Genomic DNA, 114,874 nt, shown 5'->3' on the forward strand with positions numbered 1-114,874 from the left:
AAGTGCAGGACTCGGCATTTGGACTTATTAAACTTCATCTTGTTAGACTCTGACCATCCATCCACCTGGTCCAGATCTCTCTGCAGAACCATCCTACCTTCCAACAGATCGACACACGCTCCCAGCTTAGTGTCATACGCAAATTTACTAATCAAAGATTCAATACCCTCATCCATGTCATCAATAAAAATATTGAACAGAACTGGCCCCATCACAGACCCGAGGGACACCACTGGCAACTGGCCACCAGCTGGATGCAGCATCGTTCACCACCACTCTCTGGACCCGGCCATCCAGCCAGTTCCTAACCCAGCAAAGAGTGCTCCTGTCCAAGACACGAGCTGCCAGCTTATCTAGGAGTATGCTGTGGGAGACAGTGTCAAAGGCCTTGCTGAAGTCCTAATAGACAACATCCACAGCCTTCCCTGCATCCACCAGGCTGGTCACCTGGTCATAAAAGGTGATCAGGTTGGTCAAACATGACCTACCTCTCCTAAACCCATGCTGGCTGGGCCTGAGACCCTGGCCATCCTGCAAATTCTGCGTGATGAGACTCAGTATAAACTGTTCCATTATCTTGCCAGGTACTGAGGTCTGGCTGACTGGTCTATAACTACCAGGATCCTCCCTCCCACCCTTTTTGTGAATGGGTGTCACATTGGCCAGTTTCCAGTCATCTGGCACCTCACCAGTGAGCCAGGACTGATGGTAAATGATGCAGAGTGGCTTTGCAAGCTCATCTGCCAGCTCCCTCATCACCCTGGGATGGATCCCATCTGGGCCCATAGATTTATGGGTATCCAAGCATCTCAGCAGTTCTCTGACTGCCTCCTCTTGGATAATGGGGGGACTATTCTGTTCACTAGCACCATCAACCAACCCAAGAGGACAGTTATCTTGAAGGCAAGTTGTCTTCCCACTGAAAACTGTGGCAAAAAATGCATTAAGCACTTCTGCCTTCTCCTCATCTGCAGTTACTTAAGTTCCCTCCCGTATCCAATAAAGAACAAAGGTTGGCCTTACCTTTCCTTTTACCATTAATATATTTGTAGAAACATTTTTTATTATCCTTTACAGAAATAGCCATTTTAAGTACAAACTGAGCTTTGGCCTCCCTAATTTTTTTCCTACATGCTCTAGCAGGCCTCTTAAATACTTCCTGAGAGACCTGACCCTCCTTCCAAAAATGATACATCCTCTTTTTATTCCTAAGTTCCTCCAAAACCTCCTTGCCCATCCAGGCTGGATGTTTACCTCGTTGACTGATCTTTCGGCACACAGGGACAGTCTGTTCCTGTGCCCTCAACATCTCTGTTTTGAAGCACGCCTGGCTTTCCTGAACTCTGTCTTGGTTTGAGAGACAGGTATCTGCTAGGGAGGGGTGTCTCTAGGAATGGGGAATTCCAATCCCCTCCTGTAGTGGTGTGAAAGTTGTTTTATTAAGTTATTTTGTAAGATTTTTGAGTTATTTTTGTAATGGTTTAGTCCACTGTACCCCCTTGTGTTTTGTAATAGTTTTCCCCCTTATAAGTTGGTTGTTTAACCAGACGTTTTCTGTCAGTCATTCCTTCCCTGCACCTGTCCCTGTCAATTCCCCCCCTCTCCTCATGGTTGCCCTGTCTGTCACTTCGAGACCCTTCCCTGAATTCTGGAAAGATCCAGGAGAGGTGTCGAGTGGTAGGCTGGTGCCCAGGGAATCCCCTCCTACCCTTCTGTGATTTGTTAATGGTTCAAAGGTTGACACCCCTGTTACCACCCCTGTGTTCCCTAGTTGGCTGACCCATTGTCAGCCCTCCCCCGTTTATAAGTAGCTGTCAAGCTTTGATCTCTGCTCTCTCTGGGCAGCAGTGGTCTGAGGCAGAGCTCTTTGCCGGGCTCCCCTTAATAAACTACCTTCTACCCTGCCTAAAGAGAGACGACTCTTTTTCCGTCGCCACAGTTGCAACTCCATCAGGTCCACTCGCTGGTGTGGGGAACCAAGAACCTACAGGGAGGAGGTTACTCGCCCTGCCTGTAACCCCGACCGATCCTCGTAGTAGCAGTGCAGAACTGAGCTAGCCTGCACGCCTGGAGGCGTGTGAGGACACTGCTATACCCTCCCTCCTAGGTATTATAATTTAGAAAATTAAAGGGGCTTTTCAGGCAGAGGTATGGGGAAAGGAATAACAGTTCTTTACTACTATGTATAACAAGGCAAACAAACAACAACAACTACAGCATTAATAATAAACAGAACCAGGAACCTCAAGGGGCTTTGCTTCACAAAGCCCATGGCAGTCTGATCTCTTGGGACCCCGAGAGCACCAAGCTGCAACTGTGGAAACTCCCGGGCTGGTGGCTGGAAAGGCACGATGTCCCCGGCAGGCAGGGGGGTGTGGCTCTACAGCGTAGCACAAAGAGCAGTGCTGAAGAAGCCGTGACTCCCGGGCAGGGCTAGCCCAGCTCCTGCAGGACAGGCAAAGGAGCTCCGAATTCCTGGGCACAGGAGCAGATGATGGTAATCTCCCAGGACCGGACTTTCTGTTGACCGTGGACTTCTCCCGCAGCAAACCACAGCCTAGAACGTCCTTTCCGATGCCCAGAGGAAAACCAAAAAACACCCAGCTCCCCCAGCCCTGTCCTTTTCCCTCCCCCAAAACTCATGTGATCTTCCTCCTCCCAATGGCCAAGTCTTTCGTGTTAGTCAAGCACCATCTAAGCGCCAGTACTTTGTCTCTTAGCAACTTATGGGGAAAAAATCTTTAATACAAAAAGGAACAAACCTAACCCCCAACAAACTCCTTTGTTTTTATGGGCTGCTTCCCAAGGAACTCTCTGAAAAAGCCTCCTAAATAAGCCAAACTCTGCCCTCCGGAAATCCAACCTAAGAGTTATTGGTGTTCCTCCTGATTTCACTAAATATAGAGAACTCTATAATTTCATGATCTCTGTGCCCCAAGTGATCTCCAACCACCACATCTCCCACCATCCCATCTCTATTTGCAAACAACAGATCTAACATAGTCCTTCCCCTGGTGAGCTCACTCACCAGCAGCAACAAAAAGTTGTCCTCTTTGCACTCTAAAAATTTCCTGGACTGCCTCTTTTCTGCTGTATCAAGTTCCCAGCAAATGTCTGGCAGGTTGAAGTCACCTACAAGAACAAGGGCTGATGATCCTGAAACATTCTCTAGCTGTTTATAGAATAAGTTGTTCACCTCTTCTTCCTGGTTGGGTGGACAATAACAGACTGACTTATTAAAGAAATATGGGTATTGATCTAGTATCGATACCCAACTGTGACGGACAAAAACTCTCTAACAGTTTAAAGTGTATGTTTATTACGGCTAGGCAGCACATGGGATAGTTCTCTAATACGCACTGCAAAATTCACAGGTAATTACAAAGCCTTTTATTTACAAAAGTATTGAATACCCAAAATACAAATACATATTCATACCCTTGTCACCTCCCATTCCTCGCTTCGTATGCTAATTGGCAAAAAGGCTATTAAGCATGCGTAATTTGTTTCTTAAAATGTGTCGGGGGTCTCTTCTGGGGAGGGGTCACCCAAAATGAGGAAGTAAGATGAGTCTTCCTCATCCTGACCTTTCTACCTTTTCACTGTATTCATGACAAATGAATCCTTGGTAGAACTTATAGTTTCCTGTGTTCAATGGGTTCTTTAAGCAGGAAGTCTGCAGTTATCTTATATCTTATTTACCACATTTTGTTTTTTGTTACAAGCACAGCTACATAAACATAAAGCTGATGTAATAAATACGATAGGCCAAATTCAGTAAATCAAAATTTAAAATTTTATTGTGAGACAAAATAACAGTCTCCGATAGCCACAATTAAAAGGGACAGCGTCGAACCCCGGGGTTTCGGCGCCGGGTGAACACGGTAACACACTCTGTCAGTATGTCACCCCCTCAGTTCACATTTTGGTCTGGGGCTGCCGATTTTTATACACTGGTTCGCTGAGAGAAAATCGGGACCCTAAGACTCCCTCTTCCGAGGCAGCTTCATTAGATATTCATGTTCGGGTTCTGGTGGGGTTGAATGGATTTGCGCTGGAGAACAATGTCGTGATTGCTGTGTCCGGGGACGGTGTAGAGATGTTAATGTCGGGCGGGGACGGATAAGATATTGATCTGATGTAATCATTCGGTCCTCCGGGTTCTCCATCTCCCTTTTCCGTCCTTTTGTGTTCTCCTCTAATGATTCCCGGCAGAAGTTTTCTCGTGTCCCTTTTCGTGTAATTCTTGGCATAGTTTTCTCATGTCCCTCCCCATGCAATCTCTAGCAAAAGAATTCCTTTTGCCCCCCTCCGTGCTGTTTCAGTCCCAGTTAACCCGTTGTATACTCGATTAGAAATAAAACTTACATTTACAGAGAATGAATTACATATTATAACATTTAACACGAATTAACTTTAGGACATATAGCACACTGACAAGCAATTAGTTACTAAATCCGGGATAGCTTATCTAGGATCTAGCCTCTGTTAACTGCAAGCAAAGCTTATCTACCTACTTCAGCTAATTCAGCAGCTATTATCTTAACTTTCCTAAAATCCCTAATTCTTCAAATTTAATGTCTCATTACCCACTTCTTCTTTGAAATGAGTAAATTTATTTACTCAGTATACAGTCTTCCTCATCTATCCAAACTGTACAGCTAGTGTCTCTCAAGACCAAGCTATACACCTTTGACAGTGATGTTAAAGCTGCCACTCATCATAGCATCCTCCAATTCCAAACAAGTATTACAACAGATACCCCCTTATCGCACACCCCTCTGTTTTGAGTCTAAACTCCAGACATTTACTCAAGCATTTATCACAGCATTCAGGACTAACCCTGATGAGTTTCATGGGTGGATGATAAGCCTCATGGAACCCATCCTGTACGAATGCATACTTACATCCCCAAACATCTCTTCCCTCCCACAAGCTTGCATTTGTGACTTTTAGTATCTTGTTTAAAGCCTAACGAGAGTAAGGATCATAAGCTCTTCCTTGGCACCGGTATATCCCGGTCACATACCTACATGGTATTGCATTAACTCTTGCTATGGCTAAGGTAATTACTACAATAGTTACAACTTTCCACATAATGTCCATAATAACTCTTAGTCCATTTATTCATTGTTCCGAGTGAGCTTCAGCTTCAGTTCGCTATCACCTGGTGTGACCTTCTAAATTCCCTCTGCGGCTTTCTTCACTCGGGAGTGATGGATCCAGGCCTTCTGTTCTTTAATCTTGATTGCAGTGAAGGTAGTGAGGAGCACCTGGAATGGTCCTTCCCACTGTGGTTCTAAGTTGTTTCTGCAAAAGACTTAACATACACCTAACCCCCAGGTTGTACATCATATACTGGCCCATCTAGTTCTATGTTTTGAGTTCCAGCCACATATTTCTCAATTTCTCTAAGTTGTTTATTTAGGGCCACCATATATCCATGTAGGGTTTCTTCCCCTACTTGAATGGATGCTGTTCCCCCTTGAACTGCATATGGCCTTGTGGTGGTTTCAGGCAGATTTTGGGAGAAACCCTCCCACGGGGCCCCCCTCCCCTCCTCCAACCGGTTCGGGAAAAAAGATTTCCTCAGAGAGAAGTGGAAAAAACCTGTTTATTAAACAGGCAAAGCACTCCCAGCACAATACCTGATGACAAGAGCTTCGTGCCGCTTATGGAGGGATAACAAACTTTAAGAAAGTCTCCTCTTGAAGATAGTCACTGTGCTCCACCGCTCCGTCTTCGCTGACGTTGGGAGAAAAGGAGATGTGCAGGGCTGGTCTTGGTGGGGTGGGTCCCCTGTGGAGGCCCCCGGTGCTTCCCCAGGTCCTTAGTCCGGAGAGGTTGGAACAGTTCCGAGGAGACGGCAAAAAAAGCAAAAAGGAAGGAAAAAAGGACAGAAAAAGAAAAAGAAAAAAAAAGGCAAAAAGCTTCAGCTATTCTACAGCGTCTAACTACGCTAGCACTAAACTAACTAACTGCCGGGGAAAAAACAACAGAGCTTCTTTTGTCTTGCCGTGTTCCAACTCCCCCGCTTCAAGGTCACTCTGATGAGCAGAGTTTTCCTGGGGAAAAACAAACCGCGCTTGCCCTCCCCCCCCTGCACCCAACAGACGATTGGGGATACACAGTCACCCCAGGACAGGCCTTCCATACAATATTTCAAAAGGGCTTAGTTTCTCTTTTGCCCTTGGTTTCGTCCGAATTCGCAATAAGGCCAATGGGAGAGCCTGGGGCCTGGGCAAATTTGCTTCTTGCCCCAATCTCACAATTTGTTGTTTAATCAAATGGTTCATCTTTTCCACCTGGCCGCTAGATTGAGGGTGATATGGGGTGTGCAATTCCCAGTCTATTCCCAGGTGTTGACTTATTTGCTGCACAATTTTTGAAATAAAGTATGGTCCCCTATCTGAGGATATGGTGGCTGGAACTCCAAATCGTGGTATTATTTCTTGCAACAGCACTTTGGTCACCTCTCGGGCCTTAGCTGTCCTGGCAGGAAAGGCTTCTGGCCATGCTGAAAAGGTATCAGTTAATACCAATAGGTAACAATACCCTCCCTTCTTGGGTAGTTCTGTAAAATCAATTTGCCATTGTTGCCCAGGTCCACAACCTTTCTCAATTTGTCTCACTTTAGGCTTTGGGATATTTTTAGGGTTAGTTTGGAGGCAAAGACTACACTGACGAGTTACTTGTATCACTGTGCCCTGCAATTTCCTGGCCATGATTCTTTCTTTCAAATGGTTATACAGGGCATCTATTCCCCAGTGTGTTTTCTCATGTTCCCTCTGTACTAATGACCACAACAAATAGGAGGGTACTACAAGTTTCTCTTCTTCTGTTTCAGCCCATCCCTCCTGGTTATAACTTGCCTTTTCTACCCTGATAAGTTTCTTATCTCTCTTATTGTCCACTGGCTTACCTTCAATAGAAATTTTTCCATCTGGAATCAATGCTGCCTCAACAGCCTTATCAGGTACTGAAAATATACTTCCCTCTAGCCACCCCCCGGCTCTCGCTAGCTCAGTTATTCAGGGGTTTTAGGGAAATATATTTCAGAGAGACAGAATAGAGATTTCAAAAGAGTGGCTCTCACCCCCAGCTTCCGTCCAAGCTTTATTCTCGATGTGATGTTCCAGGAGGCCGAGGAGAGAGAGAGCGAACCAGGAAGAAACAGGGATATATCTAGTTTTGGGCCAAGGAAAGATATTGGCCCTGAGCCAATAGGGTCAGGAGTAGGTATGATAGGGAAAAAGGGTTGAACTACATAGCACAGGTTTCAGGGGGACTCTGAGGGGAAAAACCATTCCTCAGAGGAACACAACATCTCCCCCTTTTTTGTTTAAGATCATTAGAAGAAGAACATTAGGTTACACGGAATGTGGGTTTTCCCACCAATTACAATTGGTGGGGGAGCCAACCTGCTTTAGGTTTGCCAACTCTATGTGGTTGACTTCTGAGGTAGAAGGTATGAGACTATTGATAGCCTTGAAAATCAAACAGCGTAGTATCCCGAACGCTATTGTTACAAGGAAAAGAATAACAAGAAATAACAAAATTGTTTTAACTATAGAAGTCCACCACCCTGTAAGTCCCCAGCCTTTGCACAGTTCTTTGATCCAGTCCTCAGATTCTTGCTTCACTTGTCCGATCAAGCTGTTCATGCTTCGAATGGCAGCATGGATGTTTGGAGCCTTCGAGGTCAGGTTTAGGCAACACAGTCCTTCAAATTCCTGGCATTCATGTCCATGAAGTAACAAGAGATAATCTATAGCAGCACGGTTCTGGAGAGTGGCCTGTCTGGTAATTTCCTCATCTTCTAGGAGAGAGCTGATGGCGGTGGACGTTAAATTTGCCTGTTTGACTACCCAGCACTCTAGATGGCCCAATTCACCTAGAGCTTTAGCTGCTGCGACCCACGGAAGGAACAGGGACACAGCGACTCTTTTTGACTTGGCCCAATGAAAAATTTCTGAATTACAATTTGGATCCAATTGGTCAGCACTTCTCTTTTGAATTTTGTTTGCCGATTTGTTTTTATGAGTCCATTCACCAATTAAAGTTTGGTTGGGTGTCAATACGGACAACCGCCCTATGGTACATGGCCCTCCTAAAAGCCGAGACGGAATTCCTGCCCATGCCCGATCCCCACAAACCAAGAACAATCCCTTGGGGAGGCTTCTGGGTCTTGAGTGAGATGGGTTTTCTGCCTCAATATGGCTTATCTGATGACACCATCTTTTTGCAGAAAACTCCTCACGATACTGTTTTATATTGTGGTACTCATTAATGTTAGGAGGTTTTGGGTAGATAGAAAAATGTATGCAGAATGATGCAAGGGAGGAACCCAATAACTCTAATTCTTGGGGTTCTTGAGATACCTTGGGCAAACTTGGCAACCACTCCTCTAAGGGGTTCACGGTCATCCCAGATTTCTGCTGATGACCCTTGTATGGTCGGAAGGTGTTAGGCTCTGGAATTTCCTTGGACCTATGTGTGTCTAATCCTGCTGTAAATTCTCCAGCCTGTAATGGAATTCCTACCAGACAGGTGGACATAGGATTCTCTGTTGATGCAGTGGACAAACATATGTTTTCCTGCGGAAGTGTCTGTGCCAGGGTCACCCAGACATTTTGACATGGCTGAGGGATGATCCATGCAGTTGCCAGACTGTTCAGCAACAACAAGATGACAACTTGTATGGGGTTCATCACAGGGTTGAGTGTGAGGTAGGCTTTCTCTAAAAAGAAAAACAAACATTTTTAAAACATGTTAAAAGTTTCTGTTTCTGCTGGAAGGAGTCCACATCTAGGAAGATTCTTTTTCTTCCATCCGGCGGCGTCTTCTTTTGGATGCAACGGCTACTTGCCTCTTATCCCCTTCTGCTGGAGCTGGATTTTTAGGGACAAAAGGTTTCACCCACTTCTGGGGAATCCACCGCGGGCCTGAGGGAGTGGCCACGCACGCATAGCCACGACCCCAGGTCACGAGCTCATAGGGACCTTTGGTTTCCCAAGTTTCTGGATCCCTAATCATGACTGGTGGACGCTGAGACAATTTGAACTGATTTCCACTGTTAAAATGGCGTACCACTGGTGGACTCATGTTTTCAAAGGAACAGTTCAGAAAATTGATGGTAAACATGGCTTTGCAGAGTTTCTCATGTGGAGACATCCACACAGTTGTACTACTCTGTCTAGCCAGGACCTGTTTGAGTGTCTGATGTGCTCTCTCAACCACAGCTTGACCTGTGGGGGAGTGAGGGATGCCAGTCTTATGTTCCACTCCCCACTGCTGGAGAAACTCCAGGAACCCCTTGGATGTGTACACTGGGCCGTTATCAGTTTTGATTTCTTTTGGAATCCCCAACACTGAAAAAGCTTGCACTAGGTGTTTCTTGGCATGTTCAGTCTTTTCCCCTGCATGGGCAGAGGCATACACTGCACCTGAATGTGTGTCAATGCTTACATGAACATATTTGAGGTGTCCAAAACTAGGAATGTGTGTGATGTCTGTCTGCCATACCTCACAACTGCCAAGGCCCCGGGGGTTAACTCCCATACCCATCGATGGCATCGCTTGGACCTGGCAGTTGGGACAGGTGGCCACAATGGCTCGAGCCTGGCTCCGTGTTAGCTGGAACTGACGGATCAGGCCTGGCACATTCTGATGGTATTGTTGGTGACTCAGCTTTGCCTGTTGGAAGATATCAGGGAGACGTGCTTTTTCAACAGGTGCAGCAAGGGAATCTGCCTGACGATTCCCCTCTGCAATTTCACCTGGCAAATCCGTGTGTGATCTTACATGCATCACATAGAACGGATGTTCTCGATGAGAAATTAAATAAATTAGCTTTGAAAGCAATCTGAAGAGATGCTCATTGTCAATTTCTTTGAGCACAGCCTGCTCCGCTCTGGACACTACCCCCGCCACGTAAGCAGAGTCTGTTACCAAATTAATTGGTTCCGAGAACTTCTCAAAGGCTCTTACCACTGCAGCTAGTTCAGCCACTTGGGGGGATCCCTCCACAAACTCCACATCAGCTTCCCAACGCTGAGTCTGAGGATTTCTCCAAGTCATCACCGACTTGTGGGAAGCCCCGGATGCGTCCGGGAACACTGTGAGAGCCTTGAGTGGTCTCCGACTCCTCTTCTCACGAGGAATGAGGTGGAATTCCTCATTGAGCAACTTGTGAGACGGGGCATGGACTGATATTTGTCCCCTGTAGCTGTCCAGAGACAATTGGAGACTGGCATTGCTCTGGAGCAAATGCTCAAACATCTCTTTGGTCCATCTCTTGGGAGAGTTCCTTCCCTCCTTAGAAAGTTTGACCGGAAGGTGAATACATGTAAAGTCACAACCAGCCAGCTCACACAATCTCACCCTTGCCTTCCGAATCAGTTGAGCTATCAATTCTTGTGGCTCAGTGATGGTCTTGGATCTTTGGTGAGAGAGGAAGACCCACTCTATGATCAAGAGTGAATCTCTCTGCCCTTCGATCCATTGAAAAATCAAACCATGCAAATGTGGCAGTTTTCCTAGAACAATGAATTGGAAAGGTATGTTTGGCTCACATCGATGAGCCTGCCTCTCTGATAAGGCCTTCTGTACTTTTTCGATTGCTGTCTTTGCCTCTGGGGTCAGTACCCTGGGAGAAACCAGCTCCCTCTCCCCCTTCAATAAATTGAAGAGAGGGTCTAAATCTTCATTTGTGAGGCCTAGCCAAGGTCTTACCCAATTCAAAGACCCACACAAGGAGTGGAGATCTGCTAAGGTTTTGGGATTACACTCAATTTCCAATTTCTGTGGAACAATGGTCTTTGCAGCTATTTGTAGACCCAGGTACTTCCAAGGTGGCATCCTTTGAACTTTATCTTCCTGCAATTGAAATCCAGCAGAGGTTAAAACCTTAACCACTAGGTCAAGCGTGTGTTGGAGTATAGAGTCATTGGGGGCACACACGAGGAGATCATCCATGTAGTGAAGGATGATGGCATCCTTTCTCTTGGCACGTACTGGTGACAGTAGTGAGGCTACGTACTGTTGGCATATGAAAGGACTAGATTTCAGACCTTGGGGAAGTACTTTCCAGTGATATCTCTTCATTGGGGCTTCTCGATTAATGGTAGGAACCGAGAATGCAAACCGTGGGGCATCTTCTGGGTGTAGAGGAATTTGGAAGAAACAATCTTTGATATCTAAAACAGCCAATTGCCAATCTCGAGGGAGCATTGTTGGAGAGGGCATCCCTGGTTGGAGTGGTCCCATGTCCTCTATAATTTTGTTTATTTCTCGGAGGTCATGAAGCAACCTCCACCTGTCCTTTCCCGGTTTCTTTATTACAAAGACTGGGAAATTCCAGGGGCTTGTTGTTTCTTCTAGGTGACCTTGAGCCACCTGCTCCTCCACAAGCTCCTCAAGCGCCTTGAGCTTCTCTTTACTCAATGGCCACTGTGCTACCCATCTTGGCTTATTGTCCAACCACTTTAGTTTGTGGGTAGGGCGCTCCACAGTTGCTATTTCTAAAAATCCTGGGGTGTCTTAGGAATGACCAGTTGGACTCCCCACTGTGACATGGTGTCTCTCCCCCATAAGGGAGCCTTATAATCAGCAACGAATGGACGGACATTTGCCAATTTCCCATCAGGTCCCTCAATTTGCACTATGTTTTTTGAGATTTTTGCCATTGTGATTCCTCCTATGCCCTGAAGTTTGCCTGCCACAGGTTGCAACTCCCAATGTGATGGCCACATGCTCTCAGGTATAACGGTAATGTCTGCGCCGGAGTCGAGCACCCCCTCCACATGGAGGCGGTCTGACCCACGGGCTAAGTTACATGCCAGAGAAGGTTTGTTCTCCCCCACCACCTCTGCCCAGTAGACTTCCGGTGATTTTCCATCCGCTAGGACCTCAGCCGGAACAGGAATGGCCTGGGCAAGGACTTGCCCCTCTGTCAGGTAGAATGGTGGGTGCATGCAGCGTGCCAACAGTGTGAGGCCTGCTATCTTTCCCTTAATGGTCATGGGAGCTACCTCCACCTCCAAGGGTGTGTGTGCTGTGTCCCCAATAACAAAATACTCACTGTTCGGTTCCATGTGGTTAACCTTCATGTCCTGTGAAATGTTTTGCAGGTCCACTGTAATTACTGTCCAATCAGTAGATCTGAAATGAAAACCTTTGGTAGTCACGAGCCTATATCGGCCTCGAGGCTGCCATACCTTGTTAGTTGAACATTTGACATTTTTATTTTTCTGTACCCCCACACCCTGCGACCTGCCCTCCCCCTTTTTTGTTAAGAGAGAGACATTTGTCACGGTATGGCCTTGTAAATTTCTTTCTTGGCGCGTCAAGGAGATAAAATCTGGGCCGCGCTGTGAATTCAGTTTTTTTGATTTTTTGACTTGCGTTTCTGGTTTTCTGGGCAGGCCTTGGCGAAGTGTCCTGGCCTTTTGCAGCGGTGGCAGATGATGTGCTGCAGCTGGTCTGATGACATCGGTTGCCTCCTTGCTCCTGGTGCTGCAGCTGCCACAGGCTTTGGGTGTGTCAGTCCCGGATTCCTTTCAGGTGCACTCAAAAGTTCTGCTCTCGTGGTACAGGCTTCTATCATCTGTGCGAGACTAGGCGATGGGTCAAGGGGAAGGCTAAGAATGATTCTACGACAGGTCTCATTAGCATTCCTCTGAGCCATCTCCTTAATCAATTCTGCCTGTACCACTGGGTCTTGCACTTGTCTTTCCACTTGACTTCTCAGACGGTCCACAAACTGCAAGAAATTCTCAGAAGGAAACTGTTTAACGTTAACATAACTGGTCTTTATCTCAGGTGATGGAATCTGATAAAAAGTCTTTTCTGCAGCATTACAGATCTTATCTAAAACTGACTTGGATAACAACCGAATTTGCTCATTTGCACTAGATAAATCACCTTCACCACACAAATGATCATGTGTGATGTCATTGTGATCGCTGTCCTGAGCATCAGGAGTTTGCTGAATTTCCTGCAATACTGTTTTCAAAGCTTTTTTCCATAATCCTTCCCATAGGTCATACTCTGAGGGAGTTAATAGGCATCTGAATAAATCTTTAATGTCACTGGGTACCATCTCATTTGAATTGAAGGTAGCTTTCATCATGCCCTTAAATATTTCACTGGATCTCCCAAATTGTTTCTGCATTTTACACAGCTCTTTTTTATCTTGGTACAAAAAAGGCAAATACTCTCTACGCACGTGTCTTTTACCTACATATACTACAGGGGCCACAGATGGAATGCCCTGCTGATCGTTATTCTGAGTTGCTAAAAATCCTGCTGCTTCTCTATTGCCCAGGCAGCTCGAGGGTGTTGTCCCACCCCCTCCCTGGGATCCAGCAACAGGCAGTTCCTCCCTCCTCCCCTGGGGCCCCAGGCTAGGCTGCCCCTTAGCCCTTGTAACAGGGGGGCCACCCCCCCCGACTCCGCTGCTGCGGGCTGCATTATCTATCTCCCCATCCGCGCTGGGAGTAGTGATTGCAAGGGACCCTCCCCTCTCCCCCTTCGCGCGGCCGCTGGGAGGGAGGGGGAGGCACTGGGGAGAAGGGTGGGGTGGGGGATTGGGTGTGAGATATGGGGTCGGGGCGGGAAGTGGGGGGAAGAAGGGATAGTGGGAAGGAGGAATGCAATGCCGTCTGCCATGAGGGCTGACCGCATGGTGCGAACCCCCGAGGGTCTCATCCACGTGGCTAGAGCTCCGAGAGGAAAAAATTGCATCTTGCTGAGGGAAAACAGGTGGGAGAGGAGGGTATAAGGACGATGGGTGGGTTTGAGGAGCATAATCTAGTATGGAATCAGGGAATCCCTGCTTCTCGGAAACAGGGTATTGCTGAGAGGTTTTGCATGGCTGTCTGCTGTTTTCTGCTTCTAACAGTTTCTTGCGTACTTGTAAGAATATTGGAATAAATGAAGAAATTTTGTTTTCCCCATTTTCAACTTTTAAAGTTATTAATTTTCCCACATCATCCCAAAATGAAACAGAATTTATATCTTGTAGAGTACTGTCTGGAATCTCAGCTGACAGCCAGGAAATAAATTTGATTAAGAGCTTGTGAAAAGTGCATATTATATGGCTCTACGCAAGATATTTACTATATGTGTTATGTTGTGCTAATTGTTAATGTGGTATTAATATTTTGATAGTATGGTAAATGTAGTTTTGTAGTTAAAATGTAGTTTTTATGTACCAACCACAGGAAAATATAAATCTTTCAAAGAATTTACTACTTTCTTATCAGAAGAGACCAGCTCCTCCTGCTTTTCTCAGCCTAGTGGACGCCATAGAGATTAAAGGAAAAAAGTGATATTAACCAGAGACAATTCTTAGTTAGAATGGAATTTATGCATTATGTATAAATTGTATGAATATTCAACAGGCTATTGCTTTTAAGAGATAATTTTTTGTTAACAGGGGTCCTTCTTCAGAGCTTGTAGCTCGGGAGAGGCACCCAGACGTCTGTAACTTTGTTTTTATTGTCTTGTATTGTCCTAACTCTAAAACTGTTCCATTTTTTTACTCTAATTCTATTTTTATAACCATCTTATTTACTATTAAACTTTTAAAATTTTAAAACAAGTGATCGGCGTTTATCACAAGCTTATTTGGAAATTTTAGATCTGTTGTAATGTTTTTAAGTTGTTTAAAAGCACTCTTTTGATTTCTCGATAAACGTATGCCCATGTTTCTGATGTTTTAAAAGCAAACTGTTCGAAAAATCTTAACCCCTGACGTGAAAAACCAAAGACGCCGCTGCGTCCCACTCGCTCCCGAGGTATCAGGGGCAAGGCGGGCTGGTCGCGGCTCGGGGCGGCCGTCTCTGGCCGCTTTTCCCGACTGCGGGGACACGGGCAGGGGGGTGTCCCGGTGCCGGCTTCTGTCCCGGGACCCTCCCGTAGCTAGCCCACCCCAAAAACGCGCGGTTCTCCCCAGTACACAGAACTCAGCCGTTCCGCAGAGAAAAAATTTCAAACCGCGTTACGCAACACACTCCGGCGCAGGGTCCTAAAGCCCTCTCACTATTAAGCTATAGGGATCTTCTAGCGAACCCCGCAGCACGTGTTGCAACGTCAGGGTTTTCTGTCTAAGGTCGATTCACTTTTGTAGTAAAAGCGAACTCCCGACCTTGTCCTGCCACCCCGAGCTGCTCGAAAACAGCCGATAGGGGCCAGGTAGTTGTGCCTCCCAAAGAGATTATTAACCCCTTAAATAGGGAGTCCCTCTTCATGCGTGGGCTTATTAATATTTCATAACAAACCGACGTTGGGGGCCAACTGAAAATATACTTCCCTCTAGCCACCCCCCGGCTCTCGCTAGCTCAGTTATTCAGGGGTTTTAGGGAAATATATTTCAGAGAAACAGAATAGAGATTTCAAAAGAGTGGCTCTCACCCCCAGCTTCCGTCCAAGCTTTATTCTCGATGTGATGTTCCAGGAGGCCGAGGAGAGAGAGCCAACCAGGAAGAAACAGGGGTATATCTAGTTTTGGGCCAAGGAAAGATATTGGCCCTGAGCCAATAGGGTCAGGAGTAGGTATGATAGGGAAAAAGGGTTGAACTACATAGCACAGGTTTCAGGGGGACTCTGAGGGGAAAAACCATTCCTCAGAGGAACACAACAAGGTACCTCACCTTTTGCTGCTTCTTTTGCCTCTCTGTCTGCCAGCATATTCTTTTCTTCTAATTCAGAGCTCACTTTTTGGTGTGCCTTTATGTGCATTATGGCTACTTTCTCAGGTAGCTGTATGGCATCTAATAACCTCAGTATCTCTTGTGCATGTTTAATATTCTTCTCTTGTGAATTCAGCAGTTTTCTTTCCTTCCAGATAGCTCTGTGAGCACAAACTACCCCAAATGCATACCTTGAGTCCATGTAGATGTTAATGGTCCAGACTATTACCTCTTTGCTTGTGGTAACTGCATACCCAGCATGTCTTCTTCCACTGATGACATAGCTGCTTCCATCAGTAAACCAGGTCTCAGCATCCTCAAGCAGGGTGTCCTTCAGATCCTGGCAGCTGGAGTAGGTAGCTTCTATGGTCTCCAGGCAATCATGGATCACTGGTTCTCCTATACTCCTGCTGAGGATGGAAGCTGGGTTCACAATGTTAGTTACCACAATTTCAATATCATCTTGTTCAGAAACTTCTGTGGGGAGAGCCAATGTCCCCCTTTTGCCTCAAGGACTGCAGACATCATGTGAGATACTAGCACAGTCATCTTCTGGCCTAGGGTGAATTTGCGTGCCTCTTCGATGTTCACTGCTGCAACTGCTCTGAGGCACCGTGGCCATCCTTTAGCTGCCGTGTCCAGTTGTTTGGAAAGATAGGCCACTGCCCTCCGGTACGGGCCTAAGTTCTGTGCTAATATTCCCAAGGCAATCCCCTGCTTCTCATGAGAAAACAGGAAAAATGGTTTACTCATGTCTGGAAGTCCCAGGGCTGGAGCTGACATAAGGGCTTTCTTTAGTTGGTCGAAGGCTCGGGTTGCTTCTTTTGTCCACTGAAGATCTCTGCTCCCTTCCGTGGTCAAGGCATACAGAGGTTTAACAAGCAACCCATAGTTATAAATCCACAGTCTGCACCACCCTGTCATGCCTAAAAAGGTTCTTAGTTCTTTCACTGTCTGAGGTTTTGGGGTCTGGCATATTGCTTCCTTGCGATCCTGTCCCAAAGTCCTTTGTCCAGCACTCACTTCGTAACCCAGGTAAAAAACTGTTTGCCTCACCATTTGGGCTTTCTTCTGGGATACTCGATACCCTTGCAGGCCTAGAAAGTTTAGGAGGCTTACCGTCCAGTCCACGCATGTCTCCTGGGTCTGAGTGGCTATTAAGAGATCATCCACATACTGGAGTAACTGTCCTTCTCCTGGTGGAGGTTCCCAGGACTCTAAATCCTTGGCAAGCTGTTCCCCAAATATAGTGGGGGAGTTCTTGTACCCCTGTGGTAACACACACCATGTGAGCTGAGTTTTTCTTCCAGTTTTAGGGCTTTCCCACTCGAATGCAAAAATTTTCTGGCTGGCTTCATGGAGAAGGAGGCAAAAGAAAGCATCCTTTAGATCTAGAACAGCAAACCAAGTTAGTTCAGGTGTGTTAAGCGGGTTAACAAGGTGTAGGGATTGGCAACCACTGGATACAAGTCTTCAGTTACCTTGTTAACAGCCCTTAAATCTTGTACTAATCTGTATGACCCATCAGGTTTCTTTACTGGCAGAATAGGAGTATTGAAATCAGATTGACACTCTCTCAGTAGTCCTAGCTGCAGAAAGTTCTCAATAATTGGGCTAACCCCTTCTATATCTTCTTTCTTTAGGGGGTATTGTTTAACCCTTACTGGCTGTCCTCCTTCTTTAAGCCTGATTTGCACTGGTAGTGCATTCTTTGCTCTTCCTGGTATATTGGAGGCCCACACTCCTGGAAATACTTGATCCATTATTTCCTTAAAATTTTCCTTTTCACTTGCCACTTCAATTTCTTTGGTTATTAGCATTAAGCTTAACAGTTCTACATATTGTTGATCCTTTACCTCCAAACTAATTTCCCCATTTTTGAATATTATTCTTGCCTCCAGCTGCTCTAGCAAATCTCTGCCCAAAAGTGCAGATGGAGCATCAGGCATGTATAAAAATCGATGGATGCCCCACTGTTTTCCCAATTTTTACTTCAATGGTTTGCAAAAATAAGCTCTTTCAGATTGGCCAGTTGCCCCCTTTACCATAACGTAGTCATTGGTTACAGGTATTAGTGCCTTATTCAACACTGAAAATGTTGCCCCTGTGTCTATCAAAAATTTCACTTCTTTTTCTTTGTTCCCCAGTTTGACTATAACCAGAGGGTCCCCTAGGGTAGGGCCCTCTGGTCCCCCTCAGTCCTCCTTTACATGAGCAACTACTTTTTCCTTTTTCTGATCACCTTTTCTATGTTCATCACCCTTTCTTAATTCTGGGCACTGGTTTTTCTAGTGACCAAATTTCTTACAAAATGCACATTGATCTTTTCCTAGTCGGGGTGTGTGGTGGTTCTTTAGAAAGACCCAGATGACCGTCGATGGCAAAAGGCACAGAGTCTGCTCTTTCTGGGGGGAAATCAAGGCTTTATTTAGGTTCCAGCCCCTTGGCGAGTCCAGAGCCAGTAGCTAGCTCCTTCCTCGTCCCCATTCCCAGGCGAAAGAGACCGCCCCGCCCTCTCACAGGGCTTTTACCCAGGGGGGAAGGGCCTAGAGGCAGGGACAAGCCACTACCCAATCAGGGACAAGGTGGGAGTGGAACAGTGTTGGGTTACATTTCAGTGTGGGAGGATGGGCACTGCTGAGCAGGGACAAACCACGTGACACAGTTTCCAAGGGGATACAATAGAAAAACATTACAGAACCCAATATAAAATGAAACACAATATAAACCAAATTAACACACTGTAACATCTCCCTCTTTCTTATTAAATTAAGAAGAAGAAAGGCTCAGTCCGTGGGAGATGTTCAGAGTTTGGACCTTGAGTACCTTTAAAGTTGGAGAAGAAAAAAATGACATCTAGTGCAGATAAACTGTTCAGAAAAATACTGTTAAGGGACAATGATAATTAGAAGGAGAGGGTTCGGCACTTTCTCCTCCTCCAGGCAGCACTGGCCACTTGTGGGGCCTCTGCAGGTGGCTTTGCACTTTTAGGGATGAAAGGTTTCACCCACTTGGCTGGCACCCACTTGAGACCTGAGGGAGTGGACATGCAGGCCTAGCCATGACCCCAGGTGATCAGATCATGAGGACCCTCTGTTTCCCTGGTTGCTGGATCCTTTACCATTACCGGTGGCTTTGCTTTCAGCTGCAGTTGGCACTTCACTGAAATGGCACACAATTGGTGGGTTAAGATTTTCAAATGTGCAATTTAAAAAGTTCAGAGTGAACAAGGCTTTGGATAACTGGATTTGGGGTGTTTCTAAATTTAGAGACTGATGTTGTTGGCTGAGGACCCTTTTGAGATTTTGGTGGGTCCTTTCCACGATGGCCTGACCTGTCGGGGAGTAGGGGATGCTTGTTTTGTGCTCTACTCCCCATTGCTGCAGGAAGCTTCTGAACTCTTTGGATGTGTACATGGGTCTATTATCAGTTTTTATTGATTTGGGGATGCCCAGGAAGGAGTAAGCCTGTATTAGGTGTTTCATGGCATCACTAGACTTCTCCCCTGTGTGGGCAGAGGCATAGACAGCTCCAGAAAAGGTGTCTACAGAAACATGGACATAACTTTGCCTACCAAAGGACATGATGTGTGTCACGTCCATCTGCCATACCTCACAGCTGTTCAATCCCCTGGGGTTTGCTCCTGCACTCAGGGCTGGGAGTGCGTGTTGCTGGCACGAGGGACACATTGACACAATTGCCCGAGCCTGTTCCCGAGTTAGGTGGAACTGGCGGACTAGGCCTGGTGCATTCTGGTGAAAAAGCTGATGGCTGATTTTGGTTTGTGCAAAGATGTTTGGGAGTGGGGCCATTTCCACAGGCGCAGCAAGAGCATCAGCTCTTTTGTTGCCCTCGGCTATGAATCCTGGTAAACCGGTGTGTGATCTGATGTGCATCACATAAAATTGTTGCTCTAGGTGGGAGACCAGATTTACTAGTTTTGAGAGCAAGTTGAAAAGTGCAGCGTTGGAGACCTCACTCAGTACAGCTTGTTCAGCTCTGGATACTACACCTGCTACATAGGCCGAATCTGTGATCAAATTGAATGGTTCAGGAAACTTTTCAAAAGCTCTGACAACTGCAGCCAACTCAGCTACCTGAGGCGATCCTTCCACCTCGACAATATCTTCCTCCCACTGCTGAGTTTGAGGATCTTTCCAAGTTATTACTGACTTTTGAGAGGCTCCGGATGCATCTGTAAAAACGGTTAGAGCTTTTAAGGGCTTCCTGCTCTGAACATTTTTTAATGACAATTTGAACTGAATTTGTTCTCTAAATAATTTGTGAGCAGGCCGATGAATTGAAATTTGACCTGTGTAGCTATCCAGAGCAAACTGCAAAGCTTCATTTTCATGAAGCAAGTGCTCCAACATTGCTTTTGTGATTTGGCCTGAGTTTATCTCAATTGGGATGTGAATATAATCAAAATCACATCCTGCCAACTCCCTGATCCGGGTCCTGGCTTTCCGGATCAACTCTGCTACCAATTCCTGTGGCCTGGTCATTCTTTTGGACTGGTGGTGACTGAGGAAAACCCACTCTATGATTAAGGGGGGATCCCTACAGTCTTTGTCCTTTTTTGATTTTTCTACTCTTTCCCACTGAAAGATCATCCCGTGTAAGTGTGGCAGTTTGCCTAAAATGATGAATTTAAATGGCAAGTCTGATTTGCACCTGTTGGCCTGTCTGGTGGCCATACAGTCCTGTTCCTTTTCTAGGGCTGCTCTTGCCTCTTGGGTGAGGGTCCTAGGAGAACTTAGCTCCTCTCCCCCTTTTAACAGATTGAAGAGGGGATCTAGGTCCTTGGTGGTCAGACCCAGCCATGGTCTTACCCAATTTAAGGACCCACACAACTGCTGGACATCTGCTAAGGTCCTGATGTTATTTTTGACAACCAATTTTTGTGGCACAATGGTCCGCTTACCAATCTTCAGACCCAGGTACTTCCAAGGTGGCATCCTTTGAATCTTTTCCTCCTGAAGCTTGAACCCTGCAGCAACCAAAGAATCGATTGTCAGGTCAAGCATGTGGGACAGTAAGTCATCATTGGGGGCACACACGAGCACATCATCCATGTAGTGCAGGATGATGGCTTCTCCTGCAGCTGCGTGCACTGGGGACAGCAGGGAAGAGAGGTACCTGTGACAAATAGATGGCGGGTTTTTCATCCCTTGGGAAAGAAATTTCCAGTGGTATCTTTTCCTCGGGGCTTCTCGGTTGAGGGTAGGGACCGAGAAGGTGAAATGTGGTGCATCGTCAGGGTGCAGAGGAATCTGGAAAAAACAATCTTTGATATCAATAATTGCCAAATTCCAATTCTGAGGGAGCATCGCTGTGGATGGCATCCCTGGCTGGAGAGAACCCATGGCCTCAATGACATTATTAATTTGACGGAGATCATGGAGGAGCCGCCACTTGCCTTTGTTTGCCTTTTTTATAACAAAGAGTGGGGAATTCCATGGAGATGTGGTTTCCACAATGTGGCCTTTAGCTAGCTGTTCATCCACTAGCTCCTGAAGCACCTTCAATTTCTCTTTACTGAGCGGCCACTGCTCTACCCAGACTGGTGAATCAGTTTCCCAATTGAGTTTCTGGGTAGGGTGCTCTTCAGTGGCCTCAGCCTGAAAAATTGCGGGTGCATCTGGAATGTGACCCCCCACTGGGCCATCAGGTCTCTCCCCCACAAGGGCTCTGAATAATCCAAAACAAACGGATGCAGTGTAGCCAATTGTCCGTTTAGCCCCTTAATTTGCACAACACTTTTTGACTGTTTTGCCCATTTCATCCCCCCTACACCTTCTACATGCCCAGCCACATTTTGCAGTTCCCAATGTGAGGGCCACATCCTTTCCGGTACAATCGTTACATCCGCCACGCCTGTGTCCAAAACCCCTTTGAGCTTTATGACTTCCCCACCATGACGGACCTCACACCCTATTATGAGTTTGACCCTCCCAATAACTCATGTGGGGCAAACCTCAGGGTGTTTGTTCCTTGTGATGACTTTTTCAGGGAACGGGTCAGGTGCTGGAATTGCCTGAGCTATTATCTGCCCCTTAGGCAGAAACAAAGGTGGGCAGACACAGCGCAGCCAGAGAACCAGTTGTTTAGGGTTTGATGAGGCAAGACCTGGAAGGATCTCGATCTCTCTCGGTGTGTGCTTGGTGTCCCAAGGATGACATACTTACTGCCAACATGTTGCCAGAAGCCTGGCACTTGTAGATCCAATGAACCTAAATGCCAGTCTGTGTCACTTAGGTGCAAGGATTCTGTCAGTTGCAACCTAAAAGGCTTTTGGAGACATTCTGTGGTTAGACAGGGTCTGGTCACGTCATGATCTGAAAGGGTCATATCTGGTGACTTCTGCTGAAAGGCAGAACTGGTTATAGCAGGATTAGTTAATTTAACATTTGCATTTTCTAGTTTTTTCTCCCCCCTCCTCGGACTTGCCCCATTTATGTTGGCACACTGGGCAAGCCGGCGCTCACTTTTTAGTTTTTTGAAAAATCCCCTTTGGACCCTTGAGACCCCCTGCCCCCATTGTCCCCAAAGTCCAGAAATTGCTTCTTTAAAGGGCATTGAGATGCCCAATGTCCAGCCTGATCACATAGGAGACACGTTGTTCTTCTCTTGAGCGGTGGCCATGGCACAGGCACAGGGGGCATGGCGTCTGCTGCGGCAGCTCTTTGCGGTGGTCTGAATGCATCTCTGGAACTGTGGTTTAGGTGAGCTGTCATGAAGTGAACCCTCCTGGCACACACCTGGAGCATGTCATCTAAGGTTGGAGCCGGTTCCATGGGCAGGCTGAGGATGGCTGCCTTGCACCGTTCTTTTGCATTGGTCAGCGCCATCTCCTCCAGGACCTGTTCTTGGGCTCCTTCATTCTTAACCTGTAACTCGATAGCTCAGGTTAATCTACAAAATGCTACAAAAGGTTCTGATGGAAGCTGCTTTATTTTACTGTAAGGTTGGAAGGACCCATCAGGCTGGATTGAAAAGAATGCTTTGGAAGCAGCATCTTTAATGCATTCTAAAACAGCTAAAGGAATTTCCTCAGCCTGCTTGAGGGCTGAGACCCATTCACCATCACCACATAGATGTTCTAATCAAATTGGCAAATTATTATTATCAACAGCCGTTTCAGGATTTTGCCAAAGCTCCAGAAGTAAATCTCTTAATCTTTTTTCCATGTAGAGTCCCAAAGCCTAAACTGTGGGGACGAAAGGAGGGAAGAAAAAAGCTGCCAGAGGTCAAAGGGAACAATAGGATTCCCTGTTAATTTTGCTTTTAAAAGGCTGCGAAAGTATACACTTTCACGTCCAAAATTGGCCTGAGCTTTACATAAATCCTGAATCGCTTGTTGGGGGAAGGGGTCCCAATTAGTGTGGACAGAAGCCCCCTTTTTGACCGTCGGTATGTGACAGGGGTGGCAGAAAAGCCGGGATCACTTCCTGCTTCCGGGTTCCCGCCCCCCCTCCCCTCTGGGGCATGGGAACTGGGACTGTGGGCTAGGAAAGCATGGGAACCAGGGGCAGGGAGGGGCTGGAGGCTTGAGTCACATGGGGCGGAGTTAGAGGGCAGAGGTTTGAGGGTAGGGGGCGGAGTCAGAGGAGAGGGCAGTGCCAGGGGCAGCACCGAAGGGAAGGAGGGGTCTGGGGAGAGGAAGGGATTGTGAAAGGGATTGTGGGAAGGAGGGACAGACAAAGAGAGAGGCTCCTCATGGCTCGAGAGCAAATGGCTTTGGCCATTTTGGGTAACAAAGGAGTCCCCTCCATCTTGTGACCCCCCCTTCCAAACTAAGACTAGTTTGGGAATCACTAAGATGGCGGTTTTGAGCACTCAAACTGTCCGCAAAGGTAAACCGAACCCAGGGTTTACAAACTGGGGAAGAAGGGAGGTTTGGGGAAAGTTTAGGGGTTTCTCAAGGAATATCCGATTTTGGGGAAGGGATTTTGGGGTTGGAGAGGGAGAAACTGAGGAAACTGGGGAAAATCCACAAAGAACTAGCTTTTTTTTTCCTTTCATTTTGTTTTTGCAATGCAAATGAAATTTGCAAGCTCCAAAGAGCAAAATTTGCTTTTTCTTTATCATTAGGGGAGCTTGATTGAGACAATTTTTTTGCAACAGCTTCCCAAAATTCCAGGTAGCTTATTTGCTCTAATGATACATGTGGAAACTGAGAAAACAACCACTGAATTAATTTTTTCAGTTGTTTCTTTGAACAATGGGTCCCCCCATCATCCAAGGCACTTAAAATTTGGTAATAGACTCTTTTTTGAGACCCAGACAGCCTAGCACCCATTTTTGGCTCAGATTTTAAGTTTCTGTGTCCCTTTTAACTGTGACTGGGAAACTGAAAGTGAAAAAACCTCGCTGGAAAGAAAAAAAAAAAAAGCCGAAGGGGAAACAGTTACCTTTTCCACCCCCCCCCCCACGCAGCCAAAACTGAATGTGCTATTAAAGCACCCTGAAGGTTTACTCTGAAAGAAAAAACCTTCCCCCAAAGGAAAAAACCCTTTTCCCTGAGGAACAATGCCTCTGAATAAGATTTTTCCTTAGATAATACTCACCAAAAATCCAGCGTTCAGACAAATCTTTCCCTTCTTTCCCAATCACTCCTTTTGCCTGAGATTGACCCTTTTGATGCAAAAAAGAGCTTCCAGGGAAAGCAAGTACATAACTCTCTCACTCTGGCCTGGGAAATCATAAGGAGGAACCCAAAACAATACTTGTAGATATCCTCCTCCTGACACCTGGTGTTTTTCCAACTTGTTTACTGGTAAAGATGTTTACTAAGAGGCTTTGGTCTGAAACAACCAATAATATCCATTGTACCAAAACACTGGATAAAAGACCTTGTATTTCAATAAACCTTTGCTATAATGCCCTCCGAAGAAATTGGAGTTCTACATATCATTATTTGAGCCATCCCTAATCATAATGATGCATGGTGACCCTGATGTTCCTTGCAGTCGAGAGCTGAAGAACAGAAATCTCCCCCCACCTCCCCCTGAGAGGTAAGGAGCATTCCCAGCGCCTTCCTGGAGGAGGCTGCTCCCTTTGACCACAGGGAAGAGGACCCAGCCAAATAGAGTGGGTCTGGGATAGTGCCCCGACGAAGCTAGAGTTCGGATACCAGGACGAACCACTGCGTAATTGCAACTCTGCATACGCGGGCTGTCAGGGCACAGATTTTTCCAAAAATGGGAAACTGAAGTTCCACTGAGGAACTGGCCCTCTAGATAGGACAGACTGTGCCTTCTGTGAAGACTTTCCTTCACCGACCGACTGGCAGCTGGGATTTCTCTGCATTGCGAGCGGCCGCGGAAGATTCTCTGCTGCCGACAGCTCCCTTCGCCTCCCCCGGCTCCCTCTGCTTCCATCTGTGGGATCAGGGCAAGCATCTGCACCGCTGCCCTCCCTGCCGGCGGGGATGGTGCTCATGGTGCGTCCAGCCGGGCTCGTCACTGCCCGCAGCGTCTGCCATTGCTGCCCCCTCACCTTGGCATTTCCAGCCCTGACCTCTGAAGACACGGGACCCTGGGCACCTCCAGTGTGCTTCAGTTTTCCCTCGGAGAGCAGGCAGGCAGCTCGGGTTGCCTTGCCTTGGCTCCTCCTCCTTTCTCTGCATCGCAAATGGCCGCGGAACAATTTCTGCTTCATCAGCCACTACGGATGGTGTGTACCCTGAGTTTATCGGATGCCAACCCGCCTCAGATCCAGCTTGACAGTTTTGCAGACCCCGGGTGTTACGTAATAACCCTTTCTTTTTCTGCGTGGCCCACCACCTGGCCTTTGGCTGTGGGACTGGGTATCACAGGATCGAGAGGCCGAATACCGGTCTTTGTATGCCCACAGTCTGTCCTGGTCACAAACGCAGGAGGACAAACAGCGGTGGTGCGGCCCTGGGTGGCAGCAGTTCCATTCAGCCTTTGGGGGAAGAATTTGTTGACACCCTGGCACACAGGCTGCAGACCGCAAGGAGGCTGCTGGCCCGGGGAGGTGGTGACAGAGAACAGGGTTTCAACTTGTGACTGTCTTGTAGTTTTCCTATATTTGTCCTAATGTTAGTTATGTGATTTTAGGGCTTTTTTTACCATGCCTTTTCTTTGTTTGCTCCCTTCGCGGGTGTTTGGGGGCAGTGGAAGATGGAGATGCAGCCCAAAGAGGGCTGTGCTGAGCCTTCTCTGAGGCGGCAATGGCAGTGGCCGGAGTCTTTCTCTGGCCCCGCGGCACCACGAAGGCTGCAGCAGTGGCAGGCAGCCAGGCTCTCTTCCTCTCTGTTAGGAAAATTAATCCACAAACACCAGAGGTTTATGTCCAAAAAGGAGACAGAGGAGTCCTTTTACTTTATTCGAATAAAGGGAGAGGCCATGGGGCATTTCCCCTGGGGTCTCTCGGTTTCTTGGAGGATGCAACCTCCTTTTTATCCTAATTTCCCAGCCGCATTTCCCTCTCTCTTTCCCCATTGGCTGAGGTACTTGAGAGGTACAGACTTCCCGAAATGCCTAAGAATCCCCTTTTAATGTATAACCCCCCTTAATTTTTAATTTTTATGGGATTTATGGGGTTTTCCCCATTGTTGCTTTCATCTTTCAATATTCAGTTTCATTTACAAACAAACTTATGGTTTGTTTGTAAAGGCAAGTATCTTCTTTTCCATTCATCAATCAATAGAATCCTTCCCATTGTTTCTCTTATCTCTCAGTGCTAGTTTTATCTACCAGCAGACTCAGGGCTTGTTTGTAAAGACAAATCTTGTCATTCCTCTCAATCCCTCCTCTTTTATTTTTAATAATTGTCTTTACAAATTTTAGTTATCATTGACTTAATTTTCTGTTATTGAGTTTTTTTTGGTTTTGCAATTATTTGCAGTGGCATCAATTTTTGTCCTTTTGTAGCCATCTCTGGATCAGTAGGCATGGCTACTACCTGCATCCCTTTGATCACATGTTGAATAAGTTGTACTTAAGCAAGGGATCATGCATGGTAAAAAGATAAGAGTTGGTACTACACATAAGAGGAAGAAAAGCATTTGTTTAACCCATAGTCCACCGGGTAACCATGAAAACATGTCCCATTCCCATCCTTTCCATGTTTGGACCGGTACATGAGCTAACTTTCTTATTTCTTTCGTAAATTGTTTCACTACTTTTCCATTGTCATCTATTTGCAAACAGCAGTTTGAGTCATTTAATTTGCCACACACTCCTTTTTCTTCTGCTAATAAATAATCTAATACCATCCAATGTTGGAATATTGCATTTCTCATCTGAGTAGATTGAGATGACAGAGCTGGCAGATGAGCTTGCTAACCCACTCTCCATCATCTACCATCAGTCTTGGCTCACTGGTGAGGTTCCGGACGACTGGAAGCTGGCCAATGTGACACCCATTCACAAAAAGGGTGGGAGGGAGGATCCTGGTAATTATAGAGCAGTCAGCCTGACCTCAGTACCTGGCAAGATAATGGAACAGTTTATACTGAGTCTCATCACGCAGAATTTGCAGGATGGCCAGGGTCTCAGGCCCAGCCAGCATGGGTTTAGGAGAGGTAGGTCATGTTTGACCAACCTGATCACCTTTTATGACCAGGTGACCAGCCTGGTGGATGCAGGGAAGGCTGTGGATGTTGTCTATTAGGACTTCAGCAAGGCCTTTGACACTGTCTCCCACAGCATACTCCTAGATAAGCTGGCAGCTCGTGTCTTGGACAGGAGCACTCTTTGCTGGGTTAGGAATTGGCTGGATGGCCGGGCCCAGAGAGTGGTGGTGAACGGTGCTGCATCCAGCTGGTGGCCAGTCACTAGTGGTGTCCCTCAGGGATCTGTGCTGGGGCCAGTTCTGTTCAATATTTTTATTGATGACATGGATGAAGGCATGGAGTCTTTCATTAGTAAATTTGCAGATGACACTAAGCTGGGAGCGTGTGTCGACCTGTTGGAAGGACGAAGGGCTTTGCAGAAAGACCTGGAACAGTTGGACAGATGGTCAGGGTCTAACAAGATGAAGTTTAATAAGTCCAAGTGCCGAGTCCTGCACTTTGGCCGCAATAACCCCCTGCAACTTTATAGGCTGGGGATGGTGTGGCTGGACAGTGCCCAGGAGGAAAGGGACCTGGGGGTATTGGTCGACAGCCGGCTGAACATGAGCCAGCAGTGTGCCCTGGTGGCCAAGAGGGCCAATGGCATCCTGGCCTGTATCAGTGTGGTCAGCAGGAGCAGGGAGGTCATTCTTCCCCTGTACTCTGCACTGGTGAGGCCACACCTTGAGTATTGTGTTCAGTTCTGGGCCCCTCACTTTATGAAGGACGTTGAGATGCTTGAGTGTGTCCAGAGGAGGGCAACAAGGGTGGTGAGGGGCTTGGAGCACAAGCCGTATGAAGAACGACTGAGGGAGCTGGGGTTGTTTAGCCTGGAGTAAAGGAGACTCAGAGGTGACCTTATCACTCTCTACAACTTCGTGAAGGGTGGCTGTGGTCAGCTGGGGGTTGGTCTTTCTTCAGGCAACAACAGACAGAACAAGAGGACACAGTCTCAAGCTGCGACAAGGGAGATATAGGCTGGATATTAGGAAAAAGTTTTTCACTGAAAGAGTGATAAAGTACTGGAATGGCTTGCCCGGGGAGGTGGAGGAGTCACCATCCCTAGAAGTGTTTAAAAAAAGACTGGATGTGGCACTTGGTGTCATGGTCTAGTTGAGGTATTAGAGATGGGTTGGACTCGATGATCTTGAAGGTCTCTTCCAACCTAAAAATTCTGTGATTCTGTGATTCTGTGATCGGCAAGAAGGTCAAGAGCTGTAGCTGTCTGGTTCATTATTACTTCAAAGACAGCTTGTAACCTAATTATCCGATTTAAATTATAAATCGGTTCTCTGGCACCTGATATTAATTCATTAGGATTCCATATGGCTGGTCCATAGTGTTGTATGATTCGTTCAGGTAGCCATTCATCCTTTCCCCACTTTTGGGTGCTCCCTCCCACCAGGGATGTATCAATTGACCGCTTTTCTCTAATTAGATCATCATAAACTTTGATTCCTAATTGATTTCCCTGAACTTGTGGTAGTAAAAATAACAATGGTCTAATATACCCCACATAACATATCCCTGACCAGTCTGGGGGTAACCTGTGGTAAGCATATTGGCCACAAATCCAGTAATGCCCTCTTAAAGCCCAGGTCCCATTGGCAAAGGGACCTTTCCAATTTTTATCATCAATTGATGGGTCAAAGTAAAGCTTGTGTCCTGGGCCTAGTGGTCCCCCAACAATAGTTGCCCTGCCATAAGCATCACAGTATTTGCACTTCCAAGCTCCCACATGAGGTTTCCACTTGCAGTTACATCCCAGATCTGTTTTATTGGATCCAGACCAGAACCTATTAAAAAGGGTCCGAGTTCCATTCCGGTGCTGCCACTTCCACTGATAATCACGAACAACATGTGTCCTACTTGTGGAATTATCTCGGGGGCAGCTTGAAAATAAAGGGTCAAAAAACCTATCCTTTCCCACTGCTTTACAGCCTTCAAAATCCTTTTGGTGATTATGGAAGGAACACCTTACCCAGCTACTATTAGTGAGCTTAATGTGTGTTTGATTCCATCTGCCTTGATATCTGGAACAATCATAAGGAGGGCAGTTGGGGGTCCAACAATCTAAACCCAAAGATAAAGTCCAGTCGCAGACTCTTTTTCCCACATATACGCCTCCTGTTCTATTTAGACAATAAATGCCTCTTTCAGAAGAATGAAGCCGCCATGGACTTCCTTCCTCATCCCAAAATCCTGTTCCATTATGGACCTCACTCAGGGTGCTAACCCACCATTTAGGTTTAACTGGGCTAGCCACCCATGGCCAGTCTTCAGATCCCCCTGGCCCTCCGCAGACCCAACAATTGCTAAGGTTAAAGGTTTTTGCTACTTCTTCTCCTAAGGTTGAAAAATTATTTTCCCATTTTTGGCCCCAACCTAACAGGCAGTATAAAGGTAAGATTATTAAGAGAAACATTCTAATGGTGTAATCTAATCTCCTAACCTAATTTTCACTTTCATGTTTGTAGTGGATTATGTAACCTAGAAATGTGTATTCTATTTCATCTGTTGAAGGCTGTTTTTTTGGGAGATGTTTTGTCCTCCTCTTGCTCCTCCAGGGGGGAAGGAGGAGGATGCCTCCTGATAATGGCCCAGCCGTTAAATCCAGGTGGGGCAGTGTTTCTTATCTCTTTCATCACCCCTCCATCCTCCAGGGGGACATGTTCTGATAATGGGCCATTAGGGCTCACCAGTGACATGACACATTCCACCATCCCATTGTGAGATGCTCCACCCAGTGGAGGAGGAGCCAGCTGTTCCTAGCTAGATAAAAACTGGGACTGAAGGACACAAGGTATCCTGTTTTTTCCACTGGATTCCTGGAGGAATACTGGTCCCATCTCACCACCACTGGATTTTCTACAGGACCATCTCTACTCCACAGAACCACATCTGTTACTCCAGGAGGACTTATTTGGACTGCTTCCAACACCCTGACTACCAGGGTGCCAGGTCATATCCCTGACTCTGTCAGGGTTTTTTTCAGGATCCTTGTTTGCTTCCTTGCTTGTATTTTTTGTACTACTACATTTGTATTTTCCTTTTTATTTTTCATATTCCTAGTAAAGAACTGTTACTCCTATTTCCCATATCTTTACCTGAAAGCCCCTAATTGCAAAATTATAATAATTAGAGAGAAGGGGGTTTACATTCTCCATTCCAAGGGAGGCTCTAGTTTCCCCTGGCAGACAACTGTCTTTCAAAACCAAGACAACGTTGTCCTCCACACCACCTGTGGCGAGCGAAGGCACAGAAACAGCTTAACATAAAGAAAACAATGACAGTGAGGATTAGCCCCCAATGACTGGAGATCCAAGAGGAGGGATGCCCACACAAACCATTTCAGCAGGCAGTCTGTGGGTAGGCACACGAGGCTTCCCCTGATGTCGACACACTGGCTACTGCTCCAGTCCACTCCTGCGGAGTGTCAGTCGTGGCTTCCCATCCTTCTCTTCCAGCTGAGATGTCCAAATCTCTGGGGCCTCAGAGACTTTGACCCGTGTGGTGGGTCCACCTGTGTTCTGCTGTCTTGACGGCTGTTTCTGTGGTCAGCAACACTTGGAAAGGTCCACACCACTTAGCCACTAGTGGTGCTTCTTTCCACTCCTCACCTAGGACCCAGTCTCCTGGTTGGATGTTGTGAACAGCAAAGCCCAAAAGTAGGGTCTGTGCCAGCTGAGCTTCCTGTCAAAGAGATTTCACAAGAGACAGTATCCTGGCCACATATTGTTTTAAATTTACATCACTTATCTCTACCCCCCTACTAGGCTGGGAATTGTAAGGGTAAGGAATTCCAAACATCAGTTCAAAGGGAGATAATTGAATATCTCCCCTGGGTCTAGCCCTTATCCTTGCTAAAGCCAGTGGCAAGAGCCGTACCCATGGCATCTTAGTTTCTATTACTAGCTTCAAAAGGTGTTTCTTTATTTTTCCATTCATCTTCTCCACCCTGCCGGAACTCTGGGGATGCCAGGGGGTGTGAGTCTATTGCTTCTACAATCCCATATCTTGGAATTATTTGTTCCAAAAATAATAACTGATCTTGTAGTTGCTGAAACGGCTGGAAATGCCTCTGGCCACCCTGTTAACTGACATACTATTACCAGAAGGTATTTAAGCCTTGCCACTCGTGGCATTTTGGTAAAATCCACCTGGCATCTCTGGAAGGGACATATAGCCCAAGGCCTCTCTCCTCTGGCAAGTTTCTTTGTAACTCTGTTATTGGTTTTAGTACAAATCAAACAACCTTCAATAGCTCGCTTTGCCAGGGTAAAAAGTCCGACAGCAGCATACGTTTTGAGGAAAGCTTCTGCCAGTCTTCGAGAGCCCCAATGGCTCCCTTCATGGAGTTGTTTTAATAACTGTAAGGCCAGAGCTTTTGGTATCCACTGTTTACCATCCCTTGTAAACCAATTACCCTGTTTTTCCTCTGCCCCACTCTTTTTAATTATCTCAAGTTCTTCAGGTGAAAAAGACAGTTTCTCTGGCAGTGATGCAGTTACTGGGAGCAAGGGGAGGATTTTAGAGATTTCTGGCGACAGTGCAGCTTTTTGCGCTTCTTCATCAGCCAGTCGGTTTCCTATTGCCTCCTCTGAGTACCCTGTTTGGTGCCCTTTAATGTGTATTATTGCTACCTTTTTTGGTAAGTTCACCTCTAATAGGCAGATTAAGTTCTCATGAACTAACTTCTTTCCCCTGCAGGTTAATAAACCTCTTTCTTCCCATAGTTTCCCGAATGCATGTATCACCCCATATGCATATTTAGAGTCAGTAAAAACATTCACTGTCTTATCCCGGTATAATTCACAGGCTCTTACAAGCGCTACAGCTCTGCTGTCTGAGCTGACCAGGTGGGCGGTAACCTCCCCCCTTCCTTTAGTTGCTTTCCATTCACGATAGAGTATCCTGTAAATAGTTTCCCTTCTACCACCTTTGAAGACCCATCAATAAACACATTTTCTCCCTCAGGCCATGGAGTATCTAGTAAATCTTTTCTAGCCCAGGTCTGGAGATCTAATACCTGAATGCAGTCATGGGTTTCTCCCTCCCCCTCTTCTTCAGGGCCCTTCAAACAGGAGGCTGGGTTAAACCCTCCCCCACTTTTAAATTCTAAATCCTCCTGTTCCATTAAGCAAGATTCCTACTGTAATAACCGAGCGCTGGTCATCCATTTAGAGGCTCTCTCAGTTAACAAAGCTTTAATCTGGTGTGAAACTTTAACAATCAGATAACCTCCCCTTGTCAGCTTTCGAGCCTCAGCCACCATCAGAGCTGTAGCTGCACAGTTTTGCAGACAATGGGGCCAACCCCTGGCCACTGGGTCTAAGAGTTTTGAAAAATAAGCAACAGGCCTCCGTGTCCCCCCATGCTCTTGCACTAAAATTCCTTTACAATGACCCTGTTTAACATCCACATATAGTTCAAATTCCTTTTCTGTGTCTGGAAGAGCTAAGACTGGGGCATTAACCAGTTTGTCCTTTAATTTTTTAAAGCTTTGCTCTCCCTCTGGTGTCCATACCACGACATTAGGAGTGTCTTGGGTTAAAAGGTCATATAAAGGTCTGGCCACAACAGAAAAATCTTCAATCCATACTCTACAGTACCCCACCAACCCTAAAAACATCCGTAACTCCTTTTTTGTCTTGGGTAATGGTACTTGCAAAATCCCTTGTATTCTTTCCAGATCAATACACCGCAACCCCCCAATTAAAATATGTCCCAAATATTTGACCTTTTTTTCTACCAACTGCCCCTTTTTTTCAGACACTCTAAGTCCTTTCTTAGCAAGAAAATTAAGCAGCTGTACAGTAGCCTCCTCAACCACCTTTTCCTGTTCCCCTGATAAAAGCAAGTCATCAACATATTGACTTATTAAAGAAATATGGTTATTGATCTAGTATTGATACCCAACTGTGATAGACAAAAACTAACAGTTTAAAGTTAGAAAGTGTATGCTTATTACGGCCGGGCAGCATGCAGGATAGCTCCCTAATACGCGCTGCGAAATTCACAGGTAATTGCAAAGCCTTTTATTTACAAAAGCCTTGAATACCCAAAATACAAATACATATTCATACCCCTGTCACCTCCCATTCCTCGCTTCGTATGCTACTTGGCAAAAAAGGCTATTAAGCATGCGTACTTTGTTTCTTAAAATGAGTCGGGGGTCTATTTTGGGGAGGGGTCACCCAAAATGAGGAAGTAAGATGAGTCTTCCTTGTTCTGACCTTTCTACCTTTTTAATGCATTCGTGACAAATGATTCCTTGGTAGAACTTATAGTTTCCTGTGTTCCATGGGTTCTTTAAGCAGGAAGTCTGCAGTTATCTTATGTCCTATTTACCACATTTTGTTTTTCATTACAAGCACAGTTAGACAAACATAAAGCTGACAAGCAATGAGTTACCAAATCCAGGACAGTTTATCTAAGATCCGGCTTCTGTTAACTGCGAACAAAGCTTACCTATCTATTTCAGCTAATTCAGCAACTTATTATCTTAACTTTCTTAAAAATCCTTAATTCTTCAAACTTAATGTCTCAATATTGCAACAACCTAACTCCTGAGGGTGGAGTAAATTCTCTTAATATTTTCTGCAAAGCTTGCCCAAACAGAACCGGCGACTTGGTGTAACCTTGAGGTAAAACTGTCCATGTTAATTGTTTTACCATTTTCCCTCCTTCCTCATGTTCCCACTCAAAGGCAAAATACTGTTTACTATCTTCTGTAATTGGACACCCCCAGAAAGCATCCTTTAACTCCAGTACTGAATAATACTGGTGTGAAGAAGGGATCTGATTCAGGATTGTATAGGGATCCAGAACTGTGGGATGCCTTGCTTTAACAATTTCATTTATTATTCTTAAATCCTGCACCATTCTGTAGGTTCCATCTGGTTTCTTAACTGGCAGGATATGGGTGTTATAGAGAGACATACAGGGCTCCAAAAGACCTGCTTTTAGCAGGGACTCAATGACAGGCTGTAACCCCTTCTTTCCTTCCCTTGAAAGAGGGTATTGCTTTTTAGACACCACTTGTCCTGGTTGTTTCAAAGTAATTTGGAGAGGCTCTATGTTTAGTTTTCTGTATTTTCCTGGGGCTGCCCACACTTCCGGATTTATTTCAGCATAAGCCTTCTCAGACATTTTGCACAAATATATCACAGTGTTGGACTCTGTGTAATTTTTTACAATACTAATTTGCATTCCCACTTTAGCCATCAAATCCCTTCCCAGTAAATTACAATCACAATTAGGAACAAACAGGAATTTGTGTATTTCAAACCTGTCCCCCACATCTATCAATAGCGGTTGAATAAAATACACTCGCTCATCCTTTCCACTTACTCCTTGAATGACTCATGATCTTTTTGATAATTCCCCCCTTAGGTATAAAATTTAAAGTGGATCGAGAGGCCCCTGTATCTACCAGAAAACACACCTCCTCTCAATCCAGACACACCTTAAAAGTTATCAAGGGCTCCTGAGTGGTGGGTCCTTGATATAATGGGAACCCCTGATACCCCTATCAATCCATTTCCATTATCCTCTGGACTTCCTCCTCCTAAGGGTCCAGCTGTTTCTGTGGACTCTCCCTTTTCCAATGCCCTTCTGCCCCGCAGATAGCACACTAGTTCCTTCCCAACCGCTGTTTGGGTCGGCTCCCCCCTGCTGAGGAGGGAATACCTCTGCCACTTCCCTGTGGCCGACCCTGTCCCCTCTGTCCCGGGGGACCCCTTGGACCCTGTTGTTTATTTTTCCGTGGCTGCAAAAACTCTGCCATCATCTTTGCCTTAGCCTTTACCTTTTCCTCATCCCTCCTTACATATATCTGCTGTGGTTTTCTAACTAGTTCTTCTAGAGGCTTGTTCTGCCACTCTTCATCTTTCTGTACCCCTTTCTGTATGTCAGGCCAGGCCTTTGTAACAAATTGTACCTTCAACAGTGTGTCAAAGGCTGGTCCCTCTGGATCCATCCCCCCATGCTTCCGCAAGGCCTCTCTAATCCTCTCTAACCAATGAGAGGGGCTTTCATGTTTCTCCTGTTCTAAGGACATAGCCTTAGCTATGTTGTTAGTTCTGGGAACCGCTGATTTAATTGCCCTAATCAAATAAGTATGGTAATTGCAGAGGCGAGCCAAACTGGTCTCCTCATTTGGGTTCCACTGGGGGTCCACCTGGGGGCTGGCATCATCCACTGTAGGTACATTAGGTCCAACCCCCCCTGCTGCTTGTGGATGTTCATCCTCCCACAGCTGCTGAGCTTTCTGCAGAATCATTCGTTTCTCTGATGACCCAAATCAAATCCCCAGGAGAAAATCCCAATCCTTCCATGTATAATCCACATTTCCCAAATATTCTTCTATCTTTTCCCCCACCCCTATGGGATCATCCAAATATGGGGGTGTTACAGTGTGTTAATTGGGCTTATATTGTGTTTCATTTTATATTAGGATTTTGTAATGTTTTCTATTGTATCCCTGTGGGAGATTAGGGACAGGCGGTCGGAAGATATCGCGCTGTACGGGCAGACAGAACCCCTCCCTCAACTCTTAGTTGGTTAGTGTCCTTGATAAGGTAAGCAATACCTAACTTGTAACGTAAGCAGACGGATGTGATGTAGCAAACAGAGGTTTTATAACTCCATGTAACCAGTTAATAAACGCCATTAGCCGTCCACCACACTGGTGTCTGTGAGCTGATGGACCGAGCAGCCTGGGTGTGGCTGCCGTGTCGTTCCTGAACCAGGTCGCTACACCTCAGCGGAGGTAGCATATCCCCTGTTCAAACTTTATCACATGATTTGTCATCCCTGCTCGGCTGCACGCATCCCCCACACTGGAATGTAACCCAACTCTGTTCCACTCCCACCTTATCCCTGATTGGGTAGTGGCTTGTCTCTGCCTCTAGGCCCATCCCCCCGGGAAAAAGCCCCGGGACGGCCGAGGGCTCAGTCTCTCGGGGACTGGACGGGGATGGGGAAGGAGCTGAATACTGAGCTCAGGCCGGCGGGGACAGGACCCCTAAGAATAAAGCTGTGATATCCCCCCGGACAGAGAGCAGGCTCTGTGCCTTTTGCCATCGATGGTCATCTGGATCTCTCTGAAGAACCACCACAGCTGGCACCTAAACGTGTGGCTCGAAGCCACAAGGGGCTTCCAGAAAGCTAGAAGAACCACACGTGGAGCATGTGGCCGGGGAACCTCACGCAGGTACGTGAGTTCCGAAATGTAGCTCACCCACGCAGAGACAGACCCGTCAGGCTTGGTGTTCGCTGTGGAGTCTCCGAAACACAGGATTCCACAGGCCAGGGCTGTAGTTTTTTCCTTTGGACTTAAAAAACCCATCGGAGTGCTGCAAAGAAGCTCCCCGAACGGCAGGCTGCTCCCAGAGAAGGTGACCACATGTTTGTGGAAAGCCAACTCTGGGAACCGAGACTGGAAGCTCTTTTTCCACCAAAAGGGTCAATCTCAGGCAAAAGGAGTGATTGGGAAAGAAGGGAAAGATTCATCTGAACGCTGGAATTTTGGTGAGTATTATCTAAGGAAAAATCTTATTCAGAGGCATTGTTCCTCAGGGAAAAGGGTTTTTTCCTTTGGGGGAAGGTTTTTTCTTTCAGAGTAAACCCTCAGGGTGCTTTAATAGCACATTCGGTTTTGGCTGCGGGGGGGGGGGGGGGGGGGGGGGGGGGTGTGTGGAAAAGGTAACTGTTTCTCCTTCGGCTTTTTTTTTTTCTTTCCAGTGAGGTTTTTTCACTTTCAGTTTCCCAGTCACAGTTAAAAGGGACACAGAAACTTAAAATCTGAGCCAAAAATGGGTGCTAGGCTGTCTGGGTCTCAAAAAAGAGACTGTTATCAAATTTTAAGTGCCTTGGATGATGGGGGGACCCATTGTTCAAAGAAACAACTGAAAAAATTAATTCAGTGGTTGTTTTCTCAGTTCCCACATGTATCATTAGAGCAAATAAGCTACCCGGAATTTTGGGAGGCTGTTGCAAATAAAATAGCTGAATCTGGCTCCCCTAATAATAAAGAAAATGCAAATTTTGCCTTTTATAGCTTAAAAATTTCATTTGCATTGCAAAAGCAAAATAAAAAGGAAAAAAACCCAGTTCTTTGTGGATTTCCCCCAGTTTGTACTTTTGCAGACAGTTCGAGTGCTCAAAACCCCCATCTTAGTGATTCCCAAACTAGTCTTAGTTTGGAAGGGGGGGTCACAAGATGGAGGGGACTCCTTTGTTACCCAAAATGGCCAAAGCCATGTGCTCTCGAGCCATGAGGAGCCTCTCTCTTTGTCTGTCCCTCCTTCCCACAATCCCTTTCACAATCCCTTCCTCTCCCCAGACCCCTCCTTCCCTTCGGTGCTGCCCCTGGCACTGCCCTCTCCTCTGACTCCGCCCCCTACCCTCAAACCTCTGCCCTCTGACTCCGCCCCATGTGACTCAAGCCTCCAGCCCCTCCCTGCCCCTGGTTCCCATGGTTTCCCCACCCACAGTCCCAGTTCCACACCCCGAAGGGGAGGCGGGGGGGAGCCGGGAACCCAGAAGCAGGAAGAGATCCCGACTTTTCTGCCACCCCTTTCACATATCAACAGTCAAAAAGGGGGGGTGTTGTCCATGGTGATTGGGACCCCTTCCCCTAACAAGTGATTCAGGATTTATGCAAAGCTCAGATCAAATTTGGATATGAAAGTGAATACTTCTGCAACCTTTTAAAAGCAAGTTCGGATGGGGATCCTATTGTTCCCTTTGGCCTCCAAAGAGATTTGCTTCTGGAGCGTTGGCAAAATCCTGAAACGGCTGTTGATAATAATAATTTCCTAATTCTATTGGAACATCTATGTGGTGATGGTGAATGGGTCTCAGCCCTCAAGCAGGCTCAGGAAATTCCTTTGCTTCCATCAGAACCTTTTGTAACATTTGTGGAGCGATTAACCAGTGCTATCAAGTTACAGGTTAAGGAGGAAGGAGCCCAGGAACAGGTCCTGGAGGAGATGGTGCTGGCCAATGCAAACAAACAGTGCAAGGCAGCTATCCTCAGCCTACCCATGGAACCGGCTCCAACTTTACATGACATGCTCCAGGTGTGTGCCAGGAAGGTTCCCTTCATGACAGCTCACCAAAGCCACAGTTCCAGAGTCAAGCCACCACAAAAAGCTGCTGCTGCAGTCACCATGCCTCCTGCACCTGTGCCACGACCACCGCCCAAGAGAAGAATGTGTCGCCTGTGGGATCAGGCTGGACATTGGGCATCTCAATGCCCTTTAAAGAGACAATTACTGGACTTTCAGGACGATGGGGGGTCTTGGGGGCCCAAAAGGAATTTTTCAAAAAACTAAAGGATGAGCGCCTGCTTGCCCAGCATGCTGACATAAATGGGGCAAGTCCGAGGAGGGGGGAGAAAAAACTGGAAAATGCAAATGTTGAATTAACTAATCCTGCTATAACCAGTTCTGCCTTTCAGCAAAAGTCATCGGATGTGATAGTAAAGGATCCAGTGACCAGAGAAACAAAAAGTCCTCATGATCTGGTCACCTGGGGTCGTGGGTACACCTCTGTGTCCACTCCCCCAGGTCTCAAGTGGGTGCCAGCCGAATAGGTGAAACCTTTCATCCCTAAAGCTGCAAAGCCACCTGCAGAGGCCCCACAAGTGGCCAGTGCTGCCTGGAGGAGGAGAAAGCACTGAACCCTCTCCTAATTATCCCTTAACAGTATTTTTCTGGACAGATTGCTTGCACTAAAGGTCATTTTATTTCTTCTTTAACTTTAAAGGTACTCAAGGTCTGAACTCTTAACATCTCCCACAGACTGAGCCTTCCTCCCTCTCAATTTAATAAGAAAGATATGGGGGTGTTACAATGTGTTAATTGGGTTTATATTGTGTTTCATTTTCTATTAGGTTTTTGTAATGTTTTCTATTGTATCCCCTGTTCAAACTGTATCACATGGTTTGTCCCTGCTCGGCCGTGCCCATCCCCCACACTGGAATGTTACCCAACTCTGTTCCACTCCCACCTTATCCCTGATTGGGTAGTGGCTTGTCCCTGCCTCTAGGCCCGTCCCCCCTGGGTAAAAGCCCCGGGACGGCCGAGGGCTCCGTCTCTTGGTGAGAGGAATGACAAGATTTGTCTTTACAAACAAGCCCTGAGTCTGCTGGTAGATAAAACTAGCACTGAGAGATAAGAGAAACAATGGGAAGGATTCTACTGATTGATGAATGGAAAAGAAGAAATTTGCCTTTACAAACAAACCATAGGTTTGTTTGTAAATGAAATTGAATATTGAAAGATGAAAGCAACAATGGGGAAAAACCCATAAATTCCATAAAAATTAAAAATTAGGGGGGGTTATACATTAAAAGGGGATTCTTAGGCATTTCGGGAAGTCTGTACCTCTCAAGTACCTCAGCCAATGGGGAAAGAGAGAGGGAAATGGGGCCAGGAAATTAGGATAAAAAGGAGGCTGCGTCCTCCAAAAATTTGAGAGACCCGAGGGGAAATGCCCCATGGCCTCTCCCTTTATTCGAATAAAGTAAAAGTATTCCTCTGTCTCCTTTTTGGACATAAACCTCTGGTGTTCGTGGATTAATTTTCCTAACATCGGGAACTGGACGGGGACAGGGAAGGAGCTAAGTACTGAGCTCAGGCCGGCAGGACTCCTAAGAATAAAGCCGTGATATCCCCCCAGACAGAGAGCAGGCTCTGTGCCTTTTGCCATAGACGGTTGTCTGGGTCTCTCTAAAGAACCACCACATGGGGGTAATTCTTTTTTCAACCCCCTTATATCCTGGGTAGTAAATGGTACAATTACAAATCCAAAGCCTCCCCCTTGACCCCCCAAAGGAACTTGGCAGAGTGACATCTGATGTACCCCTATCTCTTGGGTCCGGGGGGCTTCTGATGTGCTCAATTGATTTCCTCTTCTAGTTCTAGGTGGTGGTATGATAGGCTGCTCCCTTCCCCCTCCACCATTATTATTCTCAGGTGGGGCCGTAGGAACAACATTCCCCTGATCCCTTTGCTCTGGGAGTTGAGGATACAGGGGACCTGCAGCTGGTCCTGGTTCAGCTGGCAACACTGGAGGACAAGACGGGGGAAGGTACTGAAGAACATCCCAATTCTCACCAGTTCCCCCTTCCTTCCTTTTTTCCTCGTCTCCCTTTTTCTTTAACACATAGATTTCTCTTGTTGCTTGTCTAAACTATATTAATCCACATTCTTTTTCAATCTATCCTTTCCAATTCTCCTCTAAATACTTCAACAAAATTCTACACAAACGAATCCTATCTGTTCCATAAGGTGGCTACATAAGCCCCTTTGGCAATTTATACTCCAGCCACACAAAATAACAATATTTTACCATCATTTCCATAGTTACCTTTGGGTGAATGCATAGTCTGTCCCAAGACCTCAGCATTGTCCCCAAGGGACTCTCTGGGGGTATTATGGGATCGTCATCCCTTTTGCCGGGGCCCCTTCCTGGCTTTACCCTAGCAACCCTCCATGGGTGCTGTGTTTCACCTGTGCTATCTTCCATGGGTGCCCTCTCAGGTTTACCTGTGCTGCCCTCCATGGGCACCCTCCCAGGTTTGCTCCCCAAAGATCCCATTTTACTCACCGGTGAGATTTTCAATGGTCCTTCCCTGCAGACTCTTCACGGACCCCCCTGGTCCGTCACTCGTCTGTCTCCTGGACAGTCTCGGGAACCCAATCGATTGCCTGGTGCTGGCTGCCACCAAGGGGAGCTGATCACTGAAACTGGGTGAGGCGCGCCTTCAGCTCCGCTCACTGCCCGCCGCCCCAGATGGTGGAAATATCCCGGACAAGAGCCCCCAAATTGTTAGGAAAATTAATCCACAAACACCAGAGGTTTATGTCCAAAAAGGAGACAGAGGAGTCCTTTTACTTTATTCGAATAAAGGGAGAGACCATGGGGCATTTCCCCTGGGGTCTCTCAGTTTTTCGGAGGACGCAGCCTCCTTTTTATCCTAATTTCCCAGCCGCATTTCCCTCTCTCTTTCCCCATTGGCTGAGGTACTTGAGAGGTACAGACTTCCTGAAATGCCTAAGAATCCCCTTTTAATGTATAACCCCCCTTAATTTTTAATTCTTATGGGATTTATGGGTTTTTCCCCATTGTTGCTTTCATCTTTCAATATTCAATTTCATTTATAAACAAACCTATGGTTTGTTTGTAAAGGCAAGTATCTTCTTTTCCATTCATCAATCAGTAGAATCCTTCCCATTGTTTCTCTTATCTCTCAGTGCTAGTTTTATCTACCAGCAGACCCAGGACTTGTTTGTAAAGAAAAATCTTGTCATTCCTCTCATCCCTAAGCTTTAGCCCTGCTCTGAATTGCCCTGAGCTGGTCATCAGCCCTTGAGGGCCTTAGCCTTTTTCCAACCACTTGGACCAGTTTTTCTGGGATGTGTGGGGAGTTGGTGTAGTCTCAAACCTCAAACAACTGGTGGTGAAAGCATAATTGTCCCCTTGCTCCCTTTCTTTAGCTGCCTGGTTTTGTCACTAGGTTTTGGTGGCTTCTGTGGGCTCAGGGAGGCAGAGAACTTGAAACACACAGCCACGAGATCCTGGTGAACAGTTGAAAACACTTGAGTGGCATCTGGGAAAAAAACAAGGAGGGAAATAAGGAGCTGGTCTTGGAGAATGAAGGCACTAATGGTGCAAAGCAAACCTCCCATTTAGGGACATCGTGGTCATGCCTGCATTAGGGACTGAACACACTGGTGAGCTCTGACCATGATAAAATCAGGGTGACAACCTTGGGGACTTTACTCAGGAGTCCAGGGGCTGGGAAAGTTACTTTGGGGAAGGACTGAGTTTCCTCCCTCTCAGCCTTGTTTGATGCTTGTGCTACCATCACATGAAGGGAAACCCAAGCGGCACCAGTTACACCCTCGAAGCTGCAGCTGTGCTCATGATAGGCCGGGAGTTGAGACTGCACCGCCAGGATGAGCGGGCCGGGAAAGGAGCTGTGATGCCACAAGGAGGGAATTCGGCACAGCTGCACTCAGCCGGGTGCCTGGGCAGGTCTGAACCGTCCAGCGGACCTGGGACAAGGCAAGTGCGACACTCCACTTGAAATAGCAACTCATCTGCTGAGGCTGGGGGACCTGAACGGGTCCCAACCGCGAATCCCAGCCCAGCCTCGGGGCTGCACGGCTCTGTCCCGGCCCGGCCCGTGTTACCCTAGGGGTCGCAGGGCATTGGGACGGGTCCCCCTGCGCCTTCCCGAGGAGTCGGCGCGGGGAACCCTTCCCTGCGCTGGAACTGGGCACGGGCTGGGGGGCCGCGGAGGCAGCCAGGCAGCCCGCGGGGCTAGGGACCCGCTCGGCGGGGGCTCGGGACCGCTGGGCCGGGGCTCGGGAGCCCCTGGCCGGAGCTCCGCGCTCGCCTGGCTACTCTAGCCGCCGCCCCAAACCTCTGCCCGCCCCGCCCGCAGTCTGGGCTGCACCATCGCGGGCTGCCGCGGGGAGGGACTGGCGACCCCGCAGCTCACAGAACGCGGCGGCGGGACCGGTGGAGCCGAGCAGGGCCGGGGATCGGCGGGGCGGGGCCGGGCGAGGCGGGGCGGGGCGGGGCGGGGAGCGCAGGCAGGGCGGGCTCGGGGGCGCGGCGGGCCCCCCCCGCGCGATGCCGCCGTGGGCGCGCCCGGAGCCGCCCGCAGGCCGGGGCGGAACGTGCGGCGGGCGGGCAGCGATGGCGGCGGCCGAGGTGGCCCGGCAGGTGCGGGCGGGCGCGGGGCCGCACATCGCGGGGGCTGTGCAGCACCGGGGCGGCGGTCGGGAGAGCCAGGCATGGCTGGGGCGGCGGGGCCGGATCGGGGGGCGCCGGGCGGGCTGCGAGGACATCGGCCTGGGGCCTCTCGCGGGTTCCGAGACTCGGTTCGAAGCGGCGGCGGCTCCCGGAGGGTCGGGCTTTGGGGGCCGACCCGAGGGGAGCTGAGATTACCTGGGGTAGAGGATGTTGGCTCCCCCCCCCCCCCCCCGCTGCAACCCGGTCCAGCGACCTTGGGCTGCCCGCACCGCAGTGGGCCGGGAGTCCTGCCCCGCCGGTGCCCCCGAGCCCGGCCACGGCCGGACTTGCCGCGCTGCCCGGGGCTGGCCGGGCTGCAGCGCTGGGGAGGCCTGGCCACGCATCCCTTACCCAGGTCTGGGGGCCCCTCGCCGGGCCAGGGCACGGCAGTTGCATCTCTGTCTCCGGGGATGCTGCTCTCCTCCCAAGGAAACCATCAGCCCGTGTTCGGTAGTGCATGATGCGGGAAAGGAAGGTCTCCAGTCTGGCACCGTGTGCCGCGGAGGAGCTATGGGAGGCAAACACCAGCACCGTGTCCCCGCTGCGCTTTGTCCCCGAGGGTCCCCGGGTGCCACTGGCCGCCGCCGTGCTCACCCGCCTGCCTAGCGCGGCAAAAGATCCCTGTGTGTCCGCGGAGAATTATCCAGAAGAAGAGCAGAGGGAGTTGAGCCACCTCTGCATTTGTCAGAGAAATGCTAAGGAGGCATCTGTAACGCGTTTGCATGTGGAAAGGTTTTGTCTGTGGTTTGATGGGCTTCCAACTTTTATGTCCATATGTTAATACAGAAGTAATACTTGAGGTGAATGCTTTCCAATTTCATCTTCAAAGTAGTATGTTTTAGCGTGGACCCAGTCTTGCTGAATGGGTAGACGTAGCCATTCCTTACCAGTTTGTGATGTTATTTCCTCCTGGACATACCCATTGCCTTGTATGTGGCTGCCAAAATATGTGAAGTGACTCAGTTGCTCCCCTGTCTTAAAGAAATTGAGTGTTATGCTTTCCTAAGATAATGTACAGGAGTTTGAGACATATGCTTGTGGCCTGGAATGAATTTATGATACCTCACAGCCTTGCTTTGAAGGCAAAAGGGAAAGCTGGCTGTGAGCCAGACTTGAAATTAGTGTGCTGCAAATTGAAAATGTCATTTTATGAACAGATAACTTGTCAGCCAAGGTCTCGGGCATCTGGTCATGTCTGATTCCTGGAGCAGTTAACTGTAATGTCCTGGTGGTACAGAGGGCTCTGTGTGTGCCAACAGGGTTTAAGGTGTGAGAGCTGGGGCTGGGTTTGTGGAGGAGCTGGGGTTACCACCCTGCCGTTGTCCCAGAGATCCCTTGATCAAACCCACACTTATTGCAGGGATGGTCAGTGAAACCCCCTTCTCCCCAGGTGGGCAGGGTGGCCTTGTCACCACCAAGCTGAGCCCCTTCTCCTGTCCTCTGCCAGTGGGGAGGATGGGTGCAGAGGACTGGCTTGCCAGGCACTGTCCAACTCTCAGTCTCTAGCAGAGGTCAGAAAAATTATTGCAACTGCTGATATGTATCTTTTAACTGGTGGAGGAGACTTCTGGGAATGTATCCAAACTGCATGGCATTTCTGCAGCCTTTTGTTAGGGGCATAAAGAAGTGTAATCTTAAGAGCTGTCAGAATTTGAGATTTTGGAAGCACTTGACTGTGAATGTCAAATGGCTGAGTGATGCAGTGCATCTGGAGAGGGTGGTTGATGATCAGGACCTTTGGTGAGACGCTTCTTGCTTTCCATGGGGCCTGATTCAAAACTATTTCCCTCCCACTTTTCTGGTGTTTTTCTTTTATATTCTTGATGATCTTATATCAGCTGAGCAAGGAAAAATAATACAAAGTCTTAATCTAGACTTTACATTCCTGATTTACATTTATCTCGTGGAGGATTTTATACTGTCTGCTGGATAATTCTTTCATTACATAGGAGAATTACATACTTGTACAAGTGAGAAATATTGGTACAAGTATTGCTCTAATTTGCTGTTTAATCAGAACCAAATGCAGTCTAGGGAAGTGAATGCCATAACGCCAAGGTCATGAGAAAGGATCTGATGTTCTGGCTCAAAGACTGTAGAAACCTGAGTTCAGGTTCTACCTTGCTTTGACATTTGATTTCTTGTGCAAGAGATGTCTCAGGTTTGGGGGTTCAGCAGGAGGTGGCTGCTGTGAGCACTGGTAGTAGTGGGGGAGCTCTGACTGTTGCTTGATTTGGTTTTGTTACAGGATGGTGCTGCTGTGTTTGTTTGGGCTGTTTGGAAATCTTTCTAAGGGAGTCTCCAAGGCTCAGGGTTTGAAGTGATTCTCATTTGGGAAGAGGTGAGAAATTGTGTCAGAAGTACTAAGTGTCAGCTGTCAGTGTCCTGAACAGAAACATTCAACTAGATGAAGTATTGTACTGCAGCATCTGAGAGCAGTTTTGTGCTGTGTGGGCCTCATTTGGACACTGGGTCCCTTGGGTTCAGAGCTGTAACATTCTTTATTTTCTTTGCTGTGCTCTGCCTGAATATCACCAAGTGGAGGCTTTGCCTTTGCCGTGGTATCCTTTTGTGAAAAACGAGGTTCACTTTCCTGGTAAATTTTAAGAAATAGGTTTAATAAAATAAAAATAAAACAATTAGGAGACAGAGTAAGCAAAATTACAGCTGGCCGAGTGACTTGGCATTCAACCAAGTTCACAACCTGATATTTCAGAGCTATTCTTTAAATACCCTTTCTATTGCATCAGTCTGTTGCATATTTGTTATAAATGAAGTAGCCAAATTAATCATTAAAACAGATTTTATTGTGCGACCAAAATCAGTCTTGGAAAGCCACAATCAAAAGAAACAGTATCGAGCCCGGGTTTGGCACTGGGTGAACACAGATTCAGACTCTATCGCTCCGAAATCCCCTCTGTTCACCAAGTCTGCCTCTGCCAGGCCAGTTTTATACAGTTTTTCTGACTAAGGCAGAGTTTTTTTCTATTCTTTCTGTGGCTCTTGCTCACTTCGCATATTCATGCAGTTTCTTTTCTTTGCTGTTGGCTTGACAAAACAGTTTCTGGGAAGAAGTGAACGCTTATCTCGGTTTACAGGAACCTGGTGTTGGGATGCACGCCCTTGATGATGCAGATTGTCCTTATCATAGATGCATATCAGGTACTCATGTGGGACTAGTCCATCTCCATTCAAAGCCACTGTCTTGGTTTGAAAAGACAGGTATCTGCTAGGGAGAGGCAGGGCCTCTCTAGGAATGGGGAATTCCAATCCCTTCCCTCCGTGTTATTATAATTTGGAAGATTAAAAAAACCTTTTCAGTCAGAGCTATGGGGAAAGGAATAACAGTCCTTTACTAGTAAATATAACAGGACAAACAAACAACAACAGCAGTAATAATAATAATAAAAAACAGAACCAAGAACCCCAAGGGGCTTTGTCTCACAAGTCCCGGGCAGTCTGATCCCTTGGGACCTCAAGAACACCGAGCCTAAACGGTGGAAAAACTCCGGGGCTGATGACTGGAAACGGTGGGTTGTCCTGGCAGGCAGGGGGGTGTCCCGGCAGGCAAAGTGAGCAGTGCTAAAGAAGCCGCGACAGCTGGACGAGGCTGACCCAGCTCCAGCAGGGCAGGCAAGGAGCTCCGAATTCCTGGGCGCTCTGGCAGATGATAGAATTCCCAGAACCGGACCCTCCGTTAACAGTGGACTCCTCACACAGCCAGCAGTCGCCCGACTCTCCTTTCCAAAAACCGAGAGCAGAAGAAGCCACCCTCAGCTCCCAGAGCCTTTCCCTCCACCCCCACAACTAAGTGATCTACTTCTTTTGTGTGGGTCAAACACCCTTTAAGCATCAGTATTTAGTCTCCTAGCAACTTATGGGGGGGAAAAATTCCACAGGAAAACTTAACCCCCAACAGCCACTCTTTTCTATTGCAAATCAGGTCCTTCCTTTAGCCAATGCCAGGCTTCAAAATTGCAAATCAGTCTCTTTCCCTGCCTTGCCATTGCTTTTTCAAATTTTTTTGGGAATCTTTATTTTACAACCATGAATTATTTTCTATCATATATTACAATATTCATTTTCATTATCACCTCCAGTTTGGGCCTTGGTCCATACTTTCTTCAGATGGTAGCTGCTGATAGTTGGTATATCAATAGCAGGGTCTTCTTTACATGTTCACTGGATGTTATCCTGACCAAACAGACAGTTTAAGCATACTATATCAACTACTACCACTCTGCCTAATTTTTACTAATAGCAGAAATAAAAACTTATATCCTTGCAACAAAGTTATCAATCATATAGCACACATCTTGCGAAAAGCCAATTTTATAATATACACTTATAACACTTTCTCAGCATTCCTTTAGACCTGGCCACAGACATAGTCCTGAATATGCAGCGTTGACATTTGCAATGAGCAGCACCATTGTATGTGTTCTGCTTTATCTCCACAAAGAGGCAACGGCCTCTCAGGGCTCCGAGGACATCAGGAAGTGACAGTGACCTGCTTGTCCTGCTAAGTAGATCAGGGCACAGGTGTGCATTCAGCAAGATTTTCCTCTGATTGTTTTTTCATCCCAAGGACCCTGGAGTGATTCAAACACCTGAAAACTAAATCTTGCCCTTTTTATGTAAACTAATAGTTAATGTATGGTGCTTTCAGGCTTTGGGTCACTCATTATAACATCTTTGTATTTTCCATATGATTCAGATAGTTTTCTGTAAGAATTAGAATAGATAGTGTGGCTTCTGTGGCATAGAGAAGCCCTTACCAAAGGCTGTTGTCTCGGTTTGAAAGACAGGTATCTGGTAGGGAGGGGCGGGGCCTCTCTAGGAATGGGGGAATTCCAATCCCCTCCCCTCAAGTTATTATAATTTAGAAAATTAAAAAGAGTTTTTTCAGGCAGAGGTATGGGGAAAGGAATATCAGTTCTTTACTAGTAAATATAATAGGACAAACTAACAAAAACAACTACAGCAATAATAATAATAAACAGAACCAAGAACCTCGAGGGGCTTTGTTTCACAAGCCCGGGGCAGTCTGAATCTCTTGGGCCTCTCCCTCCCCAAGAGCACCAAGCTGGGATGGTAGGACACTCTGGGGCTGTTGGCTGGAAATGGCGGGTTGTCCCCAGCAGGCGGGGGGGTGGAGGGTGTCCCGGCAGGCAAGGGGGTATCCTGGCAAAGTGAGCAGTGCTGAAGAAGCTGCGACGGCTGGATGGGGCTGGCCCAGCTCCAGCAGGGCAGGCGAAGGGGCTCCGAATTCCTGGGCACTCCAGCAGATGATGGATGGTGGTAGAATTCCCAGACCGGACCCTCCGTAAACAGCCGCTCGACCGTGCCTCTCAGATGCCCCGAGCAGGAAAAAAAATCCCAGCTCCCCCCAGCCCTGTCCTTTTCCCTCCCCCAAACTTCGTGTGATCGTCTCCCTCCCCACCACGTCTTTTTGTGTTAGTCAAGTACCCTCTAAGTATCAGCACTTTGTTTCCTAGTAACTTATGGGGAAAAATTCTTTAAGACAAAAAGGAACAAATCTAATCCCCAACACCCTCCCTCCAAATTATTATAATTTAGAAAATTAAAGAGGCTTTCAGGCAGAGGTATGGGGGAAGGAATAACAGTTCTTTACTAGTATGTATAACAAGGCAAACAAACAACAACTACAGCATTAATAATAAACAGAACCAGGAACCTCAAGGGGCTTTGTTTCACAAAGCCCGGGGCAGTCTGATCTATTGGGACTTTGAGAGCACCAAGCTGGAACTGTGGAAACTCCCGGGCTGGTGGATGGAACGGCACGATGTCCCCGGCAGGCAAGGGGGTGCGGGGCTACAGCGTAGCAAAAAAAAAGCAGTTCTGAAGAAGCCATGACGGCCGGACAGGGCTAGCCCAGCTCCTGCAGGGCAGGTGAAAGAGCTCAGAATTCCTGGGCACATGAGCAGATGATGGTAGATTTCCCAGGACTGGACTTTCTGTTGACAGTGGATGTAATAAACTCGATAAGCCAAATTCAGTGAATCAAAATTTAGAATTTTATTTTGAGACTCAAACACAGTCTCCGGTAGCCACAATTAAAAGGGACAGCGTCGAATCCCGGGATTTCGGCACTGGGTGAACACGGTAACCGACTCTGCTAGCCTGTCACCCCCTCAGTTCACAAATTGGGTCCCATACTGCGGATTTTTATACAGTCTTTCGCGGAGAGCCGACTGAGACTGTGAGACCCGTGCCTCGTGCCTCCGGTAGCTTCATTAGATATTCATGTTCATGTCCGGGGTCCATTGAATAGTTCCTCAAAAGCAGAACAATGTCATGATTGCTGCGTCCGGAGAAGTTTTGGAAATGGTAACATCGGGCTGGAACAGATAAGATAGCGATCTGATACAATCAGGAGATCATCAGGGCACCCATCTCCCTTTTCCGTTCCTTTGTGCTGTCTTTACAAGGATTCCCGGCAGAAATTCCAGAAATTCCCCGTGCCCCTCCGTGCAGCTTTCGTCTCAGTTAACCCTGTACACACCTTTTAGTTTACTGATCTTAAACCCAATTTAAAGTAGATTAATGCTATATGATACATGATTACATTCTGCTGTGAACGAATTACATATTTTATTGCTTAACACGAATTAACTTTAGGACATATATCACAGTGGACTCCTCCCACAGCAAGCAGCAGCTTGGCCATCCTCTCTCCGATGCTGAGAGCAAGAAGCCAAGCTGCCTCTAGCTTTGTCCTTTTCCTGCCCCAAAACTCACTTGATCTTCCCCCTCCCCTGGCCACCTCCTTTGTGTTGATCAAGCATCATCTAAGCACCAGTACTTAGTCTCCTAGCAACTTATGGGGAAAAATTCTATAAGAAAAAAATGAAACAAACCTAACCCCCAACAGCTGAATAAATACTTTGAAGAAAGGAAGAAGTAAAACAGCTTCTTCAAGTGGCTGCTCCATACTTTCACTCTGCAATAGTCCTACCTGATAATACAGCAAGAGTGTGTTGCTCTTTTTGTTCTTTTAATCTTGTTTGTGACAAACACGCTTGACTTCCTCCCAAGCAACAACAGCCCATTCTGTCTAGGCAGGGGGTCACTCTGTATATGGGGAAAAAAAGGCATCTGGTATCTTGGTGTGGTGCCAGTGTTCACACTGGCTTTCCAGAGATTCCATCTTTGTTTCAAGAAGATGTAACCTTAAAATAGAGAGTACAAAGGACTCAGCCATCCAGCGCTCACTGATGCTTCTGGAATAAGCCTTCATGCATACAGTAGTTAAACTTTACTTACCTTGTTGGTACCTCTTTATATATTTTAAATTTGATCTGATCTGAAAGATGAATGATGGAGGAGTCTTGAACACCTTATCAGCAAAAAGCTTATAAGCTTAACATATTCTCCTTCAGTGTTGAACAAGGGGCTCCAAACCTACATTTACTGTACACCCAGGATGACTGTTGTGGGTGCAAAGTCCCCTTTTTTGGATTTCTGGACAGTTAAAATGTACACGGAAAGCTCTATCTTGGCCCCAGGTAGGCTCTTGCTGAGTCTTCTTTAGGCACTCTTTTTCTTGCCCCATTTGTCCCTTAGGGTTGGGGAGGCCATTCGTGAGGTACATGGCTAGACTCAGGATCACCAGGATTGCCCCTAGGTGTACCCCTCTGCCTTTGCCTCTGCCCACCGGGTTGCCACCGGCGGCGAGGTAAACCATCTTCTTGGCAGCAAGGGTATTATTCTGGGCTTCCATGTTTAGTCTTTTGAGCATATCGCCTTTTGTACTGTCCCCACCTGGCCAATTTTATCTGGTCCGCTATACAAGGTACTTTTACTGTCCTCCTACACTCAATTACCAGAGGTTCAGCCCTTTTATTTAGATTTCCCCTCAACCCATTTACGAATAAATGGAACCACTCTGGGGAGTCCAATTCTAATATACCTGCTACAGTGGCAACGTATAGAAAACGGTCTGTGAAATATACCTGCTACAGTGGCAACGTATAGAAAACGGTCTGTGAGCTTCTTCTCCTCCTTTAAGCAATTCTCACACAGGCTCCAAGGCTTGGTTCCCCTGTAACAATGGGCTACCCAAATCTTTTTACAATGAGCACACTTAAAATGAACAAAAGGATAGCAGGTATACCCTGCTTGGATACAACCTATCAAGTGGTCACTGGTCATCGAGTCTGTCGGTGAATCTTCAGCTTCAAGTCCCCTGGTGAAGAGGTGATTTTCCACTGTGGAAGGTTGTCTTGTGGCTCAGCCTTCTTTACCCGAGATGAGTGTGTCCAACTTTTTTCTGCAGTTTTTACTGCGGTGTCAGTGGTCAGGAGGACGAGGAAGGGTCCCTCCCAGTGAGGAGTCAGCGGTGCTTCTTTCCATGTCTTGATTAACACTTTGTCACCCGGTTGGATCTTGTGGATGGCAAATCCCAGGGGTGTGCTCTGTGACACCAATCCACGTTTTCGAAGTTCCTGTAAATTTTTATTAATTGAAACAAGATAAGATTGTATTTGGCAGTCCTCAACTCGAGGATGTCCCACTGGCATTCCATGCTCATATGGCATTCCATAAAGCATCTCAAAAGGGGATAGCCCAGATCCTGAGTGAGGTTGAGTCCTGATGTTTAGAAGTGCCAAGGGGAGGCACTTCACCCATGACATCCTGGTTTCCAGCATAAGTTTTGATATTTGAGCTTTTAATGTTTGATTCATCCGCTCTACTTGTCCTGAGCTTTGGGGGTGCCAGGGCGTATGGTATTCCCATCGAATTCCTAGGGCATTAGCTAAATGTTTTATGATTTCGGAAGTGAAGTGTGTCCCTTGGTCTGAATCTATGGAGTCTGGAATCCCATACCTAGGTATTATTTCCTCCAGTAGTTTCTTAGCTACTACTTGGGCAGTAGTTCGAGGACTGGGGAATGCTTCTACCCAGTGGGTTAATTGATCCACTAATACTAACAGGTATCTATGCCTCCCAATTTTCGGTAACTCGGTGAAATCGACCTGGATCCTCCCAAAGGGGCGGTAGGCTAAAGGACGTCGTCCCAGTGAGGCTTGCCTGATTCTAGATTTATTTATCTTTTGGCATATAATACATCCCTGGACTTCCTGTTTTGCTAATTCGTAGATACCTTTACACCCAAAGAATTTCAAAAATTGTTCAGCCAGGGCCTGCGTTCCCCAGTGGGTCTGCAAGTGCAACCTTCTCAGTATTTTTCTGGCATAGGCCTTTGGTATTAACTCCTGACCATCAGGTAGTTTCCACTTCTCATCCTCTAGTGTTCCCCCTATTTTCCTGAATTCCTCCATCTCTTTTTCAGTGGGACAAGGGGGAAATTCCTGGGGTTCACCTCTGGGATTTTCCGGGGCATTAAGGGTAAGAAGTGCAGCCCTTCTTGCTTCCTGATCTGCTAGGTTGTTTCTCCTAGTTCTGAACTGCATCCCCACTTGATGCCCTTTCACATATACTACAGCGATGGCTTTTGGCTCTCTTATGGCCTCTAAGATTTGTTTTATTAAATTTTCATGCACTAGATTTTTTCTTCGAGTGTTTATTAATCCCCTTTCTTCCCAAATTTTTCCAAAAGTGTGTACTACCCCAAAAGCATATTTTGAATCTGTGTAAATGGTCCCTGTTTTTCCCTTTAGCCCTTTTAGAGCTTGCAGGACTGCATATAGTTCACATGCTTGAGCTGACCAGGATGCGCTTAGAGGGCCAGATTCGATTACCCCACCTGTTTTTCCATCTATGATGGCATAACCTGATTTTCTTTTTCCTTCCAAAACTCGGGCGGAACTATCCACAAACCATTTCTCCCCCTCCTCCAGTTCCTCATCCTCTAGATCTGCCCTAACTTTTGTTTGTAGTTCTATTAGTTCAGAACAATTATGGGTGGGCTTTTCTGATGCCTCCCCAAAAAGGAACTGAGCTGGATTTTTGGCTGTGGTTGTTTTTAACTCTAATTCAGGTGCATGTATGAGTATGACTTCATATTTTAGAAGCCTAGCATCTGTAAGCCACTTATCTGCTTTTTGCTGTAAGATAGTCCTTACATTATGGGGGGTATAGACTACTAAAGGGGCCCCAAAGGTAATCTTCTTAGCTTCTTCCGCCAGTAGGGCTACAGCTACAATTGCCTGTAAGCATGTGGGCCATCCCCTGCTTACTGGATCTAGTAATTTTGAGATATACCCTACAGGTTTTTTGTCCCCTGCCCAATCTTGGGTTAAGACCCCATGGGCTGTGTGGTTGCTAACATCAATGAACAACTGGAATTTCTTGTTTACATCGGGTAGGCTTAGGACAGGGGCTGCGATTAGGGCTTCTTTTAACTGCATCAATTCCCTTTCATCTTGCTCAGTCCATTTTAATTTGTCTGTGGTTAGTTTTTCATATAAAAACTCTACCTTTTCGCTATATCCTTCTATCCATTGCCAGCAGTATCCAAGGAGCCCCAGCAGCTGTCTCACTTGTCTTTTGTTCCTTGGGGGAGGTAGCTCTATTATGCCGGCCACCCTCTCTGGGTCTAATCTCTTTCTCCCTGTCGTAATCCAATGTCCTAGGTACTTTACTTCAGGCTCTGTGAACTGAAGCTTTGACTTGGAGACCTTTAGTCCCTTTACTTTAGCAACGATATAGTGCAACCCCTTACCCTTTTCTCTTCTGATCTCGCAATTAACAGATCATCTACATATTGCAGGATTTTGGTTCCTTCCCCAGGGGAAAACTTGCTCAGTAATTGTTCTAGGGCTTGTCCAAACAAATTGGGGGAGTCCACAAATCCCTGGGGCAGGGAAGCCCATTTTAGCTGTTGTTTTCTATTAGTGTCTGGGTCCTCCCATTGGAAAGCAAAATAATCTCGGCTCCCTTCTGCTAATGGGCATGTCCAGAAGGCATCTTTTAAATCTATCATGCTGTACCATACATCCTCTGGGGAGACCTGGTTCAAAAGAGTGTATGGATTGGCTACTACAGGGAACCGGGTTTTTGTTCTCTCATTAATCACCCTTAAGTCTTGCACTAATCGATAACTTCCATCCGCTTTTCTTATTGCTAGGATAGGAGTATTGTGTCTAGACATACATGGCTCCAAAATTCCTTTTGTTATTAGATCTTCTATGATAGGTTTTAGTCCCCGTCTCTCTTCCAGGGAGATAGGGTATTGTTTCACCCTTATGGGGTCCTCTGGTCTCTCAATTTCAATTGAAATTGGTTCTATGTCCAGTTTCCCTGCCTCCCTTCCCGTATGCCATACTTCCTGATTAATTTTGTTCTCATCTTTGATGGTCAACTTATATAAGCTGACCACTAATTTGGAGTCTCTAACTATTAAACCAATACCTAATGCAACCATTAGATCCCGGCCCAATAAATTATAATCCGCCTCTTTAACTAATAACATATCCCCCAAGCAAATTTTATTTTCAGATTCAATTTCTACATTTTTTACTATGGGAACCTTAAAAGGTTCTCCCTTTGCCCCTATAACCACCATAGAATCCTTACTGATTTGGCACCCTGGGGGCAATTGTTTAAATGTACTTTTTTCGGCCCCAGAGTCCACTAGGAAATCCATCTCCTTTCTCTCGGGTCCTATTTTAAGTTTTACCACGGGCTCTTTAGATGTTATGGACTCCAAAATAAAAAGCCCTTGATGCCCCTAATCTTCCTGGAATATTTTCTCATTCCTTATTCTTTTCTTACAATCCCTCTTTAGGTGGCCTCTCTTCTTACAATAGAAGCATTCAGGTCCCTCGTCTTGATTACCAGGGGTCCTTTTTGGAGGAAAGACTGGCTTCTTCGGGGGGGCCCTTTTTAGTGTTTTCCCTGGATCTTGGGGACGTTCCTGTTTTTGGGCTTCCTTTACAGCTGCCACCAATACCTTCACCTGTATTTTCTGTTTTTCCTCATCTCTCCTCATATATACCTTTTGAGCTTCCCTCAGCAGTTCTTGCAACCCCTTCTCTTGCCAACCCTCGATTTTTTCCAATTTCTTCCGTATATCCTCCCATGATTTTGCTACAAATTGGGTTTTTAACAAAACTTCTCTGACAGGAGAATCAGGGTCCGTTCCAGAGTACACCTGAAGACTCTTTCTTAATCTCTCTAACCATTCAGTAGGGGTTTCCTCCTTCCCTTGGCATTCCCCAAATACCTTGCTCAGGTTTTGTCCCCTGGGTACTGCCTCCCTGATGCCTTGAATTATTATATTCCTCATGTCAATCATACTTCTTCTACCTTCCTCTGTTTGAGCATTCCACCGGGGATCCTGGCTTGGCCATTTTTGATCCCCAGGGGTGCTTTGGGGGTTTTGGCGTTCCCACTCCCTCATTCCTGCTTGCCTTATCATTTCCCTCTCTTCGGTATTAAACAACGACCTTAAAATCGCAGTGAGGTCCTCATATGAGTATATGCTAGTTCCTAGAAACTCATCCAACCTCTCTGATGCCCCTAATGGGTCATCCATAAGCTTTCCCATTTCCTTTTTAAAGGCTCTCACATCACTTGTATTGATCGGTACGTTTACGTATCCGATGATCCCTGGGGCTGTGGGCACCTCCCTCAGAGGGAAGAGGTTACCTCTTTTGCCCTTATTTTCACTTTCTGCTTCGTTTAACCTTTTTAACTGTCTCCTGGTTCTCCTGGTGGGTGGAGTGTATCTAACTTCTAATGAGTTCTGCGGGGCTGGGACAGCGGGGCTGAGAAATGGGGTCAAATCTAATTCGAGTGGTGGGGAATCATGGAGCAAGGTTTGGGGTTTGGGAAGCTGGGCACCCTGCTAGGACGGCTGGGGAGCCGGCGTGGGTTCTAGCTGGGGAGGGAGCCCAGACGGCGGGGGCTGAGCTGCCACCTGCGGAAACTGTAGCTCTGGTGGCAGCGCTGACGCAATCAGCGAAGGGGCGGGGTTCCCTTGCACAGGGGGAAGCCCGAGCCCTGGGGGTTCCTGTGGGATTCCCGGGTTTGGTGTAGGTGGTGGTGGAGGCAGGAGATATGGTGGGGGCAAATTATCTAAAGGATCCCATTTATCACCTGAGGTTCCAGTGGGACCCTTAAGTCTCACTGGTAAAAGTTTAGTATCCGCCCCCTCCCAAATTCGAGCATACTCGCATTCTTCCTTGTTTTTTCCTTTTCTCACGTAGCTGACTAAAGCATTACAAATCCACCCCTCAAATGTCCCGAAGACAGGCCATATTACATGGTCCCGTACTTCAACTCCTTCCCAAATTTCCATGCAATAGTGTATCATTTTTTCTTTAGATTTCTTTTTCCACGCAGGGCACTCCTCCTAATGTTCTAACATCCATCCCAAAGGACTTTCAAGTGGAATCTCTGGAATGTCCCCAGCTACTCCCTTTGTGGATTTCCCTGTGGCTTTCTCCTGTGTTTTACTTTTCCTTTGTCCCATTGTATAGAGTCACCAGCTACTAGCCCTTAAGGGTGATCAATCCCTCTCGTGGTTTTCCCTGATGATTATGAGCTCTTTTTCTCCCGCTCTCTCTCTCCCCTGGACCCTTCCCTGGTCCCAGGCTGAAAGGTTTACCTGTCCCGGAACTCTTGAGGACGTACCCTTCCCTTTCAGCCTTCCTGTGACCGATCCCCCAAACTCCCCGAGTTTTGGGTTTTACGTGTGAGGTGCATTTTTACTCCTGTGTCTTTCGCTTCCCCCGCGACTGACCACACCCCTCACGGGGAAGTGGAACTGCGATCTTGGGGTCTCACTCGCTTTGTGATAAAATCACATCTCACTCACATGCTCGGTCACCCCCACTCAACCACGCAATACTTACTATCCTTTTCTTGCGTGGATTCTTCGTGCACGTAGATTTTTATGAGTTGTGTCTTCGCCGCGGCTTTGGAGGCCCTGTACCCCGGAACTCCCCTGAGTTCCCCGAGAGCTCTGATCTCGCCTAAACCCCTTTTAAGTGTGGCTTTTTGCTTAAGTTCGTTGTGTGGTTTGATAAGTTCCACAAGGTCCCACGGCTCTGCCAGGCCGCTGAACTCAGCAGGGCGCCTCCTGGCCAGAGACAGGGGTCCGAGGGTCCCACTATCAGACCATCACGTTGGGGTCACCAAAATTATAATAAATCGCCAAGCCAAATTCAGTTAATCAAAATTTAGAATTTTATTTTGAGACTTAAACCCAGTCTCCGGTAGCCACAATTAAAAGGGACAGCGTCGAATCCTGGGATTTCGGCACTGGGTGAACACGGTAACTAACTCTGTCAGCCTGTTACCCCCTCTGTTCACAAATTGGGTCTAATACTTCTGGTTTTTATACAGTCCTCTGCTGAGAGCGGACTGAGACCGTAAGACTCTTGCTTCGTGTGGGCTTCATTAGATATTCATGTTCGTGTCTGGAGTCCGTTGAATGGATTCTCAGAGCAGAACAATGACATGATTGCGGTGTCCAGAGAAGGCTTGGAAATGTTAACACCGGGCCGGAACAGATAAGATATTGATCTGATGTAATCATTCGATCGTCAGGACACCCATCTCCTTTTTCCGTTCCTTTGTGCTTTTCTAAAACGATTCCCAGCAGGAATTCCTCGTGTCCCTCCGTGCAGTTTTTGTCTCAGTTAACCCTATACACACCTGTAGGTTTACTGCCCTTAAACTAAACTTAAAGTAGATCAATTTTACATGGTGTATTATTACATTCTGCAGTGAATGAATTACATATCATATTGCTTAACACGAATTAACTTTAGGACATATCACAATGACTAATCATTGTGTTCATATATTGTTTATGATGGTGCTGTTTATATATAGCAGTACTCTAGAGATACCACTTGGTGCTTGAAGACTGGTGACTTGCACTGTTTCTTGGTGGCTCACACAGAAAATGTTTCTTTTCTCCATTAGTTTGGTAATTGCTGTCAACTTTCTGATGTGTGTCAAAACCAGACTGATCTTAAAACATTATTTCTTTTTTTTTTCTTCCACTGCATCCAACCTCTTGATGCCTTGGCCAAGGAGGCTGTAGACTTTTAGGCAGAGTAGCACAATATATCTTATGGCTGCGTACTTAACATGGAGGCTTAGCTGCTGTGACTGGAAATCACATTTTGCAGTAGTTGTTTCCTGGCCTGTACCAGATGTGAAGTGTGGTTTAACTGCACTGTAAAACCACAGGTGACTAGAAAAAGAACCTACAGAAAATGACTTGCAGGCTGAATTCTGCGTGATGGTAAATGCTGCCTTGTAGCTGAGAGTGGCTTAACTTCTACCATTTATTTTGTTCCGTCTAGATCACACTTATATTTAGGGATGAGATGATTTGTTCTTAATGAGAGCCCACACTCCTGCCCACACTTCCTGAGGAGAGTAGTGTTCAAGCAGTCTTCCAGTAGTGTGGTTTTAAGGCTGAGTATTAAAAATACACTTGGTATTTCTCCTTCCCCAGGAGCCGTCTGCTGGTGGTTCTCTCTCTCGCCTTCACAGGCTCTGTCCCTCAACTCTGTTCTTCACCAGGACCATAGGGCTGTTGCTGCAGGTCCAACACTGCCATGAGATTCCCCAGTGCCAAGGTTTTCTTTTGGTGAATGCAGTTTAGGAGAGTTTGAGTGTGTTGTCACAAAATCTGTGTGTTTGATGGCCTCACTTTCTTCTGCTTTAGCTGATTCTGCATTACTAGAGCTCACAGCTGCATTGTCAGTAGGCAAAACCAGAATCTGCTGGAGAGCCTGAGTGCCTTCCTCATGAACATGTCATTATGAGGGAAGGTGCTCAGGAATTAATGAAGCATCATATTTGGTGAACATCTTGTCAGAAAGAGTCAGACTAATACACTGTGATGGTTTCAGTGTTTATTCTGCTGTGAGATAGGAATCGGAGAAGTAAAGCAAGCCTAAACTTAAAGGGTACAAAGATAGATTTATTAACACACACTAAAAGAAGAAAATAAGAATCAAAAAATGAAACTTTCAAAACACTTTTTGTCCTGGTTTGGGACAAATTTGGGAGAAAACCCCTGTATAGGATCCCTCTAAGGAAGCAAACCCAAGTGGCCCCTCCCTCCAACCGGTCCGGTAAAAAAAAAAACCTCTTTGGAGAAAAGTGGAAAAAACTATTTTACTAAACAAATGAAGTGCATACAAGTATAAAGAATGAATAATATGAAACAATAAAACCTCTCCTTCTGAAGTGAGATGGCAAATTGAGAAAGTCCTTGCTATGGGTGTAGCTCGGCTCTCTCTCTCTCAGCGTCTCTCCTCAGTCCCAGTCTCTCCGGCGCTGCTGGAAAATGCCGAGGTCCAGGCCCCGGTGGGCCGCAGGTGCAGCCCCCAGTGCTCCCCTGGGTTTTCAGTCCAGAGCAGGTTTAAACAGTTCCAAGAAAAAGGAAAAAAAACAGTCCAGGGAACTTCTCTGCCCTAGCAAGCTGAAACTAACTAAAAGCAAAAAAAAAATCTCTGTCCTGCAGTCTCTCCAAGCCTCCGCTGAACACCCCGTCTGCAGAAGAATGTGGAGGAGTCAGGCAGTTTTCTCAAAACAAACTCCGCGCTTCTCCTTGCTCTTAGAACCAGTCTTAAAGGCACAGGACTCAATATACAGCACAAACAGAACAGACGATTGGGGATACAAGCATCATAAAGTTACCCTAGGACACTTTTCCACCCCTTATCCCCATATCGTCAATTTACTAAAACTAATATATACTCCAGCTCTACACACACATACATCTATATAAAAACCAATATGCAATATACAGCTACATACAGTGGCAGTACCATTCAGCACACAGTGATAATTACACACGGTTCTCACCCAACAGTCAAATCTCCCTGGGGTACACATCGTGTGGTTCCATCTTTCTGTATTACCCACCATGTGCAGCCTGGTCCCTGAGCAAAGACAATCCCACGGATGGGATCCTCTGTACTTGAAGCAGAATTGATCCAAACTGTCTTCCCTAACAAACCTCTTACATGTACTACTGGGACTTTCTCTCCATCTACTGTATGTAGGGACTCAGATTGGGCAGGGCCTGCTTTGTTGGTGGAACTTCGGGTGTTAACTAACCAGGTGGCCTTTGCTAGATGCTGCTCCCAGTTTCTGAATGATCCCCCACCCAGTGCTTTCAGGGTGGTTTTTAGCAGTCCATTGTATCTTTCTACTTTCCCTGAAGCTGGTGCATGATAGGGGATATGGTACACCCACTCAATGCCATGTTCCCTAGCCCAGTTGTTGATGAGGCTGTTCTTGAAATGAGTTCCATTGTCTGACTCAATCCTCTCAGGGGTACCATGCCTCCAAAGAACTTGTTTTTCAAGGCCTAGAATGGTGTTACGGGCCATAGCGTGAGTCACAGGGTAGGTCTCCAGCCATCCTGTGGTGGCCTCTACCATTGTGAGCACGTAGCGCTTGCCTTGGCAGGTTTGGGGAAGGGTGATGTAGTCAATCTGCCAGGCCTCCCCATACTTATACTTGGACCATTGCCCGCCATACCATAGGGGCTTCACCCGCTTGGCCTGCTTGATGGCAGCACACGTCTCACAGTCATGGATAACCTGAGAAATACTGTCCATGGTTAGATCCACCCCTCGGTCTTGTGCCCACTTATAGGTGGCATCTCTGCCCTGATGGCCTGAGGCATCATGGGCCCATCGAGCTAGAAACAACTCTCCCTTGTGTTGCCAATCTAAGTCTATCTTTGACACCTCTATCTTTGCAGCCTGATCTACCTGCTCGTTGTTTCGGTGCTCCTCATTAGCCCGACTCTTGGGGACATGGGCATCTACATGACGGACTTTGACAGGTAGCTTCTCTACCCGAGTGGCAATGTCCTTCCACTCATCTGCAGCCCAGATAGGTTTTCCCCTACGCTGCCAGTTGGCCTTTTTCCACTTCTCCAGCCATCCCCACAGAGCATTGGCTACCATCCACGAATCAGTGTAGAGGTAGAGCTTTGGCCACTTCTCTCTTTCAGCAATGTCCAGAGCCAGTTGAACAGCTTTGAGTTCAGCAAGTTGGCTTGACCCACCTTCTCTTTCAGTGGCTTGTGCAACCTGTCTTGTGGAACTCCATACAGCTGCTTTCCACTTTTGTTTCATCCCAACGATGCGGCAGGAACCGTCAGTGTAAAGAGCATAGTGTGTTTCTTCTGCTGGCAGTTGGTTGTATGGTGGACCCTCTTCGGCACGTGTCACTTGTTCCTGCTCCTCTTCATCTGTGAGACCAAAGTTTTCACCTTCTGGCCAGTTTGTAATTATTTCCAAAATCCCAGGGCGATTTGGGTTTCCAATGCGGGCGCGCTGAGTGATGAGGGCAATCCATTTGCTCCATGTGGCATTGGTGGCATGGTGGGTAGAGGGAACTTCTGCTTTGAACATCTATCCTAGCGCTGGTAGTCGAGGTGCTAGCAGGAGTTGTGTTTTAGTCCCTACTACTTTTGAGGCAGCTTGAACTCTTTCATAGGCAGCCAAGATTTCCTTCTCTGTGGGTGTGTAGTTGGTTTCAGACCCTTGGTAGCTTTGACTCTAGAATCCCAGTGGTTGGCCCCGAGTCTCCCCAGGCCCCTTCTGCCAAAGGCTCTAGGACAGGCCATTGTTCCCGGCTGCTGAGTAGAGCACGTCCTTCACCACTGGTCTTGTCCTGACTGGGCTAAGGGCTACTGCATGAGCGATCTCCTGCTTGATCTGGGCAAAGGCTTTTTGCTGTTCAGGGCCCCAGTAGAAATCATTCTTCTTGCGGGAGACCAGGTAGAGAGGGCTCACAATCTGGCTGTACTCAGGAATGTGCATCCTCCAGAAACCTATGGCGCCTAGGAAAGCTTGTGTTTCCCTTTTGTTAGTTGGTGGACACATTGCTGTGATCTTGTTGATGACTTCAGTGGGAATCTGACGCCTTCCATCGTGCCACTTTACTCCCAGAAACTGGATCTCTCGAGCAGGTCCCTTAACTTTGCTCTTCTTGATAGTGAAGCCAGCCTTCAGGAGAATCTGGATGATCTCTCCTTTCTCAAACACTTCCATTGCCGTGTTCCCCCACACAATGATGTCATCGATGTACTGTAGATGTTCCAGAGCCTCACCCTTTTCCAGTGCAGCCTGGATCAGTCCATGGCAGATGGTGGGGCTGTGTTTCCACCCCTGGGGCAATCGGTTCCAGGTGTACTGCACTCCTCTCCATGTGAAGGCAAACTGAGGCCTGCATTCTGCAGCCAGAGGAATGGAGAAAAATGCATTAGCAATGTCAATTGTGGCGTACCACTTTGCTGCCTTGGACTCCAGCTCGTACTGGAGTTCCAGCACGTCCGGCACAGCAGCACTCAACGGTGGAGTCACTTCGTTCAAGGCACGGTAGTCCACAGTCAATCTCCATTCTCCATCAGACTTGCGCACAGGCCAGATGGGGCTGTTGAAGGGTGAGTGGATTTTGCTGACCACCCCTTGGCTCTCCAGCTCACGGATCATCTTATGGATGGGGATCACAGCATCTCGAGTTGTTCTGTACTGTCGGCGATGCACTATTGAAGTGGCAATTGGCACTTGTTGCTCTTCCACCTTCAGAAGACCTACAGCAGATGGGTTCTCTGATAGTCCAGGCAAGGTATTCAACTGCTTAACACCCTCTGTCTCTACAGCTGCTATCCCGAATGCCCACCTAAATCCCTTTGGGTCTTTGAAATACCCATTTCGGAGGAAGTCTATGCCTAAAATGCATGGAGCTTCTGGGCCAGTCACAATAGGGTGTCTCTTCCACTTATTTCCAGTCAGGCTCACATCAGCCTCCACCAAAGTAAAATCTTGTGATCCCCCTGTCACCCCAGCAATGGAAACAGATTCTTCCCCCACATGTCTTGATGGGAGTAATGTGCACTGTGCACCAGTGTTAACTAAGGCCTCATATTTTTGTGGTTCTGATGTGCCAGGCCAACGAATCCACACAGTCCAAAAAACACAGTTTTCCCTAGCCTCTACCTGGCTAGAGGCAGGGCCCCTCTAAGCCTGATTATCCTTATTTCCCTGGGTAACCGGAGCTGCTTTTTTCTTGCTGGAACTTCCTCTCATAGTCTTGCCATCCAACAATTCATGCAGCCGTTGTGTCATAGCATCAGTAGATTCTCCATCCCATCTTTTCATGTTTTCTCCACATTCATGCAGGAGGACCCACAGCTTAGCCCGTGGGATGCCTTTTCCCTCTCTATCTAGGGAACGTTTGCGTGTGGTGCCAGAGCCCCTAACTTGTACTGCAGAGATCTGGAGAATGTCCTCCTTGAGTTCTTTGTGATTCTCCTACATCTTGTCTGCTAATCCCCACACCTGTGTTTCCAGAGCTGCGATTCTTGCATGTGTTGGACCATGCACGGCATCTGCATATGTTCGGAGCTTCTTTGCCATATCAAGCACGGTCTCCTCTGTCTCATCCCGCTTTATTATTGCTAAAGCAGAGGAGTATTCTTGTGGCCCAAGTCGTACAAGTTTTCGCCACATCACAGGTGTACATGGTACCAAGTCGGGGTTCCTAGTGTTTATGTCATCTGAGAAGACAATCTCCGCCACTGCCATTTCCCTCAAGCGCTGGATTCCTTGTTCAATGGTTTTCTACTGGGTTTGCTGCATATAGAGATCGTCGGCACACAGATATCTTTGTGCCACACTTCCCAGGACCCGTTCCCAGAGACTGCAAGGACTAGCCTCCCTCATCATTTCTTGGTTAATAACTGGATCATGTGACAGGGATCCCAGATGTCTTGCTTCAGTGCCATCCAGCATTGTAGCCTCGCCTGCAGCATCCCAAAGACGGACTAACTAACTAATTATAGATTCATCAGGTCGTCGAGTATAATCCTTTCTTAGGCTACGAAGGTCCTTCAGGGAAAAGGACTCAATAGTATCTCCTGCTCTTGCAGCAGTTGGTCGGGCTCCTGATCTTGTAGCAGTTGGTCGGGCTTCTGATCTTGTAGCAGCTGGTTGGACTTCTGATCGTGTGCTAGTTGGTTGGACTCCCGATCTTGTGCCAGTTGATTTGGCTTCCAATTTTGTATCAGTTGGTTCGGTTTCTGACTGTGTATCATCAGTTGCTTCAGCTTCTGATTGTGTGTCAGGTGGTTTGACTCCTGACTGGGTGTCAGGAGGCATTGAGGATCCTTCACCTGAATCATCGTCTACTGGTCGATCGGTTTTGTCCGTGTGCTTCTTTCCCTTCTTTACTGCAGCAACTGCTGGTGTCTTAGCCTCACTGTCTGGTTTAGCTGCAGCCTGAATAGCTGTGGGGTTGGCTGCAGCCTGAGTGACTGATTTATCTCCCTGCTCCCTTGCCTCTATCTGCTGCCCTACAGTGTTTAGCAGTGTGTGACTCATTCTAGAAAAGCTATAAACCATATAGAGGAAAGTCACCAGGTGAAATACCAGGAAGGTGGTGTCTTTAACATTCAGGAGACCCTGAACATTCTCCAAAAGTGATGTAACTGACTCAAAAGAGAAGAAGGAAAGAAGAGGCTGAAGAGCCTCATCTGCTACTCCTCCTCTAACAAACTGGGTGCAATTGTTGATAAATCCCCAAAACATGCTGCTGGAACTAGGACGCAGGGTAGGACGAAAAAACCATAAACTGAACATACCCAGAACAAACTCCAGTATCTTTATAAGCTTCTTGTAAACTATAATCACCGAACCCAGCAAAATAACTATTCTAATTTGTGCATCCCTAGTGTAAAAGCTGTATGTTAGGGACAATATTGGAGCTATTTCTGGGTAAGAAAACAAACCTAGGGACCAGAAAGGTATTAAGACCTCAAAAAAGCCTAGGGAACAGAAATGCAGAAAAGACTCCATTCTAAGAGACATTAGGAATTCAAGAAGCAACATGGCCACTGACTGTTTAATCCCCACCCAAAGGACAACCAAAAAATGCAGTTAATAATAATCAATACAAGTTTTTTCCACTCTCTCGAGCCCCGCAGTGGGCGCCAGTTAGAAGTATGTCCTGGTTTGGGACAAATTTGGGAGAAAACCCCCGTATAGGATCCCTCTAAGGAAGCAAACCCAAGTGGCCCCTCCCTCCAACCAGTCCGGTAAAAAAAAACCTCTTTGGAGAAAAGTGGAAAAAACTATTTTACTAAACAAATGAAGTGCATACAAGTATAAAGAATGAATAATATGAAACAATAAAACCTCTCCTTCTGAAGTGAGATGGCAAATTGAGAAAGTCCTTGCTGTGGGTGTAGCTCGGCTCTCTCTCTCTCAGCGTCTCTCCTCAGTCCCAGTCTCTCCGGCGCTGCTGGAAAATGCCGAGGTCCAGGCCCCGGTGGGCCGCAGGTGCAGCCCCCAGTGCTCCCCTGGGTTTTCAGTCCAGAGCAGGTTTAAACAGTTCCAAGAAAAAGGAAAAAAAACAGTCCAGGGAACTTCTCTGCCCTAGCTAGCTGAAACTTAACTAAAAGCAAAATAAAGATCTCTATCCTGCAGTCTCTCCAAGCCTCCGCTGAACACCCCGTCCACAGAAGAATGTGGAGGAGTCAGGCAGTTTTCTCAAAACAAACTCCGCGCTTCTCCTTGCTCTTAGAACCAGTCTTAAAGGCACAGGACTCAATATACAGCATAAACAGAACAGACGATTGGGGATACAAGCATCATAAAGTTACCCTAGGACACTTTTCCTCCCCCACTACTTTCACTTTCCCACAAACAATGTAAAGAGACAAAACCTGTAATTTTCAGTTAGTTTCACCATTTAAAAATAATCTCTCATCAATTCCTTGGGAGAGGAGTCTCTCTTAGAACCTCTATAGAGATTTCCCACTGACAACATAGAACAGTTTTCTTGTGGGTTTCAACTCTCACAAAGACAGCCGCCCAGGAACCTGCCTTTGTGAAGTCCCTCCCATTAACAGCTTTCCTAACACTGCATATGGGCTATGTCTGCTTATTTAGGGTACTGTTTAAGGATGCTTCTTCTAGTATAGAAAAGAAGATTCTCTTCTTCTATTTCTAAAATCATCTTCATCTCAAGAACTAGAGATCTCCTTTTTTCCTAGGAGCAAAGGGCTTCATATCACTTTTCTTCCTCTGTTTTAACTAGAGCCATGCATCCTCCCCAAACAGCATTAATATATTACAGGGAAAGTTAGTCCATTCTCCATGATTTCACAAGAGACGTCCAGCCAAATGAAGCAACTCCTCAATCCTTTCTCTCACTTAGGACATTTATTCTCTCTCTCCACTGACTTCAGTTTCATGCTGTGTCTCTTTACAGTTCAATCACTTCGTTCTTATTCAGGGAAGGGCTAGTGTTTTTTTTAAGTCTCATCCATCAAAGAAAGAGTTAACATCTTCCAAGTCTGCAGGGGGCACGATGGTTCTCCCTGGCTGTGACCGAAGGTAGGGTCAGGCCTCACTGGGCTGGGCTAGTCTTTGGGTTCTGGCTGCTGCAGGGCCACTTGTCCAGCTGCAAAGCTGCATAGTCTCTCTATTAGGCTGGGCTTTCCTCCTCCCCACAGAGCGGAGGGGAGGGGGGGGTGGGGAGGGGGGTGGGGGGCGGTGCTCAGCCCTCCCCCGGCCCGGGAGTCACCAGTCCCGGCAGCTTCCCAGAAAAAGCCTGGTCCGGGCAGGGGCTGGCTGGGCCACTCGCAGGCCCAGGGGGGACCCGCTGCAGAGCAGGATCAGCCTGGCCATGCCCAGAGCTGCTCTCAGGGGCTCGGCAGACATAAGTGGCAGCCTCCCCTCTCCCTTGCTGGCAGCTGAGGGGGGGGGGGGGTCGGCTGCCGGGCCCCGAGGGGCCACACGGCGGAGTGGGACCGGCCCTGTTACCTGTTCCAAAGCAGGAAGGGAAAGAGACCAGCTGAAACAGTCTCAGCTTTATATGGGTATTACCAAAAGTCACATTCAGCTTTCTCAGTGGTCAAACCATATGCCAGTAGCTAAGAATTGGCTTCTGATAGGTTCCTGTCCTTTCTAAAACAATTCCAAGGTCCTGACAGGGCAATATTCTATATTGCTCTTCAACTAAAAACCAAACTGTTGACCCATAACATACACAAAATCTGGCTAAGGGGAAACATATTTACACATCACAGACTGGTAAATATGGTTAATGATTGAAGTGTATTTGGAGCCTCATATATGAAAAAAAAAAAAAAACAAACCCCAAACCCACAACAGCAAAACAGTAACAAAACAAGAAATCATACTGACAGGCTACTGTAGTAAATGTACTCCTTGGGGATGTTTTCCCAGCATTAAATACCAGTGCCATTAGCAGAAGAGGGAAAACCAGTATGCCTGTCCCTATAAACAGGCTGTAATGGTTTTAATTTTGAAAACTGGACAGAAATACTAATTAATGTAGTGGTTTTACATTCACTAAATTCTGGTCTTAGTACTCACTCTTTCTGTGGGAGAGAGACTAGGAGAAAAACAAAGCAGGCTCAACCTTAAAAATGAAAAAATAGTTTTCTTAACACACACTAAAAGAATGCAAAAAGAAAGCTGGGGAAAAAAAACCTAAAACAAAACAGAATGAAACTTCAAAATCACTTTTCCCTCCCCTTACAAACTGTTCACTTTCTTACAAAACAATATAAAGAGACAAAACTTGTAATTTTCAGTCAGTTTCACCATCTGACAATAGTCTTTCAACAATCTTTAGGAGAAGAGTCTCTCTTAGAGTCATGGATCCCACTGACAACTTAGAACAGTTCTCTTGTGGGTTTTTTAACTGTCACAAAAACAGCCACCCAGGGAAACCTGCCTTTGTGACCCCTCCCATTAGCAGGTTCCCAAGCTGCTTATGGGTCATGGGTCTTAGACTTTTGCATATTGGGGTGTCACCTTTTAAAGATGAATAACTCTAAAGGCAAAGGATTCTTCACCTCAAGGTACAGAGATATCTTCTTACTTCTTCACTGGTGCAGAGGGCTTCTCATCTCTCTGTTCAAGCATCTTATAGGATTAATATTACTTAGTCCATCACAAACACCTTTGCTCAAATCCACACACAAATCTAAACAATCATCTCCCCAAATGCATATCTTTCCCATGATTTAAAGGAATAATCTAAATATAGAGTTCATTTCCATGGCTCAAATAAGAATGGAACAACCAACTCTTCAACCCTCTGTCCCAATAGTCTTTTCACTCTCACTCTACTGACTTCATGCTGTTTCTTCCTTATGTTCACTCTGTCCTTTTCTCTCTCAGAGAAGGGCTAAGCTCTGGAAGCTTCATGTTGCCAGGAAAGGGTTAAATCTACCCAGAGTCTTTTCTCTCCCTCAGTAGCTCATGGTATTAGCTGCACTAGTGAGGGAGGAAGAACTCATGAAGAAACATCAGAGATCAGAGCACCCAGGCAGTCCAGAATCACAAAAAACCCAGGCAGGATCATAAATGCCTTTTCGGCCCACCCCTCGGTGTAAATCGGGGTGGCCTCAGCCTAAATGGTGCCCATAGCTCTTATCAGGAGCCCGGCAGAGATCTCTCCCTGCTCCAGGGAAGTTTGGAGAAAGTAGTTGTTGTAAAGCAGCAACCTCTCCTTCCCCCCCACCCGGGAGCCTATAGAATCTGGCAAGGCCTCAGGCCAGCTCCCCCCAAAAAAGGGGGGGAGCAGCAGGCCCAACTCGATGTTACCTGTCTCTCTCTGGCCAAAGGATAAAAGGAAAGGCTGACCTGCAGGAAATCAAGTTGTTTTATATGGTACTTCCTAAAGTCGTAGCCGACAATTTTCAGTGGTCAAAACAGATGCCAATATTCCAACTAACCCTCTGATAGGTCTAAAGCAATTCCCAGGTCCTGACCCGGAAAATCATTCTACGTTCCTCTATGACTAAAAAAACTAAACTGTACTAACCCATGACGCAGGCTTTCAAGAGATGTGAAATCATGATTGTGAAAGAATAAATTTAAAATCACACCCTATAAACTACTACCTTTTGGCTGTAGTATTTTTTGCAAACTAGTGGAAAGCTAGAGGGGAATTTTCTGATTTTCACACTAAAATACATTTTTAAGAAAAGCCTTTGCTTCACAGAGGGAAATACCTTTTTGGGGCTGCATAAGGACAACTTACCAGTACACACCAATACAGGCGTGCAGCACTGACTTCATTTTGCCTGGTGCCATTTCTGAGGCTGAGCCTCTGCATATCATGTTGGCTGGGCAGGGTTGGGATCCAAGGTGCCTTGGCACAGACTGGCCAGGTGAAAATTTCTGTCCCCCCTCACAAAGCTCGTGGCTGTTCTGGGCATGGAGCACGACATGTTCCTCTTGGCTGGGGAGACCAGATTAGTGGTGTTGAGCACAGGAGAGAGCAGGGTGCAGGAGCAGCTTCTGAGGAAGTCCTTTGGGTGACTGGGCAGGAGCAGCCCTTGCCCCCAGCAAGAGGTTTGGGTACCTCCACTCCCAAACCCTCGTGGCAGGCTCCTTCAGGCCTGTGGGGTTATGAGCAGCTCAGTTCTGGACACTTTTTCTCTGCTTTGTTTTCCTGTAGGTACAGTTTTCCTTACTGTTTCTAGCTAGTTTCTACAATTGCAGCTGTGAATGGGAATTACATGTGACTTCCAATTCACATAAAGTGAATGGTAATAGGCTTGTAGGAGGAGGTGTCACTAATACATTGCTTTGCACAGAGGATTCTTTTTGTTTTCAGTATGAGACTTGAGTTTCTGCATATTTTTTGAAGAAACAAGTGTTTTTCACCTCTTCATTTCAGCAGCTGTGTTTGTGTACATGCTTTGCACATTTTAGTGTTATTCTGTCAGGGCTACCTTCAAACGCTTGGCAAATGAAATGTTCTATTTGTGCCTTCTGGAACTGTTTTAGAGAAGTATGAAGCGTGATTGACAGATCTGTGCAAATCTATGCTTGGACTGTGCAGTTGATTCCACTTGGGAGGTCTTAAGGGTTTATACAGAGAAGTGTATTTTGCTTGAAAATGACACAACTATTTCATTGTATTTCAGGGTGAAGGCTGTCGTACTGTCCCGCTTTCTGGACACGTAGGATTTGATAGTTTGCCTGACCAGCTGGTTAATAAGTCGGTTAATCATGGGTTTTGTTTCAACATTCTGTGTGTGGGTGAGTTATTTCCATTTTGGGAAGTTCTCTTGCTGAAAAGTTTTCTGCAGCTGGATGTAGCTCGTAGCTTACAGCACTAACAAGTTATCTTTGATTTAAATTTCCCTAACTGGTCTATTTTCAGTAACAAGAATTACTGGTGCTCTGGGAAATCCCCATTAGGGTTCTGCAGTATGGCTTTTTACCAAGCAGTGAAATAAAATATCTAAAATCACAGGCTGTTATTATGACTTCTTGTATGTTTGAATTTCACATTTTAAAAAGAAAATAGGTACTCGTGCCAGAGTACTTTGTCATGAGGTCTTGTTTGGTTAAGTATTGAATAATAATAATAATAATAATAATAATAATAATATATTTTAACAAAATACTAGTCATGCTCCTCTTAAATCACTAAAAGCTATTTTTTTCTCCTCCCTTCTGTGCATACTTGAATTAAGATAGTATCTGGCCAAGCCTTAACTCTTCTGACAGTTATCCAAGCTGCCATGTGGTGTGGATCACAGCTGGGACCTGGCACTGTAGCAGGACTTTGTGTCTGTCCCTGCAGCCCATCTCACAGGTCTTCCCCAGGGTCAGGATCCCAAATAATCTCTTCTCTTAGGTAACAGAAGTAAAATCCTGTATGGCTTTGGTACCAGAGTTTGGGAAGGTGAATTAGGAAATTAAAAATAGAGAATTAATAATTGTCTGATGGGTTTACTGCTGCTAGTGCCCTGCCTCTGGGAGCAGGAGGTTATTGTGTGGCCATGGCTGCTTGGACTAAGCCCTGTCTGCAGATGATCCCAGCAGTGCCTGGTGTGGCAGAGGGGAGAGCAGCAGCTGTGGACACCTCCTGGGGACTCAGCTAGTGGTCAGCACTGCATCCACACAGAGGTTTTCTGTCCCCTCCCATGAGAGATGCAGCTCATAGTATGGACCTGGTGTTTGCCCAGAACAGGGTTAAGTCTGAAATGAGAGTAGTAGCGCAAGGAGAGGAGAGCTGAGCCCTGTTAAATAGAGCTGAGAAGACAATTTTCCTTACAACCGCATTCCTGTGAGATGATAAACTTTGCTGACAAGTGGAGGTCACTGTCAGGCTGAGTCTAGGTGATTTCCACAGCACATGAATGTGGTATGACCCAAGGAACCTCCTGTCCCCATAACTGAAGTCTAAAAGTGTTTCCTTTTCCACTTACTGGGCTGCAGTGTTGTTTTTACAAGTTCTAGGTGTAGCAGCGGGGTCCTCCTGTAGTTATATCTTCACTTTGATGTGTGGAGAGGAGATGAATGCCTGTGCTTTCCTCTTTGCAGGGCAGAAATGGAATGCATTAGTCACTTGTTGAGGTGAAGGACTCACCAAGATCAATGTACATTAGTTACTAATGTCAGTTTTTTATGAATAGCAATAACACAATCTTGAAATAAAAAAAACTTTATAGAAAAATATAATAAACTTCATTAAAAAATGATTCACAAATCTTTGCCCCCACCCTTAAACATCCTGGAGAAAGAAAACAAAAATTCCCAGTGTTTATCTGTCATTCCATTGGATTTCACTTGTACAGCAGAGTTTGGGATGAAAAATTGGAAGAACAAGGAAGCAAATGAAGATTGGATGAGGATCCCATAGACAGCCCACTAAACATGACAGAAAGGCACTTCATTGCCCCTCATTTTTCAGCTGTGTGGCATCTGTTGGACGAAAAATCCAGTGATAATTCTACTTTGTGTCATACTGGATCTGAGCCAGCGATTCCTCCATTTCTTGCTGGAGAAGCCAGGGAAAGCTTCAGAAATGACTCAGCAGCATGTCCAGAGTGGAGCAGTTTTTAGCTCTTGCTGAAAGCTGTCTCCCCCATGAGACTAGAGCCAAAGCTAGAATAAATGAGAAAACCTCTAATTAGATGTTAGGTGTTGCAGATGGTTTCTCTGATCCTTTATTTCTCAGCACAACCATTTTCTTCTTAAACCTTACATGATAAAATTTTAGTTGCCTCTTAGTTCAGTGCAAAGGCTGGAGAAGTGTTTAATGGCTGAGACTTTCTGTGCTGACTGTATTTCTCAGTGAGATGGGGGAAAAGAGGACGAACAGGCTGCTGGTTTTTGATGTAAACTTTCTTAGTTTTTGCCAGGGTAAATTGTAGTTGCATTAAACTAGTATCCCAGTTTAAGCAGGATTTTGCCCCTTCCTCTCTCCCAGGATTTGCAGGGAATTTGTTCTAACTGGCCTATTCAGTGCAATGAGAAAGGCTGTTTTGTGGCAGTAATACTTCACTTTCCCCCAGGACTGTACCAAGACTGTTTGAGGTCTCATTCCAAAGGAGTGAGCCTGTGATGTGCAGGAGCTCTCACCTTGGGGGAGGGAGGGACGTGCCCAGGATTCCTGGTTCTCTCCAGCAAGCAGCTCTCTGGGGTGATGAGCTGTACAGCCTGGAAGTTGCCCAGTGGCTGTTTCTGTGGTCACTGGTGCAAACAGCTGAGGAGAGAACAGTTTCTCTGATCAAAAAGCCATCTGTCTCCTCAGCCTTCTCCTGCCCTGCGCTGCTGGTACCCTGGGGTAGACGCCAGGAGCTGGGTGCTCCTCTGAGGTGGTGTTTCAGTGTATTTTGTGAGCCCTTGTTTCCCTCCTTGCCCCTGCAGCCCAGCCTTTGCCTGGCAGTGGGGAATTGTGTGGTGTCTGCATGCCTGTCAGATGAAACAAACTATTTTTCTCTCTCTTCTTGAGAGATGGCCTTATCAGTCTGAGTTGCCTCAGGGCTTGTCTCAGCAAACCTGCTACATTGGATTAGCTCCCATTTCTACACATGAAAAGGCTGTGCATGCATATGCATTTTATTTAAAATTGAATTATTTGATATCTGGAGCCACAGTTGTTAATCTTGTGAAGGACAGGTGCTGCTCTCTCATAAAAGAAAGCTCTTCTGAAAACTGCTCCCTGGCTTTGAACAGGGAAATACTCCAAGGACTCCTCTGTCCTCCCACAGAGTTGATTGATAATGATGATTGGGGCCTCTTAAATCTTGAGTGTTGTGGGGAAGGGGGACAGTGAGCAGTTGCTTGTTTCACTTAGCACATGCTAGGGAAAAGCCAATTAAATTTCCAGACACAAAAAGAGGAGGTACAGCTTTTGTGGTGTATAATTCAGCTCACTGCTGCAGATGCTTAGAATGCTAAAAGTTCTGTGAAAAGAAACCTTGAAAGTTCATTCAGCACAAAGATGCCTGTCTTGGTTTGGGAAGTTAGGAGCTTGTCCCAGCTGCAGTTTTGCAAGTGGTGCCACCACTGTTCCATCAATGTGAGATTTGATGAGGTGCTTCCATAGAGCAGTGAAGATACCATGTGCACGTGCAGTTGGAGCAGGGAACATGTCTCAGGAGAACAAGAGGATGTGTGGGGAGCCCAGCACAGCTGGGCTGATGGGCATTAAGAGTGGATGGTGCTTTCTGAGCACTGATGTAGGACTGCTGCATGTCCAGAACCTGCAGTGTTGGCTCTGGCTATATTTTTTTAAAGATCCTTGAAAATTGTCAGACTTAACAGCAAAACTCCATCCCATGATGAAAGGTACAACACTCAAGCTTTTCCATTGCTGTCACATCTTCCTGGTGCAGAACTCTACCAGTAAAGGTCATTCTCTCTGCCCTGTCCTCCCCACAGAGCTTTGTCAGCCCTGTTTCAGGACAGCAGACCACCGTCCAGTTGCATAATCCTTAAGTACGGTTTTGGAGATCAAATCACATGTGTCCATAAGCCTGACATCAGGAAATAATCTCCCTGCCAGGGATGCCTTTCACTCAGTTTGTATACACTGCTGCTTTTTTTCAAAGTAATTCTGCTTCTTTTAATCCCTGTTCATAATTTCTGGTTTTTGGGGAAGATTCCAGTGCCATTGGCTGGAACAAGCAGAGGCCACTTCTCCTTTTTATCAGACCGTCTGTTCCATCTGGACTCCTGTCCTTACAAGAAGCAGTTGGCACCATTTACATCTTCTAGCCAGCAAAAAGTTGCCTCTGTGTGAGGCAGAAACTCCCAGAAGATTCAGAAATTCTTCCTTCTGTCATTTTGGCCTTCAAAATAGCATTACTCCCTATCTCTGCTCATATTTAACACAGCAGAACACTTTATTAGTGTCTTTAGTCTTTTACCATTTCATGTCACTGTCAGTGTTAACATTCTTTCAGCTGAGACAGTCTTTCATCTCTCTTCCATCTTCCCTGGCAGGCTTTAATTCTGTGTCAAGTCAGTAGGGTTACACAGTGCAGGGACAGGGGTATCTGCTGGCTCAATGTAAATTTGGGAGTGCTGACTTCATATGAGATGCCATGTTAGTGCCTGGATGTTTTAATCATGAAGGTGTTTGGATGGGCAACTCCCACCTGTGGAAAAATGCCATAGTTCTGATCTTCCCCTTCCAAAAGGAAAAACTCAGTGTTTGAGTTCAAAGTTGTCTTTGCTGGCCCTGTGTAGCTGGCATGAGGTGGAGTGTAAAAGCATGTTCTGCATCTCTTAAACACTTCTCCTAGCTCCTCTGATAGTTAAAGTCACTCCTGCTGGAAAAAACACTTTAGATGGATTTAAAGTAAGCAATGATTAACAGGTTCAGGATGTGTTTAAACAATAGTTTTGGCCTCATACGAACATTTTCACCCAAAAGAATGAGGGAGGCAGAAACAAGAGGTAACTTACAGGGTGTTGTCTGCCCAGAAGCCAGTGTGGTTTATAGATGACCTTGTGTATCCACTGCAGAGAGCAGCTCCCTGCCCTGTTCACTGCTGCTGCTCCCCTGTCACCCTGTCCTGTAGCCTTGGAGCTGCCCCAGGGCCTGCCAGGCTGTGTGGCAGTGGCACAGGAGGAGGCTTTGCAGGATTGTGTGTGGGTGCTGCTGCTGCACTGCGGGGCTGAGGGGCTCCCCTATCCTGAGACATCCCATCAGGGTTCCTGGCATTCACAGGCAAGCAGCCAGATCACTGCTCCATCCCACCCATCCCTCGGCAGGGGCTTTGGAGATGCTGCAGCCTTCTCCGGCTGTTTAGATTTTTGTCTTTTTTTACACTGCTGTTTTCCTGGAATCCCTGAGAACAGCCTGGGAGGCCATATAGGCTGTTGGCTGTTAACTCTCAAAATCCCTGTCCAAACCATGGCAATGCACTGGTCTGATTTGTGCACCTGCTCCTTTTTGGGGGAAAATGGTCCCTGAGAAGTCCAGACAATGAGATTCCAAGTCAATGAAGGGCTTGTTGGACCTGCTTATTCTTCCAGCGACAGAGGTAACCTTGTGCTTTGCTGGGTCCCTCTCCCCTGCTCTGGACAGTGCTGTTGTAGGTACAGCTGATGCATTGAGGTAGCACAAGGGACTGCAGCCATGCCAGCTCCTGGTGCTGACTCCTTCTCCTCTTCAGATTGAAAACCAGATTGATGCAAAGAGCAACTGCACTGATGACTGTTCTAGCTGTAGTTGGTGTTGGTTGGTGATGGAGCACAAGCTCTCAGCTGGCTCCCAGGCAGTTCTGCAGCTCAAGGTATACATTGACTTTGAAATGTTAATGGTTCTTGCTCCCTCTGGAAAGACACTGGATATGTCATCCTGGCAATCAGGGACTGCTCAGTTCCCAGAGCAGGGGATTTGGGGCTTGGAACTAGATAATATTCCTTCCAACCCAAACCATTCTATGATTTTATGATTCTGTGTTTGCCTTGCTCTGCCATGTACTTCAGCCCTGAGTGAGGAAAATCCCTTCTGAGGCCAGAATAGGAATTTGCCTGCTTGCAGGGGTGAGGCTTAGAGATTTGGACATTTGGATGGGGAAGGATGGGGAGAAGTTTCCCCTTCTTGAATTGGGCATTTCATGCAAGTTTGGATCTTCTACAGAGCTCTAAACCTACAAAAATTAAGAAGTTCTTTTATTCTTAGCAAAGTGGGAAAATGGTGAAGTTGTTTTGGTTGGGAGCTGAGGGCTGGGGGAAGGAGGGGAATGCTCTTGCAGCCAGACACAGTCTCCCTGTAGTCCCAGAGCAGGCTGGAGGAGCAGCCTTTACAGACAGTAGGGTTCAGCTGCTCCTCAAGTTTCTCCAAAAGCCATTTGGGCAGCTCAGAAATTGCTGTTTCACCAAAACACAGCAGCCTTCACAAGGCAACAGACCAGACTGTAGCAAGTCAGATCCTGTGAACTTGGAGAGCTGGCTCTGTTGTCAGAGCCTGGTAAGGGAGGCTGCCCTGTGGAATGTGTGCACAGAGGGATTTATTTTATTCTTCCTGAGATGTATCTAAAACAAATTCAAGACTGGTCTCTGGGATTTGTCTCTTCCTTCCAGACAAGGAAATAGTTGCCCATTGATAAATGAAATCCAAATAGCAGTTCAATACTGATAGAATGCTAGCAGAATACTGACAATACTAGCAGAACTTTTGGAAGCAGATTTTGCAATATTGTACAGCTTGTGTAGCCCCTAAGGTACGAAACCAGGTATTACAGAAAATGTCCCCTTCCAGTGTAGAAGGCTGATTCTCCAACTCGTTATGAGAAACCAACTGCACAACTTGCTGTGGGACTTGAACCAGCTCTCAGAGTTTCTGCATGGAAGGAAGCTATTTCTGTGGCTGCTTATTAGAGACATTGATCCTGGAGCAGCTTTTTTTGGAAATGGCAGTGAGCCCCATTTCCTCTCCCACTTTTAAATGAAAACAGCATCTTCTGTAGTGTAGTTGTGTGGTTTAAGCAGGATTTGAATGATGCTTTCCCCTTTGCCTTTTCACCTCTTTCTTTTCATCTCTATTTTCTAATTACATTAATGTCCATTAGACTGTGAAATGTAATTTGCCCAGAATACAGACCTCCCAGTGTTCATGGCTTTCTGTTTACCAGACGCTCTCTTGGGAGCGTAATATCTGCTTTCATCTGCTACAATTTCACCCCTGTTAATGTTTGGAAGCTGAAAGGCCAACCCATATTAGTATTCAACAGAAGGTTTCAGCTCTCTTTTTCTCCAATAGGGGAAACTGGCCTTGGTAAGTCCACCCTCATGGACACCCTTTTCAACACCAAGTTTGAAGGTGATCCAGCATCTCACTCACAGCCTGGGGTCCAGCTGACATCCAGTACCTATGACCTGCAGGAGAGCAATGTCAACCTCAAGCTGACTATTGTGAGCACAGTGGGCTTTGGGGATCAGATCAATAAAGAGGACAGGTGAGTGTGGGGGAGAGAGGCTATATCGTGACCTGGCTTTTCATTCTCCCTGTGCCCTAGTTGGGCCTGACTGCACTGCAGTTTTCCTGCTTGCTTCTTAGGAGTTGTTCTTGTCACCTCTTTGGGATGGGACAGGTAGAAGAGAGGACAGAAGCTCTGGAGTATCAGCACTGCTTCAGCTATAAAGCAGCTTTTCTCATGCTGTCAGAGCAATTTCTGCCCTGCTGGCAACCTTCTGCCCAAATTCATCTGGTGGGGAGACTGAAATACTCTAGGGCATCTGGGCTTGTTTTGATTTGTGCTGACCTCAAGCTACTGACCAAACCACTAGTGTGGTTTAGCGTCTGCTTGGCTTAATATCCACTTTTGGCAGGGCTCTTCCCTGGGAAGAACCAAAGGAAGCATGATAAATGTGCAGTGAGATACCCTGGGGGAGTGTCTGGCAGCTCACATCCTAGAGTGGCTGGAGTGTGTTGGTTAAGGGATGTGCAGTTACACCAGACAGTCTCCAAGGTGCATCTCTGCACATTGCTGATGAGATTTGCTTTTTTGTGTGTCTGTTAGATATTTTTTAAAGTTTGTTTAAAATGTACTGATGTCCTTTACATTATGAGTCTGGAAGGCTCTGTATTTCAGAAGGCCTTGCAAGGGAGTTGCAGGAATTTCCTGCCTCAGAGCACTGGGCAAAGGTAGTACTGAATGAAGCTGTCTTCTACCAGCAGCACTCAGGGCTATAAGAGAAGCAAGCCATTCACTCCCTGAGTGCAAGCAAGGGTTACACACTGTTGCAAATGAGTCTACATTAGCCTTGCTTTAGAAAGTCTCACACCCTCGCATTTCAGAATATGAGAGTCTGCTTTCCCTGGAGAGGATGGTGTATCTGCTGTCCTCTGCTGAATCCCAGTACTGTGTTTTGACAAACAGGCTGCTAGTCTGATGTAGGACCATGTCTCCTTGTCAGCAGTGCAACTTTAAAATTTCTTACAGGTGGGGAGCAAGGGAGGTAGAGAGGAATTGGTCTCAGAAAGTGGAAAATGGAAAGTGAAATCTATCAACAGTTTGTTTCTTAAAAGCAAGCCAAGGGGCATTGTCCTATTTGTTTAGCTCTCTGACTGTGAGATGTAAAGCTTTTTTTTTTTTCCTTTCACCAAAGCTATAAGCCCATCGTTGAGTTCATTGATGCTCAGTTTGAAGCCTACTTGCAGGAAGAACTGAAGATAAAAAGGGTCTTGCACAACTACCATGACACCCGGATCCATGCTTGCTTGTACTTCATTGCTCCAACAGGCCATTCCCTGAAATCCCTGGACTTGGTAACGATGAAGAAGCTTGACAGCAAGGTTGGCACAAGTAGCTCTTACTGGGCAGATTTACTGTTTGCATAGTGGAAGGGCTGCTGCTTTTCCAGAGGATCTCCCTACTTTGATTAGCCCTTCTGGTGGAAATGACTGAGTTGGAAAATAATTCTGTAGATGTATTGAGCACTTAGAAGTTTTTGAAGGTTGTATTGCAGACTTAGAGAAACTCCCAGGAGCAAAGTTGATTACTTCATACCTCTGTTTTTTTCTAGGTGAACATCATTCCCATCATTGCCAAATCTGATGCCATTTCCAAGAGTGAGCTGACCAAGTTTAAAATAAAAATCACAAGTGAACTGGTCAGTAATGGAGTGCAGATCTACCAGTTCCCAACAGATGATGAATCAGTGGCGGAGATAAATGGGACAATGAATGTAAGTGACTTGGTTCTTCCTCCTCTCCTATAATAGCACTGTCAGTGTAGGGGTTGGTGACCCACATTGGAATGTTTCTTAAATCTAATTTCCCATTTATTTTGTGTCTCAAAAACAGAGGATTTCACAAGAATCTCATCCTTGTAGTGTCATCCTAGTGTAATAAATCGACAAGCCAAATTCAGTAAATCAAAATTTAGAATTTTATTTTGAGACTTAAATTTAGTCTCCTACAGACACAATTAAAAGGAACAGTGTCGAACCCCGGGGTTTCGGCACTGGGTGAACGTGGTAACAGACTCTGTCAATCCACCACCCCCTCTGTTCGCAAATTGTGTCTAGCACTGCTGGTTTTTTATACAGCCTTTCGCTGAGAGTGGACGGTGGCCGTAGAGCTCTTGCTTCGTGGTAGCTTCATTAGGTATTCATGTTCAGGTCTGGGGTCAGCTGAATAGATTCTCGGAGTGGAACAATGCTGATTGCCGGGTCTGGAGAAGGTTTGGAAATGTTAAATTGGGCCGGAACAGATAAGATACCAATCTTCTCCAAATCGTTCGATCGTTAGCACGCCCATCTCCGGGTGTTGGCTGTCTTGAGGCTTTTCTTGGCAGAAATTCTTTCGTTCCCCAACCCCCGTGTCCCTTTCGTGCAGTTTTTGTCTCAGTTAACCCTAAACACACTTTAGGTTTACAGATCTTAAATCAGACTGAACGCAGATCAATTTTATATTGCATATCACTACATTTCATCGTGAATTAATTACATATTGCATTTCTTAACACGAATTAACTTTAGGTCATATATCACACTAGGCTAGGAGAGCTTTGTGGTAGGCTACTGCCTCTCTGGTGGCCTTTTCTAGTCAGAAAACAGACTTTTAATACCCTCCTTGTCGTCATGCGTATTCTGTTGAGGGACGTATAAGAAATCAGCGTTTAAACTCTCTTCAGCTCAAGGGTTTGTCATTATTCCTTTCCTATGTATCACTTTATGGCCTCCCACCAGTAAACTTCCAGAATCCTGTGGCATGGAATTACACAGCTTAACCAACAAGGTGTGAAAAACAGTACACAACTTGGGCCAGACATGCCTCGAGGTGCCTGCAGGTGCCCATTCTGGCTCTGGCCTGCCCAGCATTGTGGGTGCCTGTCTGTGTCTCTTTGAGGATGAAGCAAGCTGTCCCTTAGCCCTTCTGGCAGCACATCCTGACCATGGTCCCATTTTCCAGAAGGCTTTTCACAGGAAATCAAGTAGGGGAAGCTGATTGCTTTACTGCTGTGGATGTAGTAGAGATTTAGCTGATGTCCATTTATGTCACCTCTTGATTTAGTATTAATAGTTGTAGAGTGTTCTGGAGAGGCCTGAAAGAAACATGAAGTTTGTCCTTACATAGGAGCTGTCAGTGATGGTTTCCCGGTCAGAGCAGTTAGCCCTTCTGGGGGTGGAAGTGAACCTCTGCTTGTCTTTCAGCCATTTACTTGTCTCCTGGGAGAGAATTGCTGTCTCAGGTTGCAGATGTTCTGGGTTGTGTCAGTTGCTGCACAGACAAATCAACTCTTTAATCCTCTATTACAGTCAGAATTACCAGGTTTATGGGGACAAAGCAGTCCAGAATTTGACCAAGGCAATTTTGCAGGTCTAGAAAACTTGTATCCAAATACTGATATTATTAGAAACATAAGATAAATATTACTCTTACTCTGTGTGTGTCCCATGTGAGAGCAGGGGGCCCAGGAATACAGGGGGAAGAGCTCATCTCTGAGTGCTTGCTGGCAGTTCTGCTTTGTTTGCAGTTTGACTGTATGAGCCATGCTTTGAAAGCAAAAACATAATCTCTGAAATCTTTTGCTTGTACCAGCTGTCATGACCTTGTCCAAGTTTTTGGATAACCTCTGGATTTCACTACCTGCTCTTGAGAGCAATCCAGGGTCACTGATCTTTCATGTTGTGCTGGCTTGAAAGCAAAACCAGCGAGAGACTTCAAGTCAGAAAAAACAATTTAATAGGAGGAGAAAAGATAAAATAAAATCAGTAGTACAAAAGATCACTGACAGAGTCAGAATACAGCCTGATACCTTGAGGTGGTGGTAGCAGTCCAGATGAAGTGGTCTTGTTGAAGCAGTGATCCCATAGAAAGGTCTGGTAGCTCTTGTCCTCTGAGAATCCAGTGGGTAAGGCTACCTGTGCTGTCCCAAATCCCAAATTATATCCAGGTGGGAATGCTTGGCTCCTCCCCCTGGGTGGAGCATCTCACAATGGGATGATCGCATTCTATGCGTCTTGCAATGGGTCCTTGATTGCCCATTAAACAGAGATAGCTCCCGGAGGGAGTTATCTATGAGTCATGCAGCAGGGCATTGATGGCCCATTAACAGAAGATAGTCTGGAAGGAGTGGGCAAGGGAAACACTGCCCAACCTAGTTTCAACAGCTCATGTAGATGGTGATAGAATACATACTTTGGGCACTTCTTACATTGTAACCTAGGACACATGTAGTTGGCTTCTTGAGGCCCGTTCAATTGTCTAGAATTTGGTGCACTTTAAAAGCTTTGCCTAACAAATGTCACTTCACAAAACTCAGCAGAAAGATGTGGTGCAAGGAGCTGGGAACTCAAAGTGCTGAAACTTTGCACTTGACTTCCTTGCAGCTTGGCAGAATGCAATGTAGTTCCCAGGAGCAAGGGAGGTGGGGAGAAATCTCACAGAAAAATGCAGCAAAGTACAATGGCAATGTCTGGGGGTTTGCTTGGCTGCCTGAGTTTTGAAAATGAGAAGACTATAAGGTAAGATCTTCAGAGCCTAGATAGGTGTTGGGGGGGTTTCAGTTCCAATTTTGCTGAGCTTGCACTGGGCAAGTCTCTTTTTGCCTTCTGCAGAGAGATAATTTTACTAAGAAGTGACTATTTCTGATTTCTGAGTTTCCAAAAAGCAAATCCCTCTTGTTCTTAGTAAGCCTTTGTGTAATGTGGAGTGCATATCTCAGCTTGAAGAATGTGACTTTGGGTCACACTGGACACAGTGGCTGGGTACATGTTCAGCCCTTCCTCACCAGGGCAGAAGCAAGTAGGGCGGAAGGAGCTATTTCTCTGGGGGTGAAGGATGGACTTCCATCTCATGATCTGATGGAGCAAGGTGTCTTGTGCTCCATGAGCTAAAGGAGTGGTGGGGGGATAAAATAAAGAAGGCTTCAAGACCTCTTACTGCTTCTGTGCTTGTGCAGATGTTCTCCTCAGGCATGGCAAGCCCTGGGACAGCACCGCAGTCCGAGCCGCAGCACTCTGTTCCAGCTGTCACTCTGATGCCAGTCTTGTACTGGCTCATCTCACCTGACACTGTGGTTGGGAGGATCAGCCAGGTAGAGGATATAGAGTGGTAGCACTAAACAAAGTTTCCAAAAAAAGGACCCACCCTGCTACCCCTTGTCTTGGACTAGTGGCAAGTGACTAGGCTCCCTGAGATTAGCGTGTGCATAATGACTGTCTTGCTCAGTGGCTGTGCTCATCTCTGTGTGCTGGCAGGTCAGCCAGGTCTGAGAGGGACTAACGTGGATATCATTAAATGTGTTCCAGGCCCACTTGCCATTTGCAGTGGTCGGGAGCACGGAGGAACTGAAAATAGGAAACAAAATGATGAAAGCTCGTCAGTACCCTTGGGGCACAGTGCAGGGTGAGTTGAGCCCTGGGATTTTCATTGCATGAATGGTGACACTTGTGCAAGGAGGCAGTGGGCTTTCATAAAAGGAGTAAGGGCCTGCTGGACTTTGTTAAATCCTTGTGTCAGGCCTATAGTGCCAGTTTTCTCTGCTTGGAAGGGGTGGGGTTAAACCTGTTGGAGGAGTAGACAATTGGGGAATGTGGGAAGAGATCTTAGTTTCTGTGCCCATTTTCCACCTTACCATGTCTTCTTACAGTGGAGAACGAAGCTCACTGCGACTTTGTGAAGTTGCGGGAGATGCTGATCCGTGTGAACATGGAAGACCTTCGTGAGCAGACCCACACACGCCACTATGAGCTCTACAGGCGATGTAAACTGGAAGAGATGGGTTTCAAGGACACTGATCCAGATAGCAAACCCTTCAGGTGACATCCCTGGAGGAGACAGGAGAGCTTGAGAGAGGCATTGTTGGATGCGCTGTGTGCTCATGTGTGTGTGTATCCTTGGGGGAGCACAGAAAAAACAATGCAGCAAGAAAAACTGCCAGGTCAGATAAATCCAGACTTCAGCAAAGGTCTGTCTGGGAGAAGGTGAAAATACAGGGAGGATGTGCAGGAATGACTGTGAATCTGCAAGTATGGGAGTAGAAATGTCTGTGCTGCAGAGACAGTGATTCCTGTTTTGGGCTTACCTAGAAACAGAGGCCAGACAAAGTTAAAAGGATAAAAGCGGATATATTTAATGAAGGGCCTTCAGGTACATTAAGGGCAGACGAAGCCTCTCCAAGGGGCTACACCCAAAATGAATGATGGTCACAAGTTTTTTAGACAGATATAAGTTTGGTCTATATACACATCAGGTGTTAATCTTCCAATTATGGCTTCAGGTAATGAAGTCATTTACTCCCAGTTTGCTCCTCCCCAATTCACTTTTGTTTATACTTTTCGGGGCCTGAGGCTGTAGGGTGTCCTTGGATCTCAGGCCCAGAGGGATTGTATTGTCTGATTAAAATGTGAAGACAGTTAACTAACACTTTATATGGAGTTTAAAATTATGCACTAATGCAGTACAGGATTTGAAAAATATAAAAGCTAAAATCTTAAGGCATCAACAGCAGTGTTCCTCTGAACTAGTGTATTACCGCGATTCGCAAAGCAGTCACACGGAGAGAGAGGTTTTTCAGGGCAGAGGTTCCTCCGTTTCGACTCAAAGCTGAGACAGGGCAGAGCGAGCGCCTCTTTGTTTATTTCTTACTTTTTATACATTTCTGGGTCTAGCAGAAGATTGGCTTTTTGGGGTTTCCACCCTTCAGCCTCAGTGGTCAAACTAGCTGTCAGTTACAATTGTTTTCAGGTTAGAAATATGCAAACAAAGGACAGAGAATGAAAAACAAAGGATTTGTTTATGTTACATATGTGGGAAAAAGGTAGAAAACTGCTCTTAATATCATGCAGTAACTAAAGATCTAACTCCATTTTATGAAAATTCAAAAGGCTATAAAAAACTCAGAAAAACCAGGGTAACACTAGTGTTTGTTGCCAGCTGGTCTCTTTGAATTGCCCAACACTCAGTATACAGAGAAGTGCCAAAAATCATGGGATAAAGAAGACCTTGGGCACATGTGGGTGAGCGAGTAGCAAATGCGTTGTGTGCAAAGCAATAGTAATGGTGAGGGCCTGATTTCAGAGGGTCAGGAAAAGCAGTTTGTCCCAAGTCTTATCACTGGACTTTCCTTCCTTTTCAGCTTACAAGAAACTTACGAAGCCAAAAGAAATGAGTTTCTGGGAGAACTGCAGAAAAAGGAAGAGGCAATGAGACAGATGTTTGTCCAGAGGGTCAAGGAAAAAGAAGCAGAATTGAAGGAGGCTGAAAAAGAGGTAAAGACTGCAGTACTTGTGTCTTCATGGCTGTGAGTGATAGATTCACTCCCAAGTAGGTAGCTGTTGCCAAAGCACTTTCTGCAGAGTGTGGTTTAGGACTTTCTTACCAGGAAGTCTAAGGTTTAACTTGAATGGGGATGTTAAGGTGTTCAGTCTGTAGGACAAAACTGAATCACAGTGCTTGTTCTGTACAACTTACTGCACTAGGAAAGGGCCAGAGTCTTGATTCTGATGGAGAGGTGCAGTGTGGTAAAAGTCAAAGAGAGAAGCAGCCCTTGAGATTGTTATAAATGAAAAACGCTCCAATTTATTAATTGAGGGAAATTTATTAAAAAAAAAGGTCCAAATATAATTTTAGAGAGGAACAACAAAAAACCACTATCAAAAAAAAAAAAAAAAAAAGGGTCAGTGCTGAGCCCGGGTGTCGGTGCTGGGTGAGACACAGGTTTGCCCGCTGCAGCAGAGGGTCCCCTGTGCTCCACTCCGACTGTCCTGTCTGAGCGATTTTTATATGTTTTTTTTCGCCCGAGGCTGAGTCCCTTTTCTTCTGGTTCGGACTACGTGTATTCATGAGGAGTTCTTTCTCTGTGGCAAGTTGAACAAAACATATCTGGAAAGTGATGAGCACCCGTGATCGTGTTCCCGGGCATTGAGATGTATCTCTCTGATGGCCCTGGTTAACTCAATCTCCGGATATTTATCACATATTCATCGCCCAGCGTTCCTCGGATCACCTTGATGGACGATCCATCTCTGAGCTGGCCACACTTATTTTATTGTAAATGAAGTCCTCCCTCCTTTGTCCAGGTGGTTTTGACATTATGTTGCAGTCTCTGGCTTGTGAGTTTTAAAGCTTATAAGAATATATTTTAACAGTACATAAAAATATATGACAATTTTATTTGCACAAATTATCATATACACATATAACAAGATGAACTTGTTTTACAAAAAATACACCCATACAACTTTCTTAGCATTGTGAAAAATCCATTAATTTACTGACCTTTTGTCTCAGTTTGAAAGACAGGTATCTACTAGGGAGGGGCAGGGCCTCTCTAAGAGTGGAGAATTCAAATCCCTTCCCTTTAAATTATTATAATTTAGAAAATTAAGGGGGCTTTCAGGCAGAGATATGGGGGAAGGGATAACAGTTCTTTACTAGTATGTATAACAAGGCAAATAAACAACAATAACTACAGCATTAATAATAAACAGAACCAGGAACCTCGAGTTGCTTTGTTTCACAAAGCCCGGGGCAGTCTGATCTATTGGGACTTTGAGAGCACCAAGCTGGAACGGTGGAAACTCCCAGGCTGGTGGATGGAACGACAGGATGTCCCCGGCAGGCAGGGGGGTGCAGGGCTACAGCGTAGCAAAAAGAGCAGTGCTGAAGAAGACATGATGGCTGGACAGGGCTGGCCTAGCTCCAGCAGGGCAGGTGAAGGAGATCAGAATTCTTGGGCACACAAGCAGATGATGGTAGATTTCCCAGGACTGGACTTTCTGTTGACAGTGGACTTCTCCCACAGCAAGCAGCAGCTTGGCCGTCTTCTCTCCGATGCTGAGAGCAAGAAGAGCTAAGCTGCCTCTAGCTCTGTCTTTCTTGCCCTATAACTCATGTGATTTTCCCCATCTTGACTTTTGGCCACTTCTTTTGTGTTGGTCAAGCACTATCTAAGCACTAATGCTTAGTCTCTTAGCAACTTATGGGGAAAAATTCTATAAGAAAAAAAAAGGAACAAACTTAACCCATAACACCTTTAAAGAGGAATAAGGCAGAGACCCCTGGAGATGGATTCGGGGTTTTTTTTACATTTATGCTCTCCTAATCCTCTGTTCTTAGTCTGCACAATGATGCATTACTAGAACACTGCCTGTAAGTTGTTGTGGAAGGAGGCTGTTCCCTGCCCTTGTTTAGGCACTGGCAGCTCAGGAACTAGAAATGATGTGGAGACCAATGGAGACTCAAAGGTTCAGATCTCAAGGGATCCTTCCATTTTCCTCTTTTCCTGTGAACAGAATATCTGGTAGTGCCACATCCTGCTCACCTCTCCTTTCCCTTTAGCTGCATGAAAAGTTTGATCGCCTGAAGAAATTGCATCAGGATGAAAAGAAGAAGCTAGAGGATAAGAAGAAGTCTCTGGATGATGAAGTGAATGCATTTAAACAAAGGAAGACAGCAGCTGAATTGCTTCAGTCACAGGGTCAGCAGGCTGGAGGATCGCAAACTCTTAAAAGGGATAAGGAAAGGAAAAAGTAAGTTGCTAACCCAGAGGTATTTGCTTTTTGGTAATGGTTCTCCCTGACTATTTTTTTGGGTGTTCATATCTCCCTCCAACATAGCCAGTCCTTATCAGGGGAAGGTTTTCAGCCAGATTTAATCCCTAGTAAGGCTGAGCAGTATCTGGAAGCATGTAACATTTGCTGTCATCCTGAAGAGCAGGGAGCAATACTAACCTCCCTCTTTGCCTTCTGACAGCATGTGAGAGGATGAACTTGTTTTCATTCCTGTGCTGGGTTAAGTACCAACCGGGCAGAAACACCAAATTATGTAGTGGTTTCACGTTCACCTGTCTCTGTTTGCCAAATTTAGTGTAGTGGTTTAAGTGTCTTTTCTGCTGTGAGATAGGATTAGGAGAAAAAGGCAAAACAGGCCCAACTTAAAGGTAAACAGATAGATTTATTAACACACACTAAAAGGAGAAAAAAAAAAGAATCAAAATTAAACCTTCAAAACACTCTCCCTCGCCCACAAACTGTTCACTTTCCCACAAACAACACAAAGAGACATAACCTGTGATTTTCAGTCAGTTTCACCATTTAAAAAATAATATTTCATCAGTCCTTTAGGGAGAGGAGTCTCTCTTAGTTTACCATGGAATTTCCCCTCACTGACAACCTAGAACAGTTCTCTTGTGAGTTTTAACTGTCACAAAAACAGCTGCCCGGGAAAAACCTGCTTCTGTGAACTCCCCTCCCATTAGCAGTTTCCCAAGCTGCTTATGGGTCATGGGTCTCAGGCATACTGGGGTGTCACTTTTTAAAGATGAACAACTCCAAAGGCAAAGGATTCTTAATCTCAGGGAACAGAGATATCTTCTCACTTCTTCACTGGCACAGAGGGCTTCTCATCTCTATCCCTGTTCAAGCATCTCATGGGATCACCAGAATCCCAACTACTACTCCAATATCACTCAGTCCATTGCAAACACCTTTGCTCAAATCCATAAATCTAAACAATCATCTCCCCAAATGCATATTTTTTCCCATGATTTAAAGGGATAATCTACATATAGAGTTCATTACCATGGCTCAATTGAGAAGTCCAGCCTAAAATGGCAAACTCCTCAATCCCTTGTCCCAATAGTCTTTTCACTCTCTCTTCACTGACTTCATGCTGTGTCTCCTTATAGTTCAATCACTTTGTCCTTTTCCTCCCTCTCAGGGAAGAGTTAGAGCTCTGGAAGTTTCATTTTGTGTCAAGAAAGAGTTAATTTTCTTGCCTAGGTCTTTGGCTTCGGTATAGTGTCAGATTTCAAGGCCAAGAGCCAAGAGATTGGAGATCAGATCGGCTCAGGCAGTCAGAAACTTAACAGCCAAAAAGCAGGTGGCTCCTTCCCACCCCTGGTTTCATGGGGTGGGCCCAGCCCAACCGGGCCTGTAGTTGTTATGGGGGGGGGCTGGCAGACATCTTCCCCGGCTCAGCCAGCTCAGGGTAGGCTTTAAAATTAGCTGATGTTAAGCTGCAGCCTCCCCCTCCCCTTCCGGGAGTCGATGGGGCCCCGGGGGGGTGGGGCACAACCAGACCAGGGCCGGCTCCCCCCCCACAGGGGGGAGCGACAGGGCCCGGCCGACCTGGGCCGCTCCACAGAGCCGGCCCCAGAGCCAGTGTTACCTGCTTCTCCGGCCAGAAGGAAAAAGGGGCTGGCTTGGACACACTCAGGATTTTTATATGGGTATTCCCAAAAGTCGCATTCAGCTTCCTCAGTGGTCAATGTGTCAGTATCTAAGAATTGGCTTCTCATAGGTCCCTGTCCTTTCCAAAACAATTCCAAGGTCCTGACAGGGAACTGTTTCCACTCTAAAATCCAAGCTGTGTTAACCCATGACAATTCCCCAAGATTCCCTGCTCCTCCTTTGGTCTCTCAGTGCTTCTAAAGAAGTGGAACCATACTAGCTGCCAAGGCTAGGATGTGGGTAGCAGGGATGTCCCATTACCCTCAGAGAGGAGCGTGTTCTCACTCAGGTTCTTACTTGTTTAGGTTGAGAAGATTGTGAAAATTATTCAGGGAGACTAACAGTCTTGAATTCTGGAATCTGCAGAATGTAAGACTGTAAAATGAGAGGACAGCTCATAGCATCTTATTAGCACTAGTACTCTTCTGTCCTAAATAAGCTTTTTGCCTTCCACAGAAGCAGTGGGAGATACTGCATGGCTGTAGCAGGGGTTCCCCATGCTAGGGACTGGTGTGACAGGATCCAGCCCCTCATCAGGGTCTGGGATCTGGGCTGTCTGCAGTGCCTGTGCCAGGCTCCTGAAGCTCTGCAGTTGCTCAAGAGCAACCAGCTGTAGAGTGAAACAGATCTCCCAGTTCCCCCACTACCGAGCAGTTCCCTTCCTTCTCACTGTGGTACATTTCCCAAAAGGAGCACTGTGCCACCTGTGCAGGTGTGCAGAGAGCGGGGTGCAGACAAACAGGGGTCTGGTTTTGTACCACTGCCATGATCCCCCTTCTGCACAGCCCTGGGGCAATCCTTGCCTGCACTATGCAGTCTTAAGTACATGAAGAAGTGCTGTTAAATTGGACAGTATGGGGCATGCCCAAAGTGCTGACAGCGCTGTTTATCAGGGAAAAAGCCTGTGGCTGTTAAGCTTGGGATCAAATGAGATGGAGGAAAGACCCAATTACAAGAATAAGATCCTGGTTTAGTCTTTTAGAGCTGAAGCTGCTTCAACATGAACATTCTATTGCAATGAGCAATAAGTGCTGCCCTTTTCTCACTCGCCCATTCCTTTTTCCACTGCCTATTTTGATTTGTTCATTTTAATCACCTTCAGGGGGTTTTAGTATCTTTTCATACTGGGGAGTCTGAGACTGACTGGGTACAAACTTCTCTCTCCAGCTTGGACTGTGTGAGGAATACCTAGCTGAGTTCTTTCATGCTTAAAGCCCTTAGACATCTGCTCACTCAGGACTTCAGCCTTGAGATCAGTCAGAGTCAGGAATGCAGAAAAGGGAGGCAACAGCCCTATAGTATCAGCAATTAGTTGCTGTGGCCCAAGTCAAACTCTTGGTCCTTGAAGTGGTTCTCATCTCAGAACATCTCCTTGACACCAAGCATGTTGATATGGAAAAGCTTTGGTACTGTCCTTGTCAGTTAAGGGCACAGAAAACTCCATGACAGAGATAGGTCAGTGCTTCAGTAGAGCTTGGGAAGATAATAGGAAGCCTCTTTCTCTTCCAGGAAAATTGCTGTGCTAGAAATGGTGCTGCTTTCTTTACTCTGCAACTTCTCCGATCGTCCTTAATAATGGATTTCAGTATTTAGATCATAATTTTTTCTTAACAATCTATGAATTTTGCAAGCTGGAGCTTAATTGTAGCTTGTTTACTACTGGCTGGCAGTTCAATAGCCTTTTTCTTTCACAGGTGACTTGTTTAAACCCAAGCTCTGTAATTTGCACTAATCATGACTGATTTTTTTTGTTGTTGTTGTTGTTACATCATTATCATCATTATTAGGTCTTATGTGTGTGCTGTTTTACAGTTAACTGCTGTTTGGCTGCATGGTGCATGAGGCACATTGTCCTGGTAAGCGTCATTAACTAATAGAGCCTCACAGTGGAATCAGTTACCTTTCCTAAAAAAGCAGACCATGTGCAAGTCCTGAAGCTTATAAGTATTACCTGTCTTCCTCTGCTTTCACCCCCACTGTATGTGCTCTACCAGTCACTCTCTACATGTGCAGTTGTAGAAAAAAGTGTGTAATTATCTTTAAAGATTCTGCAAAGTTAAATTCAGAGACTCAGGATATGGAACATAGAAAAATAAGGATTATGTCCTCTTTCTTTTAAATCTTCCCTGCACTTCATTGGCTCTGTTCTCTTTTTTCCATCTCTCTTAAAAATAAATTATATTCTTTAATCACACAGGCCACTTTGATACTATGGCAACAATTGCTATGGAGATGTGGTGCTGATGATACAGCCCAGCTAGCCATGAAAATGTCTCTCTCTTTCCTTTCTCCTCCTTCCCTACCACTCCTCCAAGCTGTAATGTTAACTTGTGGTTACAGTGAAGGTGAAGGTAGATGCAAGACTAGTTTCTATCATCCTCATTAGGGTTATTAGTTAAACTGCTAATGACAGTGGTCTACTTACAGCTAGGTTGAGTGGGTTTAATTGAGCATTTTTAATTTGCTGATGATGCTCTGGTGAGAGGAAGAGAAAACCTCCCACTGGAATGTCTTGCTTCTTGACAGAGCAGCAATACTCATTATCCAAGGCAAGTGTGACAGTGCCCCAGGCTGAGGTGCACAGGCCTCTCAGAGAAGGTACCCTGTTGGAAATAAACTATAAAACACCCTAAAAACTCACCCTTGAGTCCACCCTTCCCTGCAGACAAAGTTAAGACTTACATTCTCTCCTGGACAGTCCAAACTAAATTATGGTCTACCCTTAAACTGGTAGAAGCTGATTCCAGGATTCCTTCCCTCTTCACCAAGGGAAATGGAAAAGCAAGTAAACATTATGTTGTCAGTGAGAGGCATTTGAATGTAATTTAAATGGGACCTTCCACTTAACAGAAGAGCTGCAGAAGGATCTTGCACTGACTCAAACTGGCTCTTGCAGTCATCTTGATCTGTCCAGTTGAATGAATGTCTCTGCTGCCAATGGTAACTGTAGAACAATGAAAAGAACAATTCTCTGCTTATCAGGCTCTGAATGTGGAAAAATAAGCTCAGAATTACAGTGTTTGTTCTGGTGCTGAGTACCAAGGCACAGCTAAAGTGTAGTTAGAGTGAACATTAATGATTTTTGTTGGTTTTGGATTGCTTTTGGCAGTCCTCAACTGTACACTGTTGTGTGCTGGGCTTTGAATCAAAAGTTCTTTGTTCCCACTACACAAATGCAGTCTGTGCCTTTTTCAATGGACATTTGTCATTGCTAAATTAAATATGTATATGTGGTACTTTTCCAGGATTTAGAAAAACACTCTCCATATTGATCCATAAAGTGTTGCAGGGCTTCACTTTTTTGCAAGGATACAAACAAGTCACAGTTGATGAGTGCTGTAGCATGCAAAACGGTGAAAGGATTGTTTTAGAAAATAAGTTTGGTTCATCGCACTGCTGAGTGTGTGTGTATGTGTGTCTGCATAAAGCATGTTTTGTAGTCAGATTAAACCTTATTAATGCTTAGCAACATTTTCTTTTTTGTGAGTACGCATTAGCAAAATTTGTATTTTTATTTTGTTTTTGTCATTAATCCATAAAACCATTAACCTGCCTTTTTCTTTCATTTTCAGTTCGGGTTTCCTGTAGAACCTTTCCCTTGGCCCCAGAGGCGAATGCCCCACCCTTGGTTGTGCCATTGTGCCTGTTTGCTCACCTTTCCCACTGCTCCCCTCCTGCGCTCACCACTTGGGGTTAAACTAGAGCTCTTGGCTGCTGGAGTTGTTCTTGTGAGGGACCCTGCTGGCCAGAGGGGCTCGTGCCCGGTTCCTCCTGCCTCTTGGGCAGCAGCAGGATGCCCACTTGGGCAAGTGTCCCCTCTCCCATTGCTCAGCTTTTCCCCCGCTGCATGGTGTCAGAGCTGCTTGGGAGGTGCATTTAGCTCCTGCTGTGGGTGCAGCCCAGTGCTGCCGTGGGGTGGGATGTGCTGTCTCCAGAGACTGGCTGCCCTTTCCCCATGTTAATTTGCTGTCCCTAAGCCCTCATTACCCCCTGTGCTGCCATGTGTGACTCAAATAACTTTCAAGGACTTTTTGCAAAACTTGACATCCTCACAGGCATGGGCCTGAATCCAAACCTCTAGTTCCCAGGCTTGAGGAAATCTCAGATTTGGATCCATGGTTTGCAACTAAGTGTTCTCTGAATGCTGCAGAGGTCATGAAGGATCTCTTGCCTGGTCTCCCTTTCAGTGTGCTGACCTGGATGCACATCCTGGATCCAATCTCAGGGAAAGCTGTTCACCTTGCTGTACATATCAGTGTTTCTGAAGAAAGATGATGTTTCATTGTTTTTCTTCTCAGTGATTCCAACAATTTCTGGTTTTAATGAAAAAAACCCCTACCTTTATTTTTTTTTTTATCTGGCATCTCTTTTGAACTGTACAGATGTTGACAGGTTTATTCTCATATTTTCTATTCAGCAAAAGCCTTACTGCAAGATTTGTGCTAAAAAGGAGGGTGTTTTGCTCACTGGGCCAGGAGTTCACTCTGGCTAAGTGCAACTGGGGTTTGCCTGCAAGTGTCTTCTCTGTGTATTTGGCAGAGTTTTGTTTTTAAATAAAGAGTTCATCAGACAGTGAATTCTGGTTAACATTTACTTCTTTTGTTTTTTTTTTTGTTTTCTTTGCCCTTCTTTTACAGTAACCCATGGCTCTGTACTGAGTAATTACCCCTGAATACAATGGCCTGGAATGGACCTTCATTTACTTGTTAAATTGGAGGGTCTAATAAAACGTGACAGCATTTCAGCTGTGACCTTTCCAGGGTGTTATCCTTGCTCTCTCCTATGTCCTCGTTGTGATTCTGTCTTTACTATGTACTAGTGGTTATTGCTTTTATTAAGCAATGTAAAATTAGTCATAACAAGGTTCTAGATGCTACAACTTTAAATCCTGCCATATTTTTTTCCCCTACAATTAATGGATTCCCCCTTTTCCTGGTCTCGTTCCACCCAGCTAAATAAGGGATATGGAAATAAGGTCTGTGAGTTATTTTTGCTGGCAAAATAACAACTCAGTTTAAATATATTTATTGATGACATTAAAATGACAACACCATCTTAGTTTAATTATCACATAGTTCAGAGATAAAGCACTCTTTTCTCGTTATATTTGGTGTAATTTTCATGACATCATCTGTCTTTTTTCATTTGCTTTTACTGTTTTCTTTTGCTAATTCATGCTATCTGAAGACTAACATGTAAATCCTTGTTTCCATTTCAGACTTGCTTGTTGTGGCCCCGATCCTTCAGTCGTGCTGTGGGCAGGCTCAGTGCTCTGTATGTGGTGAATCCACACATCCTGCCCCTGCTGAAAGATCAGATGCATGCTGCCAGGCAGCCTCCACAACCCCCTCGAGATCCTGGGGTTTTAGAAGATAAGCACATGTCAGGGCTAGCCCTGATAGGTGATGCTGTTTAGTGCCTGCTGCTGAGGTTTTACCTGAGCAGTGCTCTGGGTGATGCCACAGGCTCAGGAGCAGTTTCAGCACAGGGTCAGCCTAGCTCCTGCTCACAGCAGCAGCCCCAGGTCAAACCATGGCCTGGCCTTTGTTCCCAGCAGTCAGGGCAGTCCAAACTCTTGATTGCCATGTATTTTCTCAGGTATTCTGTTTCACCATAAATACAATTTCATTTCCCATAGAGCTCTTTGATTGCTTTGTGGTTTGTTTGGAATTTTTTTAGCAAGTTAAAATTATTTTAATATTTTCTTCTTCCTCTACTTTTGAATGTTTCCCTGCTTCCAAAACCAGTTAGTATTAATCTGTCAACAATATCTAGATTATCTGCTAAAAGGACAATTGGATGTGACTTTTTACCATACTGCAGGTCACTTCTTCCTGACCATTTGCCTTATTAGAATGTTAACTTATGTGAAATCTTATAAAAGACTTTAAAGAAAAAAAGGTTTTTATTTGTGTAAAAACAAGTTTCCCTGAAGTATTTGTACCACAAAGAGGTTCCATCTCTCCTCTGTCAGCTGTTTCCATGTTGCATCTCTGTCTTGCTTTTTAATGTATTTCTCTTTTTTTGCTAATCTTCTGTTTTTTCTCTTTTTCCCCCTTTTCTCTCTGTAGCTTTTTTTAATCTGTCTTCGCCAGCTGCACTTTGAGGGAGAAGACTGCCACTTCTAGAAGAGTTTAAGGGTCTTATGTCTGGAGAGGGGGGAACAAATCTTTAGTGTTAGTGTCTTGGAAAGCAGCTCTTTTACTGACTTGCATGATATTTAAAATTGAAGTGTCTTGTAATTTGTGTGACAAGACAGGGTGATGAGGGGGGAACTGATGACCTGGAATTTTGAAGAGCGACAGAAATGTCATGTTGGGACTAATGATGTAGCAAATACATTTTCAACCGTTGTTATGGGCATATGTTTTTTTTAATGTTGTCTTTAATAATATAAATGTCATGGGCTTCCCTGAGGGGTGAAGCCTAAGGAATATTTTCAATATGTTGTTTGATTGCTTTTGGAAACTGTGCATTCAGACTCAAAGTACAAACATGGTGCAACTTGCTCTGTTGTCAGCCATGAAATCTTTAATTTTATCAAAGAAATAAAGTAAGAACTGCGTGTTCTCACTGGTGTCCTCCTGTGTCTCACCATCCTGTTAAAAGAGCCCCAATGGCTGGTGGATGTGAGTCAAGTGGTACTTTCTCTTTCCTAACTCCACCGTTCCTCTTGTTCTTTAAAGTTAGGAGAAGCTGGCAGTGCCAGGGAGAGGCGATGCCGGGGCTGGTGTAAGGATGAATTCCATGCCCGCCGTGAGCGGGGTGCAGTGTCCCGGCGGTGCTGGAGCCGCCCGGGCACTGCTCGCCCCCCGTGCTGCCCTGCCCGTGCCTCGCATGCTCCCCGAGCCACCGTCCCGTGCCGGCCTCGTTTCCTTTTTACAAATGCAAGTGCGTGAAAACGGCACCGCGTTCTGTATTTACATGGTGTGAAAAGTGCATATTATATGGCTCTACGCAAGATATTTACTATATGTATTGTGTTGTGTTAATTGTTGGTGTTGTATTAATATTTTGATAGTATAGTAAATGAAGTTTTGTAGTTAAAGTGTAGTTTTTGTATGCCAACCACAGGAAAACGTAAATCTTTCAGAGAAAAAGAATTTCCTACTTCCTTATCAGAAGAAACCAACTCCTCCTGCCTCTCTCAGCCTTAAGAATGCCACAGAGATTAAAGAAAAAAAAAAAAAAAGTGATACAAACCAGAGACAGTTCTTTGTTTAAATAAAGTTTATGCATTATGTATAAAATATATGAATATTCAACAGGCTATTGCTTTTAAGAGATAGTCCTTTGTTAGCAGGGGTCCTTCTCCAGAGCTTGTGGCTCGGGAGAGGCACCCAGACGTCTGTAACTTTGTTTTTATTGTCTTGTATTGTCCTAACTCTAAAATTGTTCAATTTTTTTACTCTAATTCTATTTTTATAACCATCTTATTTACTATTAAACTTTTAAAATTTTAAAACAAGTGATTGGCGTTTATCACAATTATGGTAGCAGAGGATGGTTACAACACCTCACTGCTGGTGCCTTAGGGGAATCAGGGTGAGGACGGCGCGCCCTGCCCAGTTTGGCAGATTCGCTCTGTGTTCCCCTGCTGTGACCGGCAGATACAGGTCACGATCAATGGACAAAAGGAGGCAATAAAACAAAGAAAAGGGAAAAGATTCCCTAAAACCTCGGTAGTTAGCCCCTAAGACTAAAGTGTACACGAAAACAAAGACCCAAAGACAAAGGACAGGTAAGTACTGGTTTGGAGGGGCGGTTAAGGGGTGGATGAATGTGTGTGAATGAGAGGCAGCTGGTTATCCCAGACCTGCTAAGCGAGTGCGGAGTCTCCCATGCTGCGTTTCCGTTCTTTCGCGAGAAAGACGGCCAGTAAAGAGACGAAGCGAGTGATAAGAAGAGCGAGAGAATCCCCCCAGGGAAACTGGGACTGAGTCTTAGAGAAGGGGTGGGACCCCCTAGGAAGTAAAAAAGTCTGCTGGATTGAGGGGTAATTGCCCCAAGATCATCCAGGACTGAAACCTGCTGGGTTGAGGGGTTAATATCCCAAGAACACCCAGGGTTCTGCCGGATTGAGGTTATGCCCAAGAGCATCTAGGGTTGGACAACACAGCTGGATTGAGGGGATATCCAAGAGCACCGGGACTGGCCAGTAACACCTAAAATTGTAATAGGTGATTTAAAAGTAAAAGGTACCTTATTGTTGTTTTGTTGTGTGAGAGTGAGTCACACACAAAATCTGCCTCAGTTTCCCCCAGGCGGGTGGGGGGGCTGTGGAAAAGTGTGTGTGTGTGACCTGCAATTCAGCCCTTTTTCCTCCGGGCGTGTGGAGGGGGGGAGTCGTAGTAAAAGTGTAAGTGACACGCAAATCAGCCTCATAGGTGGACCAGCACCAGAGGTGACCAGATTCTGGGCCCTCCTCAGAGGCCCAGCTATACTGGAACCCAGAGACCAAACCCAGGGCGAGGGGGAGGACACACAAAGCCACGATTCTCTGGCGACAAGCTTCATGTCCTAAGAGTGTGAAAGAGTGTGTAAAAGTGAAGGAGGAATGAAGTGAGAGTAGATGGAAGAAAGCACATGTAATGTTGGCTGTTATATCTCCTTAGAGGGAGGTGTATTATATTTGTGTGGGATAGAAGGGATTTTTGTGTGTGTGCATAGATAGAAGTGTAATAGACTATGAACACGAAGAAAAGTTCCAATAGGAATTTATTACATTGCAGCAAGCAAAGCAAAGGCAAATACAGCGCTGGACGGCAGGGGGAGTCTCGCTCCACCAACTGCCGTGAATTGGCAGGTTTTTCAGTCTTGCTTTTATCTTGCTTCTTTCCTCCGATGATGTATGTGTGACGTGTTGCTGGGAGGGTCTCTTTCTGTCCCTCGGTGGTCGCAGAGATGAAGGCTGTAGTTGTCCTCTTCCTTATATGGTAACTAAGCTGGAATTCCTGAAACTTAAAGCTGATTAAGCAAGTAGAGAGAGAGAAAAGAAATTGGGCAAGGGTATGTTTGCCTATAAGCTTAGATAGTAACATAGTAACTTCCTGTTATCTTGAGTTATTTGATCTCCAGTGAACAAAAAATAGTTAATGTTTATCACAGAAGTGGTCTTTAGGTTGTAAGAGAAAGTGAAAAACAGAGGTGGGGGACGAATAGATAAAATCTTGAAAAATAGGACAGAAAAACAGTAAGTTGGATACAAGGAAGAAAAAAGAGTGTAAAAAATTACCAACAGAAATACCTCAAGATAGCCCTCTCGGCATTATGTTAGCTAACTGGGATAAAAACCCTTGTACAAAAAAAAAAAAAAAAAAAAAGGAAAAGGTAAAGATGATACAATTTTGCATGATAGAATGGGCAGAGAAGGAAATAAGATCTGACCATGTTTATTAGCCCAGATATGGCTCTTTTGAGAACTAGATTTGTCAAGCTCTAAATATATTTGTAAATTCAAAAGAACCGTTTAATCCCGAAGAAAGAGAATATGCCACATGTTAGACAGGAGATTTTAGGAGAATAAAAATCTTTAACGTATCAGAAACGCCCGAGACGAAACAAGAAAAGAAAAAGGGGAAAGAAAAGGGAAGAGAACAAGAAGAAAAGAAGGAAAAAGAGTGGGATCCTTTGCAGGCTTTGCCCCCTCCGTTCCCGCTCGCGCTCCCGCCGTTCGCGGCCGAGGCCCCTGTCCCAAGTCCCGCTTCAGCCCCGCCTGCTGCCAGCATGGGCTGGCAGCCTCCGGCAGCCCCGCCTGCCCCGGTTCCCGTCCCGAGAGCCGGTTCGCAGCCCGCGGCAGCTGCGTCGGTCCCCGCATACATTCTATCCCCGGCCCCGCCGGTGAATTCGTCTGCCCCGGCCGCCTGGTCTGCGGCCGCCCTGGGGGCCGTGCCGGGGGTCCCTCCTAACGCGTGGTCTAGGGCCGCAGCCCCGACCGTGCCGGGGATCCCGTCGGTCCCAGCCGTCCTATCTCCAATCGCTTCCCCCACTACCCTATCCCCGGTTGCCCTGCCCGTGCCGGCTGCGCTGGGCGCTGCCGCCGCTGCTTTGTCTCTGCCGGCAGCCGCTGACTCAGCCGCCATCAGCCCCATGCAGGCTGTCCGTGCTCCCCTCTGGTATCCCCCAGAACTGCCCCCTCCTCTGCCGGTCCTGGCAGCAAACCCCGCCTACGCTCGGCCCTTGGAGGACCAAGCCTCGGCGCTTTGCCCTCCCCTCACCGCCCTTCCTGCCCCGAGCTCCGTTCCCTCAGTAACCACAGCGACTGCTCAGAGAAACGAAAATTAGGCCAAGATGATGAAGAAAAAATTAACAAAGAAGTTTGGGCTGGGGAATAAAATAGGGGAGGATTAAATATTGACCCTATAAGTGTTACAATAGAGAGAGAAGATTGTCCCATACGTGTACGTCAATACCCCATATCTTTAGAGGGACGGGAGGGTTTGAAGCCAGTAATAGAAGGACTAATAAAGGATGGGACATTAGAATCTTGTATGTCTCCCCATAATACCCCTATTCTCCCAGTAAAGAAGCCCGATGGTGTAACGGGTTAAGGCTTTGTTCATTGAACTTGCAAACACAGGATGACTCATGACTTTTTAAACTTGCAAACACAGGATGACTCATGACTTTTAAGAGAACCTTTGAACTTGCAAACACAGGATGACTCATGATTTTTTTAGACACGTGCTATTGCTTAACAAGGCTTTTGAGTTTCAGGAAAAGGAACTGTAACTGTTTTTGGAAGATAGAAGACGGCCTCCTAGCAACAAGATAACACATACTGCGAAACTGACACAATAACAGGAGAAAGAACTGTATAAAATGGGACTGGAAGACCGTAACCGCGCGGCAGTGGGCGGAGTGCAGACTCCCCTGTCGCCCAGCGCTGCATTTGCTTATGCCCCGCTTGCTGTAATTAATAAAATTCTAATTGGGACTAAACCTTAAGTTGTGCAATTTATAACAATGGGAGTTATAGACTAGTACAAGATTTAAGGGAGGTTAACAAAAGAACTCAGTCTCGTTACCCAGTGGTACCCAATCCCTATACACTTCTAAGTAAAGTTCCACCCCAGCATCAGTGGTTTAGTGTAGTAGATCTTAAAGAGGCTTTTTGGGCCTGTCCACTAGCCAAGGAGAGCCGAGATATCTTTGCCTTTGAATGGGAGGATCCAAAAACTGGAAGAAAGCAGCAATTAAGATAGATGAAATTACCGCAAGGGTTCACGGAATCTCCAAAATTATTTGGGCAAGCATTAGAAAAAAATACTGCAAGCCTTCTCCACTCCTCCTAGAATACAAATTATCCAATATGTAGATGATCTTCTACTATCTGGAGAAGATGAAGTTGAAGTTAGAGAAGCTACAATAAAACTTTTAAATTTTCTTGGAGAAAAAGGATTAAGGGTATCAAAAGGGAAACTGCAATTTGTAGAACCAGAAGTAAAATACCTTGGACACTTGATAAGTAAGGGTAGTTGAAGGCCCAATCCAGAGAGAATTGCAGGAATTTTATCCCTTCCACCTCCCTCTTCAAAGAGGGAAATCAGAAAACTACTCGGATTGTTGGGATATTGTAGATTATGGATTGAGGGTACACACAGGCAGTAAAATTTTTGTATGAAAAGTTGACAGAGGGAGATAATATAAAATGGACCAAGGAAGATGATGATAAATTAGAAAAATTGAAGTTAAAACTGGCCTCAATACCAGCTTTAAGCTTACCTTCACTAGAAAAACCCTTTCATCTGTATGTGAATGTAGAAAAGGGGGTAGCTCATTGTTGGGGTTTAAGTCTCCTGTAGAATTTTTTTCCCCCTCCCAAGTTGCTAGGAGACTAAGTGCTGAGTGCTTAACCTGGACAAAAGAACTGATAACTTAGTTTTGGGGGAGGGAAAAAAGCTCCCGGAGAGAGCGGAGGGTGGGGGGATCTCGCGGCTTTTTTTTCTTCTTCCGGGGGGGAGCACCGATCGGGCCACGGCTGGCTGCTGGAGTCCACGGTTAACGAAGGAGTCTGGTCCTGGGAATTCTACCATCTGTTGGAGTATCCAGGAATTCGGAGTTTCTTCGCTGTCCTGCTGGATTTTGGGTGAGACCGGGTCCCACCGCTGCGGCTTCTCCGGCACTGCCAACTCTGCCTGCAGAGGACACGCCCTGCCTGCGGAGGACAATCCACCGTGCCCGGCTTCCAGCCATCAGCGCCGGAGCTTCCACCGTTTGCCCTCGGGGTTCTTGGTTCTGTTCTACTATTGTTATAATTGCTGTTGTTTTTTTGTCTGTCCTGTTATATTTACTAGTAAAGGACTGTTATTCCTTTTCCCCATAGCTCTGACTGAAAAGTTTTATTTTTAATCTTCCAAATTATAATAACACGGAGGGAAGGATTCAAATTCCTCATTTCCTAGAGAGGCCTGCCTCTCCATAGCAGACACCTGTCTTTTCAAAACCAAGACACTCATGGAGTTCTGGTCCAGGAGTGGGGAGGAGTAAAGAGACCAGTAGCTTATTTACCAAAGATGTTAGACCCAGTGAGCCACGGCTGGCCAGTATGTATTCAAGCTATAGCCGCTACTGCAATCCTGGTAGAAGAAAGTTGTAAGCTTACTTTTGGAGGTAAACTAATTGTGTGCACACCTCATGCAGTTCGAAATGTGTTAAATCAGAAAGCTGAAAAATGGTTGACAGACTCTAGAATGTTAAAATATGAAGCAATCTTAATAGATAGTGATGATCTGACATTAGAAGTAAACAGGAGTTTAAATCCAGCTCAATTTCTATATGGAGAACCAGCAGATAACCTAATTGTTATAAATAAAATTGACCAGATTCGATTTATCAGAAATTTAGAATTTTATTGTGAGACAAAATATCAGTCTCAGAAAGCCACAATTAAAAGGACAGCGTCGAGCCCGGGATCGCCGCTGGGTGAACACGGATATCAGACTCTGCCAGTCTGTTACCCCCCCAAGTTCACAACTTCGGTCTCCAGCCGCCCCTTTTTATACACTGGATCATGGAGTGAAGTCCGGGATTCTGACGGTCTTCCCTCCGAGGCGTCTTCATTAATCATGCAAGTCCCGGTATCAGGAGTTTGAATGGACCGGTAGGGTGGAACAATGCAGCTGATGGTTGGGCCCGGGTGTGTCGTGGATATGTTAATTTTCAACGGAGACGAGTAGAGATATCCATCTGAAGTGATTATCTCGGTCTCCGGACTTGTATCTCCATTTTCCGTTGTCCTTTGTATCCTTTCAGGGATTCCCGGCAGCGATAGTTTCTAGGCCCCCTTTCTGGTAATTCCAATCATACTTTCCTCGTGTCCCTCCCGTGCTTCCCGAGTTGAGGAAATTTTTTTATTTTGGTTTTTCCATTTTACTTTTACCCATATTAGTTTGAACAAATCTTTAACACTCATATTTATACAGTGAACATTTACTCTTTATAATTTGATAACACGAATTAACTTTAGCACATATATCACAATCCCCCCTCTTCCAAATTCACCAATTTAATTCGTGTTCCGGTTATAGTCTTTTTTCTCTGTCAAGATAAAAAAGCCTCTTAACCATTATTCTGTTAACATTTCCCCTGTCGTTTTACTCCAATATGTTCTTTCCATGTTTCCCTCCTGTATTTGGGCTTCAAATCTTTCTAACACCTGGGCAGCAGTACTCTTTTCCTCAGTTAGGTTCATAATTTTCGAGGTAGCTTTGTTCTTGGCTAACCCACCTGAGGCTAATTCAGGGTCCATAGGAAGGGCTGCTACTTGCATTCCCTGGACTACTGTGTGAATTAGTCTTATTAGGCAGGGTATTAGGCAGGGCAAGAATACTAATCCAGCTACAGAGCACAGGATAAAAAATCCCACCTTTTTCCACCAATCTCCTGCTCCAAATATTTGATCCCACCATGATGCTTTAAGTATCGAATTCCAGTTTTGCAATGGGACATGTGCCACCTTTTTGATTTCTGCAGCTAAATCTCTGATAGTTTCTCCATAGTCATTTATTTCGATACAACACTCTGAGTCATTAAATTTTCCACAAACGCCCCCTTCTTCTGCTAATAAATAGTCTAAAGCTATTCTATTTTGGTACACGAAAGCTCTCATCTGTGAGTGCTGTCTGGCCAACAATTCCAAGGCGTCTGAGGTATGGTTAGACACTATTTCTACTACAGCTTGTAACCTAATTAGTCGGTTCAACAAGTATACTGGGGTTCTGTATCCCCAGCTCCCATCCTGTGCCCATGTGGCTGGACCATAGTATTCTATAATGTGCTCTGCAGGCCATTCTTCCTCTCCCCATTTCTGATTCCCTCCCACTTGTGGAAGTTCCTTCTTTACCTCTCGCTTTCTCCTGCTGAGGGTCTCATACAAAGGAGCCCCTAGTAAATTGCTGCCAGTTCTGGGGAGTGTAAAGAAAGAGGGTCTAATCATACCTAGGGTACAAGACCCCTTCCATCTCCGGGGTAGCTCACTATATGCTTTTTTCCCACAAATCCAATAAATTCCGCTGGGTGCTTTCCATTTAATATTTATATTTTCAGGCTTTTCCCAAAATTCTACCAACTCAGTTAGGGAGTAGTAAGGGTTAGCGTTAGCTAGTTCATGCCAACAGAGTTCAATTTCCTCTACCCAACTACATTTCTCTTCCTTTTTCTTTCCCCAGTACCCATTAGGGGGTTCTGGTTGCCATATCTTGGATTTATTGTTGGAATTTACGGCTAGAGTGGATAGACAAGGAGTGTATCCCACTACATCATTGTAAACATTTCCTTCTCTGCTTATACAGATTGTCCCTATTACTCGTTCGTCTAGTGTCCATCCTCCTGGTCGGGTCAAAGTGTTTAAGATTTTGTTATCCCATTTTAGCAATTGTTCAGGGGTTAAACTCTCACCTTTCCAGGGCCATCTTTCTGCGGATCTCAATCCTCCACAGATCCAACAATTAGTTAGCCCTAATTCGGTAGCAATTTCTTGCACCAAATCCAGGAAAAGGTTTTTGCTGGAGGTAGCCAGGCTCCAATCATTAGATTGTTTTTCTAATTGTTCATATTGCTCACTTAGTGTCCTCATTCTTTCCTGCTCCATTCTCTTTTTCTTAGCCGCTAATTCCTGTCGTTTAAATTCTAAGGCTACCTTCTGTATCTTGTTCTCTGGGTCTAACCCTTCCTCATTTTTAGAAAAACAGAAAACCTTGTCCATCCTTAAACAAACCCTTTCATCATTTCCCCCCAACATATCGAGTAATATAGGTCCACTGGCTAAAGCAGCTGTTTGTAATTTCTCATTTTGTCCCACCCAATATGTTTTCCCATTCAGGGCACACATTTTCAGTTTCTTCTTATCATAACATAAGGGGTTAACTTGTAAATATCCTACAAAAGTACTTTCTCTTTTTCCTCCAATCCAGACAGTCTTGTTACATTCCTTGCAGGTGGGGATCAGAGGAAGACTGCTTACCTCCCTTCTCCTCCTAGATATTGCCATCGGGTGATTGGATCTGTTCAATTTGACCCCTTCATTCCATTTGTGATTCTCCCCCCTTTTTAGTGTAAACCAGTCTACTCGTACCCTGGATTCCAAAACTCCGTTCCTGGTAAAGTTTGAAGGAACCTTGGAGGGATTAGTTCCCTCCCCCATTCTCTCTTGGGGGTTGTGGAGGCCATTCGTGGGGTACATGGCTAGACTCAGGATCACTAGGGTTACCCATGGGCCTATCCCTCTGCTCAACCCTTCGCCCGTTGGGTTGCCACCAGCGGCGGGGTAAACTATCTTCTTGGCAGCAGGGATATTCTTCTGGGTCCCTGCCGGTGCTCCTCTGAGCGTATCGCCTCTTGTACTGTTCCCACCTAGTTATTTTTATTTGATCCGCTCCACAGGGTACTTTCAACGTTCTCCTGCACTCAATTACGAGTGGATCCGCCCTTTTATTTAATCCTCCCCTTATCCCGTTAGTGAAATAGTGGAACCACTCAGGAGAATCCAATTCGAACAATCCCGATTCTGTGGCAACGTATAGGAATAGATTGGTAAGCCTGACTTCCTCCTCGTAACAAGGTACACACAAATTCCAAGGTCTAGCTCCCCGGACACAATGAGTCACCCAAACTTGCTCACAATACCCGCACTTAAAATGAACAAAAGGATAGCAGGGGCATCCTGCCTGGTTACAACTTATCCGATAAGCGCTGGTCATTGGGTGTCTCGATGGATTCTCAGCTTTAAATCTCCAGGCGCTGAGGTGATTTTCCACTGCGGAGAGCTGCTATGTTGTTCCACCTTTTTCACTCGGGAGGAATGGGTCCAGCCTTTTTCTGCTGTTCTCACTGCAGTATCTGTAGTGAGGAGGACGAGGAAAGGTCCCTCCCAATGCGATGACAGCAGGGCTTCTTTCCACGCTCTGATTAGCACCCGATCACCCGGCTGGATTTTGTGGATAGCAAATCCTAGGGGGGTGCTTTGTGCTATTAATCCGCGTCTCAGTAGTTCCTGTAGATTTTTGTTAATTAAGACAATATAAGACTGGATCTGACAATCCTCTACCCGGGGGTGTCCAATTGGCATTCCATGCTCATAGGGCATTCCATATAGCATCTCGAATGGAGATAATCCCGAACCTGAATGGGGTTGCGTCCTAATATTTAGGAGGGCTAGAGGGAGGCATTTAATCCATGACATTTTAGTCTCCAGCATAAGTTTTGATAACTGTGCTTTCAGAGTTTGATTCATTCTTTCTACCTGACCTGAACTCTGAGGATGCCAAGGTGTATGATATTCCCATCTGATTCCCAGGGCTTCTGCCAAGTTTCTTATGACCTTAGATGTAAAATGGGTTTCCTGATCTGAATCTATGGAGTCAGGGATCCCATATCTGGGTATTATTTCCTCTAGTAACCTGCGTGTTACTGTTTGAGCTGTTGCCCTGGGGCTAGGGAATGCCTCTACCCAATGTGTTAATCAATCTACTATTACTAACAGGTATCTATATCTCCCTATTTTGGGTAACTCCGTGAAATTCACTTGTATTCTCCCAAAAGGACGATATGCTAAGGGGCGTCCCCCCAATGCATTTTGCCTAGCCCTTGACTTATTAATTTTCTGGCACACTAAGCAACTCTGAACTTCCTGCTTTGCTAACTCAAAAATACCTTTGCATCCAAAAAACTTTAGAAATTGTTCTGCTAAGGCTTGAGTTCCCCAATGGGTTTGTGCATGTAATCTCTTCAATATGGTCCTGGCATAGGCCTTTGGAATCAATTCTCGACCGTCAGCCAATTCCCATTTCCCATTTACTAAAATACCCCCTATTTTCTTGAATTCCTCAATTTCCTTTTCTGTAGGATGTGGAGAAAATTCTCTGGGGTTTTCTGTTCTGCTCTCCGGGATGTCTAGGGTGAGGAGAGCTGCCTTTCTGGCTTCCTGATCAGCCAGATTATTGCCACGTATTCTGAATTGTAATCCAGCTTGATGACTTTTTACATATACTACTGCAATAGCCTTGGGTTCCCTCACTGCCTTGAGGATTTGTCTTATCAAATCCTCATGTATTAAACCTTTCCCTCTGGTGTTTACTAGTCCTCTTTCTTCCCAAATTTTTCCAAAAGTATGTACTACCCCAAAAGCATATTTTGAGTCAGTAAAAATAGTCCCTATTTTTCCCTTAAGTTCTTTGAGAGCTTGTAATACAGCATACAATTCACATGCCTGGGCTGACCAAGAAGTACCCAAGGGGCCTGATTTGACTACTTTCCCAGTTTTCCCATCTATAATAGCATATCCTGATTTTCTTTTCCCTTCTATAACTCTGGCTGATCCATCTACGAACCATTTTTCCCCTTCTTCAAGTTCTTCGTCCTCCAGATCCTCTCTAATCTTTGTCTGTAATTCTATTAGGTCCGTACAATTATGTATAGGCTCAGATGATGCTTCCCCAAACAGGAACCCAGCAGGGTTACTTGCTTGTGTTGTTTTTAATTCTAATTCTGGAGCATGGAGAAGGATGGCCTCATATTTCAAAAGCCTTGCATCCGTGAGCCATTTCTCAGCTTTTTGTTGCAAAACAGTTCTTACATTATGTGGGGTATAAACTGTAATGGGAGCCCCAAAAGTAATCTTTTTGGCTTCTTCTACTAATAAGGCTACAGCTACTATTGCCTGTAAACATGTAGGCCACCCCCTGCTTACAGGGTCCAATAGCTTGGAAAGGTAACCTACAGGCTTTCTATCTCCAGCCCATTCTTGTGTCAAAACCCCATGTGCTGTGTGGTTCCCTACATTTACAAATAATTGGAATTTCTTATTTATATCAGGGAGGCTTAATACTGGGGCAGTTACCAAAGCACCCTTTAGTTGTTCCAGTTCTTTGTCATCCTGTTCAGTCCATTTTATCTTTTCTGCAGTTAGTTTTTCATACAAAAATTTAGCCTTTTCACTATACCCTTCTATCCATTGTCTACAATATCCTAACAGCCCCAATAGCTGACGTACTTGTCTTTTGGTTCTAGGGGGAGGCAATTCTATAATCCCAGCTACTCTTGCAGGATCTAATTTCTTTTTCCCTTTTACCAGCCAATGCCCTAGATATTTCACCCCTGATTCGGTGAACTGTAACTTTTGTTTTGCTACCTTTAATCCCTTTTCCCCTAGAAAGTTCAATAAATCAATGGTACATTCCCTTACATCTTCCTCCGTTTCACCAGCCACCAATAGGTCATCTACATACTGTAAGATCTTTTTCCCTTTCCTAGGGGAGAACTGACTTAATAATTGTTCTAATGCTTGTCCAAATAAATTTGGGGAGTCCACAAATCCTTGGGGAAGGGAGGCCCATCTTAACTGTTGTTTCCTATTAGTGTCTGGATCCTCCCATTGAAATGCAAAAAAGTCCCTGCTGCCTTCAGCTAAAGGGCAGGTCCAGAATGCATCCTTTAGATCTATAACACTATACCAAGTATCCTCTGGGGATATCCTATTCAGAAGGGTGTAGGGGTTAACCACTACAGGGAACCGGGTTCTTGTTCTTTCATTTATGGCTCTTAAATCCTGCACTAACCTATAATTCCCATCTGCCTTTTTAATAGCCAGAATTGGGGTATTATGCCTGGACATACACGGTTCCAGAATGCCCTTCCTTATTAGATCTTCTATTATAGGTTTCAGTCCCCGTCTCCCTTCTAAAGGGATTGGGTACTGCCTGATCCTTATGGGATCTTCAGGCCTCTCAATTTCAATTGAAATGGGTTCCATAACCAATTTCCCGGCTTCTTTCCCTGTATGCCATACCTTGGGGTTAATTTTGTCCTCATCTTCACAGGTTAGTTTATATATGCTAACCATTATCTGTGAATTCCTTACAATGAGGTTAATACCCAGTGCAACAATCAGGTCTGTACCCAGCAGGTTGTAATCAGCTTCTTCTACTAACAACATGTCCCCCAAGCAAATTTTATTCTCTGATTCTATTTCCACATTCTTTACAATGGGGACCTTAAACGGTTCCCCTTTAGCTCCTATAACCACCATAGATTCTTTGCTTATTTGGCACCCTGGGGGCAACTGTTTAAATGTACTTTTCTCAGCCCCAGAATCTACTAAAAAATCCATTTTTGTTCCTTTGGGTCCTATCTTCAACGTTATCAAGGGCTCCCCCGATGTTATGGACCCCAAAAGATAAAGCCCCTGACATCCCTAGTCCTCCTGAAACATCTTTTCATCCCTTATCCTTTTTGGACAATCCCTTTTCATGTGTCCTTTTTTCTTACAATAGAAACATTCCAACCCCTCCATTCGATTCCCTGAGGTTCCTTTCTGCGGACGTATTGGCCCCTTCGGTGGTGCTTTCCTTAAGGGTTTCTCCGAAGCTTGCGGGCGTTCCTGTTTCTGGGCTTCCCTTACAGCAGCTACTAATACCCTAGCCTGTATTTTCTGTTTTTCCTCATCCCTTCTCATATAGATTTTCTGGGCTTCCCGCAGCAATTCCTGTAGTCCCTTCTCCTGCCATCCCTCGATCTTCTCCAGCTTTTTCCTGATGTCCTCCCACGATTTTGCTACAAACTGGGTTTTCAACAGTACCTCTCCCACGGGAGAATCGGGGTCTGTCCCTGAATATATCTGGAGGCTTTTTCTCAATCTTTCTAACCATTCTGTGGGAGTCTCATCTTTCCCCTGACATTCCCTGAAAACCTTACTCAGATTTTGTCCCCGGGGCACGGCCTCTCTGATTCCCTGTATGATGATGTTCCTCATATCAATCATACTTCTCCTACCCTCCTCAGTCTGAGCATTCCATCAGGGATCTTGGCTTGGCCATTTCTGATCTCTGGGAGTGCTCTGAGGGTTTCTCCGTTCCCATTCCCTTATCCCTGCCTGCCTGATCATTTCTCTTTCTTCCGTATTGAACAAAGACCTTAGAATGGCTGTGAGATCCTCATATGAATAGATGCTAGTTCCCAAAAACTCATCTAGCCTTTCGGAGACCCCTAAAGGGTCATCCATAAGCTTCCCCATCTCCTTTTTGAAGGCTCTTACATCACTGGTATTAATCGGGACGTTTACGTACCCGATAATTCCCGGAGCGGTGGGCATTTCCCTTAGGGGGAGAAGATTAGCCTTTTCACCCTCCCCTTCACTCTCCACCTCATTCATTCTCTTTAGCTGTCTCCTTGTCCTCCTAGCGGGAGGGGTGTGTTTTGCTTCTGCCAAACCCTGCTGTGTATTTGCAGGGGGACTAAAGAAAGCTGCCAAATCTAAATCAGGCAGCAGGTCATCCCGTGTTGGTGCAGGGGCGTGTGTACTTTGTGTCCTCCCTCCCAGTGGCTGAGGGGCTTGTACAGGTTCTAGCGGGGGAGGGAGCCCAACCGGTGGGAACGGGGCCCCTGATTGTGATTCTAGCGGAGGGGCAGATGGAAGAGACGGGGGCATAGGGATTCCTCGTCCTAAAGGAGGTCCTAATCTCCCAGGGTTTTGTGGATTATTCTGCTCTGGGAGGGGAGGGGGCGAGGGCACAATGTAAGGTGGGGGTAGATTGTCTAAGGGTTCCCATTTATCCCCTGAGACAGCGGTAGGGTTTTCTATCTTTACGGGTAACAGCCTCGCATCAATTTTTCCCCAGACCCCAGCATATTCCTGTTCCTCCGCATTTCCCTTTTCTCTGACATAAAGCACCAGTGCCTTTCATATCCATTCCTCAAACGTTCCAAACACGGGCCAAGTTACGTGATCCCGTATTTCCACCCCTCCCCACACTTCTATGCAATAGTGTATCATCTGTTTCTTGGATTTTCTTTCCCTTATGGGACATTCTTCCCAATGTTCTAACATCCATCCCAGCGGGCTCTCAACTGGGATTTCGGGGATTCCTTTACCGGTTCCCCGTTTTGTTTTTCTTAAATTCCTTTTACTAGTTTTGCTTTTTGTTTGCCCCATGGTGTGGGTCTACCAGATACTTGCCCTTTGTGGGTGATCGCTCCCCCCCCGGGGTTTCTCTGGTGTGTGTGAGCTCTCCCTTCTCCTTACTTCCTCCCCGGACCGTTCCTGGTCCAAGGCTGAAAGGTTTACCAGTCCCTGGAACTCCTTAGGGGCATATCCTTCCCTTTCAGCCTTCCTGTGGCCGATTCCTTTCTCCGAAAACTCCCCGAGTTTCAAGGATTGACGTGTGAGGTGCGTTTTACCCCGAAACTTTCGCTTCCCCCGCAACCGACCACGCCCCTCGCGGGACAATGGAACTGCGATTTTGGGGTCCCACTCGCTTCGTGATAAAATCACGTCTCACTCACACGCTCGGTCACCCCCACTCAACCACGCAATACTTACGATCCTTTTCCTGCGTGGGCTCTTCGTGCACATAGATTTTTATGAGTAGATCTCTTCGCCGCGGCTCCGGAGGTTCTGCTTCCAAAGAAAAACCTCCCCAAGTTCCCTGAGAGCTCTGACCTCGCCTATCTCCCTTTTAAGTGTGGCTTTTGCGGTTTCTGTTCGTCGTGTGGTTGATCGGTTCCACCCGGCTACCCCAGCTCTGCCAGGCCACTGAATTCAGCAGGGCGCCTCCTGGTCAGAGACGGGGGTCCCACGGGGATCCCGGTATCACTCCAATCACGTCGGGGTCACCAGAATTGTTATAAATAAAATCGACCAGATTCGATTTATCAGAAATTTAGAATTTTATTGTGAGACAAAATATCAGTCTCAGAAAGCCACAATTAAAAGGACAGCGTCGAGCCCGGGATCGCCGCTGGGTGAACACGGATATCAGACTCTGCCAGTCTGTTACCCCCCCAAGTTCACAACTTCGGTCTCCAGCCGCCCCTTTTTATACACTGGATCATGGAGTGAAGTCCGGGATTCTGACGGTCTTCCCTCCGAGGCGTCTTCATTAATCATGCAAGTCCCGGTATCGGGAGTTTGAATGGACCGGTAGGGTGGAACAATGCAGCTGATGGTTGGGCCCGGGTGTGTCGTGGATATGTTAATTTTCGACGGAGACGAGTAGAGATATCCATCTGAAGTGATTATCTCGGTCTCCGGACTTGTATCTCCGTTTTCCGTTGTCCTTTGTATCCTTTCAGGGATTCCCGGCAGCGATAGTTTCTAGGCCCCCTTTCTGGTAATTCCAATCATACTTTCCTCGTGTCCCTCCCGTGCTTCCCGAGTTGAGGAAATTCTTTTAATTTGGTTTTTCCATTTTACTTTTACCCATATTAGTTTGAACAAATCTTTAACACTCATATTTATACAGTGAACATTTACCCTTTATAATTTGATAACACGAATTAACTTTAGCACATATATCACACTAATACATAACTGTTTAGAAATTATCCAATACCAAACAAAAGTTCAAGGGGATCTTGAAGAACAAGCCCTTTCAGAAGGGGAAATAATCTATGTGGATGGTTCCTCCAAACGTCTACAAGGAAAAAGGATGCCAGGTTATGCAGTAGTTGATGGAAAAAACATGCAAACTATTGAAAAAGGAAAATTACCTTCAAACTAGTCAGCTCAAACTTGTGAATTATATGCTCTAAAAACGCACTGGAATATTTAGCACACAAGAAAGGAACTATATATACTGATTCCAGGTATGCTTTTGGAGTAGTATATACTTTTGGAAAAATTTGGGAAGAAAGAGGATTACTTAAGAGGAAAAGCATTAGAACATGAGGGACTCATTTTAGAGATTTTAGAGGCATTAAAACTACCTGAAGAAATAGCTATAGCACACATTAAGGGACACCAAAAAGGAGTGACCGCAGAAATAAGAGGAAATAATTTAGCAGATCAGGAAGCTAAGGATGCAGCAGAAAATGGAGCTGAAAGAGTCATGTTAATATTAACTCCAAATAAGGAAAAATTAGAAATCCTAAAGTTTAGTGAAGCAGAGAAAAAAGAATTAAATAAGATAGGAGGAGAACAGGCTGAATCAGGGAAATGGAAACTTCCTGATGGAAGACAATTACTTAATAAAATACTGGCTAGAAAAATATTAGAAGATATGCATCAGAAAACCCACTGGGGTACTCAGGCCTTGTGTGATAATTTTTTTAAGGAACTATGGATGCATTGGGATTTTTGGAGTAGCAAAGCAAGTAACTGAAAAATGTATAACTTGCCAAAGGATAAACAAAAAGGTAATGAGAAAAACAACATTAGGAGGTCGTGAGTTAGCTCTTCGACCATTTCAAAGTATCCAAGTAGATTTTACTGAACTTCCTCAAGTACAAAGATGGAAGTATTTATTAGTAATAACAGACCATTTAACCCATTGGGTAGAAGCAGTTCCCACTACCAAGGCCTCAGCCAACATAGTAAGTAAAACCCTTTTAGAACAGATTATTCCCAGATACGGAATGGTTAATAGAACAGACTCAGACAGAGGACCGCATTTTACGTCAAAAGTGTTACAACAGATAATTCAATCTTTAGGGATAAAATGGGAGCTGCATACCCCATGGCATCCACAGAGTTCTGGTCGTGTAGAAAGGATGAACCAGACTTTAAAGAGAACTTTGACCAAATTAATGGTTGAAACCCAAATGTCGTGGGTACAATGCCTACCTTTGGCCTTATTGAGGATCCGAACACAACCCCGGTCACACCTGGGAGTGTCACCCTATGAAATGATGTTTAGGTTACCCTTTTTAACCACCCAACATGAAAATGCTACCTATGAGGTAGGGGAAATGAGCGTTAAAAGATACGTTAACACCATTGCAAAAACTCTTGAAAACTTACAGTTGAAAGGAATAATCCCTCAAACCACACCTTTAGACTTTAAAACCCATAATGTTCATCCAGGGGAATGGGTGCTAGTAAAAACCTGGAAAGAACAATCTTTAACTCCTCAATGGGAAGGTCCTTTTCAGGTATTGCTGACGACCGAGGCTGCGATCCGGACCAAGGAACGAGGGTGGATCCACGCCAGCAGAATCAAAGGACCTGTGGAAGAACCTAAGGAGTGGACGATTACATCTGAACCAGGTGATACAAAACTGACTCTTAAACAGGAACTGGGTGGTAATGAACTGGGAAGACCCAAATGGTCCAAGAAACATACACAGGATCACACCTAATTGGGAGATAAGGCCAAGCTTATATCAGTGGTTTCAAGTACCGCCTGGACAAGCTTTGAGACACCTCTGATACCCTCCTTGGGGAGGAATACTTCCACTCCAAACAGGAGGATCAGGACTGTTTCGGACAGAGAACTCTTGTATTCACGCCTTAGCCTGTGATTTATGCAAAGAGGAAGAGGAGTTGCAACTTCCATCAGTGCCAGACCAAACACCCTGTTTGATCCACCCAAATACCAGACATGTTAGCTGGGTTAAATGTAAATGTTTAAATTGTGGGAAGAATTGGTATTGTAGTTCACACAAGCGACGCTCTCGTTGCAGGAAGTGTCAAGGACAAAATTGATCTCCTATCCAAATAGAATTCGAAGAAACTGAAATAATAACTTTGTTTTGTGGATGAGAATTATTAGTGCCTGTTGAATGGGAGATACCTGAAGAACAGTGGGAAACGACAGTTAAAGAGTGTCAAAAACAATTTGTCTGGAAATTAGCTAAGAGGAAGTGACAAGGAAATAGAGGGCAAGATCAGATTGGCCTCTGTATTTGCCACCAAGATCAAATACACCTGCTGTGGGTTGCAACCCCATAGGCATGGGAGGTGGGAATATAAGCCATACTGGACCTCTGTTACTCCTTTTTCTGTCACTCAATTTTTGTCTTCTCCCTTTTGGGATATCAACAAGACCATGTTACAGATGTTACCAAAAGCTGTACATGGAAAGACACCAAGGTTCTTTTTTCATTTCTCACACTCATGTCAACAGTCACTGTTATAACCCATCCAAATTAGGCAATTGCATACATAAAGGGAAAAAGTACTGGATTGCAGAGAACTTAGGAACAAGTGATAGCAGGATAGGAAGTCAGTGCCCAAAAGAGGAGAGATGAATTTGTTTTACCTACATTACTGGGAAAAAAGCACCAGATTTAGTAAAAGAGCAGTTGATAAGCAAAAAAGCTAAGTCAGTACAACCACCTAAGCCTGTGCCAATTTCCATCAACGACTTGTATACAAAACTTGAACAGCAATTAGAGAAAGAAATAGATATCTCAAGGATGGGTAAAAATCAGTTTGTAGAATTAGGAGAAAGAATAAGTAAGGAACTTAACATAACCAATTGTTGGGTCTGTGGAGGGGCTTTGATGTCAGAAGAATGGCCATGGAAAGGCAGCAGCTTAGGCCCAATTGAGCGTCTAAAATGGAACCAAGCAAGTACAAGTGGAGAAAACAGACCAGAAAGGTAGATTTTAAGCTCAACAGTGATAGGGGAAGAATGTCTCTGGCACACTGGGAAAAGGTTCCTTTAGGAAAAACACCCTGTAAAAGATATAAGGTTAGTAATGGAACTTCTGTATGGTGGGTCCCAGAAGCACCAACCGTGTATTGGACCCAAGAAAAAGCAAAAAAAGGTGAATTGTAAGTATGATAACAAAATAAAATTTTTTCTAATGTAATAATACAGGTAAAAATCCTTACTATAGCATCCCAGAAATTTCCAAATTTTGGGAGAATATAGATCAACAAAAATTTAACTATTGGAAAGCTCCAGATGGCTTATTTTGGATATGTGGAAAAAGAGCATACCCAAAACTCCCCTCTCAGTGGATAGGGAGCTGTACTCTGGGAATTATACAGCCAGGATTTTTTCTTTTACCAGGACCTGATGGGGATCAATTAGGGATACCAGTTTATGAGGATCTAAAGAGAAACAAAAGAGAATTGATTGGAGGATTCCAAAAATGGGGAGATGAGGAATGGCCCCCTGAACGCATACTGGAAACATATGGGCCAGCCACCTGGG

At 45.8% G+C, this 114,874-nt stretch overlaps 1 protein-coding gene across 5 annotated transcripts; it reads left to right on the forward strand.

Moving 5' to 3' along the window:
• Positions 1–42,962: 42,962 nt before the first annotated feature.
• On the forward strand, positions 42,963–95,072 carry SEPTIN6 (septin 6). Of its 5 annotated transcripts, none has more exons than XM_040088848.2 (11): positions 42,963–43,026; positions 69,989–70,103; positions 77,077–77,272; positions 78,426–78,612; positions 78,843–79,004; positions 82,575–82,671; positions 82,916–83,084; positions 84,404–84,536; positions 86,608–86,798; positions 90,312–90,355; positions 94,571–95,072. In XM_040088848.2, the coding sequence occupies exons 1-10, from the start codon at positions 43,000–43,002 to the stop codon at positions 90,313–90,315; spliced, it is 1,281 nt and encodes a 426-aa protein (XP_039944782.1). In that variant the 5' UTR covers positions 42,963–42,999; the 3' UTR covers positions 90,316–90,355; positions 94,571–95,072. The 5 variants fall into 5 exon arrangements, with proteins under 5 accessions (XP_039944782.1, XP_039944781.1, XP_039944780.1 ...); XM_040088847.2 differs by lacking the exon at positions 94,571–95,072 and adding an exon at positions 93,137–93,255; XM_040088846.2 differs by lacking the exon at positions 94,571–95,072 and adding an exon at positions 92,072–93,097.
• The last annotated feature ends 19,802 nt before the right edge of the window (positions 95,073–114,874 follow it).

Source organism: Hirundo rustica, chromosome W (genome assembly GCF_015227805.2).
Source record: "Hirundo rustica isolate bHirRus1 chromosome W, bHirRus1.pri.v3, whole genome shotgun sequence".
Taxonomy (NCBI): domain Eukaryota; kingdom Metazoa; phylum Chordata; class Aves; order Passeriformes; family Hirundinidae; genus Hirundo; species Hirundo rustica.

Coding starts and splice junctions, on each gene's coding strand:
- SEPTIN6 (XM_040088843.2), top strand. CDS start 43,000: ATGGCGGCGGCCGAGGTGGCCCGGCAG. Junction 43,027..69,988: donor CGGCCGAGGTGGCCCGGCAG/GTGCGGGCGGGC, acceptor ATTGTATTTCAG/GGTGAAGGCTGTCGTACTGT. Junction 78,613..78,842: donor TGAAGAAGCTTGACAGCAAG/GTTGGCACAAGT, acceptor GTTTTTTTCTAG/GTGAACATCATTCCCATCAT.